This window comes from Vipera berus, assembly GCF_964194415.1.
Source record: "Vipera berus genome assembly, chromosome: 8".
Taxonomy (NCBI): Eukaryota; Metazoa; Chordata; class Lepidosauria; order Squamata; family Viperidae; genus Vipera; species Vipera berus.
Genome location: NC_138211.1, coordinates 21,427,825 through 21,572,003, shown reverse-complemented (window position 1 = coordinate 21,572,003; position 144,179 = coordinate 21,427,825).

Below are 144,179 nucleotides of genomic sequence, written 5' to 3'. Positions count from 1 at the left end.
ATGTCACCCCTCACCCTTCTCTTCATTAAACTAGACATACCCAATTCCAGCAACCGTTCCTTATATGTTTTAACCTCCAGTCCCCTGATCATCTTTGTTGCTCTTCTCTGTACTCTTTCTAGAGTCTCAACTTCTTTTTTACATCATGGTGACTAAAACTGGATGCAGTATTCCAAGTGTGGCCTTACCAAGGCATTGTAAAGTGGTATTAATACTTCACGTGATCTTGATTCTATCCCTCTGTTAATGCAGCCTAGCACTGTGTTGGCTTTTTTGGCAGTTGCAGCACACCGCTGGCTCATATTTAAGCTGACTTTGTAATAATGCCGCTTGGTGTGTGTGTGAAAGCCCTAACAAGCAGGCATATACATAGAATGAAGGCTACTGCTAAGCTTGTAAGCCGCCCTGAGTCTTCGGAGAAGGGCGGGATATAAATGTAATAAAAATAAAATAAATAAATAAATATTTAAGTGATTGTCCACTAGGACTCCGAGATCCCTCTCACAGTTACTACTAATGAGCAAAGTACCCCCTATACTATACCTGTGCATTTGATTTTTCCTGCCTAAATGTAGAACCTTACTTTTTTCCACCATTGAATTTCATTTTGTTAGATAGCGCCCAGTGTTCGAGTCTGTCCAGAACCTCCTGTATTTTAAGCCTATCTTCTGGAGTGTTGGATATTCCTGCCAGCTTGGTGTCGTCTGCAAATTTGATGAGTTTCCCCATCTATCCCCTCGTCCAAATCGTTGATGAAGATGTTGAAGATGTTGAAGAAGGCCCAGAACAGAGCCCTGGGGCACCCCACTGATGATTTGGGCCCAGTTGCAGGCTCACCTGGACTCTTCTTTCTTAGGTAAAGTGGTGAGGCCCACCACCTGCATTCACCATTTTACTTACCATCTTGGCTTTGGGGAAGACCAGGAGACTCTTGGTAGGGAGGAAGGAGGAGGATGGACACCTTTCTCTCAGGTCGGCAAGGAATCTGCTCCTCCAATTTATACAAAAACCAAGACTGCCCCTTGTGCAATGTTTTTAAAAAAATTCTGAAAGTTGACAGAGTTTGCTTTCCCAGAAGGCTCTTTCTCTCCTGGTGGCAATCTCACAGGTTCTTGTCCTGTGTTAGTCCTGCCCTCTGGCTCTGCTCAAGGGGAACTGCATGCTCTCCAGTGGATTTCCTGCAGTAGATTTTTCTGTTAAAGGTGCACAGTGTGCTTTGTTCCAACTTGTCTTTGATGAAACAAGATTCCCACTTTCCAGGAATTCCAATATCTCAAAGGGGTTGGTGGCCCAGAGCAGTAAGATGCTTCCAGAATTGTCTATTTCCTTCCTGTGCAGTTCTTTGCACTGGCCACAAATGTTGCTGTAAACCACTTCTGGAACATAAGATATTTGATGCTTTAGAATAGAATAGAATAGAATAGAATAGAATAGAATAGAATAGAATAGAATAGAATAGAATAGAATAGAATAGAATAGAATAGAATAGAATAGAATAGAATAGAATAGAATAGAATAGAATAGAGGTTTGAAACTTTCAAAGTCCACTCTTCTATAGTAGGCAGTTCCTTGTGTTGTTACACAATGCCAAACTGATGCAGACCTTATCCTCCCATACGGCATGGCTGACATCATAGCACCAGCTTCATGTTTTACATAATTGTTTTTAATAAAAGAAAAGACAAGGAAAAAGATTAAGATGCTGATGTGAGGGATTTATTCAGGTTCATTTACACATGAGAGATTTATTCAAGTGTGTCCAAGTGAAGAGATCAGACATCACAGAGCTTTGATGGGTCATCAGGCCTATAGAATTCATATTCACATGTTACTGGATTTAACACTGATTCGCATGCTTCCCTTATAGGAATAGCATCGTGCCTTCAAAGGGGAAAAAGGAGAAGGAAGAAGTAGTTATGATCAGTCAACGTTGATTTTAAGAAAATACCTCTAAGATCACCTGCCACTTTAGAACTTGCAGACAACTATTGAAACTTTCTGGGAGAAAGGTTGATTCAGTCAAGGCTTGGCTTGATTCTAAAAACCCAATTCTTGCAAATGCTGTTTTTCATGGAGAAAACTCAGGATTGAGACATCCAGAAATTGGTCTCTCCACATCTCATCCTTAGTGAAGTGTGCAAACCAGCGTCTTCTGTACTACGGGAGTTTTGAAAGATTACATTCAGTGTCTCCAAGGTACACCCGCCAGATCCTTCAGAACGCTGGTATGCAAACCATCTGGTCCAGGTGATTTGTACTCATCCAGGATCGATAGATGTTCCCTTACTATTTCCTTGCATATTTTGACATGTTTACCTGTTCTGTCTCCAATCTTCTGCTTTTGATTGGTTGTGCTATTTCTTTCTTTGGCGTAAAAACAGTTGCAAAGAAGGAATTAAGCAGTTCTGCTTTCTCCCTGCTGCCTTCTTGCTATCTGCTCCTATTAGTGGACTGATCTTGACTTTCTCCTTGTTCCTTATATATTGAAAGAAGGCTTTTTGGCTACTTTGGCATTAGTTGCCAGACTTAGCTCATTATTGGTCTTCGCTTTCTTGTCTCCCTCCTTGCAGATTTGGGTTATTCTGCTCTAGTTATATGCCTTTCTTTCCATTTTTTTTATAGTTGATCTTTTTGTCCCTTTAATTTACCAGAGACCTCTTTGTGCAACCATGTGGTGTCTTTTGTTTTTCTGTTTTTGTGATATTGCTTTTGCTTGGCCATTCGTTATCTCATTATTTCAGGCTTTCCCAAGCATCTTGAACTGTTTTTCTTTTTAGGATTTCCATCCATGGAATCCTTCCTAGTTGCCCTCTTAGCTTGCTGAAGTCAGCTCTCTTAAACTCTAAAACATTAGTTTGACTTGGTTCAGTTACCTGTGGTTGCATTATGGTTCATTCAAGTATGACTTGGTTGCTCTCCCCCAAGGTACCTATAATTTTTACTCCCTCAATCTATAAGGACACACTTCAACTAACCACCCAAGACAGAAGAACTCTTGAAACAGGCATTGTCTCAAAAGGATACTTTTACAGTGACAGTAGGGAAGTCGAGGCGAGATCTGGGAGAAATCCCACACAAACAGTATAGTTAAGCTAGCCATATTCCTCCTCCCACCAAATGTCCATTTGAAATCCAGCCAATCCACAGTTGGCGTGCATCTCAAGGTCTTCTCTAGTAAGGGAGACACATTCCTTTCTCCTGGGGGTAGAGGCAGGAGGAGAGAGTAGAAAGTGATATCCCAAGCGAGAGCAAGCTCCCCCTCCCCCCAGCAGAATTGTAGAATATACAGTATATGCAGGGGAAACGATGAGGGTTTGGGGACTTGACACCCTATTAGTAAGAATCAAGTCCAGTGTAGCTGTCCCTCTAGTTTCCACCTCCATCTTTTGGGTGACAAAGTTATCAGCTAGGGACATCAGGATTGTGAGACTCTGGAAAGAGTGCAGAGAAGAGCAGCAAAAGGTCCTAGACTCCTAAAGGCTAAAACATATGAAAAACGATTGCAAGAAATGGGTATGGCCAGTCTAGTGAAAAGAAGGACGAGGTGTGACACAATAGCAGTGTTCCAGTATTTGAGGGGCTGCCACAAAGAAGAGGGGGGTCAACCTATTTTCCAAAGCACCAGAAGGCAAGGCAAGAAACAATGGATGGAAAATAATCAAGGATAGAAACAACCTGGAACTAAAGAGAAATCTCCTAACAGTGAAAACAATTAACTAGTGGAATGATTTGCCTTCAGAGGTTGTGGATGCTCCATCACTGGAGGCTTTTAAGAAGAGACTGGACAGTTACAAGTCTGAATGGTGTAGAGCAGGGGTGTCAAACTGCCGGTTGCATCATACAGAGGCCACACCTACCCCAGCTCTGGCAATGCAAAAAAGTCACGATACGTCGTCACATGTCACGTGACGCGGCGAGTTTGACATCCTTTTTTCTCCTTTCTCTCTTCTGGGGTCCTAAAGAAACATCTTTGGCACTCAACCTTCATTTCTTTCTGTATTTCTATCTTTATTTTATCTAAATGATGCACAGAATGAGCCTCTCTGCTCCGCAGATCTTTCTTCTCCATTTTTCTTCTCCAGACTTTTTTATTTTTCTGACTTATCTTTCCCTCTTTTCTTCTCCTCCTACCATTTTGTCTTAGATTAAGATAACTTAGTTTAATAGCAACTTCTCTTCCCGTGATGTAACCCTGCTTCCTCTGTGGCTGCCATCTTGGAAGGCTTTTGATTACCTATTAAATATATTGTGCAAGATTGCCCGCAATGTGTGTTCTCTGGTTGCCTAAACACTGTTTCTCAACCTTGGGAGCTTGAAGATGTGTGGACTTCAACTCCGCAGGTGGGGGGTAAATGGCGGTGATGGCAGAGCGATCCATGGGGTGGGGGGGGGAGAAAACCTGCTCATATAATACACCAGGAAAGTTTGCATGTTACATTCATCCCACATACTACAAAATGTGAATTTTTTTTCTCCTTTGTCTCTTCTGGAGTCCTAAACCTTCATCTCTTTCTGTATTTCTGTCTTTATTTATCTAAATCATGTACAGAATGAACCTCTTATTATTTTCCCCACAGTTACAACCCTGAGGGGTGGGTCGGCTGCAGGAGAGTGACTGTCCCAAAGGGGCCATTTCAGTCCTCCAGCCACTCTCGTCTCCCCTCCAAGTCAAACTGAGCTCTGGCTGTGAATAACGAACAAACCATCCTACTTACCGTCTTGGCTTTGAAGCTCTTGGAAAGGAGGAAGGCCAAGAAGCAGCATCTCTCTCTGACGTAGGCAAGGAATCTGCTCCTCCAATTTATGCAGAAACCAAGACCGCCCCTTGTACACCTTACCCAAGAATTCTGTGGGAAAGTTGTGCCAAAATATCCACTTCCAGAAGGAAAACCTTGGCTACACAAATAGTTGAAAAACAATGATATAAAGATTGTCACAGTGATGAAGGAAGGAAAATATTGCTAAAGCTGGGTGCAACCACAAAGCTGCCCCAGATCACTTTGATAAAAGGAAAATTTTATGAATAGGAAGGGCAATCCCAGTAGCTGTGCCCATTTCACTTGATTTCTTTTCATTGATATTTGCATGAAATCCGGCTTAGTTTTTGTCCTTCTCTCCTTCCCCAGACTGGAAAATATTCTTTCCATCTTGCTGCTTGATGAGATCAATTACTAGGCAGCCGGCATTACAGGAAACGCTACACCATCATCTCATGGGCTACAAATCAAAGTCAAGAAAGGGAGAAGATCAGGGAGAAAGAAACTCTATCACAGTCTGTCTTGGGGAAGATGGCCTCCACCAGAGATTCTTCTTTAGATCTTTGCCAACGGAAAACAAAGCCACCACAATGAACCCAAAATAATCCATAATTTGGAGGTGGGACAGGTATGAAGTTAACAAAGTCCTCGTTTGGAGAACCCCAGTCCATAATCAAGGTTGCTACTCCAGGTTGGATCTTACGGCCAAGAATTTGGACCTTGCACTCCAAAGGTCCAGAGTAAGCAGCAGGTAAGATAGACAGGCTTTGTTGTAAAGTTCTGTCTCTGAGACTGCAGACAAGCCGGTCTCTCAGGCGTTCCTCTAAGTTCGAAAACTTGCAGAGGCGTGTGGCCTGCCTTAGGCCCGCAATAAATTCTGACGCTGTCTCTGGGTAGTTGTACTCTCTGATCAAACTTAAAACGCCATGCCATCTCTGACATTTTCGGCTGAAAATGTCCAGTCAGCATCCTTTTGAGATCTGCAAATGATACGGCTTTGATGGGCGTTGGCATGAAGAGATTTTCAGCTAAGTCGAACGTTGCTGGTCTGCATACAGTGGCGTAGCGTGGGTTGTCAGCACCCGGGGCAAGGCAAGTAATTTGCGCCCCCTAACCCGTGGATTTTAGCACTCGAGTCTCTTCCACTAGCTCAGGAATTCTGGGAGTTGAAGTCCATGAGTCATAAAAGAGCCAAGGTTGCCTACCCCTGAGTTAGGTTCAAGGCAAAAAAGGGTCTCTGGAGAAGAGGGAAAATGCTAGTTTAAAACTGAAACAAGGCAACTTTAAGGTGCCTCAGCTGTGATTTAGGATGAGACAAAGAGAGGACATGGCGTTGAAAATGGTTAATGGGGCATGTTTGTTCCACTCTTAGTGGATGTCAAGATAAACCCCACGAGAGAATGACCTTACAACAGATGTGAATAGGCTTGGACTACGTTTGTAGATTGAGTGCATACATCACATGGAGCGATGATGGGCTTCATCAAGATTTATGATCCCACAATTGGCTAGTTTTCTCCATCTTGTCCTAAACCCTGGATACCAACCACGGTTTATGGCTTAGCATGTGGCGTGGGGTTGACCCAACATGTTAGGCGACAAACAATGACTTCCAACTTACAATGCCTCAGCTTCCCAAGGTTATTCCAAAGCCGGAAAAGCCAACCAACCCACCCTGCAGCTTTGCCTGCTTAGGCTGAACCCCAGGAGTTCATACTTAAAGTTGGGAACTTTAACTGAGTTTCCGAGTGAGGTACTATCATTCCTTCTCTTTGTACCTTTATCCACATCCATAACAATAAGAGAGTTGGAAGGGACCTTGGAGGTCTTCTAGTCCAACCCCCTGCTCAAGCAGGAGACCCTATACAATTTGAGTAGTCTCCTCTTAAAAACTTCCAGTGATGGAGCAGCCACGATTTCTGGTGGCAAGCTGTTCCACTGGTTAATTAATTGTCCTCACTGTCAGGAAGTTTCTCCTTAATTCCAGGATGTTTCTCTCCTTGATTAGTTTCCATCTATTGTTTCTTGTCCTGCCTTCTGGTGCTTTGGATGTATAAGTTCACACACACACACACACACCATTCTTTGCTGTCATGTCACCCCAATGATACGTTTGGTTTGCCATTAGGGTGCTGTGTGAATGTGGTCTTTAAATAAACCGCTGTTTATTAAATAAAACAGTTTTTTAAAAAAACAAACAAACAAACCCCCTTTAAATAAAAGGGAAAGTCTGTAGCTTGGGAGTTTGGAGAGAGAAATGTTTTGACACAGTTAATGTGTCTTTCTGTGACGTTCACGAAGCCCCGGTTGAATGACATGAAACGAATCCCAGTTTATGGCCAATTTGGGGAAGGCGGCATCTGAGCGCTCGTTTTCCCCGCACCGGGTCCGGTCAAATTCACACACTCTTGAGCCAATCGAACGCATCCTTGTCTTTTAATCCTGTTCGCGCTCCAGAAACTGAGATTGAAGGCAGAAGAAGAGTTCAAGCTTTTAAAGGGGGGGGGGGCGAGGGCTGCTTTTCTGCATTCCAGCAGGACAGGATTTATTTATTTTTTTATTTTTTATTTTTAAAAAAAGCGCCTTTTGCAGAACAGAGACAGCACGGGCGCGCCCACAAACACACACACACACGCACACGCACCCGACCACGTCCTCTCGTCCCCAAAGTCTGCATGCACGGTTGGATCGGCAACCTGCCGACTGTTGTGACTCAGGGTCAGCCTGTGGGTTCGGCACCCGGCTCAGAGGTATCGGATGACTCAGATGAGGGGGAGGAGGTGTGTGTGGGTGACGAACCGGCTGATGATGGCTTGCAGGCTTGGCAGAGCTCCCAGCCGGGGACCTCCTCTCAGCTGCGTGAGCCCGATAGTGCGGAGGATGATGACCCACAGCTGGCCCTGTTCAAGGACGCCCGACGCAGGAGGCAGTCGAGCAGGACTAAGCAGAAAAAGGCTGCGGGTCTCCTCGGGAGGAGGCACAGGGAGACCACGCCCTGAGCTCTCTATAAAAGGAGTGTTTGGGGAGGGGCTGGTTGCTGAAAGCAACTTTTCCGCTTGAGAAGACAAGCTCTTGTGTTTTTGTTAACTGCGTAATTAAATCTTGGCAGATGCCTTTTAGCCTTGGAAGCTCTCCAGTCTCTTCTTCCTAAATAGGGGTTTGCCTTTACAAGGCCAGAAGAGGGCTGGTTCAGAACAGTTTGCTTTCAGCCACCCACCCCTTATTACTACGATGGAGCAGCTTCTTGCCGAGAATGCCCAGCTCACCCAGCAACTCACTTTGCTGGCAGCTCAGGTGGCACAACTGCAAGCTCAGGTACATGCTGCACCCCCACCCAGGAGGAAATGTCAGATAGCTATGCCGGATAAATTTGCTGGTAAACCAGAACTGTTTCCTGCCTTCCTGGGACAATGCCAGCTTTATATCAGCGTGAGAGCAGCTGATTTCCCCACTGACCGAGATAAGGTGGGATTCATGTTGAGCCTTCTGTCGGGAGATGCAGCTCGTTGGGGCACGCCTCTGTTGGCACAGCCTAGCCCTTTGTTGGATAACTTTGGGGGGTTTTGTGACCATATGCGCCTCATGTACGAGGACCCGATTAAGGCGCAGACTGCCACCCGACGCCTGAAAGCTTTGAGGCAGGGTCAGCGCCCTCTACAGGCCTATATCAGCGATTTCCGGCTGCTTAGCCAGGATTCCGCCTGGAATGAGGCTGCGCTCGTGGATGCCTTTCAGGATGGCTTGTCAGAGGAGATGTTGGATGAGCTGGCCCGCGTGGACATTCCCTCAGACCTGAATGGGCTGATCCATCTTTGTCTGCGGATTGATGCCCGGCTGCAGCAGCGTAAGAGTCGCCGTGCCACCCCACAGACCCCTGCCGCCCCTGTTGTGCGTGAGCCCCCAGTCCAGAGGGAGGAGCCAATGGAGCTGGGTGCCGCCAGGTCCCGTCTATCGGTGACGGAAATGGACAGACGACGATCGGAGGGGTTGTGTTTTTACTGTGGGGACCCTGGACATTTGGCTGCTTCTTGCCCGAAGAAGCGTCAGCGGGCGTCAGTGACCAAGCCTGCCCCGAGAAAGTCCCCTGCTTTGCTATCGGGAAACGGCCCGAGCCCAATCTAGACGGTGTGAAAGATCGGGCGACCCACAACGACCACGCCGAGCGACGCCGTTCTGACGGTGCCTGTGAACCTCCACGGCATTTGATTTTGGAGGCACGACTGATCCTTCCTGGCAAGCCAGAGGGGATTCCGGTCCATGCCTTAATTGACTCTGGGGCTACCACTAACTTTATGGATTCGGCCTTTGTGGCCAAATGGGCTGTTCCCCAGTGTCCAGTGGATCCGCCCATGCTTGTGGAGACCATCGATGGTCGAGTGCTCCTGTCCGGGCCTATCACGGCCGCCACGCAACCCGTGTGTATGGCCATCAGTACCCATGTGGAGGCCATTCAGTTTTACGTCACTTCGGATCTGCACTTCCCCGTGGTCTTGGGACTGGCGTGGCTCCGGGCGCATGATCCACAGATCTATTGGTCTCAGAACTTGGTCACCTTCCCAAGTTTGCAGTGCGTGGACCACACCCGCCATATCTGTGCCGGCCAGGTGGAGGGTTCCTCAGGGGTTTCCTTGCCTCCCGAACTGTCCGACTTTGCTGATGTGTTCAGCGAGTCAGAGGCGGACCAATTGCCCCCGCACAGGCCCTACGACTGCTCCATTGATCTAGTCCCTGATGCGCCTCTCCCAGTGGGGCGTTTGTACTCCATGTCGGAGCCCGAGTTGGCTGCATTGCGGGACTTCCTGACAAAGAATTTGGCTCGTGGTTTCATCCGGCCCTCGTCCTCGCCTGTGTCTGCGCCCGTGCTCTTCGTCAAAAAGAAGTCGGGCGAGTTACGGCTTTGCTGTGACTACCGGAAACTCAATGCCATCACGGTGCGTAACCGCTACCCGCTGCCCCTCATCCCCGAGCTCTTGGACCGACTCCGGGAGGCTAAGATCTTCACGAAACTGGACCTGCGTGGAGCTTACAACCTCGTCAGGGTTCGGCCGGGTGATGAGTGGAAGACGGCGTTTGGTACTCGCTATGGACATTTCGAGTACACGGTGATGCCGTTTGGCCTGACCAACGCCCCCGCTGTGTTTCAGCATTTTATGAACGACATCTTTCGAGATCTGTTGGACCAGTTTGTCGTGATTTACCTGGACGACATCCTGATTTACTCCCCGTCGCGTGAAGCGCATCATCAGCATCTCCGTCAGGTCCTGCAGCGCCTCCGGGAACATCGGCTGTTTGCCAAGTTGGAGAAGTGCCAGTTCTACCAGGTGACCATCGATTTCCTGGGTCACCGCATTTCTCCTGAGGGCATCGCCATGGAGCCGAGTAAAGTCGAGTCGTTGCAGAGTTGGCAACCCCCGCGTCGCGTGAAGGATGTTCAGCGACTTCTTGGATTTGCCAACTACTATCGGACATTCATCCCTGGCTTTGTTGCCTTGACAGCCCCCCTCACCCGGCTCCTGCAGAAGAAGACTCGGTTCCAGTGGAACGCCCCCGAACAACAGGCGTTCCAAGCTTTGAAGGACGCCTTCATGAAGGAGCCCATCTTGAAGCATCCTGACCCGCAACGGCCATTTGTCGTGGAGGCGGACGCCTCCGACATTGCCATTGGGGCCGTGTTACTCCAGGCAGCGACGTCCAGCGGTACCCTTTTCCCTTGCGCGTATCACTCCCGGAAATTGAATCCCTCGGAGCGCAACTATACCATCTGGGAGAAGGAGCTGCTGGCCATCAAGGCGGCGTTCGAGGCTTGGAGGCATCATCTGGAGGGGGCGCGGCATCAAATCGAGGTCCGGACGGACCACAAGAATCTGGAAAGCCTGCAGACCGCTCGGAATCTGAACCAACGCCAGATCCGGTGGTCCCTCTTCTTTGCGAGGTTTGACTTCCGGGTGCGGTACATACCCAGCGGGCACAACCAGAGAGCGGATGCTCTGTCCAGGAAGCCCGAGTACACCCGAGTGGAGGACAAGCTTCCGCCCAGGACAGTGATCCCCGTCGAGTCTTTTGCTGCGGTGCGGGAGCCGGTGGATATACGGGCTCGGATCAGGGAGGCGCAGCAGCAGGAGGCGTGGGTGGCTCAGCGGAAGGAAGAGGTGGGGCCAGATTCGCCTTGGTCGGTCGCGGATGGACTCCTGTATTATCGTGACCGGCTCTATGTTCCGGGAGGGCCACTCAGGGGACTCGTCCTCAGCCAGTGTCATGATAACCCGGCTGCGGGGCATTTTGGCCTGTTCAAGACTCTGAACCTGGTCTCCCGTACCTTCTGGTGGCCCCGAGTCCGACACGACGTCCAGTCTTATGTCACCTCCTGCGTCCCATGCAGGCAGGCCAAGTCAGCGACAGGGGCCCCGCCTGGTTTACTGCAGCCTTTGCCAACACCCAAGAGACCCTGGGGGGCTGTGTCCATGGACTTTCTGACGGATCTACCCCATCCTCCGGCTTCACGACAGTGTTTGTGGTGGTGGACATGCTGACCAAGATGGCGCACTTCATCCCCTGTCGCGGCTTACCGTCAGCTCGCGCCACTAGTCGCATGTTCATCCAACAGGTGTTCCGGCTGCACGGCCTCCCCGATAGAGTCGTCTCCGATAGGGGGGCCCAGTTTACAGCCCGCTTCTGGCAGGAGTTGATGCGGGCGTTGGACATTAAGGTTTGCCTCTCGTCCGCGCATCATCCTCAGACCGACGGGGGTACCGAGAAGGTCATCGGCATCTTAGAGCAGTATCTGCGCTGCTACGTTAACCTGCAGCAGGACAATTGGGTGGACTATTTGGCCATAGCCGAGTTTGCCTTTAACAACTCGCAGCACACCTCCACGCAGATGACACCGTTCTTGGCCAACGTGGGTTATCACCCCCGGTTTTTCCCCCTTTCGCCCATGGACTCACCGGAGCCGGCAGCGAACGAATTCATGGCGGAGTTACAGGCGATCCATCGGTTGGTGCGACGGCAGCTGGAGAAGGCCAAGGCCGACTATAAGAGGTTCGCCGATCGGTCGAGAAGGGATACGCCTCCACTGTCGGTGGGGGATCGGGTCTGGCTGTCTACCAGGAACCTACCATCCACTCGGCCGGCGAGGAAGCTGGACCACCGTTACCTTGGACCGTTCCCAGTCGAGGCCGTCATTAACCCGGTCGCCTATCGTTTAACTCTGCCACGTTCCCTGCGCGTGCACCCCGTCTTCCATCGGTCCTTGTTGGTCCCCGAACAACCGGCTTGTCCACTTCGCCAAGCGGAACCTCCCCCATCAGGACCTCGCGATGGCGGCAGCACCCCCGAGTACGAGGTCGCCAGCATCCGGGATTCCCGTTGGCTGAAAGGTCGTTTCCAGTACCTGATCGAGTGGAAAGGGTACGGGCCGGAGGACTTCACATGGGAAGACGCGACCGCCGTTCATGCCCCTGCGTTGGTGACTGCTTTTCACGAACAGTTCCCATCCCGACCGCATCCGGATCGGCAGCCCCGGGGGAAGGGCCCTGCGGTGCGGGATAGTGTTGTGACTCAGGGTCAGCCTGTCGGTTCGGCACCCGGCTCAGAGGTATCGGATGACTCAGATGAGGGGGAGGAGGTGTGTGTGGGTGACGAACCGGCTGATGATGGCTTGCAGGCTTGGCAGAGCTCCCAGCCGGGGACCTCCTCTCAGCTGCGTGAGCCCGATAGTGCGGAGGATGATGACCCACAGCTGGCCCTGTTCAAGGACGCCCGACGCAGGAGGCAGTCGAGCAGGACTAAGCAGAAAAAGGCTGCGGGTCTCCTCGGGAGGAGGCAAAGGGAGACCACGCCCTGAGCTCTCTATAAAAGGAGTGTTTGGGGAGGGGCTGGTTGCTGAAAGCAACTTTTCCGCTTGAGAAGACAAGCTCTTGTGTTTTTGTTAACTGCGTAATTAAATCTTGGCAGATGCCTTTTAGCCTTGGAAGCTCTCCAGTCTCTTCTTCCTAAATAGGGGTTTGCCTTTACAAGGCCAGAAGAGGGCTGGTTCAGAACACCGACGCAGCTTTCGTTCCAGAGCAGGGACCCCCGGAGAGACGCTGCAGCGATCCTCCCCCCGCGGGAAATCCACCCTCTTTCAAGCCCCGCCGCGCCCCCCCCACCTTTGGCAACCCCGGGAGCGCCTTGGGAGAGCCTCCGCAGCGGAGCCCCGGGCTTGCAGGAGGGCCGTGCTCTGTGCACGCTCAGGAGCCGCCTTCTCCTTTGCGGGGGGGGGAGGAGGGAGAGAAGGCTTCCGTCCAGCGCCGGAGCGAAGGCGGAGCGGCCCGAAGGAGGAGTCACGCTGTGTGGTTGTGTGTTTGTGTGTGTGTGTGTGTGTGGCGCGCCGTGGGGCGTCAGGCCCTTCCCGGCTGGGGCTCCGGTGCCTCCGCCCTGCCGGATCCCGGCGCCGTCGAGCGCGCCCCCCCCAGATGTTGCGCCCGGTGCGGCCGGCCCCCCCTGCACCCCCCACGCTACGCCACTGTCTGCATACACATAGCAATGTGGCAGCTTTTAGGCCTTCCTCTGCAATCTGGTTAGCGCATAGATAGTTTTCTACCTGTGAGAGGTAAGACGGCCAGTCTTCTGGATGCTTGATGTCGAACTCTCTGAGTTTTCCGACCTTCAGCATCTTTCTTGATTCCGATGCTCACGGATCCTGCTTTGAGTGGCTCAGGAATGCTTTCTCTGAGCACGCGGCCGCTAGTGTAGCGTTACTAGCTGGCCTGGAGAGGGGGGAAAAATGCCTCTTCCCACCAGCGTGTCATGCCGACCCCTCGCTGACTTAAGCTCTTTCAGGCAGTGAAGCAGGATCCCACCTTTGTTGCCACTGTTATGTCATGGGCTGGGGTGAGCAGGAATGAATACAGACAGTTATTCATAATGCAACACATCCTTTATTAGTTATGACAGAGCTTACCCCGGGCCGTGCCCAGCCACTAGATATATACAGTATACAGTCCCACCCTCTAGCAGCAGCCAATAGAATGGAACCATGCTTACTGCCAAGGTAGAACACTTGCAAGACTGGAGACGGTCTGTCTAGGTTTCAAGGGAGCCTTGGCTCACGTGGTGTGGTACCACAAGCTCAGTACATAACAGAGAGAAGCAACCTAGAACTAAGGAGAAACTTCCTGTCAGTTAGAACAATTAACCAGTGGAACAACCTGCCTCCAGAAGCTGTGAATGCTCCAACACTGGAAGTTTTTAAGAAGACAGCCATTTGTCCGAAACAGTATGGTTTCCTGCCTGAGCAGGGAGTTGGACTAGATGACCTTCAAGGTCCCTTCCAACATTATTGTTGTTGTTGTTGTTATTAACTAAGAAATCTGCCACTAAGGTGGGAGACCTCTTTCAGAAAACAACTATTGGACATATAAATAAATACATAAATTCTCTTGCAGCATACTATTTCATTTTACTTATCAGTTGGATTGAGAAGGACCCCTCATTATCAAATTACTTCTGCATTAATACAAAAGATTAGTTTTCTGGGCCACTTAGGAGAACTTTGATTGAAACCTTGATTGTAGAAATTAAGCCAGCAACATTTCCCCTGGCATTGCTAGATCTTTGCGAGCAGCATGGATGAATAAGGAGCTTGCTTACCATCTTTAAGCTCAGTTGTAAAGGGATCAGAAAAGCATGCTCCTTGACATGTAGCCAGAATAAAAGAAAAAAAAGAGCCATCAGAGAACTTAGCGGTTGTTTGAGAAACTGGCTGTTCAAAGTCTTTCTAATGTCCTCTTTCATAATATGAGGTTGTTCATGAACTTTGGAAAAAGCCCTCTAGGTTAAGTTTGCAATCTTGTGCAAGTGTGCATTTGAACTCTATTACACAAAGGGTCAACCTAGAACATCTCCCTCCAGAATACTTGAATATCTCAGCTGGGGGAAAAACTCTCTTTTGATGTCATTGGGACTGAGCCAACTACAGATGGAGAGAGATTTGCCTTACTCCCACATTGGTGGTATCTGCCACTTTTTCATGCCTTCTCCCACTCATGCTGCTTTGTGCAGGGAAAAGGGACAATCCTGACTATTCCTGAGCTGATATGTCCCCCATATCAAAAAATGTGTTTCGGCATTTGTGCATCTACTGTTAATCCTTTTAAACAGTTAGAAAGTAAACAAAATGCAGGAATCCTTGCCCACATAGTACATCACAAAGGTTTGGGGATTACATTCATCCCACATACTACAAAATGTAATTAATTGGTTATGTGATTTTTTCCCCTTTTTGTTCTCTTCTGGAGTCCTAAAGTAACATCTTATAGCACTCAACCTTCATTTCTTTCCGTATTTCTATCTTTATTTTGACTGTCCCAAAGGGGCCATTTCAGTCCTCCAGCCACTCTCGTCTCCCCTCCAAGTCAAACTGAGCTCTGGCTGTGAATAACGAACAAACCATCCTACTTACCGTCTTGGCTTTGAAGCTCTTGGAAAGGAGGAAGGCCAAGAAGCAGCATCTCTCTCTGACGTAGGCAAGGAATCTGCTCCTCCAACTTATGCAAAAACCAAGAGCGCCCCTTGTGCACCTTAACCAAGAATTCTGTGTGAAAGTTGTGCCAAAATATCCACTTCCAGAAGGAAAACCTTGGCTACACAAATAGTTGAAAAACAATGATATAAAGATTGTCACAGGGATGAAGGAAGGAAAATATTGCTAAAGCTGGGTGCAACCACAAAGCTGCCCCAGATCACTTTGATAAAAGGAAAATTTTATGAATAGGAAGGGCAATCCCAGTAGCTGTGCCCATTTCACTTGATTTCATTGATATTTGCATGAAATCCGGCTTAGTTTTTGTCCTTCTGTCAGCTGCCATCTTATGCTTCTGCTTCGTTGTGGTGACAGTTTGCCATGAACTCTGGGGAGAGGGGGGATGCTTGGGGGAAAGCCAAAGTAACAGCTGTATCTCCCCGAGATGCTGCCTTAAGGTCACCTGGCTGGGAGAAAAAAGCAGCTGCATACCAACCTGAGCTTCAGGTGATCCTTCTGGAAACATCTTGCCTGAACCTGATTGGTCATTGGGGTGGGAAGGGTCAGTGATGGAAAGCATCTAAGGGAGGGAAAAGTTGAACTTAGGGATTTTGGCCCGTGATTCTCAGTTCTGGTTAGACTTGACAGCTATGTGCCTGACTTCTAATAAAACTATTCCTTTCCCAGTGAAGGGAACCAAGGATGGTTTTTACTTAGAGGTTTAAGTAGTGGCAGGTCTGATGCCTTCCCTTAAATCTCTCCTTCTCCTGGCCTTGGTTACTGTAACTATCTCTGAAAAATTAAATTTAGCCCACACCTTAAAAGCATTTTAGGGAGAACCCCTATTTTGGAAGGGAATCCTCAGGCTATGGTCAAAAGAGTCAAGACTGATTCAAAAGAGTCAAGATTCCCCAGACTGGAAAATATTCTTTCCATCTTGCTGCTTGATGAGATCAATTACTAGGCAGCCGGCATTACAGGAAACGCTACACCACCATCTCATGGGCTACAAACCAAAGTCAAGAAAGGGAGAAGATCAGGGAGAAAGAAACTCTATCACAGTCTGTCTTGGGGAAGATGGCCTCCACCAGAAGTTCTTCTTTAGATATTTGCAGGAGGAAAAGAAAACCACCACAATGAACCCCAAATAATCCATAATTTGGAGGTGGGACAGGTATGAAGTTAACAAAGTCCTCGTTTGGAGAACTCCAGTCCATAGTCAAGGGTGGTACTCCAGGTTGGATCTTACAGCCAAGAATTTGGACCTTGCACTCCAAAGGTCCAGAGTAAGCAGCAGGTAAGATAGACAGGCTCAAAGAAACCGCACATTAGAAAGATGATGTAGTGGCCGACTGTTGATTTGTGTTATTGCTTTTGTCAGTAAAATGAAGCTGATGGGATGGTCAGGAGAAGCTAAATCCATTCTAGCCTGTAGGAACCATGCAAAGGTCACGGAGACTAACAGTTGATGGGGGGAATGCTAACCATTTTTCCTGCCCCAGTTCCAGTCTGAACTGAGCTGCCCAATCTGGGCCATTTGCAGTAATATGGAAGCTGAAGTGTAGCACTTTGAAAAGGTTTTCCTACAGTTAAAAAATAAATTTTCCTTTCTTTAAATGGCTGACTTAAAGCGCAGTCCACCTGTCTATGCATTGACAGACAGTCCAACCAAGAGCTTTAGCCATCTATCAAAACTCACCCTGTCTTGCAGTGAGTTAAATGAGCCAGGTGCGACCTCTTGAGAGACCCCTGTCACCATTCCCACAGCTTCTTCCCAACAGACCCCCCTGACAGTTCTCTCCCTGCTTTTCATTCTTCCTATCAGAAGGTCTTGCAAGGGAGAATCCAGAGCCCTGTGTAGCCTTCACCCATGGCCATCTCATCCCTTTGCAATGTGAGTTGGATTGTTTCCTGGGAGGCATGAATGCTACCCCGATGCTTCCTGCCAGGAACCTAAGGGAGAGGAGAACCCCGAATCTCATCCCAGCAAGATATGTGGCGGACCTTTCCCCCACCTGACACGAGAGAACTGAAAACGGACAGAACGGGGAAAATTCCTGCCCAGGTGCAGGAATGGTTGCCAAGTATCGGGATTTTGATTACCTGATCATGGAGATGCTGCACCGGTCGTAAGTGTGAAAAACAGTCATAAGTCACTTTTTCCGTCCTGTTGTAACTTTGGTCATTAAACAAACTGTTCTAGGTTGGGGACTCCTTGTGTGCCATCAGGAATGTGCACGAAAGTGCTTTGGTTATTTTAAGTTTTTGTCATTCTCTGAGAAGGGGGGGAGTCCGTGTGGCCCCACCTGCAGCAATGAAGCTATTTGAGTGAAAGTTCCAAGCACAACTATTATATGGTGTAGATCTGGGACCTTCTCTTAGCTTTGCACCACTGCAGTTGTTTAATCCCAGTTTCCAAACTTCTACGTTTCCCATTGCATCTTCAGTGCAGGCGAATTCATGGAGGCTGGAATGATGGGAGTGAAGACCAGAATACTCCAGGGCACATTAAATTCTTGGCTGAGACCAAAGTTCCTTCTCCAGGTTGATCCTGCTTAGCTCCAGACTATGGGCTTCAAAGAGCATCAAAGATTATATGCTTATCAGAGGGATATATTCAGTTTCATTTACATGTGAGCTATCTATTATGCTCCCTCTATGTCACGGGTGGAGAACTAACTAGCCCCTTTATGACTTGTGGACTTCAACTCCCAGAATTCCTGAGCCACCCATGATAGGCATCAATCCTACAAAATTCACATTCAAATTTTCTGTCTTTAACACAGTAGTTATTTAATAAAATGAAAAGAGGAGAAAAATATTGAGATGAGGGATTTATTCAGGTTCATTTAAACAGAAAAGACTTATTCAAGTTCATCCATGTGAAGAGATGAGAATCCAAGCTTATGACTAGTGTGCTATGGCAAGTATATTCTATGCTACAGCGGCCATGGGGGGTCCAACACAAAAGTGATCATATTGACATGTTTCTGGATTTGCCACTGTTCTGCATCCCTCGCGTTCGGCATCACCACTAAATCTTTGATGGGGAAAAAAGGGATGGGGGGGAGGAGGAAGAAGAAGAGGTTATGATCAATCAAAGGTGGCCTTCATTGGCAAGTACCTCTAAGGACCTCTGCCACCTTAGAACTGGCAGAGAATTATTCAGTCTTCCTGGGGGAAAGGTTGATTCATCCATGGTCTGATTTGATTCTAAACACCCAGGTCTTGGACATTCTCCTTTGCCTAGAGAAATCTCAAGGGTGGGACAAGTAGGAATTGGTTTTGAATGTCCCTGTGTTTTGTTGGAGACATGCAAGCACGACCAGCAGGGTGGACAAAGTGTCAGTCTAGGTCAGTGGTGGGATTCAAATATGTGAACCACCGGTTCTCTGTGCGGATGCCGCTTCCAGAAGTCCATTCTGGACCTGGGCAACAGAAAATTAGCTACCGGTTCTGCCGAACTGGTGCGAACCGGCTGAATCCCACCACTGGCCTGGGTGTTCCCCAGTCCTGATTGGCCAGGAGAAAGGGAGGAAAGCAGGGAGAGATTCTGCTCCTTGCCTGCCTCAGTTTCTCTACTCCCTTCTGCACCCAACCATCCTGGGTCTCCCCATAATATTGCTTGCTCAGCATTGGAAAGATAACGATTGTACGCTGCCCAGAGTGATCTTGAGGTAAAATCTGAAGCCTATAAATTTTGTGAGTGCATAAATAAATAAATCAAATCGATATTTAAGAAAGACAAACATCTACCTCAACTTCCCAGACAACAAGGCTCAGTTCTGTCTCCATCATCGCCAAACGGTCTGCCCAGCTCGTGTCTACCTCTAAGGACAACTGAGCAAATTTATCTTCCCAGCAAAACCTGACATGGTCCCCCACCTCCCCCTTGCTCAGGAGGGATCTATAGGGCTTCTGGTTCGATCTCTACAAATGCAATAAGCGCAGAGAGGCAATTAGACCTTTCTATCACCACAAGTGCCGCGTAACAGAGTGAGCGCCTGTTACTCGTCCCAGCTTCTGCCCACCTAGCAGTTCAAAAGCATGTAAAAATGCAAGTAGAAAAATAGGGACCACTACGGTGGGAAGGTAACAGCGTTCCGTGCGCCTTTGGCGTCTAGTCATGCCGGCCACATGACCACGGAGACGTCCTTGGACAAACGCTGGCTCTTCGGCTATGAAACGGAGATGAGCACCGGCCCCTAGAGTCGGAAACGACTAGCACGCATGTGGGGGGGAACCTTTACCTTTACCTTTACCTTATCACCACAAGGCATGTCCTAATATGCCCTCTTATTTCTGCTTGGTTGGCCTCACTCGGCGTCTTCTTCAAGCAGTGCTCTAGGTATCTCTAATACAGAAGACCCGCGTAGAACGTTTATTCATGGATACGTATCCAGGAATATGTGCTATCTTAAAAAACGCTTCTGGCTTATCTTAGGGGAACACGTGAGAAAATTATGATATCTGATGGTTGTGTGGAACCTTTTCTTACTTTTCACAACACTTCATTCCATCTTGACGGCACTCACAACTGAAGCAATGAGCTGTTTTCCAGGTGGACCCAATGAGATGCGTTTTCCGATCATATGAATCAACACATGTCCTTTGCAGCATTCTTTTACCTAAGAAAAAAAAGTCAAGTTGAACTTGCAACTGCACTCAAATTGTCAAACTATACTGAGCAACCTTCTCGTAGAGTTGGAGACAACTTTCAGAAATCTACTAATGGACAGGAACAGGCAGTCCTTGACTTACAACAGTTTGTTTAGTGACAATTCAAAGTTACAGCAGCACTGAATGAAGTGACCTCTGACCGTTTTTCACACATGACTGTTGCAGCATCCCCAAAGTCATGTAATCAAAATTCGGATGCTTGGTAACTGACTCGTATTTATGACGGTCGCAGTGTCCTGGTGATTCCCTTTTGTGACCTTCTGACAAACAAGGTCAGTGGAGAAGCCAGATTCATTTAACGACCATGTCATTAACAGCTGCAGGGATTCACTTAACAACTGTGGCAAGAAAGGTCGTAAGATGGGGCAAAATTCACTTAACAACTGTCTCACTTAGCAACTGAAATTTTGGGCTTAATTGTGGTTCTTATGTTGAGGACTTCCTGTATATAAATTCTCTGCAATTGCTACATACCATTTTATTTTATTTTAATTTTATTTTATATTTATTTATTTATTATTTTATTTTATTTCATTTTTTATTTCATCTTATTTTTTATTTTATTTCATTTCATCTTATTATTTTATTTTATTACTTTAATGTTATTATTTTATTATCTTATTTTATTATTTATTTTATTTTACTTGCTTTGAAATGATGATCAAATGACTTCTGCATTAATATAAGGTGTTCCCTGGCCCAGTCAAGAGACATTTGACTGAAAATTGGGTCAACATTTAATCAACATTTCTCCTGGTGTTATTAGACATTTGGAAGCAGTACAATGATTTGTTCAGAAGAATAAAGAGTTAATTTACCATCTTTATTTAGAGAAAACTCCCCAAAGCACTTTTCTCCTTGGCATGTAGCCAGCATGAGAGAGAAGATGATCAGACCGAAGAAAACTTTCTGGAAAATAATAAAATAAGAAAATTTAAACCACCAGAGAACTTAGTAGTTGTTTGAGCAACTGACTGTTTAAAGTTTTACAAATGTCCCGTTTGATCATAAAATGTTGTTCATGAACTTTAGGAAAAGGCCTTGGGTTAAGTTTACAATCTTGTGCAAGTGTGCATTCGGATGTCTGTTGCACAACTGGGTCAACCTGGAAGATCTCCCTCCCCTCTTTGTGCCAGCTGCACACAATTCAGGAAAAACCGAATATCTCGGCCATTTGTTCATCTCCCTAGAAGTCCTCAGGGTGGAATGTCTTTCAGTCCTTTCCCCCTCCAGAGGCAAAACTCTCCATTGATATTTTTGGGATTCTCTCTCTCTCTCTCTCTCTCTCTCTCTCTCCTCTCTCTCTCTCTCTCTCTCTCTCTCTCTCTCTCTCTCTCTCTCTCTCTCTCTCTCTCTCACACACACACACACACACACACACACACACACACACAGACCTCCCACCCATGATGCTCTGGGGCGGAAAAGTGGCAATCCTAACTCTGTATTCCTGAGTTGATATGTGGCCCACACAATAGTTATTATCTTTGTGCATTTGTTTATCTCAGCTAATCCCACTAAATAGCTAGAAAAGAAACACATGCAAGAATCCTTGCCCATATAGTACACCAGGAAATTTTGGACATTGCAGCCATCCCACACATCTTCATATATTTCTGTCTTTATTTAATACTTATAATGTGCAGAACCATCCCCTTATTATTTTAACCTTAGCTACAACTCTGGGTTCGGCTGCGGGAGAGTGTGACTGTCCCAATGGGGCCGCCTCATTCCTCCAGCCCTTCTCTTCTCACGTCCAAGTTAAATTGAGTTCTGATCCTGAATTTTTTAAAAAGGCATTTTACTTACCATCTCGGCTTTGGGGAAGACCCAGGAAAGTCTTGGTGGGGAGGAAGGAGAAGGAGCAACACCTGTCTCTCTCAGGTCGGCTCCTCCAATTTAAACAAAAACCAAGACCGCCTCTTGTGCACATAAAAAAAAATTCTGGGTGCAAGTTGTGCCAAAAAATCCACTGCCAGAAGGAAAATATTTGCTTCCTGAGTAGTTTGTTTGTTTTGTAGATGTGATGAAGGGAAAGTATTTCATCAGCTTCAGATCAACAGGGCCAGAAAAAGATCAAACTATGGAGAGACTGAACATCTCCAGCAGAATGTGAGAAGTTGAAACAGCCAGATGTGCAGCCTTCTCCTCAGTTTACCACAAAATACCCTCTGCCCATCTTGAGTAACTGGGAGTGTAGACCACCAGGTGACTGACTATCCTACTCTAAGAAGTGGGATTTTGCTCGAGGGGAGTTGCATGCTCTCCCATGGATCTTTCTGTTGAAGGTGCACAGAGCTGCTTTGCTCCAGATCTTGGTCCTTGCTGAGACAAGATTTCCACTTTCCAGCTGTTGGAAGAAAAGTCTTTATCATGGTTCCATCCAAGCTGGGAATAAACATGGTGACCGCTTTAGGAAGAAGGTTGTAGTTTATTGAAGCGGAGAACCAGACAGGAAGATGGTCTGGCAGAAAAAGGACTGAACACGTGTAGGAAGTGGGTGTCAGGTTTCCGACGTATGGGCCTTTCAAGTGACTCTGAGGCATTGTTTACTTTAAAAGTCCTTTATTAGCCTAATACACTGGCAAATGCTTGCTCGAAGGAAGCTGGAATCTGAAACCTCCGCCCCTTGCACAATATATTAAAACACAATTCTCCACCTTTCTAATTTCGTCATTAATCATATTCTCCAATTAATTTAAAGAATCAGTTTCCCTTCCGTTAGAAAACCCACCAAGGCCTTATCTTCTTTAGTTAGAGAGATGGCCTTGAAGGTGCAATCCTACTCATTCCCCCTCCCAACCTTTTAAAGCAATACACAAATTTAACATATGAAATGGCTACTTCTTCATCTCTTGTCAAGCAATAACATTCGATGTTAGCAGCATTGACATCTGGCCCCCCTTACAAAAAGGACAGATCCTGTAATGTAAGCAAAACACAAAACACAAGTTAGGAACTGGCTTTTGGTTTGTTGGGGTGTTTCTCATAAAACCTTTTGATAAGTCTGTCAGCTTTCACATTAGTAGATTTCACCCAAATGGCTTCAGGCAATGGGTATCCCTTCCATTATACTAGGTATTGCAATTTTCCGTTAAAGATTCTAGAGTCAAGAATACATTTCACTTCATAATGGGTCTGACCTGCTATCACAAGGGGTCCAGGTGCTTTCTTAAAGTGGAGGTTCGGAAAGGTTTCTACAATGGAACCCAAAAGTCTGGTTAGTTTCAATTTTACTGTGACCGGGTTGATGATTTTCACAATGGGGAAAGGTCCCAAGAATTTCGGTCCCAATTTCTTATTGGGTAGTTTAAGGCGTAAGTATTTCCCCAACTGGGAATCTTCTTTGGGGAGCTCTCTTTTTGTCAGCTTGCTTTTTGTAGGTCTCAAAGGTCTTTTTTAAGGCCACCTTTGAATTTTTCCAAACTTCTTCCCAACCCCTCACCCAATGATCAAGAGTCTGGGAAGCAGAGGGTAACTGAGGGTATTCCGGTATGGGGTTGAATTCTTTCCCCGTGGCTACACGGAAAGGAGTGTAGCCAGTGCTGCTATGTACTGAATTATTGTAAGCCACTTCTGCAAAAGGGAGGAGGTCGGTCCAGTTTGTTTGTTGGTAAGAGATGTAGCATCTAATGTATTGTTCCACCATTTTGTTGGCGGATTCTGCGGCTCCGTTAGTAGCCGGGTGAAAAGCAGTTGATAGGCCTTGAGATGATCCAATTAATTTAAGAAAGTTTCTCCAAAATTTCGCTGTGAACTGCACCCCTCTGTCCGAAATTATTCACCTAGGGGCACCATGTAGTCAATAGATATGTTTTAGGAACAATTTAGTCAGGCGTTGAGCCGATGGAAGTCCTTTGCAGGCGATAAAGTGAGCCTGTTTTGAAAATAGGTCTATCACAGTCCAAATGACAGTATTTCCTGTACTGTCAGGTAGGTCTACTATAAAGTCCATAGCTATTTCTTCCCATGGTTGAGAAGGTTCGGCCACCGGTTGCAGTAACCCAGGGGTCTTTCCAGGGATTATTTTCATGGTGGCACATACAGTATAGCTCTTGACATAGTTTTCTACATCTTGTTTTAGTCCCGGCCACCAAAATTGCTGGCGAGTGAGATGTAGAGTTTTTAGATATCCAAAATGTCCAGCCTGTTTGACATCATGGCTGTGTTTGAGGGAATTAAGATGAAGAGCTTCAGGCAAGTGCAATTCCCCTCCCCCCTTGTAAGCCAGACCATCCCTGCATGTTAGGGATATCTGATTGTCTTTAAACCATTGATCAGTGAGGAGTTCTTGCTTTATTTTCTTTACCCCGGGGTCATCAGGATTAGTGGTTCTGCGAGGTGTAAGTTGGGCCGCAATTTGTGGACCAGGGATAATTGCCTCGTGAACTTTTGTACTGTGGCAATCAGGACAGCACATCAGCTAGGAAGCTTTTTCTTCCTGGTATGTACTTTAGAGTAAAGTTAAAATGGTTGAAGTACTGTGCCCATCATACTTGTTTTGGGAACAATTTGTGGGGAGTTTTTAGTGCTTCTAATTTTTTGTGATCTGTCCATACTTCAAAAGGCACCTTGTTCCCTTCTAAGTAGTGCCGCCAGTTTAATAGCCCCCACCTAATAGCAAAGGGCTCCTTCTCTTAGATTGTCCATCTCCTCTCACTTTCAGTAAATTTCTTAGAGGTGTAAGCACAAGGTTGCAGGACCCCATTTTTATTCTTTTGCAATAACACCACTCCGACTGCCACGTCACTGTTGTCTGCTTGAATTACGATGGGCTCCCCTGGGTAGGGGTGCTTTAGGACTGGTTCAGCCGCAAATAATCTTTTTAAATTCTCAAAAGCTTTCTGACAACTCATAGTCCATGCTAGTGGTTGGCCAGGTCGCGGTTTTCCCCCTCCCTTGCCGTTTCTGAGTAGTTCTGTAAGAGGTAGAGCAATCTCGGCAAAAGAGGGAATAAATTGACAGTAGAAGTTGGCAAACCCTAGGAAGCTCTGGAGCTGTTTGTGAGTTTTGGGGGGCTGCCATTCAATTATGATTTTTACTTTGGCTGGGTCCATTTCGATACCCTCATTGGAGATTCTATAGCCAAGATAATCTAATCGGGTTTGGTGAAATTCACATTTCGACAGTTTGACATAAAGTTTGGCATTCAATAGTTTCTTTAACATTTCTCTGACCAGTTTTATATGGTCAGTCATATTCGTGCTGTATATCAGAATGTCATCAAGGTATACTAGGACCCCTTTGTATAGGTGTTCATGTAGGACCTCATTAATCAACTGCATAAATACGGCTGGGGCCCCCTGCAGTCCAAATGGCATGACTTTGAATTGGGAGCTCCCCAAGGGGCAGTTGAAGGCTGTCTTCCACTCATCCCCCTCTTTTATTCTTACCCGGTAATATGCTTCTCTCAGGTCTAACTTGGTGAAGACGCTCCCCTTTGCCAGGTGGGTTAGCAAGTCTTTCAGGAGAGGGAGAGGATATTTATTTCCCACACTCACAGCGTTTAAGCCTTTATAGTCAACGCAGAGACGTTTAGACCCATCTTTTTTCTCCTTGAACAAGACACGGGCTCCCACAGTAAACTTGGCCCGTTCGATGAATCCCCTCGCTTGGTTTGTATCCACATATCACTGCATCTCCTCCATTTCAAGGGGGGACATAGCTTACATTCTTGGTCGGGGAGTTTGACCCCTGGCAACAGTTCAATGGAACAATCATTGGACCAGTGAGGAGAGAAGGTATTGCATTCTTTCTCACTAAACGCCTCCGCTAGGTCCTGGTACTTGTTAGGGATGAGCAGCTTGCCAGGTGGCCGTAAGGCAGCCATGTGCGCTTGCTCATTGGGTGGGCTAAAATCCCCTGTAATATCTGTTGAATCAATGGGGAGATCAGGCCCTATGGGTAATCTCACAGTTCTCATTCCTTTTTCCCACTAGATAAACGGCTTCCATTTGTCTAGCTAGGCTAGCCCTATGATCACAGTCTCAGACATCTTTGGAGCTACCAGGAAGCAAATAAACTCCCAGTGCTCACCTATTTCCAGGCGTAAGGGCTCTGTTAATTGCATGACTAAAGTCCCTCCCATTAGGGAGCCATCGGCTTACTCAAACCTTACAGGTTTGGAGAGCGGCTTGGCCCGTATGCCCAGTCTCAAGGCACATGACAGGCTAATGATGCATTGGGAGCAGCCGGTATCGAGTAGCGTGTTCCGGTCTACTTGTGGCCCTGACGTAGGGATTATGAGTTTAGCAGGCAATAAAAAAGGTAGGATGCGTCAACTCACCATCGGGTCATTCTCCCCTTCATCATCGCTGTCAAAACCGGGTAAAGTGGGGGTGGGTCCAGTAGGTGGGCCAGCATCCTCCTGGGTGGGGGACGTAACCTGGGTAACGGGCTCCTGGGTGGTCCAGTTGGACTTTTCTCTCGATGGCTGCTGTGCGGGTTTCTTCCTTGTTGTTGGATCTTGTCTACTCTGCTGTTGCGGGTAAGGAACTGGGCAGTTTGCTGCTCGATGTCCCTGCTGTCCACATCGAAAGCACTCGATTGGAGCGCCATGGCGGGATGACATCCTTTGGAAGCTCCCGAAGGATTGTTGCTTTTCAGCTGTTTGGGGGATCTGTCTGAATTTCAGACAGATCAGAGCTGTCCTGTAGGGATGGTGAGGAAGGGAGGCACAGTTTTGGCAGCACAGGAGAGATCGCAACCTCCTGGAGAGCCGACGGAAGCTTCCCGGACCAGCAACTGTCAGACGGCCATTGCAAGCCGTCACAAGCCAGGGCGGCCACTTGGAAGATCTTGAAAGTAAGTTTGGAGGATTGCCTGGGTGAGAAGATTGAGAATCCTTAAATGCTGGAAACTGCGGGGGGGGGGGAATAAGAAGAATTTGAAGCCGTGGAGAAGTGGGGGAGGGGAGCAGATTTTTAAACTGCTCCTCTCCTGGAATTGCAGCGGATAACAATGGAAGGCAAAAGAAGGCAATGAATCAAGTATCTCGGCTGAGAATACCCTTGAAGCTTAAGAAAAAAAGGGAGAGTAAGTGACCTTGAATGACAGCTGCTGGACTCATTGATAAGAAGTTTACAGAATCTGTTTTTTTTTTTAGTTTGCGGAATGGTGGGTTGTTTTTTACTTTGATTTTTTTTTCTTTGGGACTAAGCAACAGAGACTCTGAAACGAGCAAAGAGCGTAGCCTCTATGGATTAATTTCTTTTCTTTTCTTTTCTTTTTTTAGATATAAGGATAATTGGCTTTTTCCTTCTCCTTTTCCCTTTACTTGTCGCTGAAATTTTTCGTACTCTTTTTTTTTTTTGGAGTACATTTGGATTATAATACCCCATTAACATTTGGATTACAAACCACTGGAGAAAATGAAGAAGACCACAACACACCCAGCAACAGCTGCCCTAATATCAGAGAGTCCGGTGGCACAGAAATCACTGGACAACACAACGCAGCAAGATAGATCCAACATGAAATTATGATACTGGCTCTACACACAGACTTCAAAGAAGGGATTGGCAAACTAGAAGAGGACCTAAAAGAGGTCAAAGAACTGATGGATAGAGCTGATTATTATTTAAGATTCCAAAATGTTGAAGAAGAAAAGGGAGAGAACCTAGCAGATGTAATGGCGGGAATATTAGCAGAAGCATTGGAGGAAAGCAAGGGAAAAATAATTAATGACATGGATGAGATATTTAGAATATACACTAGATATGCAACGAGAAATACTCTCCCCAGAGAGGTGCATATAAGATTTACTAAAAAAGCATTAAGGGTAAATATACTACAGAAGCTGAGAAATGTTAAATAAAATATAAAGGAAGAGAGAGAGTGATGTTAAAACAGATCCCAAGAAGAGTGAGAGACCTGAGAAAGGAGTATCAATTTCTGACAAAACGCTTAATTTAAAAAGGGATAAATTTTAGATGGTTAATGTTAGGCATATGGTGTTAGCCTACAATGTTGGGTTGAAAATATATTAACCATAATGCTATGTCTTTAAGTTGTTAATTGGCCAATGGGTGTGTAAGTGTTCTCATGGCCATAAGAGGAAGCTAGGAACGTAGCTTCTCTCTCTCTCTCTGAATTCACTGATCTCTACTATTACTGTTTTTGCTCTGCTGTTGGTTTACTACTGTTGTAAACCTGAACTGTGTATTGACCTCTGGACCGGTAAGAAGACTTTGTATTTTGGATTGCTACTTGGACTGTTTATTTTTGATTGTGCATTTTTGTTCTTACACCACCTCAAAGTAAAATACTTTTTGCTTTTACAACTCAGTGTACTCCTGTGTGTGACTCTTACTGCTCTCAGTGCCCTTCCTTGTCTGTGCAACTCTTTGGTAGCACAAGGAGACCTCTGCACAACAAATTCCTTAACAGTTAATATCAGAAGGAGTAATGATAAATTGGCAAGAAGAGAGACATAGACTGGACACAATAGAGAAAGCAGAACTTTTCTATGATCAATACTTTGGGCAGCAAGAAGAAAGGCTGAGAGGGGAAAGAGTAATCAGACAGCAAGGAGACGAGACAGAGAAGCAACGGAGTAAGTACAGCGTAGAAAAGGAGGAAAGGGGGTTGAGAGAAGGGACAAGAGCAAAAGAGGCAAAAGAGGAAAGAGAGATGAGAATAACGAGAGCAACTAAAACTTCAAATAAATAATCATGGAAGAAGAAATAAAAGCAATTTTGATAAACGTTAAATGGACTGAATTCGGCTATAAAAAGAAAAAGAACACTAAATAAATTGGGGAAATTAAAATTGGATATAATTTGTTTACAAGAATTTCATATTAAGAAACAACATAAAAATCTACTAGAATATCCAAAATTGGGAGAATTATACACCTCACTTGCAGATCAGAGCAAAAGAGGTGTGGTATTATATATTCAAAAAACAATGCAAACTACATTGTAATATTCAGATGAAGAAGGGCGAATTTTAATGGTGGAAGTAATTATGAATTGTAAAAAAACTTTATAGGTAGCGATTTATGCCCCAAATGAAAACCAAGAAAATTTCTATTCAAAATTTAAAAGGTAAAGGTAAAGGTTCCCCCCCACATGCGTGATAGTCGTTTCCGACTTTAGGGGCCGGTGCTCATCTCCGTTTCAAAGCCGAAGAGCCAGCACTTGTCCGACACCAGAAAATAATAGAATTGGAATTCGAAAGCATATGTATGATTGGAGATTTCAATGCTATTGTAAAGGCCGGGCTGGATTATAATACAACAACAACAAAAAAAGACCCTGAGGAGAGCACTTCCAAAATCTTTTCGTAATATGGTGGACAAATTAAATATACTAGATGTTTGGAGAGAAAAATATCCGGAAAAGAAGCAATATACATTCTCTTCTAACAGACACCTGTCCTGGTCGAGAATAGATATGATATGCACATCAATAGACTTATTTACAAGTACACAAAATATAAACATAGAAACAAGCACATGGGCGGACCACAACCCAGTCACAATTACATGGAAAGGATAAAAAAAAAGAACAAGATGGACATTAAATCAAACTGTATTGAATGCATTCCAGCAATATATGGAAAAAGAAATGACTTTTTTTATTGAAAAGTTTTACAATACATTTTTTAACAAAGCAAAACCCCTCCCCACCCCCTCCCCTCTCCCCAACCCTCCCCAACACCTCCCTCCCTTCCCCCTCCCCCCTCCCCGACTTCCCAGAGCTCAATACAGGGTATAAAAATACAAACAATCATAGTCTACCTTATGCAAACAACAATAAACTATTAAATCTATCGCACTTTAACTCTTAGAAATGACTTTCTTCTTTAAGGAAAACAAAACAGAAAATTCCTCACTTCAAAATGTCTGGGATACGGCGAAAGCATACATGAGAGGACTGGCTATATCTTATATGGGGAAAAAGAATAAACAGAAAAGACAAATTGGGGAAAAGCTGGAGGAAGAATATAAGACTCTTGAGAAAGAATTACGGAAAGATACACAAAACAAAAAGATAAAAAAATTAATGGAGTTGAACAAGCATAAAATGAACTTAATAGAAAATGAAGAGGTGGCAAGGAAAATAAAGGCAGCTAAACAAACCTTTTTTGAACACGCAAACAAACCAGGGAGATGGTTGACATATAAAAACCTTGGTGGAGCAGTGGGCTAATGCCTCCTTCAGTAACACCAGCTGCCTGCAATTAGTGCAGGTTCGAGTCCCACCAGGCTCAAGGTTGACTCAGCCTTCCATCCTTCCCAGGTAGGTAAAATGAGGACGCAGATTGTTGGGGGCAATTAAGCTGACTTTGTAATAATGCCGCTTGGGGTGTGTGTGAAAGCCCTAATAAGCAGCCATATACATAGAATGAAGGCTATTGCTAAGCACATTGATTTGTGCTTTAAATTGTAAGTCGCCCTGACTCTTCGGAGAAGGGCGGGATATAAATGGGATTAAAAAAAATAATAATAAAAGTAAAAAGGAGAAAGAGAAGAGATGGATTAAACAACTGGAAGATGCCGAGGGGACTTTACAACACTGGAATGAAGAAAAGAAAAAAGAAATAGCTTGGGAATATTATGAGAATTTATATAAGCAAAAAGTAGTTTCAGATGATAGGATAAAACAATTCTTGGAAAAAACAGAGATACCTAAAGTACCGGAGAAATTTAAAAAGCTACTAGAAGAGAAAATAACAATGATGGAATTAACAGAAGCAATTAAAAAACAAAAGAATGGCAAAACACCAGGACCAGCGGAACTTTATAGAACATTGCAGGAACTGTTAGGCAGTGTAATGCTGGAACTCTATAATGAACTCCTCTCTGAAGCTAAGATACCAGATTTGTGGTTGGAAGCGCTTATTACCCTGATACCAAAGGAAGAAACGGAAATACAGAAAATAAAAAAAATATAGACCGATTTCCTTGCTGAATGTGGACTATGAAATATTCGCATCTATCAATGCCGAAAGGCTTAAAAAGTTCCTAAACGAATTTATACATATGGATCAAAATGGGTTCCTGCCCAAAAGACAGATTAGAGACAATATGCGAATTATATTAAACACATTAGAATATTATGAAACACATCCCGAAAAACAGACGGCATTGATGTTTTTGGATGCGCAGAAAGCATTCAACAATGTGAATTGGCAATTCATGATAAGACAACTACAGAATATGGATTTTGGGGAGAAATTTATAAATGTAATTAAAGCAATTTACAATAAGCAAATAGCCAAAATAATGATTAATGGAGATATGACTGAAAAGATTAACATTATGAAGGGAACAAGGCAGGGATGCCCTTTATCCCTATTAGAGCAGTGTTTTTCAACCTCTGTTCCGCGGCACACTAGTGTGCCGCGAGATGTTGCCTGGTGTGCCGTGGGAAAAATTGAAAAATTTGAAAGATTTTTTTTAAAAAATGTCAAATTTTCGCCCACTAGGCGGGCGCCGGACTGGTTAGCTCAAGACAATATAGCGAAAGCTATATTTCATTTGGATTTACTTTCACCGGAGATGCAAACAAACCAACTCCACAGTGCGTGGTGTGTGGTGAAAAGCTAGCTAACAGTGCTGTAGTCCCAAGCAAACTTAAACGCCATCTCCAAACGAAACACCCTTCGCTTCAAAACAAGAATGCGGACTATTTTGTTCGCCTGCGTGAAAACACGGAGAAACAGGCAACTTTCATGAGAAAAACCACAAAGGTAAATGAAAGAGCTCTTAAAGCTAGCTATCAAGTCGCTGAACTTATAGCCAAGTCAAAAAAGTCGCACACTGTGGCAGAGACATTAATACTTCCCGCCTGCAAAGCTATTGTAGAGGAGATGCTCGGACCTGAAGCAGCTAAGGAAATAGCCAAAGTCCCTCTCTCAGACAACACAATTTCCAGACGTATTAATGACATGTCTGCAGACATCGAAAGTGTGGTTTTTGATGGTGCAGGAGCAGGAGGAACTAACTGAACTGAGACAAAATCGTGGTTTCAGGCTAAGATTTGCTGATCTACCTTTGGACAGTTTTGGGTTGTATACTGCCAAGGAGTTCCCCCTTCTGGCAAACAAAGCTATTTTGACATTGCTCCCATTTTCCACTACATATCTGTGTGAGACAGTGGCGTAGCGTGGGGGGTGCAGGGGGGGCCGGCCGCACCGGGCGCAACATCTGGGGGGGCGCCCATTAAGCTCGCCGGAGGGGGACGATTCTGCTTCACCGAGGGTCGAAGGAGCGAGCGAGTGGGCGGAGCATAGAAAGCAACCGCATTCGCTGCGCCCAGCCAGAGCGGGATCCCGTCCTCTCACGGCTGCGGATCGCCTCCTTTCTCAGGTGGGGGTGGGGAGGCTTGGCGGCGTCTCGCCTCCCTCTCTTTCTCCCGCCGCGGCTCTCCTCCGCTTGGCTCTCAACCTGCAAGCCCGCCCCCCCCGACCCAGCTCCCGCCCCTGTCTCCTTTCCCGGAGGTAAAGGTAACAACTGCAGCCGCCGCACCTGCGGCTGCTTGCTGCTCCTCCTCCTCCTCCTTCTCCTCCTCCTCCTGCCGTATTGACTCTCTGTGGCCACTCGGTTCCCCCTGCAGGAGGCGATCAGGACGCCCCCCCGACACACGTCGCCAGCAGCGAGTTTCCAGCCAGTCCAGCGAATCTTTGGGGCGAGGTGCCAAAGAGAAGGAGGCGGCTTGGCTTGGATAAGCAGCGTCTGGGCAGAAAATAGGTCAGGCGCCACAGCAAGTATGAACTCCTGGGGTTCAGCCTAAGCAGGCAAAGCTGCAGGGTGGGTTGGTTGGCTTTTCCGGCTTTGGAATAACCTTGGGAAGCTGAGGCATTGTAAGTTGGAAGTCATTGTTTGTTGCCTAACATGTTGGGTCACCCCACACCACATGCTAAGCTATAAACCGTGGTTGGTATCCAGGGTTTAGGACAAGATGGAGAAAACTAGCCAATTGTGGGATCATAAATCTTGATGAAGCCCATCATCGCTCCATGTGATGTATGCACTCAATCTACAAACGTACGGTAGTCCAAGCCTATTCACATCTGTTGTAAGGTCATTCTCTCGTGGGGTTTATCTTGACATCCACTAAGAGTGGAACAAACATGCCCCATTAACCATTTTCAACGCCATGTCCTCTCTTTGTCTCATCCTAAATCACAGCTGAGGCACCTTAAAGTTGCCTTGTTTCAGTTTTAAACTAGCATTTTCCCTCTTCTCCAGAGACCCTTTTTTGCCTTGAACCTAACTCAAGGGTAGGCAACCTTGGCTCTTTTATGACTCATGGACTTCAACTCCCAGAATTCCTGAGCTAGTGGAAGAGACTCGAGTGCTAAAATCCACAGGTTAGGGGGCGCAAATTACTTGCCTTGCCCCGGGTGCTGACAACCCACGCTACGCCACTGGTGTGAGATGAGCTTTTCAAGCATGATTGCTATAAAAACTAAATACAGGGAGAGACTGAGCTGTTGACGAAGAGCTACGTGTGTGTCTTTCTTCGATTCCAGCCAGAATATCAGCTTTGTGTTCAGCCAAACAGGCCCAGGTTGCGCACTGAATAAAGTATTTTATAATTTTTCATATTTCTGTTTACTTACTATTTCATAATAAACTAATTATAAAATACTTTCTTTGTGTTTATTTGATTCCTATTCAAGAGAATTACTTTATATATAGTCAATATAGGCACAGAGTTAAATTTTTTAACATTTTTTAATGGTGGAGTGCCTCGTGATTTTTTTCATGAAACAAGTGTGCCTTTGCCCAAAAAAGGTTGAAAAGCACTGGTCTATCAGACTTTGATGAGGAGATTGAGGCTGATGAATGACAGGAAAGACAACTCTTAAGAGACTTTTTCAGTTCCCTTCTAGGAACTGAAGGTTTCAGAGGAGGAGTCAGCCCTTCTCTCTTTGGCTGTCCTCTGAAAACCAACTTTGTTTTGCCGGGCAACCTTCTTTGCCTTAAAGCCTGGAAGAGGCATCTTGTTCTTCACCCTTGGTGTGGTCCTTCCACTTCCAAACTTCACTTTTCGGAAGCTGGCTATATTTTCAACACTGGGCATGTAATTCCTGGTGGTGTATGCAGAAGGAGAGGAAGGTGGCAGGATTTCCGGTTCTTCTGTCCCCTTAGAAATCCTTGAAGGCTGCACAGAGGTGGCTATGGGTGGATATAGCAAGAGAGGCTGGGATCCAGTCATCTCAAAGCAAGAAGGAGATCTGGGTGGCAAGAACAACCTCAGAGATCGCCGAACCCTTTCTGGGAGTCCCCATCGGTGCTCTGATGTAAGATGTCTCAGATGGGCCTCCAAGAGTTCTTTTTCCTCAACGCTGAGAAAATCGAGGTCTTGACTGAGGATTTGCACTTCTCTATCCCGTGGGGGAATCTTGGTCACAGTGTCTGTGGTGATCTTCTCTGCTTTAAAGAGATGTGGGGCAAAAGCTTGCAACGATTTTAGCACTGTTGATGGCAAGCCCCATGCATGCTGGATTCTCTTCCACTGGATGTGGAATTCCAGAAGGTTCCGGCTGCTCTCTGGGAGGAAAGGGAGCCCTGTCTTGGTACCGGAGCAAATCTGGACTTTAGTTTGCCTAGACTTGCCTGTTGCTCTCTGTCTCTTATTGCCAACTTTGCTCTTGGGCTTTTCTAAAGTCTTCTGCTCTGGCTTAAACAATACCGGTTCATAGATGTCTGTGGTTTGCAAATCAGGTCCAGTTTTCTGTAAGGATTTGGGTGGTAAAGGCAAGAGAGGCTGGAATCCAGTCATCCCAGGATGAGAAGGAGATCTGGGTGGTAGGAAGGCCCTCAGAGATTGCCGAACTCTTTCTGGAAGACCCCATCTGTGCTCTGATGTACGATGTCTCAGATGGGCCTCCAAGCATTCTTTCACCTCAATGCTGAGGAAAACAAGGTCTTGACTAAGGATCTGCACATCTATTTTTTCTCTTCTTGGTTTCCTAGATGTGATTTTCCCAGTAGTCCTCTCTGATTGAAGAAGATATGGGGCAAAGAGATGGAGAGATCTAACCACCATCGATGGTAAGCCCCATGCATGCTGGATTTTCTTTCGTTGGATATGGAATTCCAGAAGGTTCCGGCTGCTCTCTGGGAGGAAAGGGAGCCCTGTCTTGGTACCGGAGCAAATCTGGACTTTAGTTTGCCTAGACTTGCCTGTTGCTCTCTGTCTCTTATTGCCAACTTTGCTCTTGGGCTTTTCTAAAGTCTTCTGCTCTGGCTTAAACAATACCGGCTCATAGATGTCTGTGGTTTGCAAATCAGGTCCACTTTTCTGTAAGGATTTGGGTGGTAAAGGCAAGAGAGGCTGGAATCCAGTCATCCCAGGATGAGAAGGAGATCTGGGTGGTAGGAAGGCCCTCAGAGATTGCCGAACTCTTTCTGGAAGACCCCATCTGTGCTCTGATGTACGATGTCTCAGATGGGCCTCCAAGCATTCTTTCATCTCAATGCTGAGGAAAACAAGGTCTTGACTAAGGATCTGCACATCTATTTTTTCCCTTCTTGGTTTCCTAGATGTGATTTTCCCAGTAGTCCTCTCTGATTGAAGAAGATATGGGGCAAAGACATGGAGAGATCTAACCACCATCGATGGTAAGCCCCATGCATGCTGGATTTTCTTTCGTTGGATATGGAATTCCAGGAGGTCCCCCTCCTCAATGGGGAGGAAAGAGAGCACTATTTTGGGACATAAGAACCTTGTTGCTTCAGTAGTCCCCCCTGTCTTAACCTGTAATGCTTTGGGAGGTATCTTCATCGCCCCCAAATGGTGCTTTGCCTTTTGCAATGGCACTGAAATTCGGGGAGCAGATGATGTGTCTTGAAATGGTCTATACCTGCAAGGCCAGTGAGGCTGTGCTGGAACCTGGGAAGAGGGGAGAGAAGGCAGGAATGGATGAAATGAATGTTGAATCCGTTTTGGAATCTCCCACTTATGCTTTATGACCATGGTCCTCACACTGGTCTCCAGATGTTCCTGTGTATTTGTGTTGAGGAACCAAAGCTGCTGGGCCTTCGTTTCCAAATCTGCCTTGTCTCTTGGACTCCTCTGAGTTCTCTTTCTGGTGTGCTTCTGTAGGCCAAGTGGAAAAGGAGCAAAGATGCGCAGAGATTTCAAGATAGCAGATGGCAGTCCCCAAGCGTGCTGGATCTTCTTGTGGGTGACATGAAACTCCAAAAGATCCCAGGACGTATGGATGTAGAAAAGCAGCCTCATCTCCGGGGATCTGATGGCAGCCACTGGAAAGCTGGAACTAGTTCTTGCATCTGGTTTCCTCTGGTGGATGTTCTTCATAGGCTTCATGGTGGCTTCTTTCCAGGATAAAGTCCACCATGGTGATCCTTTTCTTCTGGAATGGGAAGCATGAGCTCCCTCTTGCAGTGGGAATCTGAAATGACATTCACAGTGGGGGTTTTCATCAGTGACCTGTGGAGGAGGAACCATTGCTCTCAACGAATCTTGGATCAGTTGAGGAAGGCCCCATTTATGTTCCCTGATCCAACTCCTCACATGGGACTCCAGGTGATCTTTTGCATCTTGACTAAGAAAATGCAAACAATGGGGAGGGACCAGTACTTTACTCAGAGACGATGGCACTTGTACCCCCCTGTGTGTTTTTCTTCCATCTCCCAATCTCTGTAGACCTGGACCTCTGAAGGACCTCTTCTGAGGCTCAGGTGGGACTGGTGCAAAAGCCTGTAGAGATTTGTGTACAAGAGCAGGTAATCCCCACTCGTGCTGGATCCTCTTGTATTGTACATGTAATCCCATAAATTCCAGGTCTTCCTGTTTAAGGGACATCGGGGTGGTCTCTTCATCAAGTGCCATCTTTTCTCTCCCAGACCTTGAGATTTTTCCTGGGGATCTTTCTCCTAGAAGATCACCTTTGGGGAGAGCCCTCTTGACTGTGGTTACATGATGTATGTCTTCTGCTTTGTGCCATGGCTTTGAGGCAGTCTGGAAGAGTCGGTTGTAGGCATGCCGTGGGGTTTCGGCTTGACCCTGGTCGCCCTCAACCTGGGAACAAGAAGCAGGGGGCAGAAACATTTTCAGTGACTCCTGGACATGCTTGGGAAGACCCCATCGATGGACTGCAGTTCGGTTCTTCATGTGAGCCTCCAGTAGTTTCTGCGTCACAAGACCCAAGAAGAACAAGCTGATGGTTATTTTAATTGTCACTTTTAATACACCCCACGAAGCGGTGATGGCAATGCCAAGTCCCTCCAGGAGCCGTTCTGGTTCTAAAGGGGGTGCAGCAAAGGCCTGAAGAGATTTTTGAACCATGGATGGTAATCCCCATTCATGCTGTAACTTCTTGCGCCGAATGTGCATCTCCAGAAGGTCCAAAATCTCTGTTTGGACAAAACATGGACCTGTCCTTGAGAATCTCAGTTCTTTTGTTCTGGAATCCATTACATTGGCTGTTTGACTCTCCTGGCCAACATTCTTCTCCAGAGTCCACCTCCTGAGCTTGGACATCTCTAGTGGTGGGCTTCCTACAATAACATTGCCAAACATCTTGTTTAAGGATTTAGTGTAGATACTGGGAAGACCCCAAAGATGCACTAATTGTTTGCATTTAATGTTCAAGTTCATCTTTTCCACAATGTCCTGTTCCAGAAAATACAAGCAAGATGGCCTGGGTTTGATTTCTGAGGACACAAGGGAACATTTAGGAAGAAAAGCATGTTCGATGGGGCCATAAAACTTCTTATATCTTATTAACTGGAACTTAATCTCCAGAGATTTTTTCTTGAGGTGAGTCTCCAGAGTATATCTAAGCAGATCTTCTAGACATCCCGTGTTATTTGGGAGGAGAATGTTGGTTTCTTCCCACCTTCCACTCTCCACCTGAGTTTCTCCAAATGTGGCTCGAGGTTTCTCCTCTGGAAGTAGTGAGTGAAAAAACTTTACCAACTGATGGACTTTCTGAGGGATGCCCCACTTTTGCTGTAACTTTAGCCGTTGAATGTGGAACTCCAGGTTTTGTTTGACTTTCTCAGAAAGGAAATGCAACTCTAGATGAAGCAAGGAAATCTGAGTCACCGCCTTTGGAAGATCGCAATGCCAATTAAGCTTCTAAGGGATCTCTGGACCAGGGTAGAATATCCCCACTCATGTTGTAGTCTCTTCTTCTTAACATGCATTTCTAAGTTTTCTCTGACTGCATTTTTGAAAAACAGAGACTTTACTTCTGAAAACTCAACGGGAATCTCTTTGAACCTGACTGAAGACAAAGGTCCTCCGGGACACATAGCTGCCAATGTCTCCACGTACTTTAGCCCCAGGCCCCAGAGGGACACCAAGCGACCCCGTTGCAAAGTTACTTCGATCTGACCCATGGCTGACAAGTCAAAGGAGAGGCAGGGGCTACGAGTCTGGGGGGTCCTGAGACCAGGAAGGATAAGCTTGGGGAGAGGTTGCTGGTAGGACGTCAGACGGACACTGTCTTCTGTGGTCCCTACAGAGAAGAATTGTCCCAACATTGGACCTCTTTTGGGAACATCTTTGCCTGTCCCATCTAAAGGTAAAACGGCTAAGGGGCCCAGGTGGTGCTACATGACACAACCTAGGTCAGGGGTAGGCAACCTCGGCTCTTTTATGACTCGTGGACTTCAACTCCTAGAATTCCGGCTCAGGAATTCTGGGAGTTGAAGTCCATGAGTCATAAAAGAGCCGAGGTTGCCTACCCCTGACCTAGAACTAAGGAGGGATTTCCTGACAGTTAGAACAATTAATCAGTGGAACAGCTGGCCTTCAGAAGTTGTGGATGCTCCATCACTGGAGGCTTTTAAGGACACAGCCAATTGTTCAGAATGGGATATGGTCTCCTGCGTGAGCAGGAGGTTGGACTAGAAGACCTCCAAGTTTCCTTCCAGCTCTATTAATTAATCAGTAGAATGGCTTGCCTCTTGAACCTGTGGGTGCTCCATTACTGGAAGTTTTTAAGAAGAGATTGGACAACTATTTGTCCAGGATGAAGTAGGGTCTACTACTTGAGCAGGAGGTTGGAGTAGAAGACCTCCAGGATGTCTTCCAACTCTGTTATTCTGTTCCATGCTCGGTTGAAGAGGGCGGCTTGCAAGCTATTTCTCTAAGAGGACACGGGGTGAATGTTTCAGCTGAATCAAGGAAACTTAGGACTCGGAGGGACCTTTGAGGTCATCTAGTCCAACCCCCTGCTCAAGGCAGGAGACCTTATACCATCCTGAACAAATGGTTGTCCCATCTTTTCTCGAAAACCTCCGGCATCCATGACTCTGGGAGCCAAACTCTTACGCTGATTACAGGTAGTCCTCAAGTTACGACTACGGTTGTATCCAAAATTTCTGTTGCTAAGAAAGACATTGGTTGGGTGATTTTTGCCCCATTTTGACAAGCTTTCTTGCTACAGTTGTTAAATGAAGCACTGCAATTGTAAAGTTGGTCACACGGTTGTCAAGTGAATCTGACTTCCACATTGAGGAAAACTAATTCACTTAAAATTGCGGACTCTGCTTAACAAACACAGCAGTCACTTAACAACCGCCGCATAAAATGTTAAAAAAGCGTATCCAGTCTTGTGATGCCTTGACTTACAAGCACAATGACCTACGGCCATAATTGCAGTTTTGATTATGGTTATAACTTGAGGAGTCGTTGTATGCCTAGTTCTACTGCCTTTGTTTTAAGTTAAATAGTGCCTTTCGTTCATTTTAAATGGTTAGTCCTGGAGTAAGGTGCTGTTGATTACTTTTGATGGATATGCCTTGATTAATACAAGGTAAGCTGTCCTGGGTAGCATTTTTAGAGAAAAGCAAAATTGGAACGAAACAGAGAGGATCGCCCTTGGCAAGGATGACAAGCTCATTGGTGAAGTGATCCATATTTTTGGGAGACAGTTAGGTGTCATGATGATAGCATCAGGCTAGAATCCGGAATCTGGGATCCTGAGTTCTAATGCTGCCTGGGGCACAAAGCCAGATGAGTGGCCTTGGGCTAGCCACTTCCTCTCAGCCCTTGGAAGCAGGGAATAGCAAACCACTTATGAAAAACCTTGGCAAGAAAACTACAGGGCCTTGCCCAGAAGCGGACACAAGGGAACAGAAGAAAGAGACAGAGAGGGAGAAGATGATAGCTAGCTAGGGAGATAGAGAGATAAAGAAATAGAGAGATGATAAAGATAGATAGATAGATAGATGATAGATAGATAGATAGATAGATAGATAGATAGATAGATAGATAGATAGATAGATAGATAGATAGATAGATAGATAGATAGAGATAGATAGATAGATAGATAGATAGAGATAGATAGATAGATAGATAGATAGATAGATAGATAGATAGATAGATAGATAGATAGACAGACAGACAGACAGACAGACAGACAGACAGACAGACAGACAGACAGACAGACAGAGATGGAGAGATAGAGGGATGGAGAGAAAGATGATGAATAGATAGACAGACAGACAGACAGACAGACAGACAGAAAAAGTACTGCAACAAACTGGTGGGTTAAATGCTTGTAAAAACTTAAAACCTTTTCCGATGGTTTTAGTTTCCTGCAGGCTGGCCTCACTTTTCTGCTGAACCTGCAAAGAGACAGAAAAAAGAAAAAAGAAAATCTTTTCTCCAAGTGATGACCAGGACTTAGGGGACAGTGAATGTGTCCAGATGCCCACTCTCTCTCTGGTCACTTGCAGGCCTCTGAATGCTGGGTCATGAAAGGACAGCAAAGGAAACACCCAATGTTCTAACTCAGGGCTTTTCGACCTTTTCACCCATTGTACCACTTTTAGGATATGGCAACATCCGAGTACCACCAATCGCCTAGCAAGGTGTCAAAAACTTGATGACAAAAAAAAAGGAAAAAAGGGATGAAGTACAGGTAGGCCTCGACTTACAACAGTTCACTTAGTGACTGTTTGAAGTTACAATGGCACTGAAAAAGTGCCCCCCAAGCCACAACCAAGCAAGACACCTGCCTGCCCACCTGGTGGCGCTCTTCCTCCTGTCCGAGGTTTTCATTGTTGTGAGCATTTCTGTTGAGGATTGGCAGTGGGGGTGGGGGGCTGTTTGGTTTTTATTTCTCCCCCTCTGCTGGGTGGTTGCAGCAGGTTTTGGTCACTTCACATGACCCCGGGATACTGTGACCGTCATAAATATGAATCAGTTGCCAAGACTCTGAATGTAAATCACAAGACCCTGAACATGCTGCAGCATTCCAGCTGATCGGCGCTTCTTCTGGGCTCAGAAGCACCGGGATCAGCGCTGAGCTCCAGCTGGAGCCTGGTGCTGATCCTGGTGCTTCCGCTGAGCCCTGACAGCCCTGCAGCTCCAGCCATGTTTCGCTCAGGCTTGTGCGGTGCTGCCACCGGTTCAGCTCATTCCCCTCCCCCACTACTTTTCTAGGATGGTCGCGTACCACCTGCCAGGTGCCAGTGTACCACAGGTGGTACCCGAACCACTGGTTGAAAAGCCCTGTTCCAATATTTGAGGGGCTGCCACAAAGAATAGGGGTGTGTGTCAACCTCTTCTCCAAAGCACCCAGAGGCAGAAGAAGAGGCAACGGATGGGAAACTCATCAAGGAGAGAAGCAACCTGGAACTAAGAAGAAATTTCCTGACTGTTAGAACAATTAACCAGTGGAACAGCTTGCCTCCAGAAGTTGTGAATGCTCTCCAACACTGGACGTTTTTAAGAAGAGACTGGACAGCCACTTGTCTGAAATGTATAGGGTCTCCTGCCTGAGCAGGGGGTTGGACTAGATGACCTCCAAGGTCCCTTCCAAGTCTGTTAGTCTGTTATACACCAGGTTTCTTCAGCATATTCAACTACAGACGTAAGACTCAGGCCTTGAATTCATCTTATTAAGAAAAGTCACATTTTTCTCCCTATGACTTCTTCCCTATGGCACAGATGTCTCAAAAACTTACAGATTCTGCCTTGGGAAACCATTTACGAGGGTCCAAGAGGAATTTCAAGCTGCTTTGGATCAGCTCAAAAGCCACACGCCACACTGTGAAAGTTTTCAAGATTTTCCAGATAATAAAGAAAACTAAGATCAAAGGGGCATTTTTGCCGAGAAGTATGATCAATTTCTGAAGAGCTAAAATGCCAAAACATGGAGCTGCCAGCTCCATACTGGAAAAAAAAAATCCAGATAGCTAAAGTCCTGGGCTGGGTTTAAATATAAACAGGGTCTTTGTATGATGTGTTCTGAGCGCATCATAAAGGTCACCACACAGCACTATGCCAGCCCCATCTCAAAAGTCCCTCATCATCCTCTTCCTGGAAATTGTCACATAGAAAAGCCCTCACCTACTTGCTAGAATTCATGATGCTCCACCCTCATGTCTATACATTTATCATCTGGAGTTTATCATCTTAGAAAATCAGAATAGAGTTGGAAGGGACCTTGGAGGTCATCTAGTCCAACCCCCTGCTCAGGCAGGAAGCCTTATACCATTTCAGGCAAATGGCTGTCCAGTGTCTTCTTAAAAACCTCCAGTGTTGGAGCATTCACCGCCTCTGGAGGCAGGTTGTTCCACTGGTTAGTTGTTCTAACTGTCAGGAAGTTTCTCCTTAGTTCCAGGTTGCTTCTCTCCTTGACTAGTTTCCATCCGTTGCTTCTTGTCCTGCTTTCAGGTGCTTTGGAGAATAGCTTGACTCCCTCTTCTTTGTGGTAGCCCCTGAGATACTGGAACACTGCTATCATGTCACCCCTCACCCTTCTCTTCATTAAACTACACATACCCAATTCCAGCAACCGTTCCCTATTTTTGTCAGTGTTGTTGGGAATAGGAAAGACAAATTAGGTAGGATGTGCATTTTTTATCTCCCAAACAGTAATTCTTCTGGCAGCTCTATAATCCATTTTGTTAGATCAGTGTTTTTCAAACTCTGTTCCGCGGCACACTAGTGTGCCGCGAGATGTTGCCTGGTGTGCCGTGGGAAAAATTGAAAAATTTGAAAGATTTTTTTTAAAAAATGTCAAATTTTCACCCACTAGGCGGGCGCCGTACTGGTTAGCTCAAGACAATATAGCAAAAGCTATATTTCATTTGGATTTACTTTCACCGGAGATGCAAACAAACCAACTCCACTGTGCGTGGTGTGTGGTGAAAAGCTAGCTAACAGTGCTATAGTCCCAAGCAAACTTAAACGCCATCTCCAAACGAAACACCCTTCGCTTCAAAACAAGAATGCGGACTATTTTGTTCGCCTGCGTGAAAACACGGAGAAACAGGCAACTTTCATGAGAAAAACCACAAAGGTAAATGAAAGAGCTCTTAAAGCTAGCTATCAAGTCGCTGAACTTATAGCCAAGTCAAAAAAGTCACACACTGTGGCAGAGACATTAATACTTCCCGCCTGCAAAGCTATTGTAGAGGAGATGCTCGGACCTGAAGCAGCTAAGGAAATAGCCAAAGTCCCACTCTCAGACAACACAATTTCCAGACGTATTAATGACATGTCTGCAGACATCGAAAGTGTGGTTTTTGATGGTGCAGGAGCAGGAGGAACTAACTGAACTGAGACAAAATCGTGGTTTCAGGCTAAGATTTGCTGATCTACCTTTGGACAGTTTTGGGTTGTATACTGCCAAGGAGTTCCCCCTTCTGGCAAACAAAGCTATTTTGACATTGCTCCCATTTTCCACTACATATCTGTGTGAGATGAGCTTTTCAAGCATGATTGCTATAAAAACCAAATACAGAGAGAGACTGAGAGTTGTTGACGAAGAGCTACGTGTGTGTCTTTCTTCGATTCCAGCCAGAATATCAGCTTTGTGTTCAGCCAAACAGGCCCAGGTTGCGCACTGAATAAAGTATTTTATAATTTTTCATATTTCTCTTTACTTACTATTTCATAATAAACTAATTATAAAATACTTTCTTTGTGTTTATTTGATTCCTATTCAAGAGAATTACTTTATATATAGTCAATATAGGCACAGAGTTAAATTTTTTAACATTTTCTAATGGTGGTGTGCCTCGTGATTTTTTTCATGAAACAAGTGTGCCTTTGCCCAAAAAAGGTTGAAAAGCACTGCATTAGAGCCTTGGTGGAGCAGTGGGCTAATGCCTCCTTAAGTAACACCAGCTGCCTGCAATTAGTGCAGGTTCGCATCCCACCAGGCTCAGGGTTGACTCAGCCTTCCATCCTTCCGAGGTAGGTAAAATGAGGACCCAGATTGTTGGGGGGCAATAAGCTGACTTTGTAATAATGCCGCTTGGGGTGTGTGTGTGAAAGCCCTAATAAGCAGGCATATACATAGAATGAAGGCTACTGCTAAGCTTGTAAGCCGCCCTGAGTCTTCGGAGAAGGGCGGGATATAAATGGAATTAAAATAAAAAATAAAAAATAAAAAATTATTGTTTGTATTGACACTAGAGATACTAAATAGAACTATAAGACAGAATAAGGATATAAAAGGTATGAAAGTTAAGAGAGAAGAATATAAGCTATAAGCTTTCGCAGATGATTTAGTATTTATCTTGGAGGAGCCACTAGAGACAGGACCTGAATTAAAAGAACAAATAGAAAAATATGGTGAGGTAGCATGTTTGAAGATTAATAAAGATAAAACAAAAATGTTAGTGAAAAATATTACTGAAAAAAAAAGAATTGATGGGAAAGTTAAGAGATACAGATTGTAAAGAAGGTAAAATATCTGGGGATTCACCTGACAGCAAGATGTACAACAATTAAAGAAGATAACTATTACAAATTGAAAAGTCAAATCAAAGTAGATTTGGATAAATGGAAAAAGGTACAACTATCATTAATGGGCAGGATTGCAATAATCAAAATGAATATATTATCACAACTGTTGTTTTTGTTTTCAACAATACCAATAAGATTGGAAAAGAAATATTTTGAGGGGCTAAATAAAATAATTTTGAAATATATTTGGCAGGGGAAAAAGGCAAGGATTAATTTAAAAATGCAAGACTCAGAGGTGGGTTTAGCTTACCTAATTGGGAATTATATTACCAGGCTACAGTAATGTCATGGATGAGAGAATGGATTTTACTGAGGAATACTAGATTATTGACATTAGAGGGACATGATTTACAGTTGGGATGGCGTGCGTTCATATGGTATGGGAAAAATAGAATACACAGCTATTTCCAGAGACATCATATCAGGAATTCTTTATTGATGGTTTGGGAGAAAATAAAGAGGAAGCACTACTTGAGGATTCCAGATTGGCTCTCAACGACGGAAGCGTTAATATACCCCAATATGTTTAACATGGGAAACATTATTAAGATATAAAGACCTACTAACAGATACGGGGAAGCGGAAAACCAAACAACAATTAGAGGAACAAGGAATAAAGATGGATTGCTTCTCCCTCTAGGTTGGATGCAATCACATCGACCATCACACCCGGGGCCGGGTAAGAGTGACCCCAGCGATTCAAGTGAGAGCGTACTTGGTTGAGGAAAAAAAATCAGTTTCTCTGGGTCCCCATCGAAGGTTGCTCTGAAGGGTGGGCTCATCATTGCTTGCTGGGGCCCACATTGCTGCTGTCCCCCCCCCTTGGTTGTTGGATCAACGGTTGCTGGAACCCCCACTGCTGTTGTTGTGCCCCCAGTTGCTGCTGCCCCCACCCTGGTTGCTGATTTAATGACTGCCAGCCCCCCCTGCTGCTGACCCCACTGGTCCTGCTGTACATTCAGGGGTTGCACATTTGGGTCCTGCTGCTGCCACCCTTGCTGTTGTCCCCCCACCAGCTCCTAATCTTCAGGCTTCTGCACCACCCCCAGCTGTTGCAAGGCTTCTATTAGCTGGGGCAAGCTCAGAGGTTGTTGGCCTTTCACTTGTGGGGGCTTCCCAACCTCCCATTGCTGCAGAGGTCCCAGGCTGGGGTCCTCTGTCTCTATGGGTCTGGAGGGTTTGGCAGGGGACTCCTGGGTCTGGCAAGCAGTCTGATCTGCAGACAGGATTTTCCACTCACCAGAGTATTCAATCTCAGCTGGCCTGGCTGCTCTGAGGCTCATGGAGTCTCCGCTGGGCTTAATCCACTCTGATGACCAGACCAATTCTCCTGGTTATTTGGGTCTAGCTCCCAGCTGGGAGGATTGCTGAAACTCTTTCCCTGCCGGCTTCTTTGCTGGCCCTTCCCCCACTGGGGTGGCTGCTGGTGCCCGGGAGCTGGCTTCAGGCAATTTTACTCCCTCCATTATGGGATCTTCCCCAACTCTTTGCCAGACTGCCTCCCAAACTTGGAGACAGCGATGGAAGGTTGGGACCCTAATTAGTTTAAAAAGTAGTGTGGATTCCAGCCTGATGTCCAGTTTCTGACGTATGGGCCTTTCAAGTGACTCTGAGGCATTGTTTACTTTAAAAGTTCTTTATTAGCCTAATACACCGGCAAATGCTTGCTCGAAGGAAGCTGGAATCTGAAACCTCCGCCCCTTGCACAATATTTTAAAACACAATTCTCCACCTTTCTAATTTTGTCATCAATCATATTCTCCAATTAATTTAAAGAATCAGTTTCCCTTCCATTAGAAAACCCGCCAAGGCCTTATCTTCTTTAGTTAGAGAGATGGCCTTGAAGGTGCAATCCTACTCATTCCCCCTCCCAACCTTTTATTAATTAATTTATTTATTCGGTTTATATACCGCCCTATTCCCAAAGGACTCAGGGCGGTTTACAAGGCAAAATTTAAAAACAATCCAATATAAAATTAAAATAAAATTAAATTAAGTCTAGACGCAAAAATTAAATCACAATTTAAAAACATTAAACCCCTCAGTCCAGACCAGATACCGTATTTTCCGGCATATAAGACAACTGGGCGTATAAGACGACCCCCTACATTTCCTGTTAAATTATAGGGTTTGGGCTATACTCGCCGTATAAGACTACCCCTCTTCCAACGCACACCAAATAAAAATTAAAAAACATCAGATTTGATTTTAATATGGTAATTTTAATTCAAATGCTTATGACATGCAGGTGCTTAGTAGGAAAACTGTCACTTATAAACATAAGGCTGTTTGTCATCAAACATGTAAACATAAAACAGTGCAAGTGGATTAAACAATAATAATAATAATAATAATAATAATAATAATAATAATAATAATAATAATAATAATAATAATAATAATAATAATAAGAAGAAGAAGAAGAAGAATAAAAAGAATAAAAAGAATAAAAAGAAGAAGAAGAAGAAGAAGAAGAAGAAGAAGAAGAAGAAGAAGAAGAAGAAGAAGAAGAAGAAGAAGAAGAAGAAGAAGAAGAAGAAGAAGAAGAAGAAGAAGAAGAAGAAGAAGTTGGAGGGGACCTTGGAGGTCATCTAGTCCAACCCCCTGTTCAGGCAGGAAACCCTATACCATTTCAGACAAATGGCTGTCCAGTCTCTTCTTAAAAACCTCCAGTGTTGGAGCATTCACCACTTCTGGAGGCAGGTTGTTCCACTGGTTAATCGTTCTAACTGTCAGGAAGTTTCTCCTTAGTTCTCTCCTTGATTAGTTTCCATCCGTTGCTTCTTGTCCTGCTTTCAGGTGCTTTGGAGAATAGCTTGACTCCCTCTTCTTTGTGGCAGCCCCTGATTCCAGCAACCATTCCCTATTTTCCTAATTCACTTTTTCACTTTTCCTAATTCACTCTAAAGCTTTCCCTGCGCAGAGCCTTAAGTAACACAAGCTGCCTGCAATTAGTGCAGGTTCGCATCCCACCAGGCTCAAGGTTGACTCAGCCTTCCATCCTTCCAAGGTAGGTAAAATGAGGACCCAGATTGTTGGGGGCAATAAGCTGACTTTGTAATAATGCTGCTTGGGGGGGTGAAAGCCCTAATAAACAGGCATATACACAGAATGAAGGCTATTGCTAAGCACATTGATTTGTGCTTTAAATTGTAAGCCACCCTGAGTCTTCGGAGAAGGGCAGGATATAAATGGGATTTTTTTTAAAAAAAAAAAGACCAAATGGGAGATCCGCTCCAGGTTTTCCAGCCGGCCCGCCCAGTTCCTGAGTCAAATGTGTCCTTAGAGCTAAGCCGCTGCTCTGGCTGCTCCCTTCCCCACCTGCCTTTCAAGTTGGGATATACTACAGCTGGTCTTCAACTTTAGAAGAAAAGACGCCCAGACCCCAGCCTGTAAAAAATCACAGACTGCAGCTTCTTCTCCAATTGGTCCCGCTTTCCCTGCGCAGACTAAATGGGAGATCCGCTCCAGGTTTTCCAGCCAGCCCTGTCCCTAAAGTTTCAGCACCCGGCGTATAAGACAACCCCTGACTTTTGAGAAGATTTTCATGGGTTAAAAAGTAGTCTTATACGCCGGAAACTACGTTAGCTCAAAGAGCCAGGTTTTTAGGTCCCGGTGAAAAGAACGAAGGTCGGGGGCAGTCCGGAGTTCCTTTGGCAGTTGATTCCATAGGGCAAGCGCGCCCACAGAGAACGCCCTCCCCCTGTGGATCGCCCGTCGGCAATCCTTGACTGGCGGTACCCTGAGAAGGCCCTCCCTTTGGGAGCGCACAGGACGATGGGAAATTGACGCTGGCAGCAGGTGTTCCCTTAGATAATCCGGGCCCATGCCATTTAGGGCTTTATAGGTCATCACCAGCACCTTGAATCTCACCCGGAGGGCAACCGGAAGCCAATGCAGCTCGCGGAGAAGAGGTGTTACATGGGAGTATTGGGAGACTCCCATCACAACTCGCGCGGCTGCATTCTGCACCAGCTGAAGCCTCCGAGTGGTCCTCAGGGGCAGCCCCATGTAGAGAACATTGCAGTAGTCTAGCAATACACAAGTTTAACATATGAAATGGCTACTTCTTCATCTCTTGTCAAGCAATAACATTCGATGTTAGCAGCGTTGACATCAGTTTTTTATACCCTCTGGAGCCTTTTGTTTGGAGCTGCTTCCTGTTCCTCTTTGAGGCTATTTCCTCTGTCATGAACTTTTAACCTGAGTGTGCCTTTCTGGTATTCTGATGGTGATGGGTTAATCCTATTATGTCCAAAGGTCATGTCCTGCTTCCCTGGGGCTGGGCTGATGACTCTTTGGATGGAGTATGTAGATTTTAGGTCTTTGTCTTCTTAATCTCCTAGCTCCAACCGTCCAGATGGTTGACATCTGCATTTCTATAGAACTGGTTTCTGCTTGGGGAACGGACACCCGGGGCCGTTAAGAAAACTGGGCAAGCTTTCCTGCCTCTTCAAGATGCTTTGAGGAAATATATTTTCCTGCCCTTTTAATATTTCCTTCTCTGGGGAGCTGACTTCAATATTCCAAGGCGGTGGCCCAGAGCAGTAAGAGGCTTCCATAATTCTCTGCTTCCTTCTTGTTCAGTGCATTTGCACTGGCTACAAATGTTGCTGTAAACCAATTCCAGAGCATAAGATGGTTGTATTTCGTCAGCTTTAGAACAACACGGCTAGAGAAAGTCCAAATTATGGTGAGATTGAATTCCTCCAGCAGAATGTGAGAAATTGAAACAGCCAGATGTGAGGCCTCCTCCCCAGCTTCACCCAAGTTGAGCCCTAACCCTTGTGAGGATTGTAGCCCACCCGGCAATTGCCCGTTCTCTTCTTGGAAGTAGGACTCACTCTCATGAATTTCCAGGGACTCCCAAGCCAGAATCAGGACTTTTAGAGCTATAGTAATATATCTGAGTCCTTTCTTTGTACGGTGTTTCCTGAAGACTCTTTTACAATCTTTTGACCTGCTCCTGCCCATTTGCTCTCTGGCTCTGCTAGAGGAGAGCTTCATACTTTCCCATGGACCTTTTGTAGGAGATGTTTCTGGTGAAGGTGCAAAGAGTGTTTTGCTCCAACTCTTGGTGCTTGCTGAAACAAAATTTCCACTCCCCAGCAATTTCAGTATTCCAAGATGATAAATGGCCCAGAGGAGTAAGAGGCGTCCGTAATAGTCAATTTCCTCCTAGTGCAGTTATTTGCATTGGCCACAAATGTTGCTGTAAACCACTTCTAGAGCATAAGATGGTTTTTCCTTCTCAAGAAATATGCAGCTGATCTCTTCTGCTATTAAACAGCAGGAATAGTTGGTTGAACCACGCATGGCTTTATTCCTGGACACTTTAGCCAAAGTTTCCACTTCAATTTAGAAGTTTTAAATTCTCACATTCTGCTGGGGGCTTTCAATCTCACCATTATTTGGTCTTTCCTCTCGCCATGTTGTTTTAAAGCTGACAGAACACTCTCTTTATCACCTCTACAAAACAAGCACCAATCATATGTTCTTTAGTGTCCTCAGCTTAGGTAAACTGTTTGGCTGACTTGCTTGGTTGCTATTTTATCCTGTTTCCTACGCAATGTGATTTTCCATAATCCATATCCTTCCATTTTGCAGGGTTGACACTAGCTTCATGTTTTACGCAATTCTTATTTAATAAAAAGAAAAGACAAAAGAGATTAAGATGCCGATAAGGGAGATTTATTCAGGTTCATTTACACATGAGAGATTACAGGTTCATCTATGTGAAGGGATGAGGATCCAAGTTTAACAGCGCTGTGATGGGTCATCAAGCCGATAGTGTTCATGTTTGCACGTTACTGGATTTACCACAGTGTTGCATCCTTCAACATGTGCAGGACCACCATAACTTTGAAGGAAAAAAAGGAGGAGGAGGAGGAGGAGGAGGAGGAGGAAGGAGGAGAGATTATGATCAATCAAAGTTGATTTTAATTGGCAAATGCCTGTAAGATTATCTGCCACCTTAGAACTTGCAAGGAGCTATTGAAACTTCCTAGGAGAAAGGTTGATTCAGCTAAGGCTTGGCCTGATTTTGAAAACCCAGTTCTCACAAATCCTGCTTTGCGTGGAAAATTCTAAAGGCTGAGACACATAAGAATTGATTTTGGATGTCCCTGTGTTTTGTTGCAAAAAGCATAATGGGCTTGCTGGAGACCTGCAACCATGGCCAGCAGGGTGGACAAAGTGACAGACCAGCTGTTCCTCAGTCCCAATTGGCCAGGAGCAAGGAAGTAAAGCAGGGAGAATTCCTGCCCCTTGCCAGCCTCAGTTTCCCTGCTCCCATCTGCATCCAACAATCCTGCATCTCCAGATAATAACACTTCCTCAGTCTTGGAAAGATAAACAAGTGGTTGAACTTGTCAATAGTCTTGAATATTAATACTGTATTATTAGCAAGAGAGGAGCATGTCACATATTGATCTGAATTTGGCACGAATGATTATCATGAAGCAGTTATCATTTATTGAAATATGGATTTATTTAAATCATGATATGCCTGCCCATCTTATACTAACTCTGGGTGGTTGCCAGCGACAGTTAAACTGTATCCTCGTACAATTATTATATACATATCTATGGAAATCACAAATAATAAAAACTTGTAGCAAATGGTTGACCACAAGCATTCTCATCAGCCTCATCTATCCCGGTGCTCGTTTCATGTCTTAAATGTTTGTTGGAAAGCTAGGGTCTGGGACCCAGTGCAGCTCATGCAACAGCAGTGTGATGTGGGTAAATCTAAGTGTACTCATGACTGCACATGACTCCACATTCTGGACCAGTTCAGCTTCTGGATGATCTTCAAGGACAGCTCCAAGTAGAACAGATTGTAGTTATCCAAACAGGAAGTGAACAAGGCATGAGTGACCAAGGCATGAGTGGCCTCTGGGTTAGAAGGGGTGCAATTGGCACACTAATCAAAATTGAACAAAAGTCCCTGTAGCCATGGATGCCACCAGCTCCTTGAGTAGGAGCTGTGAGTCTAGGAAGACAACAAAATTGTGTACCAGCTCAGTCTGGGGGAGTGCCACCCTGTGCAGAGTCAAAGACGATATATCACCTTGTCAGGGTTGAGTCAAAGTCATTTCCTCCCCATCCTTTAAGGACCTCCACATACTTGGCCAGAACCCCCACAGCATCATCTCGCTGACTAAGAATGGAGATCTATAACTGGGTATCATCAGCATGATGCTGCTGCACCCCACTGAGGGATGACCTCCCTCAAAACTTCATATAGATGTTGAAAAGGTGAAAGTCTTGATCCCTGAAGTGCCCATATTGCAGATGACCTGACCTCTCCTGCTCCACCAAAACCATCTGGAACTGGCAATGGTGGAAGGAAGAGAACTACTGAAAAACAATGTCTCCCACTCACAATCCTGAACATTCGTCCAGAAGAGAAACATGGTTGATGGTATTGAAAGTCACTGAGAAGTCCAGAAAGGCCAAAATGGTTACACTACTCCATCCCAAGTTCTCCAAGTGTAACCAATGCCATTTCACTGCTATGTCCCACTCTGAAATCAGACTGAAAAGGGTCTGGATAATTTGCTTCAACCTGGTCCCTCTGTTCACCAACCACTCTCTCAACAATCTTCTCCAAAAAGATTGGAAACCTGATTAATGCTGTCTGTTGGGACTAAGGATGGCTTCTTGAGACAACAGGTGGTTTCACCCTCATCTACAAAGAGGCACTAAAAATCCTCAGATCAACCACTTACCCACTCCCAGGAGGTCTTAACCAACCAGGAAGGGCAAGGGTCACCAATTTACTAAGACCGTGTCCAGTTCCTCAAGTGCAACTGACTCAAACATATACCAGATAATAGGACTTAGTTAGGACCTGCCCAGCTAAGGTCCAGCTCTGAGGACAGATGCTCTATCTGAAAGATGGAATATTCCTCACAGCCATCCAGGAAAGCCTCTCCCACCTACCCCACACCCAAGAGATACCTAATCACCCAAAATAGGGCTGCTGGTCAATTATCTGCATGTGCAAAAAGGGAGGAGAAGTCATTACACTTTCCTGTCCCTATTGCCAGAAGATGATTTCTAAGGAAAGGCTCTTACTTGCCATCTTTGGCTTGGCTCTTTGTCTGCCTCCAACAGCATTCTAAGTATCTCTAATGCAGAAGAGTTATCTAGAAGGTTTATGTATATGTATACCTGAATATGTGCTATCTCAATAAATGCTAAAGAGAAAACGTGCAAATTAATATATCTGATGCTTGCCTGGAGCCTCTTCCTACCTGTGGCAACATGAGAATCCATCTTTGTGGCACTTGCATCTGAAACAATGAGCTGTGTTCCAAGTGGACCCAAGGAGATGCTTCGACCCATCATATATGTCAACACATTTGTTAGGCGTGACCAGTTTATCTAAGAAAAAAGAATTAAAGAATTGAAAGTTGAACTGGCAGCAGAATCCAAACCGCCAAGCTCTACCGAGAAGCCTGCTGCTAGAGTTGGAGACCGCTACTACCAGAAATCTACTATTGCATAAATGTGACAGGTATATAAATTTGCTGCATTTGCCAAATACCGTTATATTTTACTGATTGGTTAGATTTGTAAGGACCCCTGATGATCAAATGACTTCTGCATTAATACAGGTGTTTCCTGGACCCCTTTAATGAAAACCTGGGTTGTAAAAATTAAGCCGAAAACATTTCTCCTGGCATCCCTAAAACCTGGCAAGCAGTACAGTGAAGTTTTGTCCAGAGGTATAAAGAGTTTGGTTACCATCTATTAACTTAGCTTCAAAGGAACCCAGAAAACATGCTCCTTGACATGTAGCCAGCACAAAAGAGAAGACGATCAGGCTGAAGAAGACTTTCTGAGAAAGGGAAAAAAGAGAGAAAAAATAAGCCATGGGAGACCTTACTGATCGTTTCAAAAACTGGATGTGCAAAGTCTATCTAATGTCCTCCCCGATAATGTGATGATCTTCATGAACTTTGGGGAAAGCCTTCTAGGTTAAGTTTGCAATCTTGTGCAAGTGTGCACTCGGATCACTATTGCACAACTGGGTCAACCTGGAAGATCTCCCTTTGTGCCAGCTGCACACAATCCAGGATACCCGAATATCTCAGCCATTTGTTCCCTAGAGGTCCTCACCATGGAATATCTCTCAGGCCTTCTCCCCTCCAGAGGCAACAGGATTGACCCCGGACAGATGGAGGAAAAGGTGTCTCAGCCCCACCTCAGCTTCTGTCCCTTCTCCTGCCTTTTCCCACCCGTGATGCTTTCTGGAGGAAAAATGACAATCCTGTCCCTGCATTTCTCAGTTGCCGTGTCCCTCAAACCCAAAAGTGCATTTCTGTATTTATCTATCTGTCGTTAATCTTTCTAAATAGATAGAAAATAAACTCTGTTTGGACACTTTCCCCAAAATTAGACAATCAACATCTAATTTAAACTTGTCCCGCTCACCCCAAAATGCAATTTATTGGTTTTGCAATGAATTCCTCTTGTCCTAACTTTCTTTGGGAGTTCTAAAGAGACATCTGATGGCATTTAATTTCTTTCTCTATTTTTATTTTTGTTTTATCTAAATAATGCACAGAATGAACCTCTTATTATTTTCCCCACAGTTACAAACTTGCAGGATGGTTCGGCTGCAGGAGAGACCCAAAGGGGCCGTTTCATTCCTCCAGCAGCCATTCTCTTCTTAGGTCTGAGTCAAATCAATCTCTGGTTGCAAAAGAAGAACGAATAATTTTACTTACCATTTTGGCTTGGGGGAAAACCCAAGAGACTTTTGGTAGGGAGGAATTACCAGGAGTAGCAGTTCTGTCTGAGGTCAGCAAGGAATCTGCTCCTCCAATTTATAGGAAAATGAAGACAGCCCCTTGTGCACTTTTAAAAAAAAAACAGTGAAAGTTTTGTCAGAATATCCACTTCCAGAAGGAAAACATTTGCTTTCCAAATAGTTTCATGTTTGTTTTGTAGATGTGATAAAGAGAAAGTATGTCATCAGCTTCAGAACTACGTGACTAGAAAAAGACCAAGTTATAGAGAGATTGAAAATCTCCCGCAGAATGTGAGATGTTGAAATAGCTGGAGGTGCGTCCCCCTACTCACCTTCCCCCAAGATGCCTCCTACGTATTTTAAGGATTGTAGACCACAGGGAAATTAACTGTCCTACTCTAAGAAGTGGGACTTACACTCACTCTTTCCCAGCGACTTGCAAACTAAAAGCAGGTATTTTTAGAGCTTTAGGAATGTCCTCTGAGTCTTCTCTTCATAAGGCTCTCCCTGCATGCTTTTTGTCTGTCCATTCAAATCTTCAAGAAGGCATTTGACAGAGTAAGACTTGTTTTTTCCCCTGCATTAGTCCTGCCCACTTGCCTTCTGGCTCTGCTCGAGGGGAGGTTCATACTCTCCCATGGACCTCTTGTAGGAGATGCTTCTGGTGAAGGTGCGCAGAGCTGCATTTCTCCAGATCTGGGTCTTTGCTGAGACATGATGTGCACTTTCCAGGAATTCCAATGCTCCAAAGTGGTTGGTGGTCCAGAGCAGTAAGTGGCTTCCATAATTCTCTATTTCCGTCTTCTGCAGATCTTTGAATTGGCCGCAAATGATGCTGTAAACCACTTCTAGGGGATAAGATCCCTTTTCTTCTCAAGAAATGTGCATCCACATATTTTTGTTTTGTTTTATTTTAAAGAGCAGGGATACTTGATTGAACCATGAACGGCTTTATTCCTTTGGCTAGTCGCCAGTCCTATGCCATGTTCTTTTGTTTCAAAAGCTTAAATAGCCTGTTCATTCATCTTGTCTGGCTATTTTGCCTGGTTCTCTGCACAATGCAATTTACCCAGTCCACTTTTCTGGGGTACATCTTTCAGAAGAACTTGTGCATATTGAGTCACATATCAATGATGCTTTTTAAACTTTACTTCACATCTTTTCTGCATCCTATAGTTTGCCTAATTTGCTCACTTTGTCCAATAAAGAAATAAGATTGGTTTGGCATGATCTGTTTTTAACAAACCCGTGCTGGCTACCTGATTCTGTAATAGCTTTGTTCCCTGTGCCATCCATCTGGTAAACTCGCAAGATTTGTTTTTCTCGCCATGCACATGTATACATAAACCCGAACTAGACTGTTGTTTCTCTGTGTCACATAATATATGTGGGTATATGCATAATTCTGTATTTATTTATTGATTTGTCTTTGTCATATTTATGTAGTTGCATACAGGAAGGGGTGACCCTTTGAGAGCTGAATGCAACGAAATTTCATTTTAATGTATGCCGATTAGTTGACATTCAAAGCGACAATAAATTTATTATTCTATTCTATACTATTGTTCGCTTCTAGTTGTTCACAGTTTTGCTTTTTGATTATCTTTTCCTGGATAAGGTGTTTTCTGGGCCAGTTAGGAGACCTTTAACTGAAACCTTGATTGTAGAAATTCAGCCAGCAAGATTTTTCCTGGCATTACTAGATCTTTGCGAGCAGCATGGATGAATAAGGTGCTTGCTTACCATCTTTAAGCTCAGTTTGCAATCTTGTGCAAGTGTGCATTTCAACTCTATTACACACAGGATCAACCTAGAACATCTCCCTCCAGAATACTTGAATATCTCAGCTGGGGGAAAAACTCTCTTTTGATGTCATTGGGACTGACCCGGCTACAGATGGAGAGAGATTTGCCTTACTCCCACATTGGTGGTATCTGCCACTTTTTCATGCCTTCTCCCACTCATGCTGCTTTGTGCAGGGAAAAGGGACAATCCTGACTCTATTCCTGAGCTGATATGTCCCCCATATCAAAAAATGTGTTTCAGCATTTGTGCATCTACTGTTAATCCTTTTAAACAGCTAGAAAGTAAACAAAATGCAGGAATCCTTGCCCACATAGTACACCAGGAACGTTTGGATGTTACATTCATCCCACATACTACAAAATGTAATTAATTGGTTATGTGATTTCCCCCCCCCCTCTTTTTTCTCTTCTGGAGTCCTAAAGTAACATCTTAGAGCACTCGACCTTCATTTCTTTCTGTATTTCTATCTTTATTTTATCTAAATGATGCACAGAATGAGCCTCTCTGCTCCGCAGATCTTTCTTCTCCTTTTTTCTTCTCCAGACTTTTTTTATTTTTCTGACTTATCTTTCCCTCTTTCCCTCTCCTCCTACCATTTTGTCTTAGTTTAAGATAACTTAGTTTAATAGCAACTTCTCTTCCCGCGATGTAACCCTGCTTCCTCTGTGGCCGCCATCTTGGAAGGCTTTTGATTACCTATTAAATATATTGTGCAAGATTGCCCACAATGTGTGTTCTCTGGTTGCCTAAAGATGTGTGGACTTCAACTCAACTTCAATGCAGGTGGTGGGCCTCACCACTTTACCTAAGAAAGAAGAGTCCAGGTGAGCCTGCAGCTGGGCCCAAATCATCAATCTGTACCAAGAAATCTGCCACTAAGGTGGGAGGCCTCTTTCAGGAAACAACGATTGGACAGATAAATAAATACATAAATTCTCCTGCAGCATACTATTTCATTTTACGTATCTATTGGATTGACAAGGACCCCTCGTTATCAAATTACTTCTGCATTAATACAAAAGATTCATTTTCTGGGCCAGTTAGGAGAACTTTGATTGAAACCTTGATTGCAGAAATTAAGCCAGCAACATTTCCCCTGGCATTGCTACATCTTTGCGAGCAGCGTGGATGAATAAGGAGCTTGCTTACCATCTTTAAGCTCAATTGTAAAGGGATCAGAAAAGCATGCTCCTTGACATGTAGCCAGCATGAAAGAGAGATGGTAAGGCTGAAGAAGACTCTCTGAGAAAAGAATAAAAGAAAAAAAGATTCTGCCTTTAAGGCAGGAGACAGGGACGCATACAGAGAGGCCAGGGCAAATCTCAGAAGAGGCATTAGGATGGCAAAACAACAATACAAACAAAAGGTGGAGAACCACTTAGCGAATAACAATCCGAAGCAAGTATGGCAGGGACTGCAGCACTTAACCAACTATAAGGGCAGCACGAGGAGCATGGTAAACACTGATGCCTCGTTGGCTGAGGAGCTGAATATCTTCTTCGCCTGCTACGAGGTTAAAAGACCAGACCCCGTAGCCTTTGCTGGCCGGCCTTCTGACTCTCAGCCACTCACCCTGTGTGAACACCAAGTGAGAGCTGTATTGAAGGCTGTGAATCCCAGCAAAGCTGCAGGCCCAGATGGGGTGCTGGGGATAGTGGTCAGGAATTGTGCCGACCAATTAGCAGGGGTCCTGACAAGGATTTTTAACATCTCCTTGCAAACGGCATGTGTACCATCGTGCTTGAAAGCAGCTACCATTGTCCCAGTCCCCAAGAAAACTGCAGTTGAGTGCCTGAATGACTACAGACCTGTTGCATTAACGTCTGTAGTCATGAAATGCTTCGAAAGATTGGTTCTCCAACATCTTAGGACATGCCTCCCACTGGACTTTGATAAACATCAATTTGCCTACAGGGGAAATAGGTCGACAGACGATGCCATAGCTACTGATTTACACTCTGTAGCAAGTCATCTCGAGAGACCTGGAAGTTATGTCAGGATGCTTTTTGTTGACTACAGCTCGGCTTTTAACACCATTTTGCCGAGCATTCTCATCGAGAAGCTGACTGACTTGAAATTCTCCCCCGCCATCTGCGATTGGATTCAAGACTTTCTTAGGGATCAGTTACAAACAGTGAGGGTCGGGTTTGCTTTGTCCACCCCCCTGAAGCTTTGCACCGGCATGCCACAGGGCTGTGTGCTTAGCCCCTACCTGTACTCTTTATACACTTATGATTGTGTATCATCTGACCCATCCACTGCAATAATCAAGTTCGCAGATGATACAACTGTGGTGGGTCTTATTACAGGTGGGGATGAGACAGCATATAGGGCGGAGGTACAAAAACTATCCATATGGTGTAGTAACAACAACTTGCACCTAAACATCCGCAAGATGAAAGAGATGGTGTTAGACTTCCAGAGAAAAAAGGAGGAACCTGCCCCACTTTACATCGGGGAGGACTGTGTAGAGTTTCCTCCTTTAAATTTCTGGGAGTCTACCTCTGTGAAGATCTGACCTGGAAAGTTAACACAACCCAGGTGGCTAGAAAGGCCCAACAGAGGCTCCACTTTCTTAGGGTCTTGCAGAAGAACAGGGTAGAACAACGGCTAATGACCCTCTTTTACCGGTCAACTATAGAGAGCGTCCTCTCGTATGGTATTGTGGTTTGGTATGCTGGTCTGACAGCCGCGGACAGGAAAGTATTACAGAGGGTAGTGAGCATAGCACAAGACATTGTGGGCTGTCCCCTGACACCACTGGATGACATCGCCAGAGCTCGTTGCCTTGGAAGAGTGAGGAAGTTTCTCAGGGATGACTCACACCCTGGACGGTATCTCTTTACTCTCCTACCAACCGGTAGGAGATATAGGAATATAGCCAGCCGTACCAACAGGCTGAAAAATGGCTTTTATCTGTGGGCTGTTAGGCTTTTAAATGGGACATAATCTCTGTGAACTTATGCAGAATTGACTTGGGAGGCCGGTGTGTGGTGTAGTTGGTTCACATGGTGTGGTAGGATGGAGGGTTTGTTGTCACTGTGTGTTGGGGGGGGGGTGAGAGCACGGGGGGGAGGCTCAGCTAATCTCAATGTACACATGTTGTACAAAGGTTTATTATTATCAGAGAACTTAGCGGTTGTTTGAGAAACTGGCTGTTCAAAGTCTTTCTAATGTCCTCTTTCATAATATGAGGTTGTTCATGAACTTTGGAAAAACGCCTCTAGTTAAGTTTGCAATCTTGTGCAAGTGTGCATTTGAACTCTTATTACACAACAGGGTCAACCTAGAACATCTCCCTCCAGAATACTTGAATATTTCAGCTTGGGAGAAAACTCTCTTTTGAGAGTTCATCCCACATAATACAAAATGTAATTAATTGGTTATGTGAATTTTTTTTCCTCCTTTGTCTCTTCTGCAGTCCTAAAGTAACATCTTATGGCAGACATGTCAAACACAAGGCCCGGGGCCCGTATCCGGCCCGCGAAGTGGTTTCATGCGGCCCGCGAAGCCATCCTGGAAACAGTGAGGGAACGGCCCCCACTGCCTTGGCCCTGGCCCAGAGACCCTCCTTCTGCCAGAGACCCTCAGATCTGTCCCACTCCTGCCCAGGCCCCCATAGGCACCCTTGATGCGAACGATGTAGAGCTGGCCACGCCCACCCAGCAGGCCATACGCACTCTACCCACGCCCACCCGGTAGGCCACGCCCACCCTGGCCATACCCCCCGCCCCCCCGAGGGCAATCGCAATGCTGATGCGGCCCTCAATGAAATTGAGTTTGACACCCCTGTCTTATGGCATTCAACCTTCATCTCTTTCTATATTTCTGTCTTTATTTATCTAAATCATGTACAGAATGAACCTCTTATTATTTTCCCCACAGTTACAACCCTGAGGGGTGGGTCGGCTGCAGGAGAGTGACTGTCCCAAAGGGGCCATTTCAGTCCTCCAGCCACTCTCGTCTCACCTCCAAGTCAAACTGAGCTCTGGCTGTGAATAACGAACAAACCATCCTACTTACCGTCTTGGCTTTGAAGCTCTTGGAAAGGAGGAAGGCCAAGAAGCAGCATCTCTCTCTGACGTAGGCAAGGAATCTGCTCCTCCAACTTATGCAGAAACCAAGACCGCCCCTTGTGCACCTTACCCAAGAATTCTGTGTGAAAGTTGTGCCAAAATATCCACTTCCAGAAAGAAAACCTTGGCTACACAAATAGTTGAAAAACAATGATATAAAGATTATCACAGTGATTGTTAGATGTTTTTGTGCCAGCCATGGCAGTTCCTTAAAAGGTCACCAGATGGGAGCAAGGAGGCACCTTTGCTCCCACTGGTGGGTCAGGGGCCTCCAGCCCCTGCAGCCCCATTGGAGAGAGTTAATGGCCCTCCGGCCCCCTCACTCTCATTGGTAAGGGAGGGGCCGGGAACCCCCATAAAAACCTCTGCACAGGGGCTGCTCTTCAGCTCTTGTTCTAGCTCCATTTGGGACTGATCCATGGGCTCAATCCAGGCATGGATGACTCCATGCCAGGGAACTCCTTTCTCTGCTTTATATTTTAAATAAAGCTTCACCTGATTGTATCTCTGCGTGCTGCCTTTTGCTTAGAAGCGCCTCAACGAACCATTGGCCTTGTGTGCACTTTCACAGTGATGAAGGAAGGAAAATATTGCTAAAGCTGGGTGCAACCACAAAGCTGCCCCAGATCACTTAGATAAAGGGAAAATTTTATGAATAGGAAGGGCAATCCCACAAGCTGTGCCCATTTCACTTGATTTCTTTTCATTGATATTTGCATGAAATCAGGGTGGGGCCAGCAGCAATGGGGCCCCCAGCAACCAATGATGAGCCCACCCTTCAGAGCAACCTTCAATGGGGACCCAGAGAAACTGATTTTCTTCCTCAACCAAGTATACTCTCATTTGAATTGCTGGGGTCATCTCTACCCGGACCCAGGTGCTATGGTAGATGTGATTGCATCCAGCCTAGAGGGAGAAGCATGCAAATGATTGAACAATTTATATAACGAGCAGGCCCCTGAGTTGGGGGACCCCCACCTTCTCCTCCTGGGGCTGAGGGAAGGATTTGAGGACCCATCCATTGCCCTCAAAGCGGAAGAACAAATCCATAAGATAAAGGAAGCTGAACGGCCTGCCCTAGAGTATGTGCGGGAGTTTTGAAAGATGGCTGGTCGGATAGAAAGATGGCCTGAGCAATCCATAATTCATCATTTTTAGAGAAGGGTTAGATGACCACATTTCTAAGGCATGTATCTACTGAGCTCTGCCTGACCAGCTGCATGAATTGTACCAGACAGTGGTGAAATTAGATGTTCAGCTCGCCCGCTATAAGAAGTCTCTCCTCCCTGAAGCCGAATCAAGGTCAGAACAACCCAAATGGCAATCACCCCCATGTAAATCTCCAGCTATTGTGATGGCTGAAATACCCAGGCCACCTGTAGGCATTTAAGTGTTTCCGATGCGGACAGCAGGGTCATTGAGCAGCAAAATGCCCAGTCCCCTTCCCCTGACAGCAGAACAGACCAGGACCAGCAGTGAGAAAGAGATCTGCACAGCACCTAATGGGAGAGAAATCCAACTGGATGATGCAGGAACCTGTTGCCCAGGTCACTTCCCCCACACAGGGGGACAGCGGAACTCAGGCTGGATCCACCCCTGTTCTACCCTCTTTCAACAGCGACGATGAAGGAGAGAATGACCCAATGGTGAGCTGACACATCCCACTTTCTCGCTACCTACCAAGCTCACAATCCCTAAGTCGGGTACGCAGATAGATTTAAAGGTGCTAATTGATTCTGGATGCTACCAATGCATTATTAGCTTGCCATTTGCCATGAAACTGGGCATACAAGCAAAACTGCTCTCTAAACCTGTGAGGTTCGAGAAATCTGATGGCTCCCTGATAGGAGGGACTTTAGTCACGCAATTAACGGAGCCCCTGTGCCTAGAAATAGGTGAGCACTGGGAATTTATTCGCTTCCTGGTGGCTCCAAAAATGACTGAGGCTGTGATTCTAGGATTAGCCTGCTTGGACAAATGGAAACTGTTTATCTGATGGGAGAAAGGATTGAGAACTGTGAGCCCATAGGGCCCGATCCCCCCCATTGATTCAACAGATGTTACAGGGGATTTTAGCCCACCCACTGAGTGAGTGCACATGGCTACCTCACGGCCACCAGGCGAGCCGCTCATCCCCCAGTGAGTACCGGGACCTAGCGGAGGCATTTAGTGAGAAAGAATGTGATACCTTGCCTCCTCACTGGCCCAATGATTGTTCCATTGAACTGTTGCCAGGGGCCAAACTTCCACGACCAAGAATGTACGTTATGTCCCCCCTTGAAATGGAGTAGATGCAGCGATATGTGGATACAAACCTACCAAGGGGATTCATTGAACGGGCCAAGTCTACTGTGGGAGCCCCTGTGTTGTTCAAAGAAAAAAATGATGGGTCTCTTCATCTCTGCATAGACTATAAGGGCCTAAATGCTGTGAGTGTGGAAAATAAATACCATCTCCCACTATTCTGGAACGACGTGTTGTGCTTTAATTAATCTCTTGTAAGACTTCTATGGTCTGTGTAAGCAGATATAATTAACTTTAACAGGTCTCTCCAGATAGTTTAAACTCGTAGAAACACCTTTTATATAGAAATACCTTTATTGCAATTCAGATGACGTTGTACAGCATTTCCAAGATATTCCCGAGGTGTCTCCAAGGTTAGAAGATGATAATGGTCCCAGGGTCTACATGTTGGGACCCCATGTTTTCTGCTAATGAAGCATGGCTCACTAGGCAAGAGGGAGGAGGAAGCCCATCCCAGAAAGGGGAGGGGAAAGGAAATACATCATATGGTAGGAGGGTCTGACTGCCCACATTGTGATTTCTCCACCCAGCCACGTGGTGGCAGCACACTCCCCGTCTGGTATTTCATAATACCACCATATAAAATCCCATAACGGTAGTTATGCAAATGTGAACACGTTTGTGGTTTGTTGTTGTCAGAAAACGCCTAAGAAGTATAGGTAATACATCTGAGAAAAATATATAAAAATAAACATGCATACATATAAATGTAAACTTGAGGGATATAAAAAATAAACATGATATATGAGGCATAAAAACCTGAGAGATATAAGAGGTAAACATGCGTCCATATAGGACATAAAAACCTGAGATATATAAAATAAACATGCATACATATTGCAATAATAAACTGCCATTTCAGGCTGAGGTTTTGCTTGTTGCGTTCAAGACCTGAAAGATATAAAAGAACATGCATATATATTGCAACAATAACAATTGCCTTTTCAGGCTTCAATAGTCTGGATCAGGTTGAAGGCACTTTTCTTCTTGAAGGCAGGATTCAACAGGGAAAGCAACGAGTTCAGTCTTCAAGAGGTAGAAGCAGGATGAGTTCTGTAATGGGTCTGATGAAGGTTTTTATGGTGCCTTGCTTTGCGACCCTTACTTCCACTTTACGTACCTTCCCATCGTCGCTGAGAATGGCCTTCTCGACAAGTCCCATGGGCCACTCAATTCTTTGAACTTGTTGGTCTTTGAGCAGAACAAGGTCTCCAACTTGAAGATTGGGGTATTGATTTTTCCATTTTCTGCGACTTTGCAAAAGAGAAAGATATTCCATCTTCCATCGATTCCAGAAGCAGTTGGCAAGGTGTTGTACTCTCCTCCATTGATCATGATACAGAGTTCCTTTTCCAAAATCTCCAGGTGGAACAGGAACAGATCCAAGCTTTTGAGTGAGAAGAGTAGCTGGAGTGAGGATGGTCGGGAATTCTGGATCGGTAGACACTGGTACTAGTGGTCTTGAGTTGATTATAGCAGACACTTCTGCTAATAAGGTGGTCAAGACCTCATGAGTAAGCCTTGTGGAGTTCAAGTCCATTAACATAGAGTCCAATATTCTACGTGTGATTCCTATCATTCTCTCCCATGAGCCGCCCATGTGGGAAGAGTGAGGAGGATTAAAGATCCAAGTGCAGCCCTTTCCAGCTAAAAAGTCCTGGACTGACTTAGAATTGATGTCTAATTCTTTGCAGGCTCCAATGAAATTAGTTCCACAGTCAGATCTTAATGAGTTTACTGGTCCTCTTATGGCAAGAAATCGCCTTAGAGCATTAATGAAACATGAGGTATCCATGGATTCCAAAACCTCAATGTGTACTGCACGTATGCTCATACAAGTGAATAGGACTGCCCAACGCTTGTTATTTGCTTGGCCGCCACGTGTCCTACGTGCTGTTACCGACCATGGGCCGAAAACGTCCAGACCAACATGAGTGAATGGTGGGTCAGTGCTTAGTTTGTCGGTTGGCAGGTCTGACATTTGTTGTTGCTGATGCCTTCCTCTTAATTTACGGCATTGCACACATCTGTGCAGTATAGCTGCAATCTGTCTTTTTGCTCCTACAATCCAAAAGCCTGCCGCTCTTATGGCACCTTCTGTGAAATGTCTGCCTTGGTGCTTAACCTCTTCATGGTGATGGCGTATGAGCAAGGTACAGAGATGATGACGACCAGGTATTATAAGAGGATGCTGTTCACGCTCTCCCAAATTGGCCTTATGTAAACGACCGCCAACCCTTAGCATGCTGTGAATGTCTATGAATGGGTTCAGGTTGGCGATTGGACTGTTTTTTGGGATGTTCCGTTTGTCCTGGATGGATTTGAATTCTGCGCTAAAGACATTCTGTTGTACACAGCATATGATGAGCAGCTCACTGTTAGCGATGTCTTTTGCTGATAGAGGGTTTTTACACAAGTGCCAGCCTTGACATTCAATGTCATCGGACTTGGTGTGATAACATCGTGCGATGTGGACTAACCTTGCAATGGTGCGTACGAGCTTTTTCCACTCGGAGAACCGTTCAAAGCGTTGACAGTCCATGATGGTTCTTTGTTCAAATCTGGTAAGAAGAGTCTTGATTTCAGAACGAACCTCCGGATCATTGTCCGGATCTTGAAGATCAAAGGATTCGACTTTGTTTTCTTCTGTATGATCAAGCAGGAACTTAGGACTTGTTAGCCAAGAGGAACTTGTAAAAGCACTTGCTGATAGTGGTCTTGTAGCGTGATCTGCAGGATTAAGTTCTGATGGAATGTAATGCCATTGTTCAGGCTTAGAGGATTTTCTGATCCGTTCTACACGATTGCTGACATAAACATAAAAGCGTTTTGTCTGGTTGTGTATGTAGCCTAAGACAACCTTGCTGTCTGTATAAAATTTAATGTCATGTATGTGAATGTCCAGCTCACGCAATATGAAGTCTACAATTTCAACAGCCAATACGGCCCCACAAAGTTCAAGTCTAGGGATTGTGTGCTCAGGCTTAGGTGCCAACTTGGCTTTGCCAAACAAGAACCCAATGTGGGTCCGATTTATGGAGTCTTTAACCTTGAGATAGGCAACAGCTGCTATGGCCTCAGTGGATGCGTCTGAGAAAATGTGAATTTCCCTGGTCTGACTTGCTGTAAGGGAGGCTGGAGTGTAGCAGCGTGGTATGTTGATTCCATCTAAGGCATGTAGAGATTGTTTCCAGGACTCCCATTTTGGGAGCTTGTCTCTTGGTAATGGTGTGTCCCAGTCTTTAGTGGTAGTAAGGATTTACCTTGTATGGTGATGGGAGCTACGAAACCAAGTGGATCATACAGGCTATTCACTACTGACAAAACACCACGTTTGGTGAATGGTTTATCGATAGAGCTGACATGAAAGCCCAGGGTGTCGTTAGATAAGTTCCATCGTAGACCCAAACTTCTCTGTTCGGGGGGCATGTCCACTCCCAAGTTAAGGTCCTTAAATCCTTTGGCATAATCACTGGGCTGGAAGGCTTTCATAACTGCGGCACTGTTTGAGGCAAATTTGTGGAGTCTAAGATTAGCTTCAGAAAGCATACTTTGTGTCCTTTGAAGTAGGTCTATGGCTTCTTCGTCTGTGGGTAAGGATTTGAGTCCATCGTCCACATAGAAGTCCCTTTCGACGAAATGTCGAGCATCTGCACCATAGTCTTTCTCACCTTCTAGAGCGGTCCTTCGTAGACCATATGTTGCAACAGCAGGTGAGGGACTGTTTCCAAAGACATGTACTTTCATGCGATATTCGGTGATGTCATTGTCCATGTTGTTGTCACGGTGCCACAGAAACCTTAAGAAGTTCCTATGGTCTTCTCTTTCTTTAAAGCAATGAAGCATTTGCTCAGTGTCAGCTGTTAAGGCGACGGGTTCTTTTCTGAACCTCATGAGTACACCTACAAGGTTGTTGGTTAAGTTTGGACCAGTGAGAAGGGCGTCGTTCAGGGACACGCCTTGATATGGAGGTTTTAGTGCCTTTCCATTCCTGAGCTCGTTGGTCCTTAAACAGAACAAGGTCTCTAGCTTGGAGATTGGGTGAAGATGAAACATTGGTGACTGGAGCATGACTTTGATGCTCCCCGCCATGCTGCTCCCCGCCATAACTTGAAGCAGGGTTGGATACAGGTGGTTGCTGTGGATTGCCTGGAAGTGGATCAGGATGCGTAGCTGTATCCTGTTTGTCGCTGCCACATTCTGTGCACTTGATGAAGGCTTTTCAATTTTTAGCAAAATGGCCATATGAAGCACAGCACCTGTAACGTATACGTCCCCACCACCTGAATTGCTCCATTTAGGAGGAGGTGGTACAGGATGTGAGTTGCCACCGCCTGAATCACTCCAAAGAGGAGAGGATGGTACAGGAGGTGAAATGCTACCACCTGAATCACTCCATAGAGGAGGAGATGATACAGGAAGTGAGATGTCCATCTTTCTTGTAGACACAGCTCCACGTGAGTCTCTGTGTTGAGCTGCTGTGTTATCATTCCTTGGTGATGGTAATGGAGCAGGCACACTGGATTCAGCGAAGTCGAAGCTAGGTTCATTGTTCGTCCAGGCGTGATGACTTATAAACCTACAAAAATATGAGAATAGGGGAAAGGAAAAGAGTATGTCGAGTTCCTTTCTGGCGGTAAGGTTGAGATCACCAACAACCGCTTTGAAGATTGTTTTCCAGGATCTGAAGTCTTCTGGATGGTCATTAAACTTTGAGAGGCTATTGGCAGTGAGCTCTCGACAAGTCGCGTGTTTGGCGTACTCAGGGAGGTCTGGTCTCTCACTCTTTGATGCCGAAGAAACTTGTGGAACCTCTTGGGTGTGAGGGTTCTCTGGTGAATAAGGATCAGGTACACCAGGATAAAATGATGTTACAGGATCATTTAACTGTGGTGTAATCTCTAAAATTTGTGCTGGTTGTTGATTCAGCCATTGATCATTGCTGGAAATTATGTTGTCACTGCCAAGAGGTAATGCAATTTGAGGTGTTGGCGCACCTGTTTCTGGGCGTTGAAGAGGTGCTGGCCTTGGCAGGCTTGGGGCTTCTGTGCTGTCTGTAGGAAGCACAGTTGATGCACCTGTGCTGCTTTGAAGAAGAGGTGTAGGCTCTGGCAGGTGCGGGGCTTCTGTGCTGTTTGGCGGGAGCACAGCTGACGCACCTGTGTTGCTTTGTTGAAGAGGTGTTGGCCCTGGCAGGCACAGGACTTCTGTGCTCTTTATGGGAAGCACGTTTGACGCACCTGTGTTGTTTTGAAGAAGAGGTGTAGGCTCTGTCAGGCGTGGAGCTTCTGTGCTGTTTGGAGGGAGCATAGCTGACGCACCTGTGTTGTTTGGTTGAAGAGGTGTAGGCTCTTGCAGGTTCGGGACTTCTGCGGTGGTTGTGGGAAGCACAGCTGACACACCTGTGTTGTTTTGGAGGAGAGGTGTAGGCCCTGGCAGGTGCAGGGCTTCTGTGCTGTTTGGCGGGAGCACAGCTGACGCACCTGTGGTGCTTAGAAGAAGAGGTGTAGGCCCTGGCAGGTGCGGGGCTTCTGTGCTGTTTGGTGGGAGCACAGCTGACGCACCTGTGTTGTTTTGGAGGAGAAGTGTAGGCCCTGTCAGGTGCGGAACTTCTGCGGTGTTTGTGGGAAGCACAGCTGACGCACCTGTGGTCTTTGACTGGTGAGTGGGAAGTGCCGAAACTGCACTTGTGCTGCGGTGTTGAAGGAGTGCAGGCCCTTGCAGTTCTGGGATGTCTATGATTTTTGTCGGCAGTGCAGAAGATGCACTTGTGCTGCGTTGTCGAAGGAGTGCAGGCCCTTGCAGTTTTGGGGTGACTGTGATGTTTGTAGGCAGTGTGGAAGATGGCTTTGCATCGTTGCAAACATTTTGCTTTAACACATATTGACTGGTGCGCTCCATCGGAGCCTTCACTTTTATTGGGATGGAGCACTCTGCATCGGTGTTTTTCTTCGCTGCTTGTTCATAGATCTTCAGCTTTGCTAAAGCAGCTACTCGTTCCTTTTCTATTTGCAGAATTTTCATTTGGGCTTCTTCCTCTGCTTGGCGGATTTTTCTCTGGGCTTCCATCTCTGCTTGACGGGCTTTTTCCTGTGCTTCCAACTCTGCTTCCTGTTTGGCAAAAGAAGCTTGTACTTTCTTTGCTTCTAGGTGTGCACGTGCCTCTAGTAGCTTGTCATGTATCGTTGAAGCTCTGGAGCGAGTGTGTCTGCTTGAGGTAGACCTATGAGATCTAGTTTCTTGCAGGTCAGCAATACGCTTTTTTGCCTTATACTTTGCCCCTTGCACCAGGAGATCTCTTTGCTGGTTCAGATCCTCGATTTTAATTAGTTCTGCTGAGGAATCATCTTCATTAGAGTCCTTTAAGAAAAATGTGTATTTTGCAGATAGCCGCTGGTAACGTTCATAAGCTGCAGATAAGCGATCTATAGAGTCTCTTAATACAGCAGGATTACCATCAACACTGAGCAAAATTCTCATGGCGTATGCCGTTCTGTCCCATCGTTCTGACAGATTAGTGGAAAATTCATCTTTCATTGTCTCATAAATTTCTCTGAGTATCTGGGTTAGGTGTATTGTACGCTTGGGTCTTCCATCTTCTTGATGAAATTCAGGGTTGTCTGGCTGAACCGGTTCTTCAAAATCAGTGAGACATTCCGCCATGGCTAAGACAGATACAGAAATTTTCTAGATATTTTCTGATTAAATTCGGTGAACTTTGCTCTTCGACCACTAGGGGGCGCCTTCTGTGCGGTCAGAGACTTCAGGGAAGTTCACCTGTTGGCCACTAGGGGCACCTTCTGCGTGGTTAGGGACTTCAAGAAAGTTCACCCTTTGACCACTAGGGGCACTCTACACGTGCCTGAGGACAAGCTTTTTAATGCTGAGCTGCCACTGAAATGCTGCTTGTGTAGGTGAGTACTTCAACGAACTTCACCTCTTGACCACTAGGGTCGCTGTATGGATGCAAGCCTGGTATCTTCCCTAGCTTAAGTTAGGACATTAAGTGAAGCAACTCTTCTTCCCTATGAGCACAAGTTGTGAGCCGGTTTGAACCCTTGGAGGAACTGTCTCTCCGTGTTGAGAGCTAAACCGTAGGCTGTAACTTGTCACTGACAGAGGATAATTGCTCCCTCGTTCCTTTGTTTAAGCTAGTGGGGCTGGGGCACTCTACATGTGCCTGAGGACAAGCCTTTTAATTGCTGAGCAGCCACTGGAATGCTGCATGTGTAGGTGAGTACTTCAATGAACTTCACCTCTTGACCACTAGGGTCGCTGTTTGGATGCAAGCTTGGTACCTTCCCTAGCTTAAGTTGAGACATTAAGTGAAGCAACTCTTCTTCCCTATGACCACAAGTTGTGAGCCGGTTTGAACCCTTGGAGGAATTGTCTCTCCCTGTTGAGAGCTAAACCGTAGGCTGTAACTTTGTGTCACTGATGGAGGTTAATTGCTCCCTCGTTTCTTTGTTTAAGCTAGTGGGCTGGGTAGGATTGATTTGCTTGCTGAATGATCTCCTTTTTGGAGGTTTAAACACCTATTTTAGGATTTTAGATCATTGTCCTATCATAAAATGCTTGCATAGCTTGCTATAAGTGTGAAGCAAAGTCTCTCTCTGTATACAAGCTTTCAGCTGCGTTTTGAATTTGCAGACAATTTAAGCGTTTTAGATTGGCCACAGGACTCCTGCCTGTTACTAGGCAACTAATTGCTTAATTGCTCTTTTATTGTTGTTTTCTCAGCAGAGAGGAAGGAGAAAAAAAAAATTGCTAGCTGGCAAACTTTTGTTGGAGCTCAACTTTAAAACCAATGGCTAATAGCACAGGATGATCTCTGTAGAAATGCTTGCATAGGTTTCATTTGCAACTGGCAAAATTTTGTTTGAGAAAAATTCAACTCTGAAGACAATGGCTATCAATGAATGCTTTTCTCTCTGTATAACATCAAGCTTACAAGCTGTCGCACAGCTCGCATTCCTGAGGTGGGGTGAACCACCAAGAGCTGGTTACCAGGACAACAAATTACTTTATTGTCTATCCTTCTGGCCACTTAATAGCTGGCCAGAGAAGCAGAGTTGTTTTTCAAAAGGTGAATCTCTGAAACTTTTAGAGAAAAACTATTTGAAAAAGGCAGGCAGGAACTTTCTTAAAACTTTCCTTTCGTTTGACAAACTTGAAGGTGCAAACAGTGATTCTAAATTGCAGGCAATAACTGGCAAAGGGGCAATGAGATGTTTACTAGCCTTTTCAAACAAAAGCTCACAGGATGTTATCTCCAAATCCTTTGGTTATCTCTGCCTTGCTCAGAAACAACATGCACATGAGGGATGCAGAGAGAAGGAATTCAGATTGCATTTCCTGACTGTTTAAACTTGCTTGTAGAAACGTTACAAACTTTAAATTGCAGATTTTAGAAATTAAAACACATTTCTAACTGGACTTTAAACTTCATTGAGATAAACACATGCAGGCCAGTAAGAGTAATTGTTATCCTTGACTTCTTACTTGTAGACAACACACACACAATGCAGCTAGTTAAATTGATCACTGATTTTTCACTTAAGCTTTGCAGATAACATGCATACACGATGGATTGCAGGCAGTAAAATTAATACTAGTCTTTTGACTGAGCAAGGATGCAGAGAGAGGGAATTCAAATTACTTTAAACTTGATTGCAGAAAAATTTTCTAACTTTTGTTTGTTGAGCAACATGCAGACAAGAGGAATTTAAAATCATCTTCTAACTATTCTGGAACGACGTGTTGTGCTTTAATTAATCTCTTGTAAGACTTCTATGGTCTGTGTAAGCAGATATAATTAACTTTAACAGGTCTCTCCAGATAGTTTAAACTCGTAGAAACACCTTTTATATAGAAATACCTTTATTGCAATTCAGATGACGTTGTACAGCATTTCCAAGATATTCCCGAGGTGTCTCCAAGGTTAGAAGATGATAATGGTCCCAGGGTCTACATGTTGGGACCCCATGTTTTCTGCTAATGAAGCATGGCTCACTAGGCAAGAGGGAGGAGGAAGCCCATCCCAGAAAGGGGAGGGGAAAGGAAATACATCATATGGTAGGAGGGTCTGACTGCCCACATTGTGATTTCTCCACCCAGCCACGTGGTGGCAGCACACCCACTCCTGAAAGACTTACTAACCTACCTGGCGAAGGAGAGTATCTTCACCAAGTTAGACCTGAGAGAAGCATATTACCGGATGAGAATAAAGGTAGACTATGGTAGACTATGATTGTTTGTACTTTTATACCTTGTATTTAGCTCTGGGAAGTCGGGGAGGGGGGAGGGGGAGGGAGGGAGGTGTTGGGGAGGGTTGGGAAGAGGGGAGGGGGTTGGGAGGGGTTTTGTTTTGTTAAAAATAAAATGTACTGTAAAACTTTTCAATAAAAAAAGAGAATAAAGGAGGGGGATGAAAAACGGCCTTCAACTGCCCCTTGGGGAGCTACCAATTCAAAGTCATGTCATTTGGACTGCAGGGGGCTCCAGCCATATTTATGCAGTTGATTAATGAGGTCCTACATGAACTGTTGTGGCCCCGACCCCCGTGCCTGTCCTAAACAAGGAAGAGGACTCTGAGGATGATGGGGAGGAACTGGCAAGGCCTCCTTCTCCGGGGCCCTCCTCTCTGGCAAGGCCTCCGTCTCCATCTGAAGGCCGAGAGGAGCAGCCTGGGAGTAGCCAGGCTGGGAGCCAGGCTGGGACAGAGCTCAAGCAGCTGCAGCAAATACAGTCTAGTGAAGATGACTCATGGCTAGACTCTCGAGAAAGACACAGGGCCAAGCGTTTGCAGCAACATAGGATGAGTAGGAGGGCCAGGGAGTAGCTGAGTCATTGAGCCACACCTCATAAGGTACAAAATGGGGTGTGGCTGCTCTCAGATCTTTGTGATGAACAATTTAATTCAACACTGCTTCTGGTCATGTCTGTCAGATTTCTCTACCTGTGTGAACCCTGGTCGGGATTTTGTGACTATGCTTCTTCATCTCTGATTTTGGTTTGTTTGCCTGGATTTTCTTGGACTTACTTGTTGGCAGTTATCTCATGTCAGCAAACGTTTGAGATAACTAGCTTATTTTTGGCTGACTGTGGGTAGCTTGTTGCCAAGACTTTATCGGACAGCAATTATATTGTGGTATAAAGACTTAACCCTTTTGATTAGTATCTGCTTGTCTGTTTGTTTGTAATAATAATAAATAATATAATAAACCTTTATTGTCAAAGTACAACATGTGTACATTGAAATTAGCTGAGCCTCCCCACCATGCTCTCTCCCCCCAACACACAGTGACAACAAACATCCTACCACACCATGTGTAGGGAGGGGGAACAGAACATGAACATTTATACAAAGGGGTTCTGGTGTATCTTGATGACATTCTGATATACAGCACGAATATGACTGATCACATAAGACTGGTCAGAGAAGTGTTAAAGAAACTATTGAATACCAAACTTTATGTCAAATTGTTGAAATGTGAATTTCACCAAATCCAATTAATTATCTTGGCTATAGAATTTCCAACAAGGTCATAATAATGGACCCAGCCAAAGTGAAAACAATAATTGAATGGCAGCCCTCCAAAACTCACAAACAGCTCCAGAGCTTCCTAGGGTTTGCCAACTTCTACCATCAATTTATTCCCTCTTTTGTCGAGATTGCTCTACCTCTTACAGAACTACTCAAAATGGGCAAGGGAGGGGGAAAACGGCGACCTGGCCAACTGCTAGCATGGACTATGAGTTGTCAGAAAGCTTTTGAGAATTTAAAAAGACTATTTGCAGCTGAACCGGTCCTAAAGCACCCCTGCCCAAGGGAGCCCTTTGTAATTCAGGTAGACGCCATCGATGTAGCAGTTGGAGCAGTGTTATTGCAAAAGAAGAAGAATGGGGTCCTGCAACCTTGTGCTTACACTTCTAAGAAATTTACTGAAAGCGAGAGCAGATGGACAATCTAAGAGAAGGAGGCCTTTGCTATTAGGTGGGAGCTATTAAACTGGCGGCACTACTTAGAAGGGAGCAAGGTGCCTTTTGAAATCTGGACAGTTCACAAAAATTTAGAAGAACTAAAAACTCCCCGCAAATTGTCCCCAAAACAAGTACGATGGGCACAGTACTTCAACCGTTTTAACTTTACTTTAAAGTACATACTGGGAAGAAAAAGCTTCCTAGCTGATGTGCTATCCTGACTGCGGCAATACAAAAGTGAACGCAAAGAGGTCTACGAGGCAATTATCCCCAGTTCACAACCTGCAGCACAACTCACACCTCACAGAACCCCTAATCCTGATGACCTAGGAGTGAAGAAGTTAAAACAAGAGCTTGTTACCGATCAATGGTTCAAAGATAATCAAACCTCCCTAACATGCAGGGATGGTTTGGCATACATGGGGAAAAAATTGTATCTACCTGAAACCCTCCGTCTCAATGCTCTCAGACACAGCCATGATGTGAAACTGGCTGGACACTTCGGATATTTAAAAACTCTACACCTCATCCGCCGGCAATTTTGGTGGCCGGGGCTAAAACGAGATGTGGAAAACTATGTCAAGAGTTGTACCGTATGTGCCACTATGAAAAGAATTCCAGGGAAAAACCCTAGGCTACTGCAGTTGGTAGCCAACCCTTCTCAACCATGGGAAGAAATAGCTATGGACTTTATTGTAGACCTACCCAACAGTAGAAGAAATACTGTCATCTGGACTGCGATAGATCTGTTTTCGAAGCCAGCTCACTTTATCAGCTGTAAAGGACTCCCATCTACACAACAACTGACTAAATTGTTCCTGAAAAATATCTACCAACTGCATGGTGCCCCTAAGCAAATAGTTTCAGATAGAGGGGTGCAATTCACAGCAAAATTTTGGATGAATTTCCTTAAATTAATTGGATCATCTCAAGGCTTATCATCTGCTTTTCATCCAGCTACCAATGGGGCTGCAGAATCCGCTAACAAAATGGTGGAGCAATACCTCAGATGCTATGTTTCCTACCAACAGACTAACTGGACTGACCTCCTCCCTTTCGCCGAGGTGGTCTACAATAATTCTGTTCACAGCAGCACTGGCTACATGCCTTTCAGAGTAGCCACAAGAAAAGAGTTCAGCCTGATGCCTAACTATCCTCAGTTGCCCTCTGCTTCCCAGACACTTGATCAAATTGAAACTCCCCAGACTTTTGGGAAAAATTCACCCGATGTTCCATTGTAGCTTACTGAAACCTTTTCGAGCCTCCACTTTAAGACCTCCCCCTAAGAAAGCACCTGGACCCCTCATAGTAGTGGGTCAGACCCATTATGAAGTGCAACGTATTCTTGACTCTAGAATCTTTAAGGGAAAATTGCAGTACCTAGTATAATGGAAGGGATACCCATTGTCTGAAGCCCTTTGGGTGAAATCTAGCAATGTGAAAGCTGACAGACTTATCAAAAAGCTTTATGAGAAACACCCCAACAAATCAAAAGCCAGCTCCTAACTTGTGTTTGTTTACATTACAAGATCTGTGCTTTTTGTAGGGGGGGGGGCGGATGTCAATGCTGCAAACATTGACATGTCTTTGCCCTGACAATATAAGAGACAGCCTGTTACTTTAACTGCTTCACTTTGAATCCCTGAGGGTGGGGGGGAGTCAACCAGATGTTTTGAGAAGAAAAGCCCGCGTGCAGAATGGGTAGTGAAACTTCATATGTAAAACTAATTGGATAATGTGATTTATGACATGTAGATAAGGGTGGGAATTGTGTATGTTACGATGGGTTTCGGGGGAGGAGATTTCAGATTCTGGCATCCCTCCATGAGTGTCGATGTTTCGTTTTATTATTAAGACTTTTTAGATAAACAATGCCTGGATTTTGTTTGAACTGTCTCATTTATCGGAACCATGACATAGGGCTCATTAAGTGGAGGGACCATGGGCTTTTCCTACCACTCCAACAAACAAACAAACATCACTAACCATGGGAAAATATGCATTAAATACTCCCCATAAAGAGGGCAGGAACTAGGACTAGGACTGAGGAGATGGGTTTTGACAAGACAATCCAACCAAGAGTTTTAGCCATCTCTCAAAACTCACCCTGTCTTGCAGTGAGTTAAATGAGCCGGGTGCGACCTCTTGAGAGACCCCTGTCACCATTTCCACAGCTTCTTCCCACCAGGCCCCCCTGACAGTTCTCTCCCTGCTTTTCATTCTTCCTACCAGAAGGTCCTGCAAGGGAGAATCCAGAGCCCTGTGTAGCCTTCACCCGTGGCCATCTCATCCCTTTGCAATGTGAGTTCCTTCTCCAGGTTGATCCTGCTTAGCTCCAGACTATGGGCTTCAAAGAGCATCAAAGATTATATGCTTATCTGAGGGATATATTCAGTTTTATTTACATGTGAGCTATCTATTATGCTCCCTCTATGTCACGGGTGGAGAACTAACTAGCCCCTTTATGACTTGTGGACTTCAACTCCCAGAATTCCTGAGCTGGGCGTCAATCCAAAAGATTCATATTCAAATTTTCTGTCTTTAACACAGTAGTTATTTAATAAAACGAAAAGAGGAGAAAAATATTGAGATGAGGGATTTATTCAGGTTCATTTAAACAGAAAAGACTTATTCAAGTTCATCCATTTGAAGAGATGAGAATCCAAGTTTATGACTAGTGTGCTATGGCAAGTATATTCTATGCTACAGCAGTCATCACACAAAGGTGATCATATTGACATGTTTCTGGATTTGCCACTGTTCTGCATCCCTCGCGTTCGGCATCACCACTAAATCTTTGATGGGGAAAAAGGGATGGGGGGAGGAGGAAGAAGAAGAGGTTATGGTCAGTCAAAGGTGGCCTTCATTGGCAAGTACCTCTACGGACCTCTGCCACCTTAGAACTGGCAGAGAAATATTCAGTCTTCCTGGGGGAAAGGTTGATTCATCCATGGTCTGATTTGATTCTAAACACCCAGGTCTTGGACATTCTCCTTTGCCTAGAGAAATCTCAAGGGTGGGACAAGTAGGAATTGATTTTGAATGTCCCTGTGTTTTGTTGGAGACATGCAAGCACGACCAGCAGGGTGGACAAAGTGTCAGTCTAGGTCAGTGGTGGGATTCAAATATGTGAACAACCGGTTCTCTGTGCGGATGCCGCTTCCGGAAGTCCATTCTGGACCTGGGCAACAGAAAATTAGCTACCGGTTCTGCCGAACTGGTGCGAACCGGCTGAATCCCACCACTGGCCTGGGTGTTCCCCAGTCCTGATTGGCCAGGAGAAAGGGAGGAAAGCAGGGAGAGATTCTGCTCCTTGCCTGCCTCAGTTTCTCTACTCCCTTCTGCACCCAACCATCCTGGGTCTCCCCGTAATATTGCTTGCTCAGCATTGGAAAGATAACGATTGTACGCTGCCCAGAGTGACCTTGAGGTAAAATCTGAAGCCTATAAATTTTGTGAGTGCATAAATAAATAAATCAAATTGATATTTAAGAAAGACAAACATCTACCTCAACTTCCCAGACAATAAGGGTCAGTTGTGTCTCCATCATCGCCAAACGATCTGCCCAGCTCGTGTCTACCTCTAAGGACAACTGAGCAAATTTATCTTCCCAGCAAAACCTGACATGGTCCCCCACCTCCCCCTTACTCAGGAGGGATCTATAGGGCTTCTGGTTCGATCTCTACAAATGCAATAAGCGCAGAGAGGCAATTAGACTTTTCTATCACCACAAGGCATGTCCTAATATGCCCTCTTATTTCTGCTTGGTTGGCCTCACTTGGTGTCTTCTTCAAGCAGTGTTCTAGGTATCTCTAATACAGAAGACCCACGTAGAACGTTTATCCATCCAGGAATATGTGCTATCTTAAAAAACGCTTCTGGCTTATCTTAGGGGAACACGTCAGAAAATTATGATATCTGATGGTTGTGTGGAACCTTTTCTTACTTTTCACAACACTCCATTCCATCTTGACGGCACTCACAACTGAAGCAATGAGCTGTTTTCCAGGTGGACCCAATGAGATGCATTTTCCGATCATATGAATCAACACATGTCCTTTGCAGTATTCTTTCACCTAAGAAAAAAAAGTCAAGTTGAACTTGCAACTGCACTCAAATTGTCAAACTATACTGAGCAACCTTCTCGTAGAGTTGGAGACAACTTTCAGAAATCTACTAATGGACAGGAACAGGCAGTCCTTGACTTACAACAGTTTGTTTAGTGACAATTCAAAGTTACAGCAGCACTGAATGAAGTGACCTCTGACCGTTTTTCACACATGACTGTTGCAGCATCCCCAAAGTCACATAATCAAAATTCGGATGCTTGGCAACTGACTCGCGTTTATGATGGTTGCAGTGTCCTGGTGATTCCCTTTTGTGACCTTCTGACAAACAAGGTCAGTGGAGAAGCCAGATTCATTTAACGACCATGTCATTAACTTAACAGCTGCAGGGATTCACTTAACAACTGTGGCAAGAAAGGTCGTACGATGGGGCAAAATTCACTTAACAATTGTCTCACTTAGCAACTGAAATTTTGGGCTTAATTGTGGTTCTTATGTTGAGGACTTCCTGTATATAAATTCTCTGCAATTGCTACATACTATTTTATTTTATTTTATTTTTATATTTATTTATTTATTATATTATTTTATTTTATTTCATTTTTTATTTCATCTTATTTTTTATTTTATTTTATTTCATCTTATTATTTTATTTTATTATTTTAATGTTATTTTATTATCTTATTTTATTATTTATTTTATTTTACTTGCTTTGAAATGATGATCAAATGACTGGCCCAGTCAAGAGACTGTTGACTGAAAATTGGGTCAACATTTAATCAACATTTCTCCTGGTGTTATTAGACATTTGGAAGCAGTACAATGATTTGTTCAGAAGAATAAAGAGTTAATTTACCATCTTCAGTTATAGAAAACTGCCCAATGCACTTTTGTCCTTGGCATGTAGCCAGCATGAGAGAGAAGATGATCAGACTGAAGAAAACTTTCTGGAAAATAAGAAAATAAGAAAATTTAAACCACCAGAGAACTTAGTAGTTGTTTGAGCAACTGACTGTTTAAAGTTTTACAAATGTCCCGTGTGATCATAAAATGTTGTTCATGAACTTTAGGAAAAGGCCTTGGGTTAAGTTTACAATCTTGTGCAAGTGTGCATTCGGATGTCTGTTGCACAACTGGGTCAACCTGGAAGATCTCCCTCCCCTCTTTGTGCCAGCTGCACACAATCCAGGAAACCCGAATATCTCGGCCATTTGTTCATCTCCCTAGAAGTCCTCAGCGTGAAATGTCTTTCAGTCCTTTCCCCCTCCAGAGGCAAAACTCTCCATTGATATTATTGGGATTGACACACACAAACACACACTCTTTCTCTCTCTCTCTCTCTCACACACACACACAGATGGAGGGAGATGTGCCCTACCCTCACCTCAGTTTGTGCCCCTTTTCATGCCTCCTCCCACCCATGATGCTCGGGGGCGGAAAAGTGGCAATCCTAACTCTGTATTCCTGAGTTGATATGTGGCCCACACAATAGTTATTATTTTGGGGCATTTGCTTATCTCAGCTAATCCCACTAAATAGCTACAAAAGAAACACATGCAAGAATCCTTGCCCATATAGTACACCAGGAAATTTTGGACATTGCAGCCATCCCACACATCTTCATATATTTCTGTCTTTATTTAATACTTATAATGTGCAGAACCATCCCCTTATTATTTTAACCTTAGCTACAACTCTGGGTTCGGCTGCGGGAGAGTGTGACTGTCCCAATGGGGCCGCCTCATTCCTCCAGCCCTTCTCTTCTCACGTCCAAGTTAAATTGAGTTCTGATCCTGAATTTTTTAAAAAGGCATTTTACTTACCATCTCGGCTTTGGGGAAGACCCAGGAAAGTCTTGGTGGGGAGGAAGGAGAAGGAGCAACACCTGTCTCTCTCAGGTCGGCTCCTCCAATTTAAACAAAAACCAAGACCGCCCCTTGTGCACATAAAAAAAAATTCTGGGTGCAAGTTGTGCCAAAAAATCCACTGCCAGAAGGAAAATATTTGCTTCCTGAGTAGTTTGTTTGTTTTGTAGATGTGATGAAGGGAAAGTATTTCATCAGCTTCAGATCAACAGGGCCAGAAAAAGATCAAACTATGGAGAGACTGAACATCTCCAGCAGAATGTGAGAAGTTGAAACAGCCAGATGTGCAGCCTCCTCCTCAGTTTCTCACAAAATACCCCCTGCCCATCTTGAGTACCCGGGAGTGTAGACCACCAGGCATCTGACTGTCCTGCTGTAAGAAGTGGGACTTACTCTCACTCTTCCCAGGAACTCCCAGGCCAGAATCAGGCATTTTAGAGCATTTAAATGGCTTTCCCTGCAGGAGTGGTGTTATGTATTGGGCTTGTGGTGTACACTACGTGCGTTGCTGGAGGAGCTAACGGCTCTCCAGCAACCCAGACAGGCTGTCTCCAGTCCTGCAATTGGTCAGCCCCTGGTGGGAAGCATGGGTTCAAACCTATTGGCTGCCGCCTAGGGGCTAGGCTATATATTGTGGCTGGTTGCGGCCCTAGCTTCAGCACGGTTCCATCAAGAATAAAAGAATGAGTTATTCTACACTCAGCCTCGTGTCTTCCTTCCTGCAACTAAGAGCCCACAACATAATAGTGGCGACGAAGGTGGGATTCTGCCTCACCGTTTAGATCTGAAGTCAACGAGGGGTCGGCAACACTCGCTGGAGGGAAGAGGCATTTTCCCACCCCTCTATAGGCCGGCTAGTAAGCAACACTAGCGGCCTCACACTCGGTGGACGCAAACCCCGAACACAGAAGCAGGATCCGAAGATCGCAGGAAGCTGAAGGAGAATGCCGAAAGTCGGCAAATTAAGAGAGTTTGATGTAAAGCATCCAGAAGAATGGCCGTCTTACCTCTTGCAAGTAGAGAACTATCTGAGAGCAGAGGAAGGCCTGAAGGCTGCCACGTTGCTTTGCGTGTGCGGGCCAGCAACTTTCGACCTAGCAGAGAATCTTTTTGCATCGATGCCCATCGAAGCAGTAGTATATGCAGACCTTAAGAAGAAACTAACCAGGCACTTCCAGCCCAAGATGTCGGAGATGGCGTGGCGATTCAAATTTGATCAAAGAGTGCAACTACCCAGGGAGACAGCTTCGGAGTTCATTGCGGGCCTAAGACAGGCCGCACGCCTTTGCAAGTTCTCAAACTTCGAAGAACAACTAAGAGACTGGCTTGTCTGTGGCCTTCATAACAGAACGCTCCAGCAGAGACTGTTTGCTAGACCCAACTTAACAATCTCCAAGGCACAGTACGAGGTGATGGCCAACGAAGCAGCCAGGAGTGCAGTGCAGACAGTTCAGCCCACCAAATCATCTAAAGTCGAAGAATCAGTCTATCTAGAGGTCACCAAAGCCACTGGAGAATCGTCAGAAGATGAAGAACCTGAGATCAACAGACTTCAGAGACAATCCAATGCTCAAAACCGTAACAACCACCAGCGAGAAGACGCTTACAAGGCAGTTCTCTTCCCTAGATATAAAGGGTGCGGAGGCAACCATCTTCGTGCCAAATGCAGATTTTGCTCAGCCACGTGTAGACCTTGCAGGAGAACGGGCCACATTGCGGTGGTTTGCAGAGCCCGCCAGAGAGACTGGCCACCCAAACACCAGTCAGAGGAACCGACAAGGAGAGGTACTGGGGCCCAGGGTCCAGTTAGTGTGGGGTTCTTCAGAAGCCGGAGAAGCACTGGGGCCAACGCCCCCTCAAGCCTAAACTTAAGCTCTTGGTAGAGCTACAAGGAGTTCCATGTAAGATGGAATTGGACTCCGGCTCTGATTTTAAAAATATTGTAAGTTGCCCCAAACCTTGCCATGTGGATTGCATACAAATATTATATAATCGGTAAATAAAGGTAGAACATATGTTAAATATACATCAAATGATAATATGCTTCCCTACAAAGTCAATTCTTGCTCAATGACAGACCAAGGAGTTAACTGGGAAAGGCAAGAGGAAAATCTAGAAGAGGTCTGTGCAACTTGTAGAAGGGAAAGGCACCTGATCTCTTTTGCTTTTAAACAGCAGGAATAGTTGATTGAACCACGCATGGCTTTATTCCTGAAGCCTTTTGCTAAAGTCTGCAGTCCTATGCCAGGTTCTTTTGTGTCATAAGCTCAAACAGTCTGCTTGTCTGGCTATTTTGCCTAGTTTCCTGTACAATGTGATTTGCACAGTCCATTTTTTCTTTCAGGAGAGTGCCTTTGATATACAGGTAATTCCCCAGGTACGAACATTTATTTGGTGAGTTTTCACACAAACAAAGTCATTCAGAAAGGGTGCTTACATTAGAAGTTCAAAATTGCAACCAAAAAGAGGTCCTTGTAACCTGCTTTAAGGCTCTGCCGCAGCAGCGGCCATTTTAACTCTGTGACTGGCCTGGGCCTTTGGGGCCTAGGAGAAGCCGGAAGGGTTTTGTTTTTCTGTCTCTGGCCAAACAAGAGCCAATCAGGGGCCGGTTTGTTTTGGCTTTTCCTGCAATTTGCTACTGGGAGTGCTACGGTGGAATCACTTCTGTAAGTATTTTAAAATATATATTTTGTTACTTTATACTGCTTGCAAATAAACAGTTTGCAAGCACTTTGGGAACTGCTGTGCTTTTTAAGTTCTCTACTTTGCAAACTATTGTATTTGCAAACTATTGAGCTTTTATTTTGGAGATTAGCATATATTACTGTAGTTTGTAGGTTTTAAATTTAAATTGCCACCAGAGCTTGTGGGTGCCCCATCACTGGAAGCTTGAAGCCTAAAGATTATTATTGTAAGACACAAAAGAAAAAAAAATACAAAATGTTTAAATAAAATAAAGCACTACATTGATGGTAAATCACAGCCTCGTGTTTCAAAATTTTATGATAAAGGAACTCTGATTTCAGATATTTCATATATTAAATTATAATCTATAAAAATTCCAAATACATTTCTTTTTTAAATTCCTTAGCAGAAACTAATGGCTTTTGCTGAGGGATAGGAAAAATATGTAATATTCCTTGTAAGAATATTGAACTGCATTTTATTTTTTTTAACATTTTATTGGAAGAATATAAAATACAAGGAATACACTGAGAACTTTAAGTATTACAATCAAATCAGGAATTAAAAAATCAACCAGTCAAGATAATAGAAATTAATTAAACTCATACTAATAAAATAATAATAATAATAATAATAATAATAATAATAATAATAATAATAATAATAATAATAATAATAATAATAATATAACAATGAACACCCATTTTTCCTTGCTTCCTGTTTATTTTGGCTTTTAGGCTGACTCTTCTCCAAGCCTGAAGAGGTGTGGACCGTCTGAGAACCTTTGGAAGCAGAAGAGTCACACTGTTCACCTGGCTGCTGTGGAAGAAGTTCAGGAAGCGCAACCTTTGGGTCTTCGTGCATAGTCAGAAGTTCAGCAGGCATCTTACCCTGGAACTGATTTTGTGGGGCTTGCAGAACAGGAGGGAATATTTTTGTTTTAGGAGCATCCGTTGCCACCTTTACAGAGATGTCTTTGCAAGGTCTGGTTCTTGGCTGCCTTTTTGCCCTGGTCTTAGATGGCACTGGATGCTGAGTTTTCTTCCCCTCCTTGGATTTTTTCCCTGGAGGCTCTTCTTCAGTCCCAGGGGTTTTTCTTTTTCCTTTGCCTTTTGATGATGGATGGAACTGACTAACTGGAAGGGATAGAAGGGAAAAAACTGTTCAGTGTCAGGAAACTCAGTCCGGAGCCCCTGCTACACATTCAAGTCATCTTTTAGGGCTGACAAATGAGGTCCTCCATGTTCTTCCCAGAAAGGAGGTGATCCAAGGCCCTACTCCTACGCAGTATGAACCCAGCTCTCTGAAAGTGAAAGAAAAGGAAAAGAAAAGAAAAAAGGAAAAGAAAAGAAAAGATGTCTGGAGGGTACCAATCAGCCCAAAACATTTGCCCTGGTCTGGAGAGGCCTGTGGGACCTCAATCTCCATAATGGCATCTGATGGGTGTCCAGGAGCTTGGCCCACTGAAAGAAAGAAGTCAAGAGGTGATTCTTCTAGCAAACATGCCGTACCCTCTTTCTCCCAGCTAGGGATTCTTTTTTTAAATCTTCACCACCCTTGAAGTCCAGGAAGGATAAGAAAGGTCAGTACCTGCAGGTAATACCTGGTATAAAGTATGGTTAGCACTCGCCTTCCAACCCAGGAAGGAGATGAGGAATGTCCTCCAAATCATAGTGTAAAAATGAAGAAGGAGCCAAAGGTGATCCCTCAAACGCATGATCCCTCAATCCTTGGCTGATCCAAGGATCCTGGAAGGTCTGGGCCTTCTGTGATTCTTCTTCTGGGGCTCTAACCTCTGAATGTCAATAAGAGAAACTGAGCGGACTCTGTTCTATCAAAACTGATCCTGCCTTGGTGGCTCAATCTGCCTGTGACTCCTATCAAGTTGTCCTTCAGTGCTCTACGGAAGTGGATGAAGATGCAGAAGAGGATGGAGATGGCTCTTCACTGAATCCTGTGCATACCAGGCAGCTGGTCCTGTTTCATAAATTAATTCAAGAAACCTATGTTAAAGCATCTTGGTCTTCAAGAAACATCTCTTACCCTAGCTCTAACCCATCTTAAAGAGCTCCAGGAGTGGTGGCACAGGTATCATTTATCTGTGGCTAGGTCTAATCTATGGCATTCTGGGGATGAGAGATTAAGTTCCAAGGTTGCACAAGTAGCCCTCACCATGGACGGTTTGGAGACACAAAACTCCTGGAGGTACAACAGTTTGGAGGCTGGAGTTGCCTGGGATCAGCCAAACAGGCAGATGGGGAAGAGGAGGCTGGATCCACAGGTTGCTCAGAACTGGCATTGCCATTCCAGAGAGGTTAGGAAGATTGCTTCCTAGAGCAGATAAGGGTATGAGTATTGGGCAACTGTGAGTCAGAAGGTTCAGATTTTCTGGGGTCTCTGTGTTATGCAGCTGATCTGTAAAACACACATAAATATAAGAACAGAAGTCAGAAACCATTTAATCTGTTTCTGTCAGAGAACATCTGTGATTCTTTTTGGGATCTAGGTCCTGATCACGAAATGTCAGGGAGGGGCTAAACACATATTACTCCCCCAGCGTCCGATAAAAAATGGTCAGTAAGGCTGGAATCATTTAAAAGTGTTTACTCCTGTCCCTACGGTAACCCTGGACATTCTGAGATGCCAAGAGAATTTCCAGAGTGGAAGCTGATGATGAAACGTGATGTCAGTGCAGAAGGCAAGGAGCGCATCAGTCATGGCTATCAAGAGCTGAGCTTGGGGGAAAGAAATCATCCAGCCCTTCTCCTCACCACTCACCTTCCCTGGTAGACAATCTTCACTTTCCGAGAGGTGGGAAATAGCTTTCATTTGGACAGCAGATGACTTCTTTATGCCTTCAGCTAACCTGAGGGAGTGAAGGGGCTGAATCCTCAGCCAACCTGCCTTGATCGTTTGGTGCTTGTCACACCGCCCTACATCTCAGGACCATTGAAAGAAAACATGGGTCACAGGGCCACCCCGTGTGCTGTAGATCTTTGGATGTTGGCAGTATCCAAAGCCTTGCGAGATGGCCTTTTATCCAGCTGTGCCCAAGAGAGGGACATTGTGTGACTTTTAGACTTCTCCTCGGACTTTCCAGAAGCGGTGAAGTCACTGTAATCTTTGACTGTCTTTTTATTTTATCATTTGCCTATTATTTCCTTCTCTTTGTTTGGTTTAACTTAGGAATTTGGTTGGAAGATGAATGAGAGTTCTTTTTTTTTCCTTTTTTCCTTTTTTGGGCAACCTTAGGTTTCATCCTGCCAAGAATCATTGCTGGGCGATGGGCATCCACACAAATAAGGTGGACGGAGAGAGAGAGAAATGGACAGGGAGTGAGAGAGAGAGACGGAAAAAGAGAGAGAGTGTGTATGTAAAGGGAAAATATGAGATCTTTGTTACTTGGGTACAATGAAGCTAATGGAGGTGCATTCCATTGCACCCAACGGAGGGTTTTCTTTCTCATTTCTGCAGTATAAAATGTACATTTAAGCTGAGCTGAATTTCTGGTGCCTGACTAGACCACGACATCCACGTTATTTTCTTGGCAACAATATAGATGTTCTTTTCCATTGCCATATTTGGGTTGGTTTTTTTTTTGTCTTTCCTATCCACCCCAAGAGCATCTTTTTGGTGTTTGAGCTTGGTTGTTTCCTGCAGACATTTCGTTATCAAACTAGGTAATATCATCAGCATGATCTGTGCATATGGTTCAAACAATTACACCCTAAGCTACAAGTGTGGTTCTTGCTCACACTCGCCACCTTCCTTGTCACCCTCCCCTTTGTTTCAACCCCCTCTGTACTTCCAGGTGAGACTAACAGTGATTTACTCTTAATGTGGAAATGGGAAGGTGGGGGAGAGAAGAAGGTGTCGTGAGAAGAGAAGAGCAAACTCCCCTAGTGGCATCTCAATGACGCTTCTTTGAAAGCAGAGGCCCATCTTCTCTTCTGACTGAATCTTCTGAACTGAAGGGGCGAAGGAGATGGGGGCAGGGTATTGGGCTTCTCCCCAACCTCCATGGAGCCCTTCTGCAAGCTCTACTCCTGAGTAAGGCTACAATAGGAACATGAGGATAAATAATAATGGGGGTAGTGGACATCCTTGCCTTGTGCCTTTTCTTATCTCAAAGCTCTCAGTACAGTGTACTCAGATGAAGAAGGAAGAATTGTAATATATCTACATCAAAACAGACATTGTTAGTGGCAATCTACGCCCCAAATAATAATTGGATATTTTGGAATCTCAAATAGTGTTCCACTTTTTTCATTTCTGCCATTGCCTGCTCTAGCTCTTGATTTCCTTGTCCAAATTCTTCTTCTTCTTCTTCTTCTTCTTCTTCTTCTTCTTCTTCTTCTTCTTCTTCTTCTTCTTCTTCTTCTTCTTCTTCTTCTTCTTCTTCTTCTTCTTCTTCTTCTTCTTTTTGTAATAACATTTCTACCTTTTTATCGATGCCCTGAGTTTTATTTTCCTGGATTTTCTTTTCATTTTTAATGATCTTTTGATTTTGGGCTTTAAATTTCACCTTTATGTCCAGAATTTCTTCACTGACTTTCTCTAGTTTACTTTGTGTCTCTTCATGACTTTTTTGTGTCACTTCCTGACTTTTTTGTATCATCTCTTGGATCAGTTTTAATGAAGGCTGCATTTCTTCTTGAGCGGGGCTTGCAGCATTGTCCCAACAGATCCCTGGGTTGTTGGACTAGATCAGGGGTCGGCAACCTTAAATACTCAAAGAGCCACTTGGACCTGTTTCCCAGAGAAAAAAAACACTGGGAGCCACAAAGGCTGCTGTGCATGAGTTCTCTCTCTCCCTCTCTTTCTCTCCCTCCCCCTCTCTCTCCCCCCTCTCTCCGATCTGCTCATCTGGCAAGCTGGCTTCACGCTGTTATCGAACAAGCTGACACACATTCTTATTGGGCTGGCTCTCCTGCCCTTGAGAGCTGCTGCTTCCTGCGGAGATGCAGCAAAGGCAGGAGCTCCACCCAATAAGCTTGTCAGCTTCTCAGAGAACAGCATGAGTTAGAGAGAGAGAGAGAGAGAGAGAGAGAGAGAGAGAGAGAGAGAGAGAGAGAGAGAGAGAGAGAGAGAGAGAGAGAGAGAGAGAGAGAGAGAGAGAGAGAGAGAGAGAGAGAGAGAGAGAGAGAGAGAGCTGTTTTACAGAGCTTCCCTTCCGGCTGGAGACGACTTGGGCTGCCTTGGCTCTCCCAGCAGCCATTCTTCCGCCCCTTTAGAGGGGTTCTTCAGTTTGTTCAGATTGGTTGCCACCAAATCCAAGCTCCTGGAATGCCCCTCTTTCTTTGTTGCCCCTCCAGGGCAGCTTTTTGGCCCTTTAAGGGACGCTGGGTGAAGCAAAACCGGACTGAGAAGCTGGAACTCCAGCTTCTTCCATCTGTCTCGTCCTCCACCTCAGTCTGGGTTTTGTAGAGGGATCTTCGAGCGGTACTCTAAGATGCAATGCCCCTTTCCCGCATTTGAAACAGCCTGTTGATTTCTTGGCCATGGCCGGTGGTTTTGCTGGTTTGCATGACGGCTCAGGAGGCGAGTGTCCCCATGGTTTTCCTCGACGGTGTCTCTTCAGTAGATCGATCTCTGCTTCCTCCGCTAGGACGTACCATTTGTCGCATTGGTGTGGGTCTCCTCTAGGCATGCAAGCATCATACAGGTCGTAATTTAGACCATCTTTGAAATGGCTAAAGAGGATGTCTTCCGGCCAGTTCAACTTGTTGGCTATGGCCTGGATTTCTTGTGTGTATTCAGCTACTGAGTTTGATTTGTTTTGATTCTCTCGCGGGCTTTTCGGTCAGCCAGGGGGTCCTCGAATCGCCTTCTCAAATAGGACATGAAGTGGTTGAAGTTGTGGAGTTCTGGGGCGTTGGAATCATGCAGGTTCACTGTCCAATCTGTGGCCGCCCTGTCCAGAGCGGATTGCACAATACAGATACGAGCTTTGTCGCTGGGGATGTCTCTCCATACTCTTCCATGTAGCTCAGGACTTGGGTTAGGAAGAACCCCGAGCACTGCAACTCCCTCTAGATTTCGCATCCAGCAGCGGGAATCTTTGGGTGGACCAGTACCTTCACCACCGACGGTGTTCTCTTCCATCCCAATTGGCAGTTGTGGGTCAGTGGGGAGTGGGGGGTGCTGAAACGGTGGCTGCTGCCTCAGCGGACGCCCCTGGGACTTCAGCATCCAATTCCCCCTCAGTGTCTCTCTGGCTGCGGTCCAAGGTAGTGCAGCGGCCACGGGGTTCAGGTTTGTCATCCCCAAGAATGCCAAGGGTTTTCCTCATCAGGTGAATAGCTTTCTCTAAGATCCAATTCGAGTGCTGCACATGATCTCCTTCCTCTTCGCTAAGGTGAAGGGATCTCTCCATTTCTTGCTTCCATCCGGGTTGGTGGCTGCCACGTCTCATGGTCACCTTCCTTGATCTCTTCTCCCACTCGTCTTTCTTCCCAACGCCCATCAACCACCGATGGGTGCATAGCTGTGCATATCTCCCACTTCTTCTTTGGAGGAGTAGGACGTCTCGGATCCCAACAGCTGGCAGGGTGCCGGCCGGAGGAAGGGCTCCACGTTTGTGGTGGGTTCCTTTTTCCCTGCCTCAGTGTCTGACATTATAGTTTTTGCAAAGTCCCCTGGTAAGGGTCTTCCTTCCAGGTTGACTATTACTGCAGATCCTGTCTAATGTCAGGACCTACTTCAAGCCCACATCTTAAGAAAGCAGAACTCTTGGAAACAATTTCTTCCAAGCGGGAACTTTTATTAAGAGTAGGTGATAGCAGGCATAATAGACAGGATCTGAGATTTCCCGCACAACACAGTAGATTATAGTATCCCCAAGCAGGACACCACCCCATAGATCGACCGCCTGATGCGGGATAGCCAATCCCTAAGTGTTAAGTCTGTTGTGGGAACCAGCGAGATAACATTGGCCCATCTCCAGCTCACGCAGCAAGGGGCAGTGGCTTCTTCACACCTTTCTCGGAGAGCGTAGACATAAACCAGGCACTGAGGTTACATTCCTTATTTCCTCCTTTGTTCTTAAACTGACAGTTTAAAAGATAAGAGAGATAAGGCAGGGAACAGGATACAGACCCAATAAAGTAAAGGATTTCATTGTAGTGAATAGGGGAAGTGAAAGTAATAGCCCTGCAGGCATATCCCCCCTCCCCCTTGGAAGTATGGCAAAACCTAGGAAAAGGTGGAATGAAATAGAAATGAAATAGGAATGGGTTTTGACGGGCTGATTATTTGCATTCTAAAATATCTTTTGCTAGGTTTTCCCTTATCCTGAAAAGCCAGTTAAAACCCATTAAATCAGACATGTCAAACACAAGGCCCGGGGGCCGGATCCGGCCCGCGAAGTGGTTTCATGTGGCCCGCGAAGCCACCTTGGAAACAGTGAGGGAACGGCCCCCACTGCCTTGACCCTGGCCCAGAGACCCTCCTCCTGCCAGAGACCCTCAGGTCCGTCCCACTCCTGCCCAGGCCCCCATAGGCACCCTTGATGCCAACGATGTAGAGCTGGCCACGCCCACCCAGTAGGCCACACACACTCTAGCCACGCCCACCCAGGCCACACCCACCCAGCCCCTTGAGGGCAACCGCAATGCTGATGCGGCCCTCAATGAAATTGAGTTTGACACCCCTGCATTAAATGAATACTTTGGAAAATTTATTATGGTGGTGCTCCCAAGCTATCCATTTTCATGATCGGAGTAACAGTAACAGACTTGGAAGGGACCTTGGAGGTCTTGCCATCTTGATATTTTTACCTACATGATGAAAACTCCTTAATTTCACAACACATGGAGAGACCTAACCGTAGTTTCAACTGGGAAACAGTGTGCATCCTAGACCAGGGGAAGGCAACCTTGGTTCTTTTATGACTCGTGGACGTCAACTCCCAGAATTCCTGAGCCATCATGGCTCAGCTTGGAAACCTCTCCCTTTCCCCTCAGTGTGGCTGGCTCACGAATTCTGGGAGTTGAAGTCCACGAGTCATAAAAGACCAAGGTTGCCTACCCCTGTCCTAGACCAAGCTAAGTCCAAAAACATTTGAAAATTCCTGGAGGCCTGGCAATCAGATAAATCGGCCTTCAGCAGGCACATAGAGATAAGCAACATCTACATAGTATTCAAAAAGATACCATGGATACTGTAATGTATTGGGCTTGCTTTGTTAAGGGAACACCACGTGGTAATTGCTGGAAGCTGTCTAACGGCTCCCAGCCCCCTTAGACAACCCATCTCCAGCACAGCTATTGGTTGCCTCTAGGGCGACAATAGGTTGTTTCAAACCTATTGGCTGCCGCCTAGAGGCCAGGGTATAAATTGCTGCGTCTGCAGCCCTATTTCCCAGTTCAGATCCTGCAAGCAATAAACCATGTTCTTTGCTGAACTCACTCACCTTGTCTTCATTCCTGTGCAACGAAACCAGTACTTAACAGATACCATGATACAAAGTAGGTCAGAAGAAAACTAAGCCACCTTTAAACTCAATTTTGGGGAATTCTTGACTTTTTATTGGATGTGCCCATATCTAATAATTTATTCCGTGGAGTTTTATATCTGCTGCCAATAGATATTTTTCAAAGTATTTTTTATAGAAAGAGATTTTTAATTCTGTTAACACTGGCTAGGTATGTTGTTAGAGCTGACCAGGTGATCAATGACTAATGGGCTTGCTTCTCTGTATTTGTGTCTTACAGTTCAGATGTATGACCCATGGGCAGCAGAAAATCTGAATCTTCAGGCCAAGTTCTCCAATAATATCTGTATCTGCTCAAGGAGGCAATCATCTTAACATCTCTGGAACAGGAACACCAGTTCTGAGCAATCTTTGGGTCCAGCCTTCTATATCCCATCTGCCTGAGCAGTTGACCCCAGGCATTCAAAGCCATTTCCGTCCAGGAGATTCACACCTCCCAAATATCCATGGAGAACAACTGCAACCTCCCACCTTGGCAGCCAGTAACCCTCTCATTTCTGCCTTTCCTCAGCCTTGCAATATACCACCTCAGTATGAAAATCTTCCTGGCACCAGCCCCGTACAGCAAATACACAAGCCTTCCTACCCCTAGCATTGGCTGTCAACTGGTTAGAGACAACACCTTGGACACAAACAACCAAAACCTGTGCCTTCAGTTGGCACAGAGGAAGGCTTTTGGAGAAGGACCCAGGCAACGGGCCTCTTTGTAAGATGAGAGAACCCTGAAATTCTGACTCCCGTCCCTTTAATAAAAGAAAAGACAAGGAAAAAGATTAAGATGCTGATGTGAGGGATTTATTCAGGTTCATTTACACATGAGAGGTTTATTCCAGTGTGTCCAAGTGAAGAGATCAGGCACCACAGCGCTTTGACAGGTCATCAAGCCTATAGAATTCATATTCACATGTTTCTCGATTTAACACTGTTTTGCATCCTTCCCTTCCAGCAGTACCACCATGCCTTCAAAGGGGAAAAAGGAGAAGGAAGAAGTAGTTATGATCAGTCAATGCTGATTTTAAGAAAATATCTCTAAGATAACCTGCCACCTTAGAACTTGCAGACAGCTATTGAAACTTTCTGGGAGAAAGGTTGATTCAGCCAAGGCTTGGCTTGATTCTAAAAAACCAATTCTTGGAAATGCTGTTTTTCATGGAGAAATCTCAGAACTGAGACAACCAGAAATTCATTTTGAATGCCCGTATTGATTGCAATAAGATTATCAAGAAATGTAACCAATGCCAGAAACTATTAGCGTAGGCGCTTACTTGCTCTTGTTGAATTTGCTCTTTGTTTGCCTCCAGCAGCACTCTGGGCGTTACCTTCCCACCTTAGTGGTCCCTATTGTTCTACTTGCAGTTTTACATGCTTTCGAACTGATTCTTTAGTTGTAGTCAAAATTTGAGTTTGTATATCTAGGCTGACATCTTGTTCTTTTCTGTAGCATCTTATTTCATCACAAACTGAAAGAATAGTTTTATGTATTGCTTTTAACATAAGGAGAATCTGTTCCTGATCTTCATCCATATTCTCTTAGTAGTGTGTTAAATTAAGAACTTTAAAGTCAGAGAGTGAAAATAATTTAATAACTGAATATAGAACACAGCTGAGCTTCTCACAGCTGATAATTGTCAAAGTTAAAAAAGTCTTATCTGTAGTCTGGGCTTCCAGCCAAGTCTCCTTTAGACTATAACAGGTTATAATATCAAACTTAGCCACAAGATGTCACCAATGCCATTTAAAGTTATTTTAAGTCCAAAATTTTTATAATCCTTTTTCCAATTTTATTTCTTTTTGTAAATAAAAACCAAGGTCTTCGATAAGGATAAAAAATCTTTTGGTCCCCAAATTCTAGAACCATATAAATCCAGTTAGATTAAGGTTATTCTTTCAGTCTCATTTATCGGAACCATGACATCAGTCTAGCACAATACCAACAAAGAGGGGAAAAAACAGCTCTCAAAAGAAACCAGCATGGCTGCATAAAGAACTCTCTGATAAACTGAAAGATAAAAAGGACAAGTATAGAAAGTGGAAACAGGGGCACATAACTAAGTCAGAATATCAGCAAATAGTCCGAGCCTGGAAAGACGAAGTGAGGAAAGCTAAGGCTCAAAATGAACTAAGTGTTGCGACCAAAGTCAAAAATAACAAAAAAAGAGCTTCTTTCAACATGTAAAAAACAAGAAAAAAGTGAAGGAAATGATTGGTCCATTATTGGGTGAAAACGTCAAGAAGGTGACAAGCAACAGGGAGATAGCAGTTTTTTTGCATCTGTCTTTACACAAAGGGAAAAAACAGACCAACCTATCAAAAATAGTGCCATAAAAAACAGAATAGAAACACGTTAAGATAGGCAAGAAAATGGTAAGTGAGCACCTGACCAGCTTAGACGAGTTCAAATCACCAGGACCCGATGGATTACACCCCAAGGTTCTCAAGGAACTGGCAGATATGATCTCAGAACCAGTGAACTATATTTTCAAAGATCCTGGAGCACTGGGGAACTACCAGAGGACTGGAAAAGAGCTGATGTAGTTCCCATCTTCAAAAAAGGGAAAAAAATGGATCCAGGAAATTACAGACCTATCAGCCTGACCTCAATACCTGGGAAGATTCTGTAAAAGATAATCAAACAACGAATCAGCGAGCACCTAGAGGCAAACAAAGTCATTAGTAAAAGCATGCAAACAACATGCAAAGCAGTAGCTACAGCATTTGCACAACCCATTAAATTTCTTTTGTTTAAATGTCACGTCTTTTCCCTTCCGCTTCACCCAGACCTTTGGGTGAGGTTATAGTGCAGGATATTTTTTAGGAGATGAGAATGTGGGTTAATGTTTTAAGCAGTATAAGCCGTGGCATGAATATCACTGTTGTCATGAGCAGTATGCCTAAGCTGTGATTACTCCAAAGATCTATCTGGAAAAAAGCTCACTGACTGATTGAAGCAGAATATTTGCTATATAAATTGAATGAATGAATGAATGAATGAATGAATGTTGCCTATTTAGTTTGTGAGATACTGAACACACTGATATCAGGTCCCAAAGACCAAGACCAAGAAATGGAATTATTTGGAGCAGTTTAGACGCAGTCCTAGGCTGCATCGATCGAGGAATAGCATCCAGGCAAGGAGAAGTGATGCACTGGTAGACCACATTTGAAATACTGTTGATGGTTCTTGTCACTATGATACAAAAAAGATGTTGAGACCCTGGAAAGTGTGCAGAGAAGAGCAATAATATGATGAATGTCTGGAATTAAAGCATTCTGGGATGTGGAGAATGATGTCCACAGGCTCTTCTAATTCTTAAAGTTACATTTCTAGCTTTTGCAGTGAGAGAATCAAAGAGTGATGAAAGCTAAAGAAAGAAATCAAGGGATATTTCTGTTTCTTTGCTCCCGTAACTTCATGATCTCTACACTCATTCTCAGGTCCCAAAGTTTACAATGCCTCTGAAGTGAGAAATTTGTATCACAGCATGATTGTTTCAATGACTCTGATAATCTGCACTTATTATTCAGTTCAAAGATCTGACTGTAAAAGGTGTCTCTTTCTCATCTCTTTTGCATACAAATTACAAAGACAAATCTATTAAATAGTCCTGCTCATTATTTCAAGATGAGCCAACCCCCCCACAACCCCCCACCCACCAAAACTGAATAAACATTCAAAGAAAGAAAAATGAAATCCAGGTTGCTTTTGTATGTTTTATGGTTGGAAATACAAATAGATACACAGACACAAGCACAAGCACACACTCCAGCTTCCTTTGATCCAGATGCCTTATAAAAACAAGATGAAGGAGAAAGAAACAAAATGGTCAAAGCCTGTGGTCAGTCCACCTTTGCAGCATTGTATCATAAGTCCAAAAGTCACACAACGTCCGTCTCTTGGGCACAGCTGGACAGAAGGGCCATCCAGCAAAGCTTTGGATATTGCCAACATCCAAAGATCTAGAGCTCAGAGGGATGGCCCTTTGATATTAAATCTTTAGCAACTCATATTTTCTTACGGTGGTCCTGAAATGTAGAGACGTGTTACAATCACCAAACCATCAGGGGCTGTTGGGCTGAGGACACAACCTCTTAGGTGTCTTCTGCATCACTATTGAAACGGATACCTGATCTTGGAAATTTTGAATACATTCCGCCCCCCATAAAAATTATTTACTTTAGAGAACTTCAGCAATTGTTTAAAATGGTATTAAATTGAAATGGATTAAGAACATGTGGTTAAGAAACTCAAAACCCTCTTATTCCTGCACAGCTGAAGCAGACTAAGGATGCTAATCTTTGACCATTCAGGTTAGCTGAAGGCATAAAGAAGTCATCTGCTGCCCAAATGAAAGCTATTTCCCACCTCTCGGAAAGTGAAGATTGTCCACCAAGGAAGGTGAGTGGTGAGGAGAAGGGCTGGATGATTTCTTTCCCCCAAGCTCAGCTCTTGATAGCCATCATGGATGTGCTCCTTGCCTTCTGCAGTGACATCACGTTTCATCATCAGCTTCCACTCTGGAAATTCTTTTGGCATCTCAGAATGTCCAGGGTTACCGTAGGGACAGAGTAAACACTTTTAAATGATTCCAGCCTTACTGACCATTTTTTACTGGATGCTGAGTGGTTAGCAGGCAGCATCTATATCTGTCGTCGTTCGAAATACAGTATTCTCCCTATCATGGCAGGTAGGAATTGGGCCATCTTGCTCTTTGAAGGAATCTCTTCTTTCTCCAGAAGATCCAGTTAGAGGGAAATCATTGCATAACAGAGGCAGAGCTGGGGAAAGGAGAAGGTTTGGGAATGGGCTGTACAAGAGAAGGAAATGATAAAATAAGTCAGAACAAAACCAATAAGGGGACCCATCTCTCAATCCAATTTTGGGTAATTCTTGACTTTTTTTCTTGGATGTGCTCATATATTTGGCACTATATTCAGTGGAGTTTCATATCCACTTCCAATGAATACTTTTCAACGTAGTTTTTGATAGAAACAGACATTTAATTCTATTTCCTCATCTCATCAAAAATTTAGCAGGGGGACTAATGGAACTGAGGGAGTAAAAGAAATAGGCAACACAAAACTGGAGAGCCAAACTGCCTTGCTTTAGTTGTATGTGGCCAAGAAGACAGTTTGGTACTCTTTTTTTTTTTTAAAAAAAAAAGTTGTTTTATTGGTTTTCCAGTTTAACATCTATATATTTAGAAAGCATCATGGTGACTGGGTAATCAAAAATTCAATAACAGACTTTGTAGTACATAGTTCAGGTTACATTATCAAAACATCCTTCTCTATTTCCCTTAACATTTAATAGAACATGCTTAAACTAATAAATTTCTAAGAGTAACATGGTCAATTAAAAAATTTGTCAATCCAATTTTAGTTAAACATATCCATGTCCTGTTATTAAATTTTACCTAGTTTTGATTTTGATTATGGTATTCAAGTTTAGCCTTTGACATCCAAAATAGTATTCACAGCCAAAAATTCCCTTATTTCACTGCACCAAAAATTGTAACATCTAACATATACACAACAGCTGAATAACTAAACTCTACCTAATAGACATTCTCTATTTCACATTGTAATACATGAACGTTATTAATAAGGTAAAAGTAAAGATTCCCCCGCACACGCGTGCTAGTCGTTTCCAACTCTAGGGGCCGGTGCTCATCTCTCTTTCAAAGCCGAAGAGCCAGCGCTTGTCTGAAGACATCTCCATGGTCATGTGGCTGGCGTGACTAGATGCCAAAGACGCACGGAACGCTGTTACCTTCCCACCGTAGTGGTCCCTATTTTTCTACTTGCATTTTTACGTGCTTTCGAACTGCTAGGTTGGCAGAATCTGGGACGAGTAACAGGCGCTCACTCTGTTACATGGCACTCGGGATTCAACCCACCAAACTGCCGACCTTCTGATCAACAAGCTCAGCGTCCTAACCCACTGAGCCACCGCGTCCCTGTACATTATTAATAGAACAACCTATATTTATCAATCTACATCTACTTATACATAACCAAATTCTGTTTTAATTTTTAGCTAGTTCTTAGTTAAGGGACATGGCTTTGAAACAGAGATGAGCACCGGCCCCTAGAGTTGGAAACAACTAGCACGCATGTGTGGGGGAACCTTTACCTTTACCTAGTTCCTAGTTAAAATATTCAAACATCTTTTAACATCAAACATAGGATCCAAACGCCAAATTTCCGTTATTTCAGTATACAAATTATAATATCTGAAATAAGCCTGATAAATACATAAGCAAATTCTAGTTTTATCTTATAAACATTTTCTATTTAAGATCCTCAGTGCTTTTTTTGTAAAAGAAAAAGGTGCTGGAACTCACATATGTCATACAACCCGCCTTGCCTACCCTACAAGGTTCCATCCAAAAAAGGTACCGGAACTCCGTTCTGAGCGTTCTATGAGAAAAAAAGCCCTGAAGATCCTAATAGGTCAGAGATTCTTTAGTTGGGGTCTGGGTTTCAGTTTGTGGATTGAAGGTAACACCTTTATTTTTCAGTATGGAGATAAATATCTCAGTGGCTTTGTGGATTTTTTCAAGTATGAGCTTATAGTCAAACGAAGTTTGTCGCTGGCCTCCCTCCATTTGGAATAGTTATAAATAGTCCTTTAGTGGAGGCTAGTTTTTAAACAAAAGTCAGTAAATGTTCACCTCCACAAATCTTAAAAGCTGAATTCGCCACCCAGCTGTTTCAGGTTTTTATCTTTAGCTCGTGCCAAGGACAGATCCAAATTATAAAATTTATTCGCCAGTAATATTCACTTGCTGAACCAAGCTTAACTACAAGATGTCCCCAGAGCATTTAAAATCCTTTTCAGGCAGAGTAAATTTTATCAGGTTTAAATCCTTCTACATGTTTTTTCCCCTTTTTTCCCTTTTTAATTGTCAGATAGATAGGATAGCCAGTTCCCATGAAAATAGAAGTTTTGGGGTCACCAAAAATTAGTTAATAATATTTTTTCAGGGTTTTTTTTCCTCCCGGTGTGTTCAAAATCCACCATTTAACAGAGTGGGGAAAAAAGTTTCCTTCCCTCTCTCCTAACAAGGGGAAACAGATTCAAAAGGCTTTTCGCAGGAACAAAGTAAAAAGTTGGAATAAAGAGAAGGCAGTTCTCACCCAGCTCCTCCGCTGTGTTTTCAAGTGCTAATTTGTTAATTTGGCCTCTGAAGGGAACAGCAGAAGTGATGGGCCATGGGAGTGGCCGATCCTTTCTTCGTCAATCTGAAGAGCTGCTCCAGGTTGACAGGAGGGCTGCTGCCCTTCCACCATCGATCAAAGGATCCTCTCCCCCACTCGTTGCCCCTCCAGGGTGACTTTCAACCCCTTTACAGGGGTCCCCCAGCGAAAGAAATCCAGATGATGTGAGGAGCGATCGCCTCACACGTCTGGCCATACTCTGAAGCATTACCGGGAATACTATCTACTACTTGGAAGGTCCCAACTTTTGTGTCCCCCAACTATTTTTCTTTGGAAGGACTTTAAGGTCAGTGGGGTGCATCTCTCAGACCGCTTAGGATGTGACTGAGGGCTAAACTCCATGATGCCCTCAGCCATCCTATCTGCTTCCAAGGACATTGTAAAGGAAGGAGAATGGTCCTTTCTTAGCCACTCATTTTTCTTTCCCTTTCATTCTGGGTCACGTGTAGAACTGTATTTGTGCCTGGGGGAGTAATATGTGTTTAGCTCCTCCCTGACATTTCATGATCAGGACCTAGATCCAAAAAAGAATCACAGATGTTCTCTGATTGAAACAGATCAAATGGTTTCTGACTTCTGTTCTTCTTTTTATATGTTTTACAGATCAGCTTCATAACACAGAGACCCTAGAAAATCTGAACCTTCCGACTCACAGTTGCCCAATACTTATAGCCGTATCCACTCTAGGAAGCAATCTTCCTAACCTCCCTGGAATGGCAACACCAGTTCTGAGCAACCTTTGGATCCAGCCTCCTTTTCCCCATCTGCCTGTTCGGCTGATCCCAGGCAACACCAGCCTCCAAACCTTTCTACCTCCAGGAGTTTCGCACCTCCAAACCGTCCAGGGGGAACATCTGCACTTAGCCAACCTGGCAGCCTGTAATCCTCCCGTCTCTGCCTTTCCTCAGACTTTCTATGCACCTCCGCCACCTCAGTATGAAACTCTCACTGACACCGGCAACCATCAGCAGATCCCCAGGCCACCCTACCCCCAACATTGGCTTCCAGGTCCTTCATTGCAAGGTAAGGGCTACTTGTGCAACCCTGGAACTTGGTCTCTCATCCACAGAATGCCATAGATTAGACCTAGCCACAGATGTCCGACACATGTCCTGGAGGTCTTTAAGATAGGTTAGAGCTAGGGTAAGAGATGTTTCTTGAAGACCGAGATGCTATAACATAGTTTTCTTGAGTTCATTTATGAAATGGGACCAGCTGCTTGCACAGGACTCAGTGAAGAGCTACCTCCATCCTCTTCTGCATCTCCATCCACTTGCATAGAGCTCTGAACGACAACTTGATAGGAGTCACAGGCAGATTGAGCCACCAAGGCAGGATCAGCTTGAATAGTACAGAGTCCGCTCAGTTTCTCTTGTTGACTCTTTCAGAGGTCAGAGCCCCAGAAGAGGAATCACAGAAAGCCCAGACTTTCCATCTTCCAGGCTCCCTGGATCAGCCAAGTAGTAGCCTCCATGCATTTGAGGGATCACCTTTGGCTCCTTCTTCATCGTTGCACTATAATTTGGAGGACATTTCTCATCTTATTGGGTTGGAAGGTGAGTGCTAACCATACTTGGTACCAGGTATTACTTGCAGGTACTGACCTTTCTTATCCTTTGGATGACATCCTGGACTTCAAGGGTGGTGAAGATGTAAGAAGGGAATCCATAGCTGGGAGAAAGATGGTAGAGAATGTTTGCTTGAAGAAATACCTCTTGACTTCTTTCTTTCAGTGGGCCAAGCTCCAGGACACCCATCAGATGCCATTATGGAGATTGAGGTCCCACAGGCCTCTCCAGACCAAGAAGCATCAGAGCCACACCAGGGCAAATGTTTTGGGTTGAATGGTGAGTGCCAAAGCATTGCAGATGGGAAGACTATCCACCAACCCAGGGTAGATACTTTGTAAGATGCCTGAAGCTGCAGAGTCTCCTCATGCTCTTCCAAGATGTGTGAAATGTTGCTCTGGGCTTTAGAGAAGACAGTGCATTCAGAATTATCCCCAATCAATAATAGACGGCAATCCAGAGCCTTACTGGCCCGGTGTTCATCACCTGTACCAATTTTGCCAAAAATTCCCAAGCTTATAGATTGCAGACTTCCTATTCTAATACTGTGAACCAGGAATGAAGCTGTTCTGTTGGGAATGGTGTGCATAGGTTGAAGACAGTCCTTTTTCCTTTCCTCATAGCAGAGCCGGGGCAAATGGGAGGTTGGAGAAGGATGGGAGCCTAAAAATAGCTCTACATTTGCTTTAGCAACCTGGCTGGTATCCTCCAAAGACAGATCCTTTCCTTTCCTTTCCTTTCCTTTCCTTTCCTTTCCTTTCCTTTCCTTTCCTTTCCTTTCCTTTCCTTCCTTTCCTTTCCTTTCCTTTCCTTTCCTTTCCTTTCCTTTCCTTTCCTTTCCTTTCCTTTCCCTTCCCTTTCCTTTCCTTTCCTTCCCTTCCTTTCCTTTCCTTTCCCTTCCCTTCCTTTCCTTTCCTTTCCTTCTTTCCTTTCCTTTCCTTTCCTTTCCTTTCCTTTCCTTTCCCTTTCCTTCCCTTCCTTTCCTTTCCCTTCCCTTCCTTTCCCTTCCCTTCCTTTCCTTTCCTTTCCTTTCCTTTCCTTTCCTTTCCTTTCCTTTCCTTTCCTTTCCTTTCCTTTCCTTTCCTTCCCTTCCCTTCCCTTCCTTTCCTTTCCCTTCCCTTCCCCTTCCTTCCTTCCTTCCTTCCTTCCTTCCTTCCTTCCTTCCTTCCTTCCTTCCTTCCTTCCTTCCTTCCTCTTTCCCCATTACCTTCCTGGGAAGAACATGGAGGACCTCATTTGTCAGCCCTAAAGGATGACTTGAATGTGTAGCAGGGGCTCCGGACTGAGTTTCCTGACACTGAATATTTTTTTTCCTTCTATCCCTTCCAGTTAGTCAGTTGCATCAATCATCAAAGGGCAAAGGAAAAAGAAAAACCCCTGGGACTGAAGAAGACCCTCCAGGGAAAAAATCCAAGGAGGGGAAGAAAACTCAGCATCCAATGCCATCTAAGACCAGGGCAAAAAGGCAGCCAAGAACCAGACCTTGCAAAGACATCGCTGTAAAGGTGGCAACGGATGCTCCTAAAACAAAAATATTCCCTTCTCTTCTGCAAGCCCCACAAAATCAGTTCCAGGGTAAGATGCCTGCTGAACTTCTGTCTATGCACGAAGACCCAAAGGTTGCGCTTCCTGAACTTCTTCCACAGCAGCCAGGGGAACAGTGTGACTCATCAGGCTTGGAGAAGAGTCAGCCTAAAAGCCAAAATAAACAGGAAGCAAGGAAAAATGTGAGCCTGTGTGGGGCAAAAAGCAGAAAGTGCTACCCCAGAAGAGAAGCGGAAGGAGCCCCAAAGCCAGTCCCAAAGACCAACCTGGATTGTAAACTGATGGAGTCTGTGCAAGTGTTTCACCCACTGGGGCAGCAGAACGTTCCATCTCTGCCAAGCAAGAAAGTCCATTCCGTTCTACCTCAAAAGCCCGTTCCAGACAATCTTATCCCAAAGGCAAAGCTTTTGCCCAAATCATCAGCTATTCCATCTTCCCAACCTCTGATCACTGCACCGAAGCCACCATTGCGCTTCCTACCTGCCTCTCAGCTGCATCCCCAGTACAGGCCACCAGCATCCTCTGTGTCAGAACTACCTTCACACCCTCCATCCAAACCTTTATCCCATTGTCTGACCAAGCCACAGTCACAGCCTTGGCAGAAACGCTCGTTAATTCCTGTGCCTGTGCCTCCTCAGCCACCAAAGACCCTTGGGAAGCAACAAATCCCACCTGCAACAAAGACCTTGGATTCTGCACTTCTACCCAGAAGAGGCTCACCTGCAACAATCCCACCTCCAACAATCCCACCTGCAACAAAGACCTTGGATTCTGCACTTCTACCCAGAAGAGGCTGGACAACCCAGGCTGCAGCTCCTGGGAAAACCACCAGTCTGGGGTCGAAGCCAGCTGGCGTAGCACAAAATGTTGGGCACTCAAGCAACATGGCAGCACCAACCAAAGACCCAGTGCCCAAAGGTCCACCTTCTTCACCGCCATATAAGGGGGACACATTCAGGCCCTGGAGAATGCCACCCCCTGACTTAGAGGTCTCGCGACCCATCACGGATGAGCAAAGGCCCATTCGGGAGAAGATGAAGCGAGAAGCTCAGAAGGAGAGGGAGGAGGCAGCCTGCTGGACTTCGTTGGGGAGAATCAAGGCTTTTGAGGAGCGGGAGAAAGAAATGGACATCTCCCTACATTATGGCTATCCCAGCTTTGGCTGTCCTTGGAGAACATCTACTTGGGCTGGTCCATCTGGAAGACTACAGTCTGGGAACATACAACTACAGTTGGGATTGCACTTTCGGTCAACAAGAGACTGAGGGGGTCATCAACCAATATGTCCCATGACTGCATCACTTAGCAATCACCATCCCAGTGGTCACGCTTGTGGTCGTTCACTGAGAATAGAGGGTCGTTGACCAAGGACCCATCCCAGTACAAGCATTCCACGCTTGGCCCCTCAACTCCCCCCCACTTCCCTGTCTGCTCCCAATCTGCCCTATGGCTACCCTAAACCCTGTTGGCCAAACCCCAGCAAGGCACAGCCATGTAGCCTGTTCCTGACCGCAGCCCCCACCCAAAACCGAGGGTCCTCATTCCTTTGGCCCCCAGTCCACCCTCCCCCCCAGATATCCCTGATTTTAATTAACAGGCTTGAAATGGGATTCACACATGGTTGCTGCTAAGGAATTTTAAAAAGAAATGTATTTATTTGGATTTTTTGTTTACAGATTATAACTTAATATATCAAATATTTGAAATTAGACTTCCTTTTAACATACTGTAACATTTAGAAATAGAAGATTCTTTTTTTATCATAAATGTATTGCTTTAGATTAGTTAAACATTCTTGTTCACTCTTATTACATTCTTATGAATTCAATTAATAGTCATATTACTTTGAGTATCTTAATTACAGATTTGATTGTAATATTTAAAGTTAAGTTAAAGTTCTCAATATATTCCTTGTGTTTTATATTCTGTCTTACAATAAAATGTTTTAAAAAAATATAAAAAGCACTTCCATATTCTTGTAAGAGAAAAACCCCTAATCATCCTAAAAATCAACCAAGTATTACATCCACTTCTTTCTTTTTGTTTCTTGGTTCCAAAAATGAACTGGATGGAGAATCTCTTGGGGTCTCTTCCATGCCACGGAAGGAGCAAAGCAATGGCGCAGAAAAACACAGAAGGAAAGAAGGAAGGAAAGAATTTCAAACTGACAAATTCTTGGAAACATCATTTCCCTTCATTGCAAGAAAAAAGGGATTGTTAAAACCACTTAAGATGTAGAAATTGGTAAATTATCACACTTGAAAATGTCCATGGATTTTTACTTGCCAGTCAGAAATTATGTAAGAATTTAATTCCAGTGTCATTTAATGCAATTGTTAGATTAGATCTTATTGAAGAAACATTTGTCTAAATTGCATTTCTTATTTCCAAACTAACATTCTGCGCAGATATTTAAAAATTCCCCAGTGCTAATTAGCTCCCAGAAAAGGTAGCTGGATTTTCCCAAATCCTGGAGACTGATATTTGGACAGCTATTAAAGGACTCCAGTCCCAAAGAAGCCTCTGATTGATTGATTGTTTGATTGATTATGCAACACCCATCTCGTCAGAGGCAACCCCGAGTGGCTTAAAAACATTAATCCACCCTACATTAAATTAATGAAACAAAAAATAAGAATAAAAAACAATAAAGCCAGACTTTTTACTAAATTTCTCAAAGCCTCTAATGAGGTGGACACTCCTCTCTTTAAGAGAAACTTAAAGACAGGCAGACAAACAGACACACAGAGACACTTACATGTGATGTTCATATTCTTTTCCAAAGAGTTAACTTGTGATGATACACAGAAATCTTGTGAACAAATTCAACAGATGTTTTCAAAATTCACTTCTGTCCCACAAAGATTTTTAATCTGAATCACAAAGATATTTTCAAAGCCCAAGTATGTTTCTCTTCTCACCATCACAAAGATTTGGTCCGAGTTAAAACTAACGCACCTATTTTCCAAAATACCAGAAGACAAGAAATTAGGGATGAAACTAATCAAGGAGAGAAGCAACCTAGAACTAAGAAGAAATTTCCTAACCTGAGAAGAATTAACAAATGGAACGGCTTGCCTTCAGCGCTTGTGGTGCTCCATCACCGGAGGCTTTTAAGAAGAGGCGGGAGAGCAATGTGTATGAAATGGAACAGGGCCTCCTGCTCGAGTAAGGGTTGGACTTGAAGACCTCCAAGGTCCCTTCCAAGTCTGTTACTGTTACTCCGATCATGAAAATGGATAGTTAATGACCATGTCATTAACTTAACAGCTGCAGGGATTCACTTAACAACTGTGGCAAGAAAGGTCGTACGATGGGGCAAAATTCACTTAACAATTGTCTCACTTAGCAACTGAAATTTTGGGCTTAATTGTGGTTCTTATGTTGAGGACTTCCTGTATATAAATTCTCTGCAATTGCTACATACCATTTTATTTTATTTTATTTTATTTTTATATTTATTTATTTATTACCGGTATATTATTTTATTTTATTTCATTTTTTATTTCATCTTATTTTTTATTTTATTTCATTTCATCTTATTATTTTATTTTATTATTTTAATGTTATTTTATTATCTTATTTTATTATTTATTTTATTTTACTTGCTTTGAAATGATGATCAAATGACTGGCCCAGTCAAGAGACTGTTGACTGAAAATTGGGTCAACATTTAATCAACATTTCTCCTGGTGTTATTAGACATTTGGAAACAGTACAATGATTTGTTCAGAGGAATAAAGAGTTAATTTACCATCTTCAGTTAGAGAAAACTGCCCAATGCACTTTTGTCCTTGGCATGTAGCCAGCATGAGAGAGAAGATGATCAGACTGAAGAAAACTTTCTGGAAAATAAGAAAATAAGAAAATTTAAACCACCAGAGAACTTAGTAGTTGTTTGAGCAACTGACTGTTTAAAGTTTTACAAATGTCCCGTGTGATCATAAAATGTTGTTCATGAACTTTAGGAAAAGGCCTTGGGTTAAGTTTACAATCTTGTGCAAGTGTGCATTCGGATGTCTGTTGCACAACTGGGTCAACCTGGAAGATCTCCCTCCCCTCTTTGTGCCAGCTGCACACCATCCAGGAAACCCGAATATCTCGGCCATTTGTTCATCTCCCTAGAAGTCCTCAGCGTGGAATGTCTTTCAGTCCTTTCCCCCTCCAGAGGCAAATCTCTCCATTGATATTATTGGGATTGACACACACAAACACACACTCTTTCTCTCTCTCTCTCTCTCTCACACATACACACACACACACACACACAGATGGAGGGAGATGTGCCCTACCCTCACCTCAGTTTGTGCCCCTTTTCATGCCTCCTCCCACCCATGATGCTCTGGGGCGGAAAAGTGGCAATCCTAACTCTGTATTCCTGAGTTGATATGTGGCCCACACAATAGTTATTATTTTGGGGCATTTGTTTATCTCAGCTAATCCCACTAAATAGCTAGAAAACAAACACATGCAAGAATCCTTGCCCATATAGTACACCAGGAAATTTTGGACATTGCAGCCATCCCACACATCTTCATATATTTCTGTCTTTATTTAATACTTATAATGTGCAGAACCATCCCCTTATTATTTTAACCTTAGCTACGACTCTGGGTTCGGCTGTGGGAGAGTGACTGTCCCAATGGGGCCGCCTCATTCCTCCAGCCCTTCTTTTCTCACGTCCAAGTTAAATTGAGTTCTGATCCTGAATTTTTTAAAAAGGCATTTTACTTACCATCTCGGCTTTGGGGAAGACCCAGGAAAGTCTTGGTGGGGAGGAAGGAGAAGGAGCAACACCTGTCTCTCTCAGGTCGGCTCCTCCAATTTAAACGAAAACCAAGACCGCCCCTTGTGCACATAAAAAAAAATTCTGGGTGCAAGTTGTGCCAAAAAATCCACTGCCAGAAGGAAAATATTTGCTTCCTGAGTAGTTTGTTTGTTTTGTAGATGTGATGAAGGGAAAGTATTTCATCAGCTTCAGATCAACAGGGCCAGAAAAAGATCAAACTATGGAGAGACTGAACATCTCCAGCAGAATGTGAGAAGTTGAAACAGCCAGATGTGCAGCCTCCTCCTCAGTTTCTCACAAAATACCCCCTGCCCATCTTGAGTACCCGGGAGTGTAGACCACCAGGCATCTGACTGTCCTGCTGTAAGAAGTGGGACTTACTCTCACTCTTCCCAGGAACTCCCAGGCCAGAATCAGGCATTTTAGAGCATTTAAATGGCTTTCCCTGCAGGAGTGGTGTTATGTATTGGGCTTGTGGTGTACACTACGTGCGTTGCTGGAGGAGCTAACGGCTCTCCAGCAACCCAGACAGGCTGTCTCCAGTCCTGCAATTGGTCAGCCCCTGGTGGGAAGCATGGGTTCAAACCTATTGGCTGCCGCCTAGGGGCTAGGCTATATATTGTGGCTGGTTGCGGCCCTAGCTTCAGCACGGTTCCATCAAGAATAAAAGAATGAGTTATTCTACACTCAGCCTCGTGTCTTCCTTCCTGCAACTAAGAGCCCACAACATAATAGTGGCGACGAAGGTGGGATTCTGCCTCACCGTTTAGATCTGAAGTCAACGAGGGGTCGGCAACACTCGCTGGAGGGAAGAGGCATTTCCCCACCCCTCTATAGGCCGGCTAGTAAGCAACACTAGCGGCCTCACACTCGGTGGACGCAAACCCCGAACACAGAAGCAGGATCCGAAGATCGCAGGAAGCTGAAGGAGAATGCCGAAAGTCGGCAAATTAAGAGAGTTTGATGTAAAGCATCCAGAAGAATGGCCGTCTTACCTCTTGCAAGTAGAGAACTATCTGAGAGCAGAGGAAGGCCTGAAGGCTGCCACGTTGCTTTGCGTGTGCGGGCCAGCAACTTTCGACCTAGCAGAGAATCTTTTTGCATCGATGCCCATCGAAGCAGTAGTATATGCAGACCTTAAGAAGAAACTAACCAGGCACTTCCAGCCCAAGATGTCGGAGATGGCGTGGCGATTCAAATTTGATCAAAGAGTGCAACTACCCAGGGAGACAGCTTCGGAGTTCATTGCGGGCCTAAGACAGGCCGCACGCCTTTGCAAGTTCTCAAACTTCGAAGAACAACTAAGAGACTGGCTTGTCTGTGGCCTTCATAACAGAACGCTCCAGCAGAGACTGTTTGCTAGACCCAACTTAACAATCTCCAAGGCACAGGACGAGGTGATGGCCAACGAAGCAGCCAGGAGTGCAGTGCAGACAGTTCAGCCCACCAAATCATCTAAAGTCGAAGAATCAGTCTATCTAGAGGTCACCAAAGCCACTGGAGAATCGTCAGAAGATGAAGAACCTGAGATCAACAGACTTCAGAGACAATCCAATGCTCAAAACCGTAACAACCACCAGCGAGAAGACGCTTACAAGGCAGTTCTCTTCCCTAGATATAAAGGGTGCGGAGGCAACCATCTTCGTGCCAAATGCAGATTTTGCTCAGCCACGTGTAGACCTTGCAGGAGAACGGGCCACATTGCGGTGGTTTGCAGAGCCCGCCAGAGAGACTGGCCACCCAAACACCAGTCAGAGGAACCGACAAGGAGAGGTACTGGGGCCCAGGGTCCAGTTAGTGTGGGGTTCTTCAGAAGCCGGAGAAGCACTGGGGCCAACGCCCCCTCAAGCCTAAATTTAAGCTCTTGGTAGAGCTACAAGGAGTTCCATGTAAGATGGAATTGGACTCCGGCTCTGATTTTAAAAATATTGTAAGTTGCCCCAAACCTTGCCATGTGGATTGCATACAAATATTATATAATCGGTAAATAAAGGTAGAACATATGTTAAATATACATCAAATGATAATATGCTTCCCTACAAAGTCAATTCTTGCTCAATGACAGACCAAGGAGTTAACTGGGAAAGGCAAGAGGAAAATCTAGAAGAGGTCTGTGCAACTTGTAGAAGGGAAAGGCACCTGATCTCTTTTGCTTTTAAACAGCAGGAATAGTTGATTGAACCACGCATGGCTTTATTCCTGCAGCCTTTTGCTAAAGTCTGCAGTCCTATGCCAGGTTCTTTTGTGTCATAAGCTCAAACAGTCTGCTTGTCTGGCTATTTTGCCTAGTTTCCTGTACAATGTGATTTGCACAGTCCATTTTTTTTTCAGGAGAGTGCCTTTGATATACAGGTAATTCCCCAGGTACGAACATTTATTTGGTGAGTTTTCACACAAACAAAGTCATTCAGAAAGGGTGCTTACATTAGAAGTTCAAAATTGCAACCAAAAAGAGGTCCTTGTAACCTGCTTTAAGGCTCTGCCGCAGCAGCGGCCATTTTAACTCTGTGACTGGCCTGGGCCTTTGGGGCCTAGGAGAAGCCGGAAGGGTTTTGTTTTTCTGTCTCTGGCCAAACAAGAGCCAATCAGGGGCCGGTTTGTTTTGGCTTTTCCTGCAATTTGCTACTGGGAGTGCTACGGTGGAATCACTTCTGTAAGTATTTTAAAATATATATTTTGTTACTTTATACTGCTTGCAAATAAACAGTTTGCAAGCACTTTGGGAACTGCTGTGCTTTTTAAGTTCTCTACTTTGCAAACTATTGTATTTGCAAACTATTGAGCTTTTATTTTGGAGATTAGCATATATTACTGTAGTTTGTAGGTTTTAAATTTAAATTGCCACCAGAGCTTGTGGGTGCCCCATCACTGGAAGCTTGAAGCCTAAAGATTATTATTGTAAGACACAAAAGAAAAAAAAATACAAAATGTTTAAATAAAATAAAGCACTACATTGATGGTAAATCACAGCCTCGTGTTTCAAAATTTTATGATAAAGGAACTCTGATTTCAGATATTTCATATATTAAATTATAATCTATAAAAATTCCAAATACATTTCTTTTTTAAATTCCTTAGCAGAAACTAATGGCTTTTGCTGAGGGATAGGAAAAACATGTAATATTCCTTGTAAGAATATTGAACTGCATTTTATTTTTTTTAACATTTTATTGGAAGAATATAAAATACAAGGAATACACTGAGAACTTTAAGTATTACAATCAAATCAGGAATTAAAAAAACAACCAGTCAAGATAATAGAAATTAATTAAACTCATACTACTACTACTACTACTACTACTACTACTACTACTACTACTACTAATAATAATAATAATAATAATAATAATAATAATAATAATAATAATAATAATAATAAAACAATGAACACCCATTTTTCCTTGCTTCCTTTTTATTTTGGCTTTTAGGCTGACTCTTCTCCAAGCCTGAAGAGGTGTGGACCGTCTGAGAACCTTTGGAAGCAGAAGAGTCACACTGTTCACCTGGCTGCTGTGGAAGAAGTTCAGGAAGCACAACCTTTGGGTCTTCGTGCATAGTCAGAAGTTCAGCAGGCATCTTACCCTGGAACTGATTTTGTGGGGCTTGCAGAACAGGAGGGAATATTTTTGTTTTAGGAGCATCCGTTGCCACCTTTACAGAGATGTCTTTGCAAGGTCTGGTTCTTGGCTGCCTTTTTGCCCTGGTCTTAGATGGCACTGGATGCTGAGTTTTCTTCCCCTCCTTGGATTTTTTCCCTGGAGGCTCTTCTTCAGTCCCAGGGGTTTTTCTTTTTCCTTTGCCTTTTGATGATGGATGAAACTGACTAACTGGAAGGGATAGAAGGGAAAAAACTGTTCAGTGTCAGGAAACTCAGTCCGGAGCCCCTGCTACACATTCAAGTCATCTTTTAGGGCTGACAAATGAGGTCCTCCATGTTCTTCCCAGAAAGGAGGTGATCCAAGGCCCTACTCCAACCCAGTATGAACCCAGCTCTCTGAAAGTGAAAGAAAAGGAAAAGAAAAGAAAAAAGGAAAAGAAAAGAAAAGATGTCTGGAGGGTACCAATCAGCCCAAAACATTTGCCCTGGTCTGGAGAGGCCTGTGGGACCTCAATCTCCATAATGGCATCTGATGGGTGTCCAGGAGCTTGGCCCACTGAAAGAAAGAAGTCAAGAGGTGATTCTTCTAGCAAACATGCCGTACCCTCTTTCTCCCAGCTAGGGATTCTTTTTTTAAATCTTCACCACCCTTGAAGTCCAGGAAGGATAAGAAAGGTCAGTACCTGCAGGTAATACCTGGTATAAAGTATGGTTAGCACTCGCCTTCCAACCCAGGAAGGAGATGAGGAATGTCCTCCAAATCATAGTGTAAAAATGAAGGAGCCAAAGGTGATCCCTCAAACGCATGATCCCTCAATCCTTGGCTGATCCAAGGATCCTGGAAGGTCTGGGCCTTCTGTGATTCTTCTTCTGGGGCTCTAACCTCTGAATGTCAATAAGAGAAACTGAGCGGACTCTGTTCTATCAAAACTGATCCTGCCTTGGTGGCTCAATCTGCCTGTGACTCCTATCAAGTTGTCCTTCAGTGCTCTACGGAAGTGGATGAAGATGCAGAAGAGGATGGAGATGGCTCTTCACTGAATCCTGTGCATACCAGGCAGCTGGTCCTGTTTCATAAATTAATTCAAGAAACCTATGTTAAAGCATCTTGGTCTTCAAGAAACATCTCTTACCCTAGCTCTAACCTATCTTAAAGAGCTCCAGGAGTGGTGGCACAGGTATCATTTATCTGTGGCTAGGTCTAATCTATGGCATTCTGGGGATGAGAGATTAAGTTCCAAGGTTGCACAAGTAGCCCTCACCATGGACGGTTTGGAGACACAAAACTCCTGGAGGTACAACAGTTTGGAGGCTGGAGTTGCCTGGGATCAGCCAAACAGGCAGATGGGGAAGAAGAGGCTGGATCCACAGGTTGCTCAGAACTGGCATTGCCATTCCAGAGAGGTTAGGAAGATTGCTTCCTAGAGCAGATAAGGGTATGAGTATTGGGCAACTGTGAGTCAGAAGGTTCAGATTTTCTGGGGTCTCTGTGTTATGCAGCTGATCTGTAAAACACACATAAAAAGAAGAACAGAAGTCAGAAACCATTTAATCTGTTTCTGTCAGAGAACATCTGTGATTCTTTTTGGGATCTAGGTCCTGATCACGAAATGTCAGGGAGGGGCTAAACACATATTACTCCCCCAGCATCCGATAAAAAATGGTCAGTAAGGCTGGAATCATTTAAAAGTGTTTACTCCTGTCCCTACGGTAACCCTGGACATTCTGAGATGCCAAGAGAATTTCCAGAGTGGAAGCTGATGATGAAACGTGATGTCAGTGCAGAAGGCAAGGAGCGCATCAGTCATGGCTATCAAGAGCTGAGCTTGGGGGAAAGAAATCATCCAGCCCTTCTCCTCACCACTCACCTTCCCTGGTAGACAATCTTCACTTTCCGAGAGGTGGGAAATAGCTTTCATTTGGACAGCAGATGACTTCTTTATGCCTTCAGCTAACCTGAGGGAGTGAAGGGGCTGAATCCTCAGCCAACCTGCCTTGATCGTTTGGTGCTTGTCACACCGCCCTACATCTCAGGACCATTGAAAGAAAACATGGGTCACAGGGCCACCCCGTGTGCTGTAGATCTTTGGATGTTGGCAGTATCCAAAGCCTTGCGAGATGGCCTTTTATCCAGCTGTGCCCAAGAGAGGGACATTGTGTGACTTTTAGACTTCTCCTCGGACTTTCCAGAAGCGGTGAAGTCACTGTAATCTTTGACTGTCTTTTTATTTTATCATTTGCCTATTATTTCCTTCTCTTTGTTTGGTTTAACTTAGGAATTTGGTTGGAAGATGAATGAGAGTTCTTTTTTTTTCCTTTTTTCCTTTTTTGGGCAACCTTAGGTTTCATCCTGCCAAGAATCATTGCTGGGCGATGGGCATCCACACAAATAAGATGGACGGAGAGAGAGAGAAATGGACAGGGAGTGAGAGAGAGAGACGGAAAAAGAGAGAGAGTGTGTATGTAAAGGGAAAATATGAGATCTTTGTTACTTGGGTACAATGAAGCTAATGGAGGTGCATTCCATTGCACCCAACGGAGGGTTTTCTTTCTCATTTCTGCAGTATAAAATGTACATTTAAGCTGAGCTGAATTTCTGGTGCCTGACTAGACCGCGACATCCACGTTATTTTCTTGGCAACAATATAGATGTTCTTTTCCATTGCCATATTTGGGTTGTTTTTTTTGTCTTTCCTATCCACCCCAAGAGCATCTTTTTGGTGTTTGAGCTTGGTTGTTTCCTGCAGACATTTCGTTATCAAACTAGGTAATATCATCAGCATGATCTGTGCATATGGTTCACACAATTACACCCTAAGCTACAAGTGTGGTTCTTGCTCACACTCGCCACCTTCCTTGTCACCCTCCCCTTTGTTTCAACCCCCTCTGTACTTCCAGGTGAGACTAACAGTGATTTACTCTTAATGTGGAAATGGGAAGGTGGGGGAGAGAAGAAGGTGTCGTGAGAAGAGAAGAGCAAACTCCCCTAGTGGCATCTCAATGAGGCTTCTTTGAAAGCAGAGGCCCATCTTCTCTTCTGACTGAATCTTCTGAACTGAAGGGGCGAAGGAGATGGGGGCAGGGTATTGGGCTTCTCCCCAACCTCCATGGAGCCCTTCTGCAAGCTCTACTCTTGAGTAAGGCTACAATAGGAACATGAGGATAAATAATAATGGGGGTAGTGGACATCCTTGCCTTGTGCCTTTTCTTATCTCAAAGCTCTCAGTACAGTGTACTCAGATGAAGAAGGAAGAATTGTAATATATCTACATCAAAACAGACATTGTTAGTGGCAATCTACGCCCCAAATAATAATTGGATATTTTGGAATCTCAAATAGTGTTCCACTTTTTTCATTTCTGCCATTGCCTGCTCTAGCTCTTGATTTCCTTGTCCAAATTCTTCTTCTTCTTCTTCTTCTTCTTCTTCTTCTTCTTCTTCTTCTTCTTCTTCTTCTTCTTCTTCTTCTTCTTCTTCTTCTTCTTCTTCTTCTTCTTCTTCTTCTTCTTCTTCTTCTTCTTCTTCTTCTTCTTCTTCTTCTTCTTCTTCTTCTTCTTCTTCTTTTTGTAATAACATTTCTACCTTTTTATCGATGCCCTGAGTTTTATTTTCCTGGATTTTCTTTTCATTTTTAATGATCTTTTGATTTTGGGCTTTAAATTTCACCTTTATGTCCAGAATTTCTTCACTGACTTTCTCTAGTTTACTTTGTGTCTCTTCATGACTTTTTTGTGTCACTTCCTGACTTTTTTGTATCATCTCTTGGATCAGTTTTAATGAAGGCTGCATTTCTTCTTGAGCGGGGCTTGCAGCATTGTCCCAACAGATCCCTGGGTTGTTGGACTAGATCAGGGGTCGGCAACCTTAAATACTCAAAGAGCCACTTGGACCTGTTTCCCAGAGAAAAAAAACACTGGGAGCCACAAAGGCTGCTGTGCATGAGTTCTCTCTCTCCCTCTCTTTCTCTCCCTCCCCCTCTCTCTCCCCCCTCTCTCCGATCTGCTCATCTGGCAAGCTGGCTTCACGCTGTTATCGAACAAGCTGACACACATTCTTATTGGGCTGGCTCTCCTGCCCTTGAGAGCTGCTGCTTCCTGCGGAGATGCAGCAAAGGCAGGAGCTCCACCCAATAAGCTTGTCAGCTTCTCAGAGAACAGCATGAGTTACAGAGAGAGAGAGAGAGAGAGAGAGAGAGAGAGAGAGAGAGAGAGAGAGAGAGAGAGAGAGAGAGAGAGAGAGAGAGAGAGAGAGAGCTGTTTTACAGAGCTTCCCTTCCGGCTGGAGACGACTTGGGCTGCCTTGGCTCTCCCAGCAGCCATTCTTCCGCCCCTTTAGAGGGGTTCTTCAGTTTGTTCAGATTGGTTGCCACCAAATCCAAGCTCCTGGAATGCCCCTCTTTCTTTGTTGCCCCTCCAGGGCAGCTTTTTGGCCCTTTAAGGGACGCTGGGTGAAGCAAAACCGGACTGAGAAGCTGGAACTCCAGCTTCTTCCATCTGTCTCGTCCTCCACCTCAGTCTGGGTTTTGTAGAGGGATCTTCGAGCGGTACTCTAAGATGCAATGCCCCTTTCCTGCATTTGAAACAGCCTGTTGATTTCTTGGCCATGGCCGGTGGTTTTGCTGGTTTGCATGACGGCTCAGGAGGCGAGTGTCCCCATGGTTTTCCTCGACGGTGTCTCTTCAGTAGATCGATCTCTGCTTCCTCCGCTAGGACGTACCATTTGTCGCGTTGGTGTGGGTCTCCTCTAGGCATGCAAGCATCATACAGGTCGTAATTTAGACCATCTTTGAAATGGCTAAAGAGGATGTCTTCCGGCCAGTTCAACTTGTTGGCTATGGCCTGGATTTCTTGTGTGTATTCAGCTACTGAGTTTGATTTGTTTTGATTCTCTCGCGGGCTTTTCGGTCAGCCAGGGGGTCCTCGAATCGCCTTCTCAAATAGGACATGAAGTGGTTGAAGTTGTGGAGTTCTGGGGCGTTGGAATCATGCAGGTTCACTGTCCAATCTGTGGCCGCCCTGTCCAGAGCGGATTGCACAATACAGATACGAGCTTTGTCGCTGGGGATGTCTCTCCATACTCTTCCATGTAGCTCAGGACTTGGGTTAGGAAGAACCCCGAGCACTGCAACTCCCTCTAGATTTCGCATCCAGCAGCGGGAATCTTTGGGTGGACCAGTACCTTCACCACCGACGGTGTTCTCTTCCATCCCAATTGGCAGTTGTGGGTCAGTGGGGAGTGGGGGGTGCTGAAACGGTGGCTGCTGCCTCAGCGGACGCCCCTGGGACTTCAGCATCCAATTCCCCCTCAGTGTCTCTCTGGCTGCGGTCCAAGGTAGTGCAGCGGCCACGGGGTTCAGGTTTGTCATCCCCAAGAATGCCAAGGGTTTTCCTCATCAGGTGAATAGCTTTCTCTAAGATCCAATTCGAGTGCTGCACATGATCTCCTTCCTCTTCGCTAAGGTGAAGGGATCTCTCCATTTCTTGCTTCCATCCGGGTTGGTGGCTGCCACGTCTCATGGTCACCTTCCTTGATCTCTTCTCCCACTCATCTTTCTTCCCAACGCCCATCAACCACCGATGGGTGCATAGCTGTGCATATCTCCCACTTCTTCTTTGGAGGAGTAGGACGTCTCGGATCCCAACAGCTGGCAGGGTGCCGGCCGGAGGAAGGGCTCCACATTTGTGGTGGGTTCCTTTTTCCCTGCCTCAGTGTCTGACATTATAGTTTTTGCAAAGTCCCCTGGTAAGGGTCTTCCTTCCAGGTTGACCATTACTGCAGATCCTGTCTAATGTCAGGACCCACTTCAAGCCCACATCTTAAGAAAGCAGAACTCTTGGAAACAATTTCTTCCAAGCAGGAACTTTTATTAAGAGTAGGTGATAGCAGGCATAATAGACAGGATCTGAGATTTCCCACACAACACAGTAGATTATAGTATCCCCAAGCAGGACACCAACACATAGATCGACCGCCTGATGCGGGATAGCCAATCCCTAAGTGTTAAGTCTGTTGTGGGAACCAGCGAGATAACATTGGCCCATCTCCAGCTCACGCAGCAAGGGGCAGTGGCTTCTTCACACCTTTCTCGGAGAGCGTAGACATAAACCAGGCACTGAGGTTACATTCCTTATTTCCTCCTCTGTTCTTAAACTGACAGTTTAAAAGATAAGGCAGGGAACAGGATACAGACCCAATAAAGTAAAGGATTTCATTGTAGTGAATAGGGGAAGTGAAAGTAATAGCCCTGCAGGCATATCCCCCCTCCCCCTTGGAAGTATGGCAAAACCTAGGAAAAGGTGGAATGAAATAGGAATGAAATAGGAATGGGTTTTGACGGGCTGATTATTTGCATTCTAAAATATCTTTTGCTAGGTTTTCCCTTATCCTGAAAAGCCAGTTAAAACCCATTAAATCAGACATGTCAAACACAAGGCCCAGGGGCCGGATCCGGCCCGCGAAGTGGTTTCATGTGGCCCGCGAAGCCACCTTGGAAACAGTGAGGGAACGGCCCCCACTGCCTTGGCCCTGGCCCAGAGACCCTCCTCCTGCCAGAGACCCTCAGGTCCGTCCCACTCCTGCCCAGGCCCCCATAGGCACCCTTGATGCCAACGATGTAGAGCTGGCCACGCCCACCCAGTAGGCCACACACACTCTAGCCACGCCCACCCAGGCCACACCCACCCAGCCCCTTGAGGGCAACCGCAATGCTGATGCGGCCCTCAATGAAATTGAGTTTGACACCCCTGCATTAAATGAATACTTTGGAAAATTTATTATGGTGGTGCTCCCAAGCTATCCATTTTCATGATCGGAGTAACAGTAACAGACTTGGAAGGGACCTTGGAGGTCTTGCCATCTTGATATTTTTACCTACATGATGAAAACTCCTAACCGTAGTTTCAACTGGGAAACAGTGTGCATCCTAGACCAGGGGAAGGCAACCTTGGTTCTTTTATGACTCGTGGACGTCAACTCCCAGAATTCCTGAGCCATCATGGCTCAGCTTGGAAACCTCTCCCTTTCCCCTCAGTGTGGCTGGCTCACGAATTCTGGGAGTTGAAGTCCACGAGTCATAAAAGACCAAGGTTGCCTACCCCTGTTCTAGACCAAGCTAAGTCCAAAAACATTTGAAAATTCCTGGAGGCCTGGCAATCAGATAAATCGGCCTTCAGCAGGCACATAGAGATAAGCAACATCTACATAGTATTCAAAAAGATACCATGGATACTGTAATGTATTGGGCTTGCTTTGTTAAGGGAACACCACGTGGTAATTGCTGGAAGCTGTCTAACGGCTCCCAGCCCCCTTAGACAACCCATCTCCAGCACAGCTATTGGTTGCCTCTAGGGCGACAATAGGTTGTTTCAAACCTATTGGCTGCCGCCTAGAGGCCAGGGTATAAATTGCTGCGTCTGCAGCCCTATTTCCCAGTTCAGATCCTGCAAGCAATAAACCATGTTCTTTGCTGAACTCACTCACCTTGTCTTCATTCCTGTGCAACGAAACCAGTACTTAACAGATACCATGATACAAAGTAGGTCAGAAGAAAACTAAGCCACCTTTAAACTCAATTTTGGGGAATTCTTGACTTTTTATTGGATGTGCCCATATCTAATAATTTATTCCGTGGAGTTTTATATCTGCTGCCAATAGATATTTTTCAAAGTATTTTTTATAGAAAGAGATTTTTAATTCTGTTAACACTGGCTAGGTACGTTGTTAGAGCTGACCAGGTGATCAATGACTAATGGGCTTGCTTCTCTGTATTTGTGTCTTACAGTTCAGATGTATGACCCATGGGCAGCAGAAAATCTGAATCTTCAGGCCAAGTTCTCCAATAATATCTGTATCTGCTGAAGGAGGCAATCATCTTAACATCTCTGGAACAGGAACACCAGTTCTGAGCAATCTTTGGGTCCAGCCTTCTATATCCCATCTGCCTGAGCAGTTGACCCCAGGCGTTCAAAGCCATTTCCGTCCAGGAGATTCACACCTCCCAAATATCCATGGAGAACAACTGCAACCTCCCACCTTGGCAGCCAGTAACCCTCTCATTTCTGCCTTTCCTCAGCCTTGCAATATACCACCTCAGTATGAAAATCTTCCTGGCACCAGCCCCGTACAGCAAATACACAAGCCTTCCTACCCCTAGCATTGGCTGTCAACTGGTTAGAGACAACACCTTGGACACAAACAACCAAAACCTGTGCCTTCAGTTGGCACAGAGGAAGGCTTTTGGAGAAGGACCCAGGCAACGGGCCTCTTTGTCAGATGAGAGAACCCTGAAATTCTGACTCCCATCCCTTTAATAAAAGAAAAGACAAGGAAAAAGATTAAGATGCTGATGTGAGGGATTTATTCAGGTTCATTTACACATGAGAGGTTTATTCCAGTGTGTCCAAGTGAAGAGATCAGGCACCACAGCGCTTTGACAGGTCATCAAGCCTATAGAATTCATATTCACATGTTTCTCGATTTAACACTGTTTTGCATCCTTCCCTTCCAGCAGTACCACCATGCCTTCAAAGGGGAAAAAGGAGAAGGAAGAAGTAGTTATGATCAGTCAATGCTGATTTTAAGAAAATATCTCTAAGATCACCTGCCACCTTAGAACTTGCAGACAGCTATTGAAACTTTCTGGGAGAAAGGTTGTTTCAGCCAAGGCTTGGCTTGATTCTAAAAAACCAATTCTTGGAAATGCTGTTTTTCATGGAGAAATCTCAGAACTGAGACAACCAGAAATTCATTTTGAATGCCCGTATTGATTGCAATAAGATTATCAAGAAATGTAACCAATGCCAGAAACTATTAGCGTAGGCGCTTACTTGCTCTTGTTGAATTTGCTCTTTGTTTGCCTCCAGCAGCACTCTGGGCGTTACCTTCCCACCTTAGTGGTCCCTATTGTTCTACTTGCAGTTTTACATGCTTTCGAACTGATTCTTTAGTTGTAGTCAAAATTTGAGTTTGTATATCTAGGCTGACATCTTGTTCTTTTCTGTAGCATCTTATTTCATCACAAACTGAAAGAATAGTTTTATGTATTGCTTTTAACATAAGGAGAATCTGTTCCTGATCTTCATCCATATTCTCTTAGTAGTGTGTTAAATTAAGAACTTTAAAGTCAGAGAGTGAAAATAATTTAATAACTGAATATAGAACACAGCTGAGCTTCTCACAGCTGATAATTGTCAAAGTTAAAAAAGTCTTATCTGTAGTCTGGGCTTCCAGCCAAGTCTCCTTTAGACTATAACAGGTTATAATATCAAACTTAGCCACAAGATGTCACCAATGCCATTTAAAGTTATTTTAAGTCCAAAATTTTTATAATCCTTTTTCCAATTTTATTTCTTTTTGTAAATAAAAACCAAGGTCTTCGATAAGGATAAAAAATCTTTTGGTCCCCAAATTCTAGAACCATATAAATCCAGTTAGATTAAGGTTATTCTTTCAGTCTCATTTATCGGAACCATGACATCAGTCTAGCACAATACCAACAAAGAGGGGAAAAAACAGCTCTCAAAAGAAACCAGCATGGCTGCATAAAGAACTCTCTGATAAACTGAAAGATAAAAAGGACAAGTATAGAAAGTGGAAACAGGGGCACATAACTAAGTCAGAATATCAGCAAATAGTCCGAGCCTGGAAAGACGAAGTGAGGAAAGCTAAGGCTCAAAATGAACTAAGTGTTGCGACCAAAGTCAAAAATAACAAAAAAAGAGCTTCTTTCAACATGTAAAAAACAAGAAAAAAGTGAAGGAAATGATTGGTCCATTATTGGGTGAAAACGTCAAGAAGGTGACAAGCAACAGGGAGATAGCAGTTTTTTTGCATCTGTCTTTACACAAAGGGAAAAAACAGACCAACCTATCAAAAATAGTGCCATAAAAAACAGAATAGAAACACGTTAAGATAGGCAAGAAAATGGTAAGTGAGCACCTGACCAGCTTAGACGAGTTCAAATCACCAGGACCCGATGGATTACACCCCAAGGTTCTCAAGGAACTGGCAGATATGATCTCAGAACCAGTGAACTATATTTTCAAAGATCCTGGAGCACTGGGGAACTACCAGAGGACTGGAAAAGAGCTGATGTAGTTCCCATCTTCAAAAAAGGGAAAAAAATGGATCCAGGAAATTACAGACCTATCAGCCTGACCTCAATACCTGGGAAGATTCTGTAAAAGATAATCAAACAACGAATCAGCGAGCACCTAGAGGCAAACAAAGTCATTAGTAAAAGCATGCAAACAACATGCAAAGCAGTAGCTACAGCATTTGCACAACCCATTAAATTTCTTTTGTTTAAATGTCACGTCTTTTCCCTTCCGCTTCACCCAGACCTTTGGGTGAGGTTATAGTGCAGGATATTTTTTAGGAGATGAGAATGTGGGTTAATGTTTTAAGCAGTATAAGCCGTGGCATGAATATCACTGTTGTCATGAGCAGTATGCCTAAGCTGTGATTACTCCAAAGATCTATCTGGAAAAAAGCTCACTGACTGATTGAAGCAGAATATTTGCTATATAAATTGAATGAATGAATGAATGAATGAATGAATGTTGCCTATTTAGTTTGTGAGATACTGAACACACTGATATCAGGTCCCAAAGACCAAGACCAAGAAATGGAATTATTTGGAGCAGTTTAGACGCAGTCCTAGGCTGCATCGATCGAGGAATAGCATCCAGGCAAGGAGAAGTGATGCACTGGTAGACCACATTTGAAATACTGTTGATGGTTCTTGTCACTATGATACAAAAAAGATGTTGAGACCCTGGAAAGTGTGCAGAGAAGAGCAATAATATGATGAATGTCTGGAATTAAAGCATTCTGGGATGTGGAGAATGATGTCCACAGGCTCTTCTAATTCTTAAAGTTACATTTCTAGCTTTTGCAGTGAGAGAATCAAAGAGTGATGAAAGCTAAAGAAAGAAATCAAGGGATATTTCTGTTTCTTTGCTCCCGTAACTTCATGATCTCTACACTCATTCTCAGGTCCCAAAGTTTACAATGCCTCTGAAGTGAGAAATTTGTATCACAGCATGATTGTTTCAATGACTCTGATAATCTGCACTTATTATTCAGTTCAAAGATCTGACTGTAAAAGGTGTCTCTTTCTCATCTCTTTTGCATACAAATTACAAAGACAAATCTATTAAATAGTCCTGCTCATTATTTCAAGATGAGCCAACCCCCCCACAACCCCCCACCCACCAAAACTGAATAAACATTCAAAGAAAGAAAAATGAAATCCAGGTTGCTTTTGTATGTTTTATGGTTGGAAATACAAATAGATACACAGACACAAGCACAAGCACACACTCCAGCTTCCTTTGATCCAGATGCCTTATAAAAACAAGATGAAGGAGAAAGAAACAAAATGGTCAAAGCCTGTGGTCAGTCCACCTTTGCAGCATTGTATCATAAGTCCAAAAGTCACACAACGTCCGTCTCTTGGGCACAGCTGGACAGAAGGGCCATCCAGCAAAGCTTTGGATATTGCCAACATCCAAAGATCTAGAGCTCAGAGGGATGGCCCTTTGATATTAAATCTTTAGCAACTCATATTTTCTTACGGTGGTCCTGAAATGTAGAGACGTGTTACAATCACCAAACCATCAGGGGCTGTTGGGCTGAGGACACAACCTCTTAGGTGTCTTCTGCATCACTATTGAAACGGATACCTGATCTTGGAAATTTTGAATACATTCCGCCCCCCATAAAAATTATTTACTTTAGAGAACTTCAGCAATTGTTTAAAATGGTATTAAATTGAAATGGATTAAGAACATGTGGTTAAGAAACTCACAACCCTCTTATTCCTGCACAGCTGAAGCAGACTAAGGATGCTAATCTTTGACCATTCAGGTTAGCTGAAGGCATAAAGAAGTCATCTGCTGCCCAAATGAAAGCTATTTCCCACCTCTCGGAAAGTGAAGATTGTCCACCAAGGAAGGTGAGTGGTGAGGAGAAGGGCTGGATGATTTCTTTCCCCCAAGCTCAGCTCTTGATAGCCATCATGGATGTGCTCCTTGCCTTCTGCAGTGACATCACGTTTCATCATCAGCTTCCACTCTGGAAATTCTTTTGGCATCTCAGAATGTCCAGGGTTACCGTAGGGACAGAGTAAACACTTTTAAATGATTCCAGCCTTACTGACCATTTTTTACTGGATGCTGAGTGGTTAGCAGGCAGCATCTATATCTGTCGTCGTTCGAAATACAGTATTCTCCCTATCATGGCAGGTAGGAATTGGGCCATCTTGCTCTTTGAAGGAATCTCTTCTTTCTCCAGAAGATCCAGTTAGAGGGAAATCATTGCATAACAGAGGCAGAGCTGGGGAAAGGAGAAGGTTTGGGAATGGGCTGTACAAGAGAAGGAAATGATAAAATAAGTCAGAACAAAACCAATAAGGGGACCCATCTCTCAATCCAATTTTGGGTAATTCTTGACTTTTTTTCTTGGATGTGCTCATATATTTGGCACTATATTCAGTGGAGTTTCATATCCACTTCCAATGAATACTTTTCAACGTAGTTTTTGATAGAAACAGACATTTAATTCTATTTCCTCATCTCATCAAAAATTTAGCAGGGGGACTAATGGAACTGAGGGAGTAAAAGAAATAGGCAACACAAAACTGGAGAGCCAAACTGCCTTGCTTTAGTTGTATGTGGCCAAGAAGACAGTTTGGTACTCTTTTTTTTTTTTTAAAAAAAAAGAAGTTTTATTGGTTTTCCAGTTTAACATCTATATATTTAGAAAGCATCATGGTGACTGGGTAATCAAAAATTCAATAACAGACTTTGTAGTACATAGTTCAGGTTACATTATCAAAACATCCTTCTCTATTTCCCTTAACATTTAATAGAACATGCTTAAACTAATAAATTTCTAAGAGTAACATGGTCAATTAAAAAATTTGTCAATCCAATTTTAGTTAAACATATCCATGTCCTGTTATTAAATTTTACCTAGTTTTGATTTTGATTATGGTATTCAAGTTTAGCCTTTGACATCCAAAATAGTATTCACAGCCAAAAATTCCCTTATTTCACTGCACCAAAAATTGTAACATCTAACATATACACAACAGCTGAATAACTAAACTCTACCTAATAGACATTCTCTATTTCACATTGTAATACATGAACGTTATTAATAAGGTAAAAGTAAAGGTTCCCCCGCACACGCGTGCTAGTCGTTTCCAACTCTAGGGGCCGGTGCTCATCTCTCTTTCAAAGCCGAAGAGCCAGCGCTTGTCTGAAGACATCTCCATGGTCATGTGGCTGGCGTGACTAGATGCCAAAGACTCACGGAACGCTGTTACCTTCCCACCGTAGTGGTCCCTATTTTTCTACTTGCATTTTTACGTGCTTTCGAACTGCTAGGTTGGCAGAATCTGGGACGAGTAACAGGCGCTCACTCTGTTACATGGCACTCGGGATTCAACCCACCAAACTGCCGACCTTCTGATCAACAAGCTCAGCGTCCTAACCCACTGAGCCACCGCGTCCCTGTACATTATTAATAGAACAACCTATATTTATCAATCTACATCTACTTATACATAACCAAATTCTGTTTTAATTTTTAGCTAATTCTTAGTTCTTAGTTAAGGGACATGGCTTTGAAACAGAGATGAGCACCGGCCCCTAGAGTTGGAAACAACTAGCACGCATGTGTGGGGGAACCTTTACCTTTACCTAGTTCCTAGTTAAAATATTCAAACATCTTTTAACATCAAACATAGGATCCAAACGCCAAATTTCCGTTATTTCAGTATACAAATTATAATATCTGAAATAAGCCTGATAAATACATAAGCACATTCTAGTTTTATCTTATAAACATTTTCTATTTAAGATCCTCAGTGCTTTTTTTGTAAAAGAAAAAGGTGCTGGAACTCACATATGTCATACAACCCGCCTTGCCTACCCTACAAGGTTCCATCCAAAAAAGGTGCCGGAATTCCGTTCTGAGCGTTCTATGAGAAAAAAAGCCCTGAAGATCCTAATAGGTCAGAGATTTCTAAAAGAGTAGCCTTTAGTAGCTCTCTAACAACTCATTTTTTAAAATCTAACTCTAGCTTTCTTTTTCTGCCAATCAGGTTTCCAGACCAAAGCCCTTAGGTTGCCAGATAGGTCTCCCTTCACTCCAATACATATTATTTGAATCGAAGGAGACCATCTAACCATCAATGATCCACAAAAGCTAAACCATTTGAAAACATTAGGTTGTTGCCCTGTTAGTTCAAATCTCTGTATTTGCTCTGATATCTTTGTCTTGAGTTCAGTCTGGACTCTTCTTTCCTCTGGGTTCGTCTGCTTTAAACAGAAGGTCTTATCCAGTTTTGTAGTTGCTGCTTGGCTATCCAGGCTTTCAATAAGCTGTCTTTGTTGATCTTTCATGTCATCTATTTTAGCATTACTGTCTTGCACTTGATATACTTCTGGAGTTATAGGCTCTTTAGATGAAGTCAAGATTTGAGTAAGTTTTCCCATACTTTGTTGTTGTTCCTTAGAATTCTCTATCTTAGTGATGGTTCCTTGTACTTTTAAGATTGTGGGTTCTTTGGATGGAATCAAGCTTTGGATATTAGATTTTTCAATATCTTGTTGTTGTTCCTTATAATTCCTCTGTCTCAATAGTGGTTTGTTGCAATTTTGTTGTTTTCTGGATTGTAAGTTCTTTAGTTGGGGCCTGGGTTTCAGTTTGTGGATTGAAGGTAACACCTTTATTTTTCAGTATGGAGATAAATATCTCAGTGGCTTTGTGGATTTTTTCAAGTATGAGCTTATAGTCAAACGAAGTTTGTCGCTGGCCTCCCTCCATTTGGAATAGTTATAAATAGTCCTTTAGTGGAGGCTAGTTTTTAAACAAAAGTCAGTAAATGTTCACCTCCACAAATCTTAAAAGCTGAATTCGCCACCCAGCTGTTTCAGGTTTTTATCTTTAGCTCGTGCCAAGGACAGATCCAAATTATAAAATTTATTTGCCAGTAATATTCACTTGCTGAACCAAGCTTAACTACAAGATGTCCCCAGAGCATTTAAAATCCTTTTCAGGCAGAGTAAATTTTATCAGGTTTAAATCCTTCTACATGTTTTTTCCCCTTTTTTCCCTTTTTATTTGTCAGATAGATAGGATAGCCAGTTCCCATGAAAATAGAAGTTTTGGGGTCACCAAAAATTAGTTAATAATATTTTTTCAGGGTTTTTTTTTCCTCCCGGTGTGTTCAAAAGCCACCATTTAACAGAGTGGGGAAAAAAGTTTCCTTCCCTCTCTCCTAACAAGGGGAAACAGATTCAAAAGGCTTTTCGCAGGAACAAAGTAAAAAGTTGGAATAAAGAGAAGGCAGTTCTCACCCAGCTCCTCCGCTGTGTTTTCAAGTGCTAATTTGTTAATTTGGCCTCTGAAGGGAACAGCAGAAGTGATGGGCCATGGGAGTGGCCGATCCTTTCTTCGTCGATCTGAAGAGCTGCTCCAGGTTGACAGGAGGGCTGCTGCCCTTCCACCATCGATCAAAGGATCCTCTCCCCCACTCGTTGCCCCTCCAGGGTGATTTTCAACCCCTTTACAGGGGTCCCCCAGCGAAAGAAATCCAGATGATGTGAGGAGCGATCGCCTCACACGTCTGGCCATACTCTGAAGCATTACCGGGAATACTATCTACTACTTGGAAGGTCCCAACTTTTGTGTCCCCCAACTATTTTTCTTTGGAAGGACTTTAAGGTCAGTGGGGTGCATCTCTCAGACCGCTTAGGATGTGACTGAGGGCTAAACTCCATGATGCCCTCAGCCATCCTATCTGCTTCCAAGGACATTGTAAAGGAAGGAGAATGGTCCTTTCTTAGCCACTCATTTTTCTTTCCCTTTCATTCTGGGTCACGTGTAGAACTGTATTTGTGCCTGGGGGAGTAATATGTGTTTAGCTCCTCCCTGACATTTCATGATCAGGACCTAGATCCAAAAAAGAATCACAGATGTTCTCTGATTGAAACAGATCAAATGGTTTCTGACTTCTGTTCTTCTTTTTATATGTTTTACAGATCAGCTTCATAACACAGAGACCCTAGAAAATCTGAACCTTCCGACTCACAGTTGCCCAATACTTATAGCCGTATCCACTCTAGGAAGCAATCTTCCTAACCTCCCTGGAATGGCAACACCAGTTCTGAGCAACCTTTGGATCCAGCCTCCTTTTCCCCATCTGCCTGTTCGGCTGATCCCAGGCAACACCAGCCTCCAAACCTTTCTACCTCCAGGAGTTTCGCACCTCCAAACCGTCCAGGGGGAACATCTGCACTTAGCCAACCTGGCAGCCTGTAATCCTCCCGTCTCTGCCTTTCCTCAGACTTTCTATGCACCTCCGCCACCTCAGTATGAAACTCTCACTGACACCGGCAACCATCAGCAGATCCCCAGGCCACCCTACCCCCAACATTGGCTTCCAGGTCCTTCATTGCAAGGTAAGGGCTACTTGTGCAACCCTGGAACTTGGTCTCTCATCCACAGAATGCCATAGATTAGACCTAGCCACAGATGTCCGACACATGTCCTGGAGGTCTTTAAGATAGGTTAGAGCTAGGGTAAGAGATGTTTCTTGAAGACCGAGATGCTATAACATAGTTTTCTTGAGTTCATTTATGAAATGGGACCAGCTGCTTGCACAGGACTCAGTGAAGAGCTACCTCCATCCTCTTCTGCATCTCCATCCACTTGCATAGAGCTCTGAACGACAACTTGATAGGAGTCACAGGCAGATTGAGCCACCAAGGCAGGATCAGCTTGAATAGTACAGAGTCCACTCAGTTTCTCTTGTTGACTCTTTCAGAGGTCAGAGCCCCAGAAGAGGAATCACAGAAAGCCCAGACTTTCCATCTTCCAGGCTCCCTGGATCAGCCAAGTAGTAGCCTCCATGCATTTGAGGGATCACCTTTGGCTCCTTCTTCATCGTTACACTATAATTTGGAGGACATTTCTCATCTTATTGGGTTGGAAGGTGAGTGCTAACCATACTTGGTACCAGGTATTACTTGCAGGTACTGACCTTTCTTATCCTTTGGATGACATCCTGGACTTCAAGGGTGGTGAAGATGTAAGAAGGGAATCCATAGCTGGGAGAAAGATGGTAGAGAATGTTTGCTTGAAGAAATACCTCTTGACTTCTTTCTTTCAGTGGGCCAAGCTCCAGGACACCCATCAGATGCCATTATGGAGATTGAGGTCCCACAGGCCTCTCCAGACCAAGAAGCATCAGAGCCACACCAGGGCAAATGTTTTGGGTTGAATGGTGAGTGCCAAAGCATTGCAGATGGGAAGACTATCCACCAACCCAGGGTAGATACTTTGTAAGATGCCTGAAGCTGCAGAGTCTCCTCATGCTCTTCCAAGATGTGTGAAATGTTGCTCTGGGCTTTAGAGAAGACAGTGCATTCAGAATTATCCCCAATCAATAATAGATGGCAATCCAGAGCCTTACTGGCCCGGTGTTCATCACCTGTACCAATTTTGCCAAAAATTCCCAAGCTTATAGATTGCAGACTTCCTATTCTAATACTGTGAACCAGGAATGAAGCTGTTCTGTTGGGAATGGTGTGCACAGGTTGAAGACAGTCCTTTTTCCTTTCCTCATAGCAGAGCCAGGGCAAATGGGAGGTTGGAGAAGGATGGGAGCCTAAAAATAGCTCTACATTTGCTTTAGCAACCTGGCTGGTATCCTCCAAAGACAGATCCGATCCTTTCCTTTCCTTTCGTTTCCTTCCTTTCCTTTCCTTTCCTTTCCTTTCCTTTCCTTTCCTTTCCTTTCCTTTCCTTTCCTTTCCCTTCCATTCCCTTTCCTTTCCTTTCCTTCCCTTCCTTTCCTTTCCCTTCCCTTCCTTTCCTTTCCTTTCCTTCTTTCCTTTCCTTTCCTTTCCTTTCCTTTCCCTTTCCTTCCCTTCCTTTCCTTTCCTTTCCCTTCCCTTCCCTTCCCTTCCCTTCCTTTCCTTTCCTTTCCTTTCCTTTCCTTTCCTTTCCTTTCCTTTCCTTCCCTTCCCTTCCTTTCCTTTCCCTTCCCTTCCCCTTCCTTCCTTCCTTCCTTCCTTCCTTCCTTCCTTCCTTCCTTCCTTCCTTCCTTCCTTCCTTCCTTCCTTCCTCTTTCAGAGAGCTAGGTTCATACTGGGCAGAGTAGGGCCATGCATCATTACCTTCCTGGGAAGAACATGGAGGACCTCATTTGTCAGGCCTAAAGGATGACTTGAATGTGTAGCAGGGGCTCCGGACTGAGTTTCCTGACACTGAATATTTTTTTTCCTTCTATCCCTTCCAGTTAGTCAGTTGCATCAATCATCAAAAGGCAAAGGAAAAAGAAAAACCCCTGGGACTGAAGAAGACCCTCCAGCGAAAAAATCCAAGGAGGGGAAGAAAACTCAGCATCCAATGCCATCTAAGACCAGGGCAAAAAGGCAGCCAAGAACCAGACCTTGCAAAGACATCGCTGTAAAGGTGGCAACGGATGCTCCTAAAACAAAAATATTCCCTTCTCTTCTGCAAGCCCCACAAAATCAGTTCCAGGGTAAGATGCCTGCTGAACTTCTGTCTATGCACGAAGACCCAAAGGTTGCGCTTCCTGAACTTCTTCCACAGCAGCCAGGGGAACAGTGTGACTCATCAGGCTTGGAGAAGAGTCAGCCTAAAAGCCAAAATAAACAGGAAGCAAGGAAAAATGTGAGCCTGTGTGGGGCAAAAAGCAGAAAGTGCTACCCCAGAAGAGAAGCGGAAGGAGCCCCAAAGCCAGTCCCAAAGACCAACCTGGATTGTAAACTGATGGAGTCTGTGCAAGTGTTTCACCCACTGGGGCAGCAGAACGTTCCATCTCTGCCAAGCAAGAAAGTCCATTCCGTTCTACCTCAAAAGCCCGTTCCAGACAATCTTATCCCAAAGGCAAAGCTTTTGCCCAAATCATCAGCTATTCCATCTTCCCAACCTCTGATCACTGCACCGAAGCCACCATTGTGCTTCCTACCTGCCTCTCAGCTGCATCCCCAGTACAAGCCACCAGCATCCTCTGTGTCAGAACTACCTTCACACCCTCCGTCCAAACCTTTATCCTATTGTCTGACCAAGCCACAGTCACAGCCTTGGCAGAAACACTCGTTAATTCCTGTGCCTGTGCCTCCTCAGCCACCAAAGACCCTTGGGAAGCAACAAATCCCACCTGCAACAAAGACCTTGTATTCTGCACTTCTACCCAGAAGAGGCTCACCTGCAACAATCCCACCTGCAACAATCCCACCTGCAACAAAGACCTTGGATTCTGCACTTCTACCCAGAAGAGGCTGGACAACCCAGGCTGCAGCTCCTGGGAAAACCACCAGTCTGGGGTCGAAGCCAGCTGGCGTAGCACAAAATGTTGGGCACTCAAGCAACATGGCAGCACCAACCAAAGACCCAGTGCCCAAAGGTCCACCTTCTTCACCACCATATAAGGGAGACACATTCAGGCCCTGGAGAATGCCACCCCCTGACTTAGAGGTCTCGCGACCCATCACGGATGAGCAAAGGCCCATTCGGGAGAAGATGAAGCGAGAAGCTCAGAAGGAGAGGGAGGAGGCAGCCTGCTGGACTTCGTTGGGGAGAATCAAGGCTTTTGAGGAGCGGGAGAAAGAAATGGACATCTCCCTACATTATGGCTATCCCAGCTTTGGCTGTCCTTGGAGAACATCTACTTGGGCTGGTCCATCTGGAAGACTACAGTCTGGGAACATACAACTACAGTTGGGATTGCACTTTCGGTCAACAAGAGACTGAGGGGGTCATCAACCAATATGTCCCATGACTGCATCACTTAGCAATCACCATCCCAGTGGTCACGCTTGTGGTCGTTCACTGAGAATAGAGGGTCGTTGACCAAGGACCCATCCCAGTACAAGCATTCCACGCTTGGCCCCTCAACTCCCCCCCACTTCCCTGTCTGCTCCCAATCTGCCCTATGGCTACCCTAAACCCTGTTGGCCAAACCTCAGCGAGGCACAGCCATGTAGCCTGTTCCTGACCGCAGCCCCCACCCAAAACCGAGGGTCCTCATTCCTTTGGCCCCCAGTCCACCCTCCCCCCCAGATATCCCTGATTTTAATTAACAGGCTTGAAATGGGATTCACACATGGTTGCTGCTAAGGAATTTTAAAAAGAAATGTATTTATTTGGATTTTTTGTTTACAGATTATAACTTAATATATCAAATATTTGAAATTAGACTTCCTTTTAACATACTGTAACATTTAGAAATAGAAGATTCTTTTTTTTACCATAAATGTATTGCTTTAGATTAGTTAAACATTCTTGTTCACTCTTATTACATTCTTATGAATTCAATTAATAGTCATATTACTTTGAGTATCTTAATTACAGATTTGATTGTAATATTTAAAGTTAAGTTAAAGTTCTCAATATATTCCTTGTGTTTTATATTCTGTCTTACAATAAAATGTTTTAAAAAAATATAAAAAGCACTTCCATATTCTTGTAAGAGAAAAACCCCTAATCATCCTAAAAATCAACCAAGTATTACATCCACTTCTTTCTTTTTGTTTCTTGGTTCCAAAAATGAACTGGATGGAGAATCTCTTGGGGTCTCTTCCATGCCACGGAAGGAGCAAAGCAATGGCGCAGAAAAACACAGAAGGAAAGAAGGAAGGAAAGAATTTCAAACTGACAAATTCTTGGAAACATCATTTCCCTTCATTGCAAGAAAAAAGGGATTGTTAAAACCACTTAAGATGTAGAAATTGGTAAATTATCACACTTGAAAATGTCCATGGATTTTTACTTGCCAGTCAGAAATTATGTAAGAATTTAATTCCAGTGTCATTTAATGCAATTTTTAGATTAGATCTTATTGAAGAAACATTTGTCTAAATTGCATTTCTTATTTCCAAACTAACATTCTGCGCAGATATTTAAAAATTCCCCAGTGCTAATTAGCTCCCAGAAAAGCTAGCTGGATTTTCCCAAATCCTGGAGACTGATATTTGGACAGCTATTAAAGGACTCCAGTCCCAAAGAAGCCTCTGATTGATTGATTGTTTGATTGATTATGCAACACCCATCTCGTCAGAGGCAACCCCGAGTGGCTTAAAAACATTAATCCACCCTACATTAAATTAATGAAACAAAAAATAAGAATAAAAAACAATAAAGCCAGACTTTTTACTAAATTTCTCAAAGCCTCTAATGAGGTGGACACTCCTCTCTTTTAGAGAAACTTAAAGACAGGCAGACAAACAGACACACAGAGACACTTACATGTGATGTTCATATTCTTTTCCAAAGAGTTAACTTGTGATGATATCTTGTGAACAAATTCAACAGATGTTTTCAAAATTCACTTCTGTCCCACAAAGTTTTTAAATCTGAATCACAAAGATATTTTCAAAGCCCAAGTATGTTTCTCTTCCCACCATCACAAAGATTTGGTCCGAGTTAAAACTAACGCACCTATTTTCCAAAATACCAGAAGACAAGAAATTATGGATGAAAATAATCAAGGAGAGAAGCAACCTAGAACTAAGAAGAAATTTCCTAACCTGAGAAGAATTAACAAATGGAACGGCTTGCCTTCAGCGCTTGTGGTGCTCCATCACTGGAGGCTTTTAAGAAGAGGCGGGACAGCAAGGTGTATGAAATGGAACAGGGCCTCCTGCTCGAGTAAGGGTTGGACTTGAAGACCTCCAAGGTCCCTTCCAAGTCTGTTACTGTTACTCCGATCATGAAAATGGATAGCTTGGGAGCACCACCATAATAAATTTTCCAAAGTATTCATTTAATGCAGGGGTGTCAAACTCAATTTCATTGAGGGCCGCATCAGCATTGCGGTTGCCCTCAAGGGGCTGGGTGGGTGTGGCCTGGGTGGGCGTGGCTAGAGTACATATGGCCTGCTGGGTGGGCGTGGCCAGCTCTACATCGTTGGCATCAAGGGTGCCTATGGGGGCCTGGGCAGGAGTGGGACGGACCTGAGGGTCTCTGGCAGGAGGAGGGTCTCTGGGCCAGGGCCAAGGCAGTGGGGGCCGTTCCCTCACTGTTTCCAAGGTGGCTTCGCGGGCCACATGAAACCACTTCGCGGGCCGGATCCGGCCCCCGGGCCTTGGGTTTGACATGTCTGATTTAATGGGTTTTAACTGGCTTTTCAGGATAAGGGAAAACCTAGCAAAAGATATTTTAGAATGCAAATAATCAGCCCGTCAAAACCCATTCCTATTTCATTTCTATTTCATTCCACCTTTTCCTAGGTTTTGCCATACTTCCAAGGGGGAGGGGGGATATGCCTGCAGGGCTATTACTTTCACTTCCCCTATTCACTACAATGAAATCCTTTACTTTATTGGGTCTGTATCCTGTTCCCTGCCTTATCTCTCTTATCTTTTAAACTGTCAGTTTAAGAACAGAGGAGGAAATAAGGAATGTAACCTCAGTGCCTGGTTTATGTCTACGCTCTCCGAGAAAGGTGTGAAGAAGCCACTGCCCCTTGCTGCGTGAGCTGGAGATGGGCCAATGTTATCTCGCTGGTTCCCACAACAGACTTAACACTTAGGGATTGGCTATCCCGCATCAGGCGGTCGATCTATGTGTTGGTGTCCTGCTTGGGGATACTATAATCTACTGTGTTGTGTGGGAAATCTCAGATCCTGTCTATTATGCCTGCTATCACCTACTCTTAATAAAAGTTCCTGCTTGGAAGAAATTGTTTCCAAGAGTTCTGCTTTCTTAAGATGTGGGCTTGAAGTGGGTCCTGACATTAGACAGGATCTGCAGTAATAGTCAACCTGGAAGGAAGACCCTTACCAGGGGACTTTGCAAAAACTATAATGTCAGACACTGAGGCAGGGAAAAAGGAACCCACCACAAATGGGGAGCCCTTCCTTCGGCCGGCACCCTGCCAGCTGTTGGGATCCAAGACGTCCTACTCCTCCAAAGAAGAAGTGGGAGATATGCACAGCTATGCACCCATCGGTGGTTGATGGGCGTTGGGAAGAAAGACGAGTGGGAGAAGAGATCAAGGAAGGTGACCATGAGACGTGGCAGCCACCAACCCGGATGGAAGCAAGAAATGGAGAGATCCCTTCACCTTAGCGAAGAGGAAGGAGATCGTGTGCAGCACTCGAATTGGATCTTAGAGAAAGCTATTCACCTGATGAGGAAAACCCTTGGCATTCTTGGGGATGACAAACCTGAACCCCGTGGCCGCTCCACTACCTTGGACTGCAGCCAGAGAGACACTGAGGGGGAATTGGATGCTGAAGTCCCAGGGGCGTCCGCTGAGGCAGCAGCCACCGTTTCAGCACCCCCACTCCCCACTGACCCACAACTGCCAATTGGGATGGAAGAGAACACCGTCGGTGGTGAAGGTACTGGTCCACCCAAAGATTCCCGCTGCTGGATGCGAAATCTAGGGGGAGTTGCAGTGCTCGGGGTTCTTCCTAACCCAAGTCCTGAGCTACATGGAAGAGTATGAAGAGACATCCCCAGCGACAAAGCTCGTATCTGTATTGTGCAATCCGCTCTGGACAGGGCAGCCACAGATTGGACAGTGAACCTGCTTGATTCCAATGCCCCAGAACTCCACAACTTCAACCACTTCATGTCCTATTTGAGAAGGCGATTCGAGGACCCCCTGGCTGACCGAAAAGCCCGCGAGAGAATCAAATCAGTGAGGCAAGGCAGATGCCCTGTAGCTGAATATACACAAGAAATCCAGGCCATAGCCAACAAGTTGAACTGGCCGGAAGACATCCTCTTTAGCCATTTCAAAGATGGTCTAAATTACGACCTGTATGATGCTTGCATGCCTAGAGGAGACCCACGCCAACGCGACAAATGGTACGTCCTAGCGGAGGAAGCAGAGATCGATCTACTGAAGAGACACCGTCGAGGAAAACCATGGGGACACTCGCCTCCTGAGCCGTCATGCAAACCAGCAAAACCACCGGCCATGGCCAAGAAATCAACAGGCTGTTTCAAATGCGGGAGAGGGGCATTGCACCTTAGAGTACCGCTCGAAGATCCCTCTACAAAACCCAGACCGAGGTGGAGGACGAGACAGATGGAAGAAGCTGGAGTTTCAGCTTCTCAGTCCGGTTTTGCTTCACCCAGCGTCCCTTAAAGGGCCAGAAAGCTGCCCTGGAGGGGCAACAAAGAAAGAGGGGCATTCCAGGAGCTTGGATTTGGTGGCAACCAATCTGAACAAACTGAAGAACCCCTCTAAAGGGGCGGAAGAAAGGCTGCTGGGAGAGCCAAGGCAGCCCAAGTCGTCTCCAGCCGGAAGGGAAGCTCTGTAAAACAGCTGATCCTCAACAACGAGCTGAGGCTGGGTGAGCTGAAGTCTTTTCCTTCTCCTTGTGGATTAAAAAATGTTGAGACCCTGATGGGGAAAAGCTGAAAGAGTAAAGACCCCCAGAAAAACTAATTTAAAAGCGGCGACCAATTATAACACGGGGGAAGCACTTTAAGGGTATCGGAGATTAATAAATAAGCCGAGGTCATCTAGTGGCAGAAAAAGAAACAACAGTAGCAAGAAAAAAAAAGGGGGGGAGGAAAAAGTATTTTTACTACAAATGACCTTGACAGATATCTGTGAATGATATAGTGTCTTGGTTTGAGATTACAAGCAAAAGTGAAAAGATTGTTTACAGCTACATTTGTTGACTTTGGTTAAAACTAAATCAACACTATATGGAGAAAGAGAACATTTTAAATGCAAGATGTGACTGGAGGAGGTGGATTTGCCATACAACAGCTGCCTTCTTTTTATATCTTGGATATTGGTTTAAGACTGTGAGTTGCAAAATGAGTACATCAAATATTACCAGACTTGCAAAGAAAACCTCTTCTGTGCCCTCTGTGGGACAATCTAGTCCATGGGTCAGCAACCTGCGGCTCTGGAGCCACATGCAGCTCTTTCAACCTTCTCCTGCAGCTCCCAGTTTGCAGAGAGAGACAGAGATAGAGAGAGGCACTTGTGCTTCCCTTCTCTCTCTCTCTCTCTCTCTCTCTCTCTCTCTCTCTCTCTCTCTCTCTCTCTCTCTGTAACTCATGCTGTTCTCTGAGAAGCTGACAAGCTTATTGGGTGGAGCTCCTGCCTTTGCTGCATCTCCGCAGGAAGCAGCAGCTCTCAAGGGCAGGAGAGCCAGTCCAATAAGAATGTGTGTCAGCTTGTTCGATAACAGCGTGAAGCCAGCTTGCCAGATGAGCAGATCGGAGAGAGGGGGGAGAGAGAGGGGGAGGGAGAGAAAGAGAGGGAGAGAGAGAACTCATGCACAGCAGCCTTTGTGGCTCCCAGTGTTTTTTTTCCTCTGGGAAACAGGTCCAAGTGGCTCTTTGAGTATTTAAGGTTGCCGACCCCTGATCTAGTCCAACAACCCAGGGATCTGTTGGGACAATGCTGCAAGCCCCGCTCAAGAAGAAATGCAGCCTTCATTAAAACTGATCCAAGAGATGATACAAAAAAGTCAGGAAGTGACACAAAAATGTCATGAAGAGACACAAAGTAAACTAGAGAAAGTCAGTGAAGAAATTCTGGACATAAAGGTGAAATTTAAAGCCCAAAATCAAAAGATCATTAAAAATGAAAAGAAAATCCAGGAAAATAAAACTCAGGGCATCGATAAAAAGGTAGAAATGTTATTACAAGAAGAAGAAGAAGAAGAAGAAGAAGAAGAAGAAGAAGAAGAAGAAGAAGAAGAAGAAGAAGAAGAAGAAGAAGAAGAAGAAGAAGAAGAAGAAGAAGAAGAAGAAGAAGAAGAAGAAGAAGAAGAAGAAGATTTGGACAAGGAAATCAAGAGCTAGAGCAGGCAATGGCAATGGCAGAAATGAAAAAAGTGGAACACTATTTGAGATTCCAAAATATCCAATTATTATTTGGGGTGTAGATTGCCACTAACAATGTCTGTTTGATGTAGATATATTACAATTCTTCCTTCTTCATCTGAGTACACTGTACTGAGAGCTTTGAGATAAGAAAAGGCACAAGGCAAGGATGTCCACTACCCCCATTATTATTTATCCTCATTATTATTTATCCTCAAGAGTAGAGCTTGCACAAGGGCTCCATGGAGGTTGGGGAGAAGCCCAATACCCTGCCCCCATCTCCTTCGCCCCTTCAGTTCAGAACATTCAGTTCAGAAGAGAAGATGGGCCTCTGCTTTCAAAGAAGCGTCATTGAGATGCCACTAGGGGAGTTTGCTCTTCTCTTCTCACGACACCTTCTTCTCTCCCCCACCTTCCCATTTCCACATTAAGAGTAAATCACTGTTAGTCTCACCTGGAAGTACAGAGGGGGTTGAAACAAAGGGGAGGGTGACAAGGAAGGTGGCGAGTGTGAGCAAGAACCACACTTGTAGCTTAGGGTGTAATTGTGTAAACCATATGCACAGATCATGCTGATGATATTACCTAGTTTGATAACGAAATGTCTGCAGGAAACAACCAAGCTCAAACACCAAAAAGATGCTCTTGGGGTGGATAGGAAAGACAACCCCCCCCCCAAAAATATGGCAATGGAAAAGAACATCTATATTGTTGCCAAGAAAATAAAGTGGATGTCGCGGTCTAGTCAGGTACCAGAAATTCAGCTCAGCTTAAATGTACATTTTATACTGCAGAAATGAGAAAGAAAACCCTCCGTTGGGTGCAATGGAATGCACCTCCATTAGCTTCATTGTACACAAGTAACAAAGATCTCATATTTTCCCTTTACATACACACTCTCTCTCTTTTTCCGTCTCTCTCTCTCACTCCCTGTCCATTTCTCTCTCTCTCCGTCCATCTTATTTGTGTGGATGCCCATCGCCCAGCAATGATTCTTGGCAGGATGAAACCTAAGGTTGCCCAAAAAAGGAAAAAAGGGAAAAAAAGAACTCTCATTCATCTTCCAACCAAATTCCTAAGTTAAACCAAACAAAGAGATGGAAATAATAGGCAAATGATAAAATAAAGACAGTCAAAGATTGCAGTGACTTCACCGCTTCTGGAAAGTCCGAGGAAAAGTCTAAAAGTCACACAATGTCCCTCTCTTGGGGCACAGCTGGATAAAAGGCCATCTCGCAAGGCTTTGGATACTGCCAACATCCAAAGATCTACAGCACACTGTAGACTGTACAGCAAACTGTGACCCATGTTTTCTTGCAATGGTCCTGAGATGTAGGGCGGTGTGACAAGCACCAAACGATCAAGGCAGGTTGGCTGAGGATTTAGCCCCTTCACTCCCTCAGGTTAGCTGAAGGCATAAAGAAGTCATCTGCTGTCCAAATGAAAGCTATTTCCCACCTCTCAGAAAGTGAAGATTGTCTACCAGGGAAGGTGAGTGGTGAGGAGAAGGGCTGGATGATTTCTTTCCCCCAAGCTCAGCTCTTGATAGCCATGACGGATGCGCTCCTTGCCTTCTGCAGTGACATCACGTTTCATCATCAGCTTCCACTCTGGAAATTCTTTTGGCATCTCAGAATGTCCAGGGTTACCGTAGGGACAGAGTAAACCCTTTTAAATGATTCCAGCCTTACTGACCATTTTTTATTGGACGCTGGGGGAGTAATAGGTGTTTAGCCCCTCCCTGACATTTCGTGATCAGGACCTAGATCCCAAAAAGAATCACAGATGTTCTCTGACAGAAACAGATTAAATGGTTTCTGACTTCTGTTCTTCTTTTTATGTGTGTTTTACAGATCAGCTGCATAACACAGAGACCCCAGAAAATCTGAACCTTCTGACTCACAGTTGCCCAATACTCATACCCTTATCTGCTCTAGGAAGCAATCTTCCTAACGTCTCTGGAATGGCAATGCCAGTTCTGAGCAACCTGTGGATCCAGCCTCCTCTTCCCCATCTGCCTGTTTGGCTGATCCCAGGCAACTCCAGCCTCCAAACTGTTGTACCTCCAGGAGTTTTGTGTCTCCAAACCGTCCATGGTGAGGGCTACTTGTGCAACCTTGGAACTTAATCTCTCATCCCCAGAATGCCATAGATTAGACCTAGCCACAGATAAATGATACCTGTGCCACCACTCCTGGAGCTCTTTAAGATAGGTTAGAGCTAGGGTAAGAGATGTTTCTTGAAGACCAAGATGCTTTAACATAGGTTTCTTGAATTAATTTATGAAACAGGACCAGCTGCCTGGTATACACAGGATTCAGTGAAGAGCTATCTCCATCCTCTTCTGCATCTTCATCCACTTCCGTAGAGCTCTGAAGGACAACTTGATAGGAGTCACAGGCAGATTGAGCCACCAAGGCAGGATCAGCTCTGCTAGTACAGAGTCCGCTCAGTTTCTCTTGTTGACTTTCAGAGGTTAGAGCCCCAGAAGAAGAATCACAGAAGGCCCAGACCTTCCATCTTCCAGGATCCTTGGATCAGCCAAGGATTGAGGGATCACGCGTTTGAGGGATCACCTTTGGCTCCTTCTTCATTTTTACACTATGATTTGGAGGACATTCCTCATCTCCTTCCTGGGTTGGAAGGCGAGTGCTAACCATACTTTATACCAGGTATTACCTGCAGGTACTGACCTTTCTTATCCTTCCTGGACTTCAAGGGTGGTGAAGATTTAAGAAAAGAATCCCTAGCTGGGAGAAAGAGGGTACAGCATGTTTGCTAGCAGAATCACCTCTTGACTTCTTTCTTTCAGTGGGCCAAGCTCCTGGACACCCATCAGATGCCATTATGGAGATTGAGGTCCCACAGGCCTCTCCAGACCAGGGCAAATGTTTTGGGCTGGTTGGTATCCTCCAGACATCTTTTCTTTTCTTTTCTTTTCCTTTTTTCTTTTCTTTTCCTTTTCTTTCACTTTCAGAGAGCTGGGTTCATACTGGGTTGGAGTAGGGCCTTGGATCACCTCCTTTCTGGGAAGAACATGGAGGACCTCATTTGTCAGGCCTAAAACATGACTTGAATGTGTAGCAGGGGCTCCGGACTGAGTTTCCTGACACTGAACAGTTTTTTTTCCTTCTATCCCTTCCAGTTAGTCAGTTCCATCCATCATCAAAAGGCAAAGGGAAAAGAAAAACCCCTGGGACTGAAGAAGAGCCTCCAGGGAAAAAATCCAAGGAGGGGAAGAAAACTCAGCATCCAGTGCCATCTAAGACCAGGGCAAAAAGGCAGCCAAGAACCAGACCTTGCAAAGACATCTCTGTAAAGGTGGCAACGGATGCTCCTAAAACAAAAATATTCCCTCCTGTTCTGCAAGCCCTGCAAAATCAGCCCCAGGGTAAGATGCCTACTGAACTTCTGACTATGCACGAAGACCCAAAGGTTCTGCTTCCTGAACTTCTTCCACAGCAGCCAGGTGAACAGTGTGACTCTTCTGCTTCCAAAGGTTCTCAGACGGTCCACACCTCTTCAGGCTTGGAGAAGAGTCAGCCTAAAAGCCAAAATAAACAGGAAGCAAGGAAAAATGGGTGTTCATTGTTATATTATTATTATTATTATTATTATTATTATTATTATTATTATTATTATTATTTTAGTATGAGTTTAATTAATTTCTATTATCTTGACTGGTTGATTTTTTAATTCCTGATTTGATTGTAATACTTAAAGTTCTCAGTGTATTCCTTGTATTTTATATTCTTCCAATAAAATGTAAAAAAAAATAAAATGCAGTTCAATATTCTTACAAGGAATATTACATGTTTTTCCTATCCCTCAGCAAAAGCCATTAGTTTCTGCTAAGGAATTTAAAAAAGAAATGTATTTGGAATTTTTATAGATTATAATTTAATATATGAAATATCTGAAATCAGAGTTCCTTTATCATAAAATTTTGAAACACGAGGCTGTGATTTACCATCAATGTAGTGCTTTATTTTATTTAAACATTTTGTATTTTTTTTTCTTTTGTGTCTTACAATAATAATCTTTAGGCTTCAAGCTTCCAGTGATGGGGCACCCACAAGCTCTGGTGGCAATTTAAATTTAAAACCTACAAACTACAGTAATATATGCTAATCTCCAAAATAAAAGCTCAATAGTTTGCAAATACAATAGTTTGCAAAGTAGAGAACTTAAAAAGCACAGCAGTTCCCAAAGTGCTTGCAAACTGTTTATTTGCAAGCAGTATAAAGTAACAAAATATATATTTTAAAATACTTACAGAAGTGATTCCACCGTAGCACTCCCAGTAGCAAATTGCAGGAAAAGCCAAAACAAACCGGCCCCTGATTGGCTCTTGTTTGGCCAGAGACAGAAAAACAAAACCCTTCCGGCTTCTCCTAGGCCCCAAAGGCCCAGGCCAGTCACAGAGTTAAAATGGCCGCTGCTGCGGCAGAGCCTTAAAGCAGGTTACAAGGACCTCTTTTTGGTTGCAATTTTGAACTTCTAATGTAAGCACCCTTTCTGAATGACTTTGTTTGTGTGAAAACTCACCAAATAAATGTTCGTACCTGGGGAATTACCTGTATATCAAAGGCACTCTCCTGAAAGAAAAAATGGACTGTGCAAATCACATTGTACAGGAAACTAGGCAAAATAGCCAGACAAGCAGACTGTTTGAGCTTATGACACAAAAGAACCTGGCATAGGACTGCAGACTTTAGCAAAAGGCTGCAGGAATAAAGCCATGCGTGGTTCAATCAACTATTCCTGCTGTTTAAAAGCAAAAGAGATCAGGTGCCTTTCCCTTCTACAAGTTGCACAGACCTCTTCTAGATTTTCCTCTTGCCTTTCCCAGTTAACTCCTTGGTCTGTCATTGAGCAAGAATTGACTTTGTAGGGAAGCATATTATCATTTGATGTATATTTAACATATGTTCTACCTTTATTTACCGATTATATAATATTTGTATGCAATCCACATGGCAAGGTTTGGGGCAACTTACAATATTTTTAAAATCAGAGCCGGAGTCCAATTCCATCTTACATGGAACTCCTTGTAGCTCTACCAAGAGCTTAAGTTTAGGCTTGAGGGGGCGTTGGCCCCAGTGCTTCTCCGGCTTCTGAAGAACCCCACACTAACTGGACCCTGGGCCCCAGTACCTCTCCTTGTCGGTTCCTCTGACTGGTGTTTGGGTGGCCAGTCTCTCTGGCGGGCTCTGCAAACCACCGCAATGTGGCCCGTTCTCCTGCAAGGTCTACACGTGGCTGAGCAAAATCTGCATTTGGCACGAAGATGGTTGCCTCCGCACCCTTTATATCTAGGGAAGAAAACTGCCTTGTAAGCGTTTTCTTGCTGGTGGTTGTTACGGTTTTGAGCATTGGATTGTCTCTGAAGTCTGTTGATCTCAGGTTCTTCATCTTCTGACGATTCTCCAGTGGCTTTGGTGACCTCTAGATGGACTGATTCTTTGACTTTAGATGATTTGGTGGGCTGAACTGTCTGCACTGCACTCCTGGCTGCTTCGTTGGCCATCACCTCGTACTGTGCCTTGGAGATTGTTAAGTTGGGTCTAGCAAACAGTCTCTGCTGGAGCGTTCTGTTATGAAGGCCACAGACAAGCCAGTCTCTTAGTTGTTCTTCGAAGTTTGAGAACTTGCAAAGGCGTGCGGCCTGTCTTAGGCCCGCAATGAACTCCGAAGCTGTCTCCCTGGGTAGTTGCACTCTTTGATCAAATTTGAATCGCCACGCCATCTCCGACATCTTGGGCTGGAAGTGCCTGGTTAGTTTCTTCTTAAGGTCTGCATATACTACTGCTTCGATGGGCATCGATGCAAAAAGATTCTCTGCTAGGTCGAAAGTTGCTGGCCCGCACACGCAAAGCAACGTGGCAGCCTTCAGGCCTTCCTCTGCTCTCAGATAGTTCTCTACTTGCAAGAGGTAAGACGGCCATTCTTCTGGATGCTTTACATCAAACTCTCTTAATTTGCCGACTTTCGGCATTCTCCTTCAGCTTCCTGCGATCTTCGGATCCTGCTTCTGTGTTCGTGGTTTGCGTCCACCGAGTGTGAGGCCGCTAGTGTTGCTTACTAGCTGGCCTATAGAGGGGTGGGGAAATGCCTCTTCCCTCCAGCGAGTGTTGCCGACCCCTCGTTGACTTCAGATCTAATCGGTGAGGCAGAATCCCACCTTCGTCGCCACTATTATGTTGTGGGCTCTTAGTTGCAGGAAGGAAGACACGAGGCTGAGTGTAGAAGAACTCATTCTTTTATTCTTGATGGAACCGTGCTGAAGCTAGGGCCGCAACCAGCCACAATATATAGCATAGCCCCTAGGCGGCAGCCAATAGGTTTGAACCCATGCTTCCCACCTGGGGCTGACCAATTGCAGGACTGGAGACAGCCTGTCTGGGTTGCTGGAGAGCCGTTAGCTCCTCCAGCAACGCACGTAGTGTACACCACAAGCCCAATACATAACACCACTCCTGCAGGGAAAGCCATTTAAATGCTCTAAAATGCCTGATTCTGGCCTGGGAGTTCCTGGGAAGAGTGAGAGTAAGTCCCACTTCTTACAGCAGGACAGTCAGATGCCTGGTGGTCTACACTCCCGGGTACTCAAGATGGGCAGGGGGGAATTTGTGAGAAACTGAGGAGGAGGCTGCACATCTGGCTGTTTCAACTTCTCACATTCTGCTGGAGATGTTCAGTCTCTCCATAGTTTGATCTTTTTCTGGCCCTGTTGATCTGAAGCTGATGAAATACTTTCCTTTCATCACATCTACAAAACAAACACAAACTACTCAGGAAGCAAATATTTTCCTTCTGGCAGTGGATTTTTTGGCACAACTTGCACCCAGAATTTTTTTTTATGTGCACAAGAGGCGGTCTTGGTTTTTGTTTAAATTGGAGGAGCCGACCTGAGAGAGACAGGTGTTGCTCCTTCTCCTTCCTCCCCACCAAGACTTTCCTGGGTCTTCCCCAAAGCCGAGATGGTAAGTGAAATGCCTTTTTAAAAAATTCAGGATCAGAACTCAATTTAACTTGGACGTGAGAAAAGAAGGGCTGGAGGAATGAGGCGGCCCCATTGGGACAGTCACTCTCCCGCAGCCGAACCCAGAGTCGTAGCTAAGGTTAAAATAATAAGGGGATGGTTCTGCACATTATAAGTATTAAATAAAGACAGAAATATATGAAGATGTGTGGGATGGCTGCAATGTCCAAAATTTCCTGGTGTACTATATGGGCAAGGATTCTTGCATGTGTTTGTTTTCTAGCTATTTAGTGGGATTAGCTGAGATAAACAAATGCCCCAAAATAATAACTATTGTGTGGGCCACATATCAACTCAGGAATACAGAGTTAGGATTGCCACTTTTCCGCCCCAGAGCATCATGGGTGGGAGGAGGCATGAAAAGGGGCACAAACTGAGGTGAGGGTAGGGCACATCTCCCTCCATCTGTGTGTGTGTGTGTGTGTGAGAGAGAGAGAGAGAGAAAGAGTGTGTGTTTGTGTGTGTCAATCCCAATAATATCAATGGAGAGATTTGCCTCTGGAGGGGGAAAGGACTGAAAGACATTTCACGCTGAGGACTTCTAGGGAGATGAACAAATGGCCGAGATATTCGGGTTTCCTGGATTGTGTGCAGCTGGCACAAAGAGGGGAGGGAGATCTTCCAGGTTGACCCAGTTGTGCAACAGACATCCGAATGCACACTTGCACAAGATTGTAAACTTAACCCAAGGCCTTTTCCTAAAGTTCATGAACAACATTTTATGATCACACGGGACATTTGTAAAACTTTAAACAGTCAGTTGCTCAAACAACTACTAAGTTCTCTGGTGGTTTAAATTTTCTTATTTTCTTATTTTCCAGAAAGTTTTCTTCAGTCTGATCATCTTCTCTCTCATGCTGGCTACATGCCAAGGACAAAAGTGCATTGGGCAGTTTTCTCTAACTGAAGATGGTAAATTAACTCTTTATTCCTCTGAACAAATCATTGTACTGTTTCCAAATGTCTAATAACACCAGGAGAAATGTTGATTAAATGTTGACCCAATTTTCAGTCAACAGTCTCTTGACTGGGCCAGTCATTTGATCATCATTTCAAAGCAAGTAAAATAAAATAAATAATAAAATAAGATAATAAAATAACATTAAAATAATAAAATAAAATAATAAGATGAAATGAAATAAAATAAAAAATAAGATGAAATAAAAAATGAAATAAAATAAAATAATATACCGGTAATAAATAAATAAATATAAAAATAAAATAAAATAAAATAAAATGGTATGTAGCAATTGCAGAGAATTTATATACAGGAAGTCCTCAACATAAGAACCACAATTAAGCCCAAAATTTCAGTTGCTAAGTGAGACAATTGTTAAGTGAATTTTGCCCCATCGTACGACCTTTCTTGCCACAGTTGTTAAGTGAATCCCTGCAGCTGTTAAGTTAATGACATGGTCATTAACTATCCATTTTCATGATCGGAGTAACAGTAACAGACTTGGAAGGGACCTTGGAGGTCTTCAAGTCCAACCCTTACTCGAGCAGGAGGCCCTGTTCCATTTCATACACATTGCTCTCCCGCCTCTTCTTAAAAGCCTCCGGTGATGGAGCACCACAAGCGCTGAAGGCAAGCCGTTCCATTTGTTAATTCTTCTCAGGTTAGGAAATTTCTTCTTAGTTCTAGGTTGCTTCTCTCCTTGATTAGTTTCATCCCTAATTTCTTGTCTTCTGGTATTTTGGAAAATAGGTGCGTTAGTTTTAACTCGGACCAAATCTTTGTGATGGTGAGAAGAGAAACATACTTGGGCTTTGAAAATATCTTTGTGATTCAGATTAAAAATCTTTGTGGGACAGAAGTGAATTTTGAAAACATCTGTTGAATTTGTTCACAAGATTTCTGTATATCATCACAAGTTAACTCTTT